Source organism: Clavelina lepadiformis, chromosome 9, assembly GCF_947623445.1.
Source record: "Clavelina lepadiformis chromosome 9, kaClaLepa1.1, whole genome shotgun sequence".
Classification (NCBI taxonomy): domain Eukaryota; kingdom Metazoa; phylum Chordata; class Ascidiacea; order Aplousobranchia; family Clavelinidae; genus Clavelina; species Clavelina lepadiformis.
The window spans coordinates 10,251,464-10,375,495 of NC_135248.1; the positions used below are offsets into that span (position 1 = coordinate 10,251,464).

Below are 124,032 nucleotides of genomic sequence, written 5' to 3' on the forward strand. Positions count from 1 at the left end.
CGGGTTGAATCGTCCGCGGGTTGAATCGTCTGTGGGTTGAATCGTCCGCGGGTTGAATCGTCCGCGGGTTGAATCGTCCTGGGTTGAACCGTCCGTGGGTTGATTCGTCCGTGGGTTGAATCGTCCGTGGGTTGAATCGTCCTGGGTTCAATCGTCCGTGGGTTCAATCGTCCGCGGTTGAAACGTCCGTGGGTTGAATCGACCTAGAACCCGGAAATATATCAGTGGCCAGATCCATAAACGACTTTTGGCGTTGAACAAAAGTGGTGAAATTTACACTACTGCGATTGTTGAAAGTCAACCCATTCGCAAGCAATCGCACCGACACAAAAATATCTGCTCTTTTGCATCGCCGTTTGCGATTCAAGGTAGCCTTGTGGATGATTTATGAACCTGACATCCCGGCGGCACCGCATGTTAGTCACGCTTGGACGGTAATTATGAAATCAACGAACAAATGAATTGTGACGAATGAAGTGATTTAACTTAAATTATTGTTATATAGCCTTTTATTGAGTACCGAAATAGCCAATCAAACTGATCTTAGTTTAGGTCACATATGATGAAGTAAAAAGCGCACCATAGCCTGGCGTTAGCGAGGAGCCTGACTGACAAATTTGAAAGTTGGCTAACTTCTTGTAAGTCTGGACAATTCGAGTGTACCAGCCATTTACTAGGCCTACTACTTACGGTAAAATTACGATTTTGCAAACATCTTAAAATTGGGCACAGTGGCACGCAGGCAGTATTTTTGACGCGTAAGCCTTAAGTTTGCAAACCTTGCAATATTACTGCATGCAATCATTCGCCGCTTGCAATCTCTAAAGGAAAGACTAGTTGCTGTCGCATCAAAATCCGACTCCATTCGTTACTTACATCGCAATAGCATAATAATGAACCATGAAAAATCTGCAACCACATTAAAATCTGTGTTGAAAAATTGTGCTGTTTGGGAATTTGCGAAGCTAAATGCGACAAAAGAAAATATGTTATAAGTTTTGAAAATGATATTCATTTCAATGAACACATTAGCAGTTAGGGCACCATCCAAATTTTCTAAAGGCCAACGAATAAATACATACACTAACTAAAGGTTTCTGTGGTTATAGGGTGTGCCACTGTACATTACTAACTCGTCACCACCTAGCAGCCGCCAGGTTCGGCACAATTAGCCGCGAAAACCGCCGTTCGCCGTCAATGATTCACCATATTTTGCCACTTGGAATATGTATTGCCGCGGCAATTGCTGTTCGCGGTTAACTCGCTATGTGTTGGGGCGAAAATAACCGTTCGCCGCCAAATCGCCATACTTGGCCGCGAAAATCGGTGCTTGCCGCCATTCCGGCACATTTCCCCCCTTTCCAATTAGTCACCACTCATTACTTGTAATTATTGTTGTTTCTAAGTTTGGATTATATAATGTGGGCATTAGCATTTAATAATATTGAAGATTTCGCCAGCACTTTTTGTTAAGCTTTTTATGACTGAGTTTATTTCGGTGTTGGATTGAAGGTAAGAAATCGCAATGCCAATAGCCATTAAGATTTCATTAAGTCCGAGATTTTACCGACTGTTGGCGCTCAAACCTTGCCGTCGATGGCCATAGCTCACAGGATGCACGGTAATGAGCTTATAAGCTTCCATTTCGCCACCGCTGATAAGCTTATTTGGCAAGAAATCTGCAACAAGCTTTGTCTGTGAAACCCATAGTCAAACACAAACACGCATTTTACTGCTAACTTCATGTTCCATTATTTTCTTCCGGCATTTGCTTTTACACGCGCTGGATGCGTTATAAAGTTAATAAAATCAATAAAAAAGTCGTGTCGATATAGTTACAAAGTTTTTGGATTATTTTAAACATTTGGGTTTGTTTGGACCTTCCGGTATTGATCTTGAATATAATTAAAAAATTTGCCAATAAGTTATAGAATGAAGTTTAGATTATTTCGACGATGGGATCAAATTATTGTACATCAAGCTACATATATATATATACATATGTACTCACTGCTGACTACTGTATAAAGACACATTTTTCCACCGACATTCAGCAATCGCCATGCTCTTGCAGCTGGAGATTGCCGCCAGTTTGCCACCATTAGCCACAATTGCCGATTTTACCCACCATCACAGCTTTTAGATAATGAGCACTTCGCCGCTGATTCACACAGAATTATTGTAAACTTATCCGGCTTGAATCAGAAGCCCAGTCTGTAAAATTTTTGGTTTTGACGTCTTCGACGTTTGACAAAAATCAACATTTTACTGTAAAACCACCTCTGCAGATAGCTTTTGCACTGCAAGCTCTAACCCCTATGCTTTAATATTGAACAAAATTTAGTAATTGTAGTTTGGTGGCAATGGCGTTTACTGAGAAATTGTTTTGATGTTATTTATCAAAGAAACAGTTTTCACTCAAAATAGATCGTGCTACGTACGCGTCTTTGAGGTGGTTATAGTGTAACTAAGATTTTCTTTAACCCTAGAAAAGGCGCTCCATTTTTAAAGTTTTGTTTGTTAAGTGATGAGTTTATTGTGTTGATCAATAGTGCTACGTGCATTTTACTCAAGTAATCTGCTTTGCATAATTTGAATATTATGAAATTTTCCATCAGGTTTTGTTTGTTGGTACATTTCTCGCAATCAAATATGTAATTTTGGACAGCAGATTTGTTATATATTTTGTCCAGGCGCGTGTGCTCCATTACTCTTGTGTGAAAACCGCGTGTGGTATTACCTACGTAAGAACAGTCCATACCAATTGCACACGCGAATTGATACACTACATGTGACAATAGAATTTGGGCATACGTGGCTTGTTGACGAAATAATTACCTACTTTGAAGGATATGTATATGCAACGTAACTCAAGGTTAATTTTTTTCTTCATGAAATGAGTGATTTTGGTCGTAAATGTTTCCGATGCTTTTCTTATTAATAGAACTTTTAGGATGCAGTATTGGAAAGTGCTCTCGGTGATGGTTTCGTTAGGAGAAGATTTAAAGGTTTTGCTTTTTTGGTTAAGAAAAGCAATTTAGGTTCTTTGGAAAAACTGTTACGGTTAATTACACGGTATTACCAACAACATGGTTTAAGTTTTTTTTATATCTTTGTGAAAAACTGCATTGGTTGAGTAGATTTTGAAATCACGGTGCTGTAGACAAGTGATAAGAACTTTTGTCCATTTTTGCGGTGCTACTGCGTCGTAATTTAAAAGAAGACACCAGTGTGGGACTTTTTTCTAAATGCCCATGATTCGAATGTGTAACCCTTGATGCAGATTTCAGTGTTTAAGAAAGACAGCAATTTAGTACAATTTTCCATGTTGAATTTTATATTGGGATGTTTGTTATTAAGGTTTTCAAAAAAAGGTCTGTGCCTTGGAAAACTGCAACTTGTGCTTGTCTTTTGCTGGATTTAAATGGTGTCTGGCTGTGACCAATCAAATTTGGCTTCATGAAGATGATCGTTTTGCTTTACAGCGTGTAGCGTGCTGACGTGGCAGTAGCGTGACGCCACTACACAGTATGTAATTAGTTATTCGCAGTTATGTCTTAAAAATATATATACTGTTAGTAGCGATTTTCAAAAGGGGTATAAACGCGATTTTATTAAACGGTGGAGTAACAACTGCTTTCTCACTACACAAATATAATCTGTGACGATATCGATAGTTTATCAGCGGAACATTGGTGAACAAGGATGTAACATCACAGCTAACCATGGTGTCGTTGGGGTTAAAGTTGCCTGTTAAATCTTCTCCTAGGATTCTTGGGTGGAGATAATCTTATATCTTCTTTGCTGATTTTAGAAATGACGTAGCTTGTCATCTGTTGCACGCTTCCTACTCTTTTGCTTTTAGTGCTGGCCTTTTGACAAGACCTGCGCGCCCACGATGTTAGAATCGGTTGAAGTAATGTACCAAAAATATTTTTATATCAATACGAAAACTAAATCCTATTCTGTCTTTAAAATATGGACACAATACTGTCTTTTTAATCAAAAACAACACAACAATTATCTGGTTTAAAAAGTATATATACGTCGATTTTCAGGTTGTGATGACTTAATAATGCTATACTAAACAGGCTGTTACATTTAGACTACAAGATGTAAAGCATGCAGTAAAACGAAATGAATTAGCTAGGATACTTTATAGGCTATACTCATAGGTTACATGCGGGTTTAAACAAACGTTGGACACGTGCCGTTAACAAAGTGTTCCGTTGCCCCAAATAGTTCGACACTATCCATGGATAAATTTACTCGATAGTCCAAAGGACAATGACAACGATAGTATATTGCTTTGATGTCAGCTTCTGATAAAATGTTCGGCCAAAGTAAGAAATCAGTAATGGTGCCTCTGCGATATATACAGAACAATATTATAAACATTTGAATGAAATGAATAGCAACTGCAAATGTCCAAAGACGGTGACTAACGGTGCTTCATAACCTACCTGAATGCTTGCTCAGGATTTAATTTGTTTGCATCAATTGTGTCTTGCTCTTGACCAAGAATCAAGTCTCCTCCACCCAGCACGGAGTGTCCTCTGTATCTTTTGCGGCCCACAATTTCTCCTTGAACGTAAAAGACGACTTCTTCAAGAGTAGTTGAAAAGGAGGCACAAAGGTGTTCCTACATGCAGTTGAGTTGCAATTATCATAGTCATTCACATAAGTTTAAGAGAAGTGTTTTCTTGCGGTCAATTGAAAAATCGTAATAAAACTGATCGAAAAAATTGTTGGTAATACATCTTTAAAGTTTTTGTATTTTGAAAGCGTGGTCTTACGTGTCCGGTGGTATATTTGTCATCGACCGGAAAATCAAGTCGAACTCCAGCCAAATCCAGGCGAAACATCTTAGGCCTTTGGCTATTAAACCTCAAAGTCAGCTCATTATCGTTGGTTCTTGTCGCATAACTGACAAATACAGATCCTCTGGTCATGTACTCAGTATCAATCCAAAGACAAAAAGTAGCCTCACTAAGTCTAGTGAAGAAACCGGTCCCTCGATATCGAGCATAATCTGTGGTTTGAAAACCACGCGGGAATCGCAGTGAGACGCCTGGGCAAGCTGTCAATAAAATAATATTTGCATTGGTTGAAATATTGTTCATGAAAATAATAGCAGTGATCATACTTGTCTCAAACATAGTTAAGAATGTATCATTTTCTTCCTCATGAGAAGTTTCTGTCTGCTGAAGTGCGAAAGGTTTGTCAACTTGCGTAACCACCGTAGCAATTGTAGCAGCACAAGTGACCAATGTAACTACTGCCATTAATTTCCAAAACGTATCCCGGGAAAGCTTATCACCCAATCTCGCAAAGACGCCTGATGCGTCTGAAAAGTGAAAGGTGTTGTTATGTTTTGGATAGTTTTAAGTTTTAACTGGAATTACAACTTTATCACAATGCTTGATTAACCTTTTGATTTTAGTGCACCAGTGTTCAATCGCTCGCAAGAAGTTAAACCCATTTCTGTTTTGCCAATTCCATTTAGTCCATTTGTTTGATGTTCTACATCTGCGTCAGTTGCATCTTCAGAGGTCGATTGTGCAGTTGTCAATGTCATTTCCTCTTCCGTCACATCTTTTTCAAAACCACTATTGGTGTTTTGCTTTGCGTTGGAACCAGGATTGCCTCTACTCCGATTGATCCGAGCATGATTTCCTTTCTTTGAATTCTTTGTTTCCGATTCCTTGAAATAGTAGATGTTTGTTTGGAAGGGCCTCACGTGAGAAAGATCGGATTGTGTTCGTTTCAGTAATTGGTTCTGATTTCGATTTGAGGAAAATGTTTCAGGTTTTTTATTGTGCTTGTTCAACACAACTTTCAACGGGGAAGTTATGGAAGAAACTGCAACATATTATAAACATTTTTCAAACTTATTGCAAAAATCACAAATGTGCAAGCAACCTGTGAAGAAGGTTTAGATTGCCCAGCTTTTGCAGCACATCTGTAACTGAACTGCGACATATTGGAATAATATTACTATACATAAACATAATATACATTTTACCTGCTTGATTGTTCGATGCGACAGGAATACTAACACCAAGTTTATTTGCCAAACTTTGCATTGTGCTCATCTTGTTCTGATGTTCTGTTTTATTGGAGTCGCCTTCCATGCTATCAGCAAGTGGAGGAAGGTTTTTGAGCAAACCTACACAAACAAGTGCAACGCATTGTAAGAAGTATACTTGTACAGCATGAGCACATGAAATAGTTTTTTTTGTGACATCAGCAAACTTTCCTTCTAAATCAGAAATTTAGTGGAAACTATAAAGTCGATTAAAATCAGTATCGCTAATATTATGGTTGTAATTAGGTTAAAACCTGAAAATTTGCTCTCCTCTGCTCGTGGCATAACCGACCCTGTTGAATTAAGCTTATTTCGAAAATGATTTGTAACATTTCGCAATAAACCGTTTGAGCTTTCCGTTACTTTATCCCGATTGACCGTATCATTTTTTGTTAAGGTTTGTAGAGACTGCAGTGCTCCTGAAAGCGAGAAAGTAATTTTGCATCTACAATAACTACGAGTTGTAAATTTCCTTTAACTTAATACCAAAATAAATGTCTTTATTATAATTGTTATTACATCTTAGCTGTTATAGTAAATAAAGTATTTTTTAGGATGGCATCAGGTTCTACAACACGCAAGAAAAGTTTACCTTTGTGATTTTTTGATGCGACAGGGATATTAACATCCAGTCTATTGGCCAAACCTTGCACTTTGCTCATCATATTTTGATGTTTTGTTTCCGTATTTGCGGAGTCAACACCCACACTTTTAGAAAGCCGAGAAACGTTGAGCAAACCTAAAAAGAACATTTATAACACATGGCATCAACTAATATTGTCGTACATCACAAGCAAATAAAATGATTTCGTGTGACAACTTTTAAATTAGGTAAGAAACTTGGTGAACTTCATTAAATTAGTTGCAATCTGTATCAGATATTATCTTGAAATTAAATTAAGCTAGCACCTGAAAACTCCCCTTCTTCTTCAAGTGACATAAACGACCCGGTTGAATTAACCTTGTTTCGAAATAGGTTTGTAACATTCCGCACTGCACTAGACGAGCTTTCCATCTTTTCCCGATTACCAGCAACTTTTTCTGCAACAGTTTTTAAAGATTGCAGTGCCCGTGTAAGTGATGAAGAAGTTAAATTTTTATACCTACGACTGCGAGTGAGAAATTATATGTAAAGTAATACTAAAGTTGGTGGCTTTACTAGTAATTTTTTTCAATTAAACTCAAGTTCCGAAATTTGAGTTTTATCCTTCTCTCATCATCAGATGACCTTAGACTGATTAGAGTATATATCGAAACTCAATTTGTTTTGTAAATCTTGTAATGTGCTGGAAGTATTTTTATATTTCGGTTCTAAAGGTTAACAAAGAACTCTAAAATCAGAAGACTTTTTAAAGCAATATTAAATATTTTCCTCAGGCGACTTAATAAGGAAAACAAAGGAAATGCTGATTTTCATTGACTAAAAGAAAGTGGTATAGTGACATCTCCGTTTCTACTGACTTTTTCGTATACATAGGTTACAATAGGCCTACTCGGATTCGCTTGTAGGACAAAGAGCAGACTACTTCATTTATAATGAAGAATTGAAATTTTCTAACAAATTTGATGTTTTATTATTTTGAAAGGTGAAGTTAAAGTTCGGGGAATGTGTAGCAACTTATTTATTTCCACAACTTCGTAATCATAGGATTACTAATATACGTAGTTAGCTTCAGGTGTTTCAAACATTATGTTATGTTCGGGTTTAAGCAAAATAAGTTAGGTCCAATTTTTTACCGCTTCCACTTTGCAACGGAATCAAAACATTTCAACAACAGTTATTGTTGATAAAAACTAGCAGCCATTTTTATAAAATATCTGCTTTGTAATTCTATTGATGTGTTGACTAAATGAAATACATTTTGAATATCTTTAGGCGTTTTAAATATAGAAGCGTGGGCCTATATTTAAATGATTGCATGAGTGAAAGCCTAAGCAAAACCTGGGCATTGAATACATCACGTCTTTATGGTTTCTGTGTAAGAAATTGATTTTGGATGAAATTACGATACCTGATAACATGATGTTCGAGTTCAACGAGTTTCCAACATTGGATAAGTTTTGTTGTATCGCGTCTGTCGCATCTTCCAATGTGGAGCTGGGCATTTCTTTCAATTCGTCTGCTTGAAATGAACTATCCACAGATCCGTGATTTTCTTGGAAAGATTGCAGCGACTCCAACAAACCTGTTAGGATCGGATTGTTATCAACGGACTCTTCCAAATACAAACTACTAATATTTACCACCATAGTGTAGAATAGTTGTAAGTATAGTATATATATAGTTGTTAGGTATAAAGACATGTTTCTGTTGTAGTGAATAAACTCAATGCAACAAATGCAGTTATAACAAACACTCCTTGCATCGGATTTATTATAGTCATTTTATGCGAGTCTTGAGTTAGTTTCGTTACATTGAATACATTTCCGTCATTATGGATAAATAACGTTAGCAACAATTACTATAAGCGCATTTGATACATTAGCTATCCTGAGTTGTTTAAAAGGTCTTTTATTAACTTTTATTAACAAGTGTCTTTGATAATTCTAATCAACGCGTGCTTAGTTTAATTATGTAAAAATTCTATTTTTTGTGCAATTGCAAAAACTTTTATAGAACAAAGAAACAAAAAGCAAGAAAATTAAATACAGTTGTAATTTAGTGATAAATTTAACTATTAACTTAATATTTTATAAATACTTAAGCTAAAGATATAGAACGTTTATCAGATATGGAGTAAAAAAATAAAAAGCCTTTTATGGGATGTTTAGAATCGGCTATAAATTCTTTTCCTGGAAATTTTGTTTTAATTTTACTTAATGTAATTTTTGTTTCATTAACTTTTTAGAGTTTATTTTGTTTGAAATTTTGCTCACCATAAGTATGTTTCTCCTTATGTTCAGTATTTTCCTGGCTCATCTTTATAATAAAAACTTTCTCTTATCTGCGCAACTCAATTCTATAGCAAGAACCGTAGACTACTGAGATTTAAGCACAAGCGAAGACCAGGTAAATTTATGCCAACTTAATGTTATGAGTACATGACAGATTGCAGCATCACCTTATTTGACCCTAAACATTAAAAACGAATTTCACGCTGCGGGAATAATAATTGTTGTTTATTTAACAACAATGCAGGTTAGTAAGCATTTCCTGTTGTAGTTCGTGGCATGAAAGTGTATAAAATTTCTCTATATACATATTTCACGACAAGCATAATTCATGTGAAAAATACGTGATTAAAGATAAATTAACAATTTTTAAAGGAAACGTATAACTTTTCATATACCCGTCCTTAATCCCAATAAATAATCTATAAGCTTTGTAATCATCAGCTCAAAATCCTGAATAAACGTTTTTGAAAAATGTATGTATTGTATTCAGCACTATATATCAACCTAATGCCCAAAACAAACCCAAACTCTCGATTTTATGCGAACTTGGAATTATCGACATGTTTTTATTTTTAGCTATTTTTTGCATATTAGCATTTTTTCGGGTTTGTGCAATAGGATATAGAACCAATTCGTACCCCATTAGTTGAAAAGAAAAAATTTGAAAAAATGCACTGCTCAATATATTTTTGCCGGGTATAGAGATAGTTGTTTGCAAAATAATGTTTACTTGAATACACAGGAAAAAATTGAATACAGTAGTTTAGTTTATTTTGGTAAAGAACTTTTAATTTCGATTGTTAAATAAAATAACAAAAACGTTTTTCATGTTTCAGTAATTATAAATGTATAAGATCATATAAATGTACGGGAATATTTTTATGGATTTATCAAATTATCAGTTTTCATTGAATAAAAAATTATGTTCTAGAAACCGTTACGTGTTTTAATAAAAGTAAACTAAAAATAAATTAATTAAACAAACAATTTGTAATATAATTGTCTACTATATATCTTTATGCATAATATCGTCGCACTATTTTCCGAGGTTCTTGTTGACAAACGCCACAGTTAGGTCCAAGAGATCTTGATCTTTACAGTCCCGGATTTTCATGGTGACGTGCCCAGCTTCTGCAGGAGCACCTTTCCTTTTATTTCATCACCTTTTTTTGAATTGTATTTAGTTACGTTTAGTTTTATTGGGTAGAATTGTTTGAAAGCTGGACCTAAAGATAAACACGCGATAAACGCAAGATAATAAAAGGTAATAAAACGGGTCCAATAATAATGATAAACCTCTCTGCTTTCCTCACCGAAAAATGCACGGAGCGCAAAAAGTATGCTTCTTGTGCCCGAAAATCTTCTTTACAACGCCTCGAAATGACCTGTATTCTCATATTTATGTGTACAGTAGATGGTTATTTGGGCAGAGCTTTCACATAGTACTGTTCCCGACTTAATACTATAATGTTTGTAGCTGATAAGGAGTCGTAAACAAGGAAATGCAATAAACGAAAAGCAATAAGATCTTAAAGGTGCCTGTGGCGAAATAATATTTCGCACCATTGTTTGATTGTTTTTCGTGTGTTTTTTCACGCTTTATTTTTGTTAGTTATCAGTTAGCTTTTATAGTGTTTGTTATGGTTTCTCTTGTCCACTGCTTTGTTTCCTGTTGTTTTCTTCTTTGCCGCCTCAAGTGTTCGGATGTGGTCGAACGCGGAATCATTACGTGTCCTTCTTTGGTTGGCGTCACGCATGTGCTTCAGGTGGGAGTGTGTGCTTCCTAAAAAAACGTGGCCTTCGAAGTCAGTCGTGGGATGGGCGTGTAGGAAGAGGACCTGTTGTTTATGTTGGTCACTCAGAACTGCCCTGGTTGCTTTATTATATTTTACCATTTTATTGTAAAACGTGTGCACCGTAAGTCAAGCCCCAAAAGCGGAGTGGAGTGCTTTTAATCTGATATCGAAATACAATCTCACTACTTTAAAAGAGGCTTGTTGGCTTTGAGTGGGCCGTGAAAGCGGTGGAGAAGGACCTGGCAATAGAAAATCTGTAACATGCCTTTTAGCTCTGAAATATCGGGTTTGTGGGAAGAGGTAAAAGAACCTTGTTAACTCTAAATACTCTAGTTTGAACAAGTCCTTTTTCGGTCATCGACGTGTGCAGCCGGTTTTCGATTGCTTTCAGTTTAGACAAGTAATATTTTCCAGTACATTTTAAAACTATTCAAACCAAATAAACACGCCATGCTAATTAAATACTTGAAAAATTAAAGGTTAAATTAAGGAAAAACTTTAATTTTGATGAAAAATTTCGCATTGTACATCACTCTATTTTTAATCATTTGCGGCACAAAGCGGCTGGCCGGAAAAAAAGTGGAGAGTCCCTGGGGCCCTATGATCTTACGATCCCAAAATGACGAAAATCGTAATTTTAGATGTCATACGATTTGTGTTATATACCGTATTGTATTTTCGTAAATTGTGTTTGTTCCCTCGGGCACTTGTGTTTTCTAATAACGTGTACACGCCTGTGCCAAGTTATAGTGTTACAAAATATCATGTGTGGTAATTCTTTGCGTATAGTAACTATGCCGACAGGCGTAGCTATATGCCGTAGCTTGGCACTGGACTTTGACATGTTTTTAGACGTATATTTAGATGTATTCCACGATGTGTTTTGTACATTGTTACTATTCAAATTTAGTTTTGCAATTAAAGTACTATAGACCCCGAACTATAGGCATGTATTAAAGTATAAGCAGCACAATCCGCTTTTAAGAGATGAGATTTCCAATACTCCACAGGTTATCTATAACTTATTAGGTTTTAGCCAGGTGAGCTTTGCGACCAGGACCGTCAAGGACCGTAATTCTATTTTTATCAAAGACGTTTATTTTTCGTTTTCAAGCAACAAAGCTGTAAACTCTAACTCTGTAAGCAACTAAATAATTCGCCTAGCGCCCCAGCCATCGCTACCAGCAGGCGAATTTTACAACCCCAATTAGTTATATCTACTGTATAATTTTCCCTGCCGGATGCCGGCCTGGTGTCAGAGGTTCAGAAGCGATGAATCTGTTTAAACCTAAATATCAAAGCGAAAAATCCTGAGCCCTTGAACACATTTGAACACAACACATTACATCATTCCTGTATATTTAGCAATTTGTCTCAACTCACGAAAAACTCAATGCCATTTAGGTCCATTTATAGAAAGAGAAGTAAATGCAATACCACAATGCAGTTTCCGGACCGTCCCCTAACCATATATCAGCTAACTGATTGATTTTCAAATCATCGAAATATCATTATTTCAAAAAAGATGCTCGGGTCCAGATGAACCGACTCCACGCTGGTGTCGGCCGCTTAGCAGCAAATATGGTAAGAACGGGTTTGGAAGATATAACCAATGTGTGTGTAGCTTAGACAAGACAGCGAAGCACATCTTGACTGAATGTCCATCTCTAGGACCACCTTTCAGCATCTCCGACTTTAACAATGAATGCATATTGCAATATCTTTCTCACATTGGCTTTTGATAAATTAATTTATCACTATTTAACCTATATTTTGTTTACAAACTAATCTTAATTAAATGCATTAGTTACGCGTACGTGCTGAGCTGCACAGTGCACCGCCACCTCCCTAAATTTTGGTCTACGACTTTACGGTATGCCGCACAGCAATTACGGATAGATTACATCTTTCTGGCGTGTTGGCCGCGAGCGTCTATGTGGCGAGCTGGCCGCGAGCGTCTAGGTGGCGTGTTGGCCGCACGCGTCTATGCGACGTGTTGGCCGCGAGCGTCTATGTGGCGAGCTGGCCGCGAGCGACTATATTGTGTGTTGGCCGCGAGCAACTATCTTGTGTGTTGACCGCGAGCGACCATCCTGTGTGTTGACCGCGAGTGTCCATTTTCGGCGGCCAAAAGTGGCAAATGCTGATCATCTGTGTCAAAATCAGTCTTACAGACCGCGGCGAAGAGTCCCTATATACAAATATACCTTAATCTGCTGGAATATTTCAAACTCCGTAGTTATAACATACTACTGTATATAGAATATCACGTATCTGAAAATACGTTACGTTGGCAACTGGCCATCGTCGGTAGATGCGGTTAGTTGGTCGCAGTGGTTATTGATCTTCAGCAGTAAGAGTTCTGCGGCGAGTGGCCCCGACAAACTGGCGGCGAGCGTGTTTCTTCTGTGGCAAAGGGCGGCAAATGACGACCATCTATATCAAAATGTGAATCGTTATCGATTGGAGACGGGTAAAATTCTATAAATAGTAAAATAGTATGATACAGATATAAACAAATACGAATTTTGGACAATAAAATCAGCTTGCCAGTGTGTGGTTAGACAGGTCTGGAAAGTGCGTGGTGACATTCCACTGACTTTGGCTTCTGTTTTTAAATATTTATCGAATGGAGATCGTCTTAATTGTATAGGAGATTTCATGATGATGTATAGAAAGCGATCAAAGCACTTTGCTTTGATATTTAAGTTCAGAAATTTGTCAGAAAGGATAAATTGTGTCTGAAATTTGGGGCCTTTTGCCACCCAGAAAAGATACAGTAGATAAAGCTTAGTGGTACATCTTTTAGACATGCAGTGATTATTTATACTTGTCACAACAGGATTTATTTATACTTCACACACTGTAATTGTTGAGATCGCAGCGGCAGATGCCCACACTACAGTTTCTTGGTGTGACAAGCGGCTTACAGCTTTCTGGGCGCTGTGTTTGCTGTTGAAAGTGATATCAATACGATTTACAGGACGAATAACGACACCTTCTACGGCGGCGATTGTAATAATGATAAGCAGAATATTGTAAGTAAATAAAATTTGACGTTTTTCGATGTCTTTGACAAATTATTATCGTTGAATTTTATTTAGAATAACTGCAAGAAATTACCTCATACAAGTGAGTTTTTTTTTTGAATAACATTAAGGCTCCGGAAATAATGAGCAAATATTACTTCTGAGATGAACAAGTTAAACAATATAATTTCTTTTGTTCAAAGGTCGATTCCCCTAACACCGTTATGGGTGGACCACAAATTTATAAAATTGGAAACTTTAAGTACGGAAACCCGAAGTATGTTCAACTTAAGATGTAACAATGCATTTTAACATTAATTAATGACGCACACGAGCATTGCTTTCGTTATCCCGTAAGTTCCTTTTGTCTCATAATCAAATACAGTCTTAATTAACCCAAATCATCAACGGATAACTAAAATTAGAATCGGAAAACTAATTTAGAAACGATAATTACATCACAGGTGGCATTCGAATTGACTTACAACAACACTTTGTTCGAAGCCGCTGACTTGGGTGTGAGTGTCGTGCAAGAAGAAACACAAAAGAGAAGAAATGCCCATTATTAAATCATATATAAAGTATCCGATAATAATTTATTGTTGAATTTTTGGTTAGCTCCATCTATCGAGTATTTCTTTGCCAATTATGCATGGTTAAAAAGTGACAAATCTTGTTTCACACAAACAATTATTCAAGCATAATGTTTTTCTAGCTTTTTAGAGTTTGTATACCGATCTGTTTATCGTTTCGAATGCTTGCAAGTTTTGAGGTCTTGTTGCGTAGTATAGAGACCGACCAACACATGAATGATTTTATATAAAATATTTTTTTGTTCAGATTACTGAAAACTTTAATTGAGTAAAACATTTGGTCAAGCTTGAGAAATAAATCTAGGAATAACGCGTTCTTCAACAACTGACTGTGTGATCCAGCAACGGTGGAAGATTCATTTTCCTATGTAAGAGATGCAGCCAATTTCCCGCGATGTTAAACTGCATTTAAAACTATGAAGTAAAGTTTGTCATCGTCTTACTGAGGATTTAGTGAAATTGCTTATCGTTTCAACCATCTTGTGGTCAGGCAGTTACTACAGTTTGTCAGCGTGGCCATTTTGTCTTACAAGGTAAGCTGTTGCATGTTAGCGAAAAACATCTCATGCGAAGTTTCAGCAACATGATCAAAACGCATTAAATCAATCTGCTACCTGGAGTAAACGAGAGCAGTTGGTTGCCAAAAGCTTGAAAGGATCCATAAACCACTCTTTTACGAGAAGCTTGTGTCAAAGGAATTACATAATAGATTAGGGATAGCGCGAACGCAGTCCCCACTAACAGAAATTATACGACCGAGTTACCCACATTTGGGGTAATCGCAGAGGTCAGCTCAGTCGAAGTGCAATGACAAAGCCTCGCCCTGGGCCCACCGCCTGCCGGATCGCGGTGAAGACCCTCGTCAGGTAAGTATGAGTTGGAATATCAGAGCAAAGGATTTTAAACAATGAAAACAACTTTTTATTTGCTGAAACTCTAGAAGCACTTGTTTCAAATGAGTAAATTAAAAATTGCTATTATTCAGTAGAATCAGAATCTTCTTCTGTAGAAACATTTTTAAAACTGCTTATACATAAAATACTTGTATGATATAGTTTTAGAAATATCAAATTTGAGTTAAAGCAAAAAAACTTGGTGAACCAAGTTTTTCGTATCATAATATGTAAATTAGTATGACGTCATTCCGCGTCAAACTGGGGAACCGGAGACTCGCGGTACTACCAGTAGCGTATTTAGAATCGTATTGAGGGGACCAAAAGTTTTCAAAAGCTGGGTGTGTAATTCTCGTGTTTCTTCACCCTATCCAAAATGAACGAAGTGCAAAACTTTTGTGTTTTTATATCTTAAGCCTGAAATACTTCTTTAAAACACCTAAAAATGAAAAATATTCTCATATTTATACGTACAATAGTTGATGAACTAAACTGTACATTTTTGAAACGACATGAACAACTTCTACATTCGAATACGATCTTTAAATGCCGTATTCTCGCCTATTTCATGTTGTTCCGTTTCAGTCACTCTCCGACTTAAACGTTGAATTGTTTGTAAGTTGTGTAATAAACAGGGCTGTAACCAAGTCGTTTTGAGTTATGATTCAAGTCAATTTAAGTTGTGACTTAGAGTCGAGGCGGTTTAAATTGTAACTCCAATCAAGTCAATGTCTTTAATGTAAAAACTTTTTGAGGTCACATAAAAAATAAATTTTCTTGTTAGGATGAACTTGACCGAAACTGTCACAGACTGAAGTTTGGTTGTTTATATCTGCAAGCTCTTGAATTGGACGAGATTTGAAGATTGTTATACTGTCGAGTTGTTTGCAAACCATGTTGAAATCCCTAGCAACGCCAGGTCTATCATGGTTGACAGTGGTATCATACTGATGAATATGCGTAGGCCAGTTGACCTTTGTTCTTTTCATTATACGCTTTTAAGCACATAAGGGTCTGATTAGAAATTATTTTAAGTTGTTAGGGAATATAATTGTATATTTCAGTTCAATTTGTGCATGCAATGGATTTATGATGACGAAACCTGTCCCGCATTTAAAATGATGATTAATTATTTTCTCTAATGGAAAGAGCATTTCATAAAAAGAATTATCTGTTATCATCTGGCCTCAGTTGAAAGGTCGGGAGATTTATTTTAAGAATTTCTTGTAAACAAAGCATCTTGATTCTATACTTGGCTCCCGCTATTTCACCGGAAAAAATATTACATTCGAAAGTATTTTTCGCAGGTTTCTTGTTAATCTAAATTACATATTTTAACAAAGTCACCTAAACTTGATAATCTAAATCTAACTTCAATTAAACCCTAAATACCTAAAATTTTGTATGCCCATTCTCCTAATCTACTTACCGCAAAATTGTCACTTTCTTTATATTTTGAAATATCAGATAATGAAGCCATCTTTCCACTGCAGTTTGCAGAGGCTATAAACTGAAGGAACGTGACAAAAACTTTATCCCTATCACGAAGAACACTAAGTGTCACGCCTCGCGACAGTATTATCAAGAATCGTGATTTGTATGAAAAATGTCGACGTGGAAATCGAAACCATTTGTTAATTTCAATTGACTTCCTAAAAACCTTCGATTCAATTCACTCAACCACGCATGACTTTTTAAGGTTATTGAACACATGCATTTTCTCACTATATTCTTACATGCCGTTAAAAACTTGTCTTTGGATGCGAAATTTGGAATAATCAACAACGGGTTTTTATCTACAGTTCTACACCATTTGATTTAAACAAAAGGGTCAAACAAGGGGAAACGCTAAGCTTATATCTTTGCATAATGGCAGTGGAACTACTAATAGGTGCAATTAACAACAGTAGTATAGTGAAATGGGGGTACCAGGACAGTTCTAAATTTTAAGGTTTTGAACTATAGGATATTTAAAATTTTTGGGGTCATTATGGTATTTAAAAATTGTTAGGAATATCTTAAAGTATATATAAAAATTATAATTTTTAAACTTGAACAACTAGGATTAAGGTCAGCAAATTTTTAGTTAATTAAAAAGTTATAGTTCTTTTTCTAAACTTTCAGAACTAGAATCATCAGCACTATTAAAATCAAGTTCTTCACCACCATCATCAAGCTCATCATATTCATCATAATAAATTCGAATTGGAATAATAACATTTAAAGCCTGCATCGAACCACTAATAATATTGTAATATCTTCTATAACTTTTTACAAAATTGTTACACTGGTTTTTGCCCTGTATCTGTTACGTTTTTCCCTTGCGGCTGATTGCGCGTTTCCGTGGCTAATCAAGCACATGTGTCTTTTTATCGACGTGTGTCCGCAGTGGTGGCACTGTCAGTTTTGTATTGGAGCTCCTGAGATGAGCTGTGTGAAGACAAACTTAACTGCTTTTAAATAAAACATGTGCCTATGTATAATTCTAAGAGTGAGAACAGCTGAAACGTAACACTGGCGAGCACGGCACGACCTCTTAGAAGCACAGAAGATTTTATCAAGTTTTACTGAAGTATGAATTTTTTTTACTCTCCGCCTCGTTACCAGCGTGGCAATAGTTTTTCGTCTTTTCTCAAAGAATTCGAATCCTTCTGCGACAGCGTTAAAGCATCGGATGCGGCGAAGAAACATGCATTTCTACAAAGCTTGCCGGAAGACATCAGATTCTCCATGACCGATGGTCGTAAAAAACTCTACGAGCTTAGTTATGACGAACTCATTCAAAAAGCAAAAGACACGGTTTCAGGACTATCTTCACAAAAGCATGCCATGCAACAACTCTTTCAGCGAACTCAAGGTTTTGACGAATCCGTAAGAAACTTTCTTGAATCTATAGCTCAATTGGGAAAAATGGCTTATCCAAACGACGAACAGCATGAAATGCGCAGCAGTGTGCTGTACAACCTACTCGTTCGCGGACTGAGAGATCGTCAACAAGCCTCTCAAATCTTACGCGATAACTCTAAAATTGCACAACCGGATTTTTACGCCACAGCAAAGAACATTATTGAAAACGCAGAACGGACGCATCATGAACCACGTATAATGGCGTCAGAAGTAGCAGCGGTTACAGGAGATCACCAGGATGTATCCCAATTAAAAAAAACTGTCGAAAAACTTCAGAACGAAATTTCCCAGCTGCGAAACGAAATGAAGACAACAAGAGAACCTCGGGAAGAGAGAAGGAGACTTCAGTGTTTAGCTGTGGGGAATATGGTCACATTGCTCGACGTTGTCACAGGCAACGTGCAAGAAACTTTCGACGTGCTTCTGACATACACGGAACTCACAGCAATCCACCACGGGAAATCTACCAGGTTCAAACTATGGATCAGGACTTGCATAGGTATGCAAACATAAACATTAATGAGAGTTCAGTGTTTGCTTTGATTGACACTGAGGCTACCGTTACAGTTATAAGTAAAAATTTGTATGATACGCTACAAACAACATTAACAAAATGCCCAACCGGAATTGGTTTTGTGGGTGCTGGAGGTAAGCCTATAAATATGTTGGGCAGAAGTAAGGTTAAAATCTCAGTCGCTGGTTGTATAGAAACTTGCGATGTTTATGTCTGCGACTCTATCGCTGATCATTGCATCTTGGGAATTGACTATTTGCAACATAACCGGTGTATCGTGGATTATGAAAAAATGTTTTTAAAAGCGGGAGGTGGTACCATTCCCCTGTAGAAATTCCCAGGCCTAGCAAACAGTCATGTCGTTAAGTTGTTAGATTTTGCACGTATTCCTCCCTTTACCGAAATGCTACTCCCTGGAACATTTGACGGCCAACCAAACATGCCAGATGTTGAAGTTTTGATCGAACGCCTTAACAACGTTCAAGAGAAGTGGAATGTTGCAGTCGCGGAGTATGTTACCTCTACTCAAGCCAATTTAGTCCAGTTACGCTTGGCAAATCCATCAAACGTCGAAGTTGTAATTCCAAGCGGGTCTTCCGTTGCAAGAGTTGTTCCAATTGCAGGTGAAGGCAAAATTCAATATACAAACGCTTACTCAATTCTTCCTATTACAGAGAACAAGTTTTCCAACATTAAGTTGTCTGCACTGCACGATGAGTTATGTTTGGACAAATTGGAACTGTCAGAAGTTGAACGCCAAAAGCTGTTTTCCGTCATCTCTTCCTATCGTGATGTATTTTCGCTGCACCCGTACGATATTGGACAAACAGAACTGGTCGAACACTCAATCGAAACTGGAGACTCGCTCCCTATACGCCAGCACCCAAGACGCTTGTCTGAACCCCAAAAGCAAAAGGTAAACGAACTAGTTGAGGATATGTGTGACAAAGAAATTATTCAACCTTCTCAATCACCCTGGGCTAGTCCAATTGTATTAGTTCGCAAAAAAGACGGTGATGTGCGGTTTTGCATCGATTACCGTAAGCTGAATGACTGTACAAAAAAATCTAGTTATCCATTATCTCGAATTGATGAGAGCTTAGACCAATTGTCTGGTTTCCGTTACTTTTCAACTTTAGACCTTCGTTCGGGCTACTGGCAAATTAAAATGAAACCCTCCGATAAACCAAAAACTGCTTTTACGTGTTATAAAGGACTCTATGAATTTAATGTTATGCCATTTGGACTCTGTAATGCACCGTCAACCTTCCAGCACTTGATGGGAGTGGTGCTTAACGACGTTGAGTGGAATGGTGCGATTGCTTATTTAGACGATATTATCGTGTACGGTCGCACATTTAACGAACATATGGAACGTTTGGAAGCAAGCTGGCCTAAAACTCGGACCTTCCAAATGTAATTTGCTTAAGGAAAAAGTAAAATTTCTTGGCCACATTGTATCACACGAAGGAATCTCGTGTGACCCACAAAAAGTAGAAGACGTTTCTAATTGGCCAACACCGAAAACATTGAAAGAAGTTCGCCAATTTTTGGGCTTGTCATCCTATTATCGGAAGTTTATTCCCAGTTATTCTCAGATTGCATCAACACTGAACAATTTAGCGCACTCAACTAAAAAGGGCTTTTTGTGGACAGAAGAATGTAAAAAGGTTTTCGGGCTGCTTAAAGAATTGTTGACAAAATCTCCAGTTCTCCGATACCTCGACCTATCCAAGCCTTTTATTGTTGACACAGACGCATGTAACACAGCTGTTGGTTGCGTTCTTTCGCAACTAGTGGATGGCGAAGAACACCCCGTCTCGTACAGTAGTAGATCGCTCACCAAAACCGAGCGAAATTACTCAACAACCAGGAAAGAGCTGCCAGCGGTCATTCACGCGTTAAAGGTTTTTCGATGCTATTTAACCGAAGAGTTCCTGCTTAGAACAGATCACGCATCTCTTCGTTGGCTGTGGGAATCACGAGACACATATGGACAATGCGCTCGCTGGTTCGATTTCTTGTGCAATTTTAACTTTAAATTAATTCACCGCGCAGGAAGCAAACACACGAATGCCGACTCGCTTAGCCGTCGACCTTGTTCAGATGATACTATAAAGGAAGAGCAATTAGACCCCTTGTTTCCGTTTCAAACTGACAGCAGCTATGAAAGTTCAACTTATGCCAAAAAATACCAAGTGTGTTTGATGGATTTTTCAGAAGCATCTGGATGGTCAAGCGAAAACACTATTAAGGCGCAGCAAAAAGATTCTGTGTTGCAAAGACTGTTTCAGTGGATGAGGCAGGAACGCCGACCATCATTCAAAAAAGTGAAAAACGACAGCAAAGCCGTGCGTCACTATTGGAATATATTTGGTGAAATTTTTCTACATAATGGTATGCTATATCGTAGAATCGAGAACTCTCTGGAAGAAGTTTATGCTCAGTTGCTGGTGCCCTCAACAATGAAGAATGATGTGTTGAAGTCTGTTCACGATTTAATTCACGGAGGTGGACATATGGACGTCAAAAGGACGTTTGCCCGGTTAAAGGAGCGTTTTTTCTGGCCATTTTGCCACAAAGATGTCGAAACATACTGCAAAGAGTGTTGCTTGTGCGATTTAAGAAAAGGACCAAGGCGAATTGTTCGTGCCCCATTAGTCCCATCAGAGGAGAATACACCTATGCAGAAAGTTGAAACACGAAACGGCAACCGTTATATTCTTGTCGTTTGTGACACCTACACAAAATACATGCAGTACGTGTTGGCCAATGAAATTTCAAAATGCCAAAGATACTGCTTATTTGCTTTACCACCGTTGGGTGACAATAGGACATGGCGTCCCAGAAACAATTCACTCCGACCAGGGCCGGAATTTTTGTAAGTATTCTTTTTCAAGAGCTCTCACGCTTAATGGCTGCAAAAAGACAAGAACCAGCCGGCCGTATCACGCAATGGGAAACGGTGGTGTGGAAAGAAACAATCAGACCATAATTGCGATTTTAAAAAATTACGTTCAGGTTGACCCAACTTCTTGGGATGATGCGCTCTCATCGGTTAGCGCTACTTACAACGCAAGTGTTCACGAGGAAACTGGAGTTTCTCCTCATTACTTGCTCACTGGAAGGAATCTGAGGTTGCCTGCAGATCTTATTAGTAAAGCACCAGTTTTTACCCCAAAGTGTGAAGACATCCTTCATCTGCAAGACCGAATGAAATTGGTTCACCAAACAGTTCAATCAAGGTTGGGACAACGTAGGTTGCAAATGAAGAAGCGTTACGACAAAAAGGCGTCTGACGATCAATATAAAGAAGGTGATGCAGTTCTGTTGCGTGACGAAGCTCTTCAAAAAGATGAAACGAGAAAGTTTCACTTGCCTTATAAAGGCCCCTACGTTGTTACAAAAGTTATTCCTCCTGTAAACTATTTGATAAAAAATCGCGATGGTAAAACCTGTACTGTACATTTTAATCGACTAAAAAGAAGTTTTGGAAATTTTGACAGATTGATAAACAATCCTATTTCAGAAGGTGTGAGCGAGAATGAAGGGCAAACTTCTCGCTCAACATATCCGACAAACAACCGCCATCATTTATGCAGTCCGGAACCGGAAATAACGTCCACTTATCAGCTGCAACCTGGGGTGTACATAATGCCGAAAAATATTCAGAACGCAGTTCAGAATAACAGTTTAATAAGCGAGGATGTTTTACATTCTCCAGACCGTCCGCAACGCATTAAACGTAGACCTTGTTTTTACCCAGATGTTGAAAGGTAGAATACGATAATAGACGCATCTTTTCACTTCACTCACCCACGTATATGTAAAGTTATTAATAGCAAATTTTTGTGTTTTGTGTTCGTGATTCTATACGTGTTTTTAAATTGAGATTATATATTTTTATATTGTTATATTCTTTTGTTTGTACTAAGATTTTACAGTTTAAGTGTGTCACTACTTGTGGTTTGAGTGTCTATTTAAGTGATCGTTTGTTGCACGTCATTTTTGCATTATTCACTTGCTAGTTTTTACTTCGTTGGTTTCTGTAAGACATGCGTTATATTCTCGGGTAAAACATTTATTAATTGTCTACAGTTTTGTGGGAAGGAGGAGAGTGTTACACTGGTTTTTGCCCTGTATCTGTTGCGTTTTTCCCTTGCGGCTGATTGCGCGTTTCCGTGGCTAATCAAGCACATGTGTCTTTTTATCGACGTGTGTCCGCAGTAGTGGCACTGTCAGTTTTGTATTGGAGCTCCTGAGATGAGCTGTGTGAAGACAAACTTAACTGCTTTTAAATAAAACATGTGCCTATATATAATTCTAAGAGTGAGAACAGCTGAAACGTAACAAAATATTAAATTTATGTCTTGGCAATTCTATATTAAATGTAGTTATTGTTTCACGGTTATTATTATTATATAGTCTACAAGTAGCTGGAAATAATATTTGAAGTTAAATAAAATTAATATTTCTTCTAAATCACTTCTATGTTTATAAATTATATCAACATCAAAAATTTAAATTTCATCCTCATCATTTTGATAACCTGGATATATTGGAGTTAGTTCTAATAAATTACCATCTGAAATTTTTTTATCAAATCTAATATCATAAAATTTTCACAACATAAACCATATAGAAAATTCTCTTATTCTTCATAAACGTTCCTAAAAGAAATCTTTATATTACCATTCATAAAATCATGATTACATCTATCAATATCTGCTGGAAAATTTTTTTGATTTTCTCCAAAACTAATATTTACCCATCTTAAATATATGTATTGCAAATAACAGAAATTTGTGGTTGATGTGACATTTCTCCTTTTATATTATAAGATGTTTTCTGTAAAAATAAAATTTAACTTCAGGAATAATGTCAAACGTATCTTATACAAGTATTTCCCGAAATACTTATAGCAACTTAAATTGATTCTATTTCTAAATTCATTAAAACATCATATGGGACACGAAACCGTAGCGAGGGCGCTCCGCATAAATGCGGGTCGGCCGTCCAAACGAATCCGAAGCACTTTGCTCAAGGGGTCCTGATCCAATTTAAAGAGACAAGCTTTTCAATGCAGAGGAAATTGGTCTAAGGAGTTACTATCGTAAAACCACATCATGAAGCTCCTTGATTTGTGGCTTGCAACGAGATCTAGGCTAGGATTGCCTAAATAAACGATTTTCCAACCACATTAAATAATGTCGCTGTCTAAGCTAAACGAAAGAAGAAAGTCAAGCAAGCTCTCGAGTGGAGCGAAACTTTTCTATTGTCTCGTTTCAGTTGCACAATTCTCGAGCTTAAACACAAAGCCTTCATTTCGAGGACTTCCTTGCTTTCCAATGAGCAATTACAACGATTTGAAACCTTAAGTAGGAAACATACTTGCTAGGAAATTTTCATATGAACGGTTAAATGAAAATGTAGCTAATGCATAGCTATTCAATGCAGAGTACATTGATCCAAGAAGCTACTATCGTAAATCCACAAAATGAAGCTCCTTGAATTTTGGCTTGCAACGAGATCTAGGCTAGAGTTGCCTACAGTCTTAGTTTGGACGGAATCCTTGTACTGAAATTTCTAAAACAACCACATAAACTTGTCCAATTGTACATGTCACCGACTTGGCGAAACGAGAAAAGAGAGTACCGCAAGAGCAAACGGTACCGCAATAAACCAAGCCAAACAAAACGTATTGCTCTTCATACTGCCCAGCACAGGCCCCTACAATCAAGGATACAACTTCTCGAACATGTTTGACAATAACTCTATCACGTTCTAAACACAACAGAAAATAGCTTGAGGTAAATCAGCAACACAGTACTTGCAATTAAACGGTAAACACAAAATTCAGAAAGTTCAAACAAGTGAGATCACTAATTACGACAAAACTGTAACAACTTATTCAAATTATAGGTGAAACCAATTAAATATAACACAAAACAACGTGACATTAAAAATGGGTATAAACACAAAATAATGTCATTGCAGTGCAACACCAGACACACAAGTTATAATATTAGTAAAACAATAAATGCTAACACAACAATACAGACGTTTCGCAGAGCACGTGTATGGTTTATACAACTACATTTTACACCATTCATTCAAACATAAGTATTAAAACGTGCTACTGCGCAAACGTATTGTACAAATGTGTGTATTAAAATAGCGGTCCAGTTTCTAACACGGCAGCACGTTCACTTTTGATCTAATTAATACGAAGCGTTAGGATAGTAAGCTGGACGTCTGATGTCATTTCGCGGTCTAAATGTTGATTGATCATAACACGAACTGAACTCTACTGCTGACCTTTGATTCTTTGTAAAGGTGACGTAAGTGTCTGCGGTAAACTCCGGGATGTTAGGTTGCATCACCGCAAAACTATTTGGTGGGGTTTATTAGTTCTCCACGGCTACGCGTTCCAACGATCTCCCGCAACTTCCGAATGGTATGGTCTGGAAAAATCACCAGCACTATGTTATAATTTATAATCGATTGAAATGCACTATTGGACGATTCGTTTTCGATCTGATAATAATTAACAGGCGGAATAATCCTCGTTACAGCAAATGAGCCTTCGTATGGCACGTGCAATTTTCCTGTCTCGTCTCAATCTAATACTGTGTCACGCAGCAGCACTTGGTCTCCAACTTTGTATGAGGCCTTTGTATGCCTCTTCAGACCAGCAGCTTTCAACCATCAAGCGTACGCCCGAAGCTATCAGGCAATATCTATTTGTAGGCTTCGTTTCTTTGAACTTTAGGCCTACAAATCGTGACATCACATCCGTTTTGACGACTTCAGGCGAAATACTACGCCTGAAAAGCAGCCATGGAAACGCAGTAATATTCAAACATACATTGATGTGTCTGGAGTAAATCTATACCAAGAATACCGTCATCGAAAATATCTGCTGCAACAGAAACTAAAAACTCGGTGTTGACGCTGGTTACGGTGAATTACACGTGACATGACACGTAACTCTCATTGGAATAGCCCACAAATTGCATATTAAAAGGCGGAGCTAACAGACTCTTTCCTGATAAGGACAGAAATAAATTTTCGGAGATAACTGTAACTGACGCATCAGCATCCACCAATGGAGAAACAAACTTATCTTCAATGTTGATATTAGAATATTTAAATAAAGCACTCTGTACCGTATACAGTACACGTGTTTCATTACATTGGCTTCAGCGGTCCCAACTACAGGCAACCTTCTTTCGGATATCTGACTGAGTGCAGGCAACTTTAGGTGTGAGTACTGCGGTCCGCCCCTTGGCCATTTCTCTGACGGTACTGAAAAGGATACGGGCAGTGTCGGGAAACATGACCCTTTTGGCCACATGAGAAACCGCGCACGATTCTGTCTTCTTTGTTCTTCATAGAATCGAACTCTGCACCAAGTTCCCTTATCTCTGAACCAAGTCCAAAACAACTTGATCTTATATGAAAGAACACTATTAACTGAACATTGTTTTAAATATTTTTGAAAAATAATTCGTGGTTAGGTAGTTACCGGCAAAAGAAAAAAATTGCCAACGTGGGTCCGAGTAGGTTGCCTCTAGCTACTCTAACGATTAGTTTGTAAAGAAATTTTTTATGAAAGAATATGCTTCTTGTGGTAATGTTGAGTAAATTTATAAAAATGTTTTTACCACATAGTAGTGTTATTGTGGCCTGTTCGCTATATCGGCGATGATATTTATCATTTCTTTGAGGGGCACAGGGTAAAAAGGGATGAAAGGTAAAAAGTGACCGAAATTCAAAGCTCAACATGACATCGCTGTTGCTTTACATCTTGTTGAAGTCGATCGAAGAATTCTTTGGAAAAATATATCATATAAGAACCGCGGATGCTGGGTTTTATGTTTAAGGATTGTCGGGTTTGTATACTTTAACTACATCATATATTAAGCTGTCTTTTTTTCGTAATTTACGGTAGATTTGTCCTTTACGGGTCATAACTGGATGGATCTTCGAATCATTGCTTATAACAATAAATGTCGATTTATCATTAGTTATTTTGTCAAGTTCATTTAAATAATCGGTAGAACTGTATTTACAATGGCGATATCATTGCCGTTGTCAAATATGCATATTTTTATGGAGTGGTCTTTGCTTAGTCGTTTTAAAGTACGATGGTATCAGTGATATACCAATGTGGAGCATGTTCGTTCGCTTGCATTTAAGAAATGTTTTCTTTTTCAACAAGCATTTGAAAACAGATCGTCTTTCCTTTTAAAAATTTTTGCATAAGTTATGGTTATAATATTTATTTGCCTAGCGCCTTTTCGTTATATACTATGTCGCCCTCCCCATGTAGTTATGATTTTGCTAAATTCCTATATAGATTTAATTGTTATTTTTTTATTCACTCCTTTTCTGTAGTATAAAATGGTCGTGTTGTTATCTTGATGTCTGCGTTGGTTTTACACTTTATCATTGCCTCTAACTTGAACCATTTATTGCAGGGCAATATTGTCATAAAATAACGTCAAAATAATTTTTTTCTTTTTTATCGTCTGTATAGTAAATTATAATTCCTGGATCTTTTCGCTTCACTCTGAAAATGAACTTCTTGAAAAGTCTGAAACAATTAGGGCTTTTTTGACAAATAAAATAGTATTATGAATACCCCTGCTGTTAGTTGCATTAATTAAAACAGTTTGGTATGATAAGCAAGGTATCAATTTCATTTGCATAGCGATGACGTAGCATGCAGTGATAAAACTGTGAGTTGCATCATAAGCTAAATTTACATACAATAGATCATATTAGACACCTCTTCCTGTGTTAACTTTTTACATTTAAAATACATCGCGTGCAACCAGTTGTGGTAAAAGTGTGAAAAAGGTCACGATTTCTGTTACATAACTGACGACTTTTAGAAAAAAAATACCGTAAAATAATGCGTTATTGTTGTATTAAAATATTTAGAGCACAATTTAGATTGTTTGTTTTTTTAATTTAATCTTTATATTTCTTGTTCTTTAAACGCACGGTAGTTTGCAAAACACAACTCTGCATATTAAAAGAAAACCAATTCATTTTGATGAATCTGTAAAAATTTCATCATTTATTCGCTTATAACTATTAAACAGAAAAAATTGAGAAATATTTTTATTAGTACAACAGACCAAATTAAAACTTCTTTATTGCAATTTGTGCTAAACTGGCAGTATCGATTTTTTACGTGTATTCAAACAAATATTATACTTTTCAAACGATTTTGCTGCACCGGTAAACAGAAGGGTCAAACGGTCAAACATGAAGGGAGTCAAATTGTACGGCATTAATGGAAATAGATACACGTTTTACTTTAAAAGCTTCCATAAAATATCTTATAACACGTATTTCGGACATGATCTAAGCTCTTCGTGAAATATGCACACAGTCACAAATGTGACAGATTCACGCAACCACCTAAAACTGGAAATGCTTCGTATTAATTACATAAACACGTGATGTTATAAACAACAACATTCTGCACTTTACAACGTATAACAATGCAGTGTTATAGAATTTGCTATAAATAACGCGGCATAAACTGATTTGCGCTTGAAGTTCTTGATTGTACTTAAATTTATTGCAGGCACCGACTATTACTTTAGTTGCGCAGACAATTGATATAAACATTTTTAATATGAGCTTAAACAAAGAAAATAGTAAAGTTCAGAAAAATCATGATTATTGTGAAGAAAGTTGGGAAGAACATGAAGGGAAAGAAGTTAGCGGAACACAGATTACGTCAAACGAAATCAAAACAGATTTTTCAGCAAAAGAATTTGTAACTAGTTCTGCACTTCCCATAAAAGGTATTTATTTATACAACATATATCTGATAAATATAATCTAATGTCTTCTATAAGTTGATTATTTGTATAACTAATTTAATCGTTTTTTCCCTTCTTTATCAAAATATTTTTCTTTAGCGTCTTTGTTTCTTGGTACTATTTACTTAATACAATCCTATAATGTATAATAAATAAGTATGCTGTTTAAATTCTTTTTATTTTTTAAATTAGTTTACAATTGTAACTAATGAAACTTACAACTCGTCGTTTATAACGGTCCATTCTACAAATGGATAAATGTAGCAAAGTTGCTTAAACTGACATTTGTATCTAGTTAATGTTAAAACCCAGCTAATGTACAAGAACGCGGTGATCAATGTAACGCGAGAAGATATCTAACGTAACTATAACCAGATCTGTACACGCGAGGAATGTTTATTAGCTATTTGCTTAACTGCAATTATCACATAAGCTTATTTACTACCAATGTTGCATTTTTTGCTTTTCTGGTCTTTATGGTAGTTAGATTTTGGTATTTCGAAGAGTTTGTCGATAACAATCCGATTCTGTTAGGTTTTTTGCAATCGCTGGAATCTTTCCAAGAAAATGCTGAATTTATGGATAGTTCAGTTCAATTAGAAGACAAAGTGAATGGAGTTTCCAATTCGATATTGGAAGATACGACAGACTTGATACAACAAAACTTACCCCAATTAAGAAATCCAGTGGATTCAAACAACGATTTATCAGGTAGTATAACGCTAACCATAACAGTATAAGCTTTTGCGACAAAACCATAAAAGCATATGGCTTAAATCATATATTTTAGTAAACGAATAATAGAATACCAAACATCTCAGCCTACCCATAATTGATAGGCAGGCGATATGGGTAAACGAATAAATAATATAAATAAATAATATTACCGAGAGTGACTGTAGCTTTCTTTCATTTTCTGCCTTGGTAATTGTAATGACCTTATCGATGCATAATGCTGGGCACCAGGAATAATATATGTATTGACTTTTATCAACTGCTGTAAATTCTGCTCATTATTTGCATGTATATAGTCATGGGTAAATGGTTTAGCAGCTTACGGTGAAGCACTTCCTTCTTTAGGAAATACTTCACTTAATAAAGCTTAGGAAGACATTATATATCAGGTCTTTCGAAAAGTTGAGCGATTATGTTATGTTGTATGCATTCAAACCTGATTAATCCGAACCCCGAACAACCGGAATCAACTCTATCTGACACAAAACTTTCATACCATGTTTTTACCCCTTTAATCCGGAAACCCCGCTGTCCAACTCCGACACAGAAGTTTCGGAGAAAATGTGCTAAATTTATAGAAAAAAGTCGATAAACTGGATTGCGGAGGGAAAAAGATTGGTTATGAATGCAATTTTTTGTGCGTTTGTCGTAGGTGACGAAAGCTATAGCCAATCGTGAAGTAGATATAGGAAAGTTAAAACAAATTTCCCAGGATAAAAATCTATGTCCGATTCTGCACTTCCCAAAAGAGATTTTCCTTTTTAAACTTCATATCGGATAAATATAATTTTGTGACGCTAATTTCTTTTTATCGGTCTGGTCTGGTCCTTCCGCTTATCGGTCAGTCAAATATAGACAAAATTTTTTCTTTAAACTTGTAATAATATCAACTCGCTTACGGATTAAAAAAATAACAGTATCATCATAGTTTAAAACATCGGTCTTTTTTTAAAAACCAAAACTCAGAATAAAATCTCGTGCCTACAAATCCCCATCGCTACTACGCAATCAATCAAGGGGCGAGACCAAAAATCGCGGACGGCGCTATATGCCTCGGGGAGAAGCCGCACAAAAGTTGTGCATGTGCATGTCTCATTAAAACCGACAAAAAGAACAGTCGCATACGGGTATTATTAATGAGATACACATTGTGGACATTAAAACAAACTATAAAAGCTTATATCGTGCGCAAGAGGGTTTGTCATAATATATGAATATAGAATACATCTACTGTAAAAACATATCACTGTGCAACGGTAAAAAATGCCTTACGTACGTTCGCCTGGTATAATTACAAAATAAGATTAGGCGAACCAATTGCAAAACACACATGTGAAGTAACGTGAAAATGTGTGACAATCCAATGTCACCAAACTAAAGTATTTATAGTGAAATTTATGATTTCATCAATTCATCACAAATAAAACATTTTTCTTGAGAGTTTTTTATTTAAAGTTTTTACAAGTGTGAATAAAAGTTTGTTTTTTATTTTTTACGTTATTATACTTTTATTAATAAAACATTGAAACTTGCAGTTAGCAGATTATTATAAATAGGTATATTGGTTTGGAACATTTTGATATTTGGAAGAGTTTGTTGATAATAATCCTATTCTGACAGGTTTCTTGCAATCGCTGGAATCTTTCCGAGAAAATAGTGGGTCTTTGGGTTGTTCGGTTCAAGAAGACCAATTAAAAGAAATGTCTAACTCGATATTAGAAGATGCGACAGACTTGATACAACAAAACTTATTGAAAGTTGAAAACCTATTAGGCTCAAACAACAAGCTAACAAGTGGTAACTCTATAACCAATTTCGTGCATCAAAACTATAAAAACGTGATGTGTTTCATACCCAAATTTTTCTTTACCTTTGTACTCATTCAATCTTTGTGGGCCCACGACCCTATATTAACAAGGTCCGACGATATTAAGGTGCGCTATAATATTTTGTCTAGCTAAAACAGCAATAAAACTATAAAATAAACAATCCATTTATAAACAAATTGCTATAGCTTTGGCCAAAAGCGTTACTCCAATCGCTGAACATATTAACGAAGACAGGCCAGACAAGCCAGCACCTGACAACATGGCACACCCAATTCAGGCTTTAAAAATGATGAGTTGTAATATGTCCAATTCATCAAACACCCAAGTGGCAGGTGCGCATTTGTGTATAGGTGGTATTTTGCATGACAAATAATATTGTAGTTTGAAAGTTGGATTGTATATGATATATTGTATATTGTTTATTCGTATAGGAGTTAAGTTAATAGTTTCCCAGATAAAAACGTATAGTTAAGTCAATTTATACATCGTCTTGTAGTTTGCTGCGTTGTAATTATAACAGGACGATATGGCTACAATATAATTTAAAATAGCTTACAACTGCGAGAAATTAAATGGTACACTGTTGCAAGATGTGAAAGTTGAGAAAGTGGGCCAGCAGTACCTACAATCGTACATATGCATTCCACTTTATTTACACGGAAATAAAACAAAACATTTAAGTGCAATCCTAAAGCGCTTGTTGCTGTGAAAATAGGCTATATACTAATTAACCTAAATTCTCCGATTAACTTAAGTTTTCAAAGTCATCCAAATCATCGACCGTAACCTGTATGAAACTTACAATTTTAACGATGCCTTAGTTTTGGGACCATTCTATATATCAAAATGTATGGCTAATGTAACAAATGTAACGAATGTCACGAATGTCACAAGTTTAACGAATGTAGCTACTTAAGTCCAAAATTTAACTAATGTAAGTTAACTTTGCAAAATGCGCAAGAAATACGAGTTTTGTCTGAATTATGTTCGAAAACAGGGCTACACTTGTTATGCTACGGAGGAAATAGCTGAATACTAAAAAGATGAAATTCACAGCCTCACTAACTGCGAACAGTGACGCGTTCAGTAGAATAGTTTCATCCAAATAACTCCACGACTCACAACTATTTCAATTCTTCACATCAGAAAGAGCAGTTTTGAGGATAGCAAAGAAGTAAAAGACACACCAATTAAAACTAATCAGTGAAGTAACACAAATACAAGATTTAACCTATAGTGTATCTTTAACTATATTAGCTACATTTTGGTAAATAGAATGATCCTTAGTTTTGTGTGGTGGCATTGTGTTGTTATCTGCGTCGTAGATGCGGTCCAGAAATGGATCTAATAGTTTTATTTGCTAACTTGCAACAGTGCGACCCCATTGCTTGTTTATAGATTTAATCAAGAAATTTGTTCCCCTTGCTGAAAGCATGGAAGATAACTCTGCAAATACAGCACATCAAAATATGATGAGCACAGTGCAAGGTTTGGCAAATAAACTGGGTGTTAGTATCCCTGACGTATCGCACAATCAGCAAGCAGGTGCCAATTAACGTTTCTTGTGTGCTTTAGTACTTGGTGTCATATTAAAACTTATTAACTTTAATTTAATAGGTATAATATATAACAACAATAAAAGCAATAATATCAGAATAACTTTACATAATTTACAACTAGCAGTTGTAGATGCGATTTCACATTCTCGCTCTCAGGTGTACTGCAGTCTCTGCAAACTTTAGCTGCAAATGTTGTTGGTAGTCGGGAAAATAAGACGGAAAACTCAAACGGATTATTGCAAAATATTACAAACCAACTTCAAAACAAGCTTAATTCAACTGGGTCGAATATGCCGTGTGGGGAGGAAGGGGAATTTTCAGGTATGATCTACTTATCGATGCTATATACTATATAGTATATATTGTCACTCCAAATTCTCAAAATATCAATAAAATACAAAGCCATACATTTTGTGTTCATCAAAACACATTTTAACAATTACCTCGTGCGTAATAGTGATCATAACGATGTGAATATAATACATCTAAACACAAATTCGTGTGCATGTCGGTATAATAATTACAAAAAGACTTCCTTATTTAGCTGAAAAGTTTTATTGTAATTTCATTGTAAAATCATTTTTTTGCTTGCTTTGTACAAAACGATTTCTTATGCGATGCGTTACCTTTGTTTACATAGGCTTGCTCAAGAACTTTTCTTCGTTAGCCGAAGATATGGAAAGTGACTCTGACAAAACACGACTTCAAAGCGTTGCGAGCACAGTGCAAAACATGGCAAATAAATTGGGTGTTAACATCCCTATAGCATCTGATAATCAGCAAGCAGGTGTTATGTGTTTCTTGCAACATGTGACACTTAATGCCATTCTAAAATAGTTGTATTTACTATGTCTTAACAACTAAAACATAAATTAAAAACAATGACAACTTTACGTACATATTTTCAACTTGCAGTGTTTAATGCAATTTAATTTTTCACTTACAGGGCTACTGCAATATCTTCAAACGTCAGCAATAAATGTTGCTGATAATCGGGACAATATGACGGAAAACTTAAACGGTTTATTGCAAAATGTTAACAACCGTTTTAGAAAAAAGTTTAATTCAACTGGGTCGGTTATGACACGAGCGGAGAAAAGTAAATTTTCAGGTGATAGTCTTATTTGATTTCACGAATTGGTCTGTTGTATGATTTTAATGGATTTAATCAAGTTCACTAAATTCTAAGAATGTGTAAATAAAATAAAAAATACTCGGCGTCGTGAGAACCGGGGGTTTTCATTTTAACATTTGTGAGCATTCCATGCCCAGCTGAGCTCGAACGTGTACAGCGTTATATTGAAACTTATACCAAGAAGTTTAAAGTTTAGCCTCTGGTTGTTGCCGTCATGATGCAGGATACTTCCAGAGTATATATGATATTCTCGGTATAGGCTTAATATACGATTGTACATTTAAGTGGATGAATGAGTTGTAACAATTCGACAGACACAAATCGTGAAATCGATCTTTTACAGGAACATAAACTGGTATGCCGTTGGTCGTTAGTTTTCCTAAAAATGAACAGAAAGGTTGTTTGTAATACTCCTGATATTCTATACTTTATAGGATCTCAGGGGCGACTTTTATAACAGGCTCTGCGTCACGGGAAACAACAACTGCCGTTAGCACATAATGGAAAATAAAGTTTGCACAAAATTACGTATGGCCTATATGCTGCATCTGCTGCAAGTATGGCCAATATACTAGCTTTGATAGCCATCGCACTGTTTGTACCAAATACAGTGCAAACTTCACATAAACCATACTTTTCTTTTTCTCCTAATAACGGCGTTATCTACTGCGCTGCTACTACTACTGCCTACGCTACTAATGCTCTTTGCTACACTAACACTGCCCCTTTGCCCTTTTGGTGGTTGGTTCGACTTGTCGCTTCTTTTTATTTCGCAAAGGATAAGCTAACCAACCTAATCGACGTCAAATATCAAAAAGATTGGTTGTGATAAACCTGGTTGTGATTAACAACAACTTTCACAAGGTATTAATCACAAATCTTGACGTTACTTTTGAAAACATTCTCTTGCAATACCAAGATTTCTTGTTTATTTCAGCAAAAGTTACCGGTCCAGTAAACGGTCGGGTTTGTGAAAATATTTAATTTAATTGTGACCTTTGTCCCGAGCCTTCGGACTTGGGTTCATGTTCGGTGCACCCATACTAGCAAACTTCATGTTTAATCGAACCGTTAACTGACTTTATATATGAACATTTTGTTTGCTTGTGTTGCACAAGAGTAATGTTATAATTATTGCATTGCCTTTGCTTGTTTAGGTTTACTCAAGAGCTTTCCTCTATTTGCTGAAGATATGGAAGGTGGCTCCGCGAATACAGAACATCAAAACATGATGAGCACAGCGAAAGGTTTGGCAGATAAACTTGGCATTAATATCCCTATCACATCGGACAACCAAACAGGTACAATATATAAACTGTTCATGTTATAATTTTTATTGGTAGCAATAACTGTTACAACATGTCAAACTTCGCTCTAGAAGCTAGTTGTATAACAAAGGAAGGGCAACTTAAATCTTTTTCATACTTTAAATTTAACTAATTGCACATTTAGGGTTTCTGAAATAAATATATTTAAATTATGTAATACCTTACAGTTTCTTACGTAATATCCGCGTTGGGAACCGTGTTGAACAAGAAAAACAGAAAAAATGAAAAACTTCCTTCAAATCGAAATCAGTACCAATTACTAAAACGAACACAATCCGATCTGTCTCACGTAAGGCCGTTCCCAACAAACATCTACTATTTCAAGGAATCGGAAACAAAGAATTCAAAGAGAGCGACTCCTGGTTGTAGCAGCAATCGTAGCAGAGGGTACGATTTTGGTTCCAAAGCGACAGAAAATACCAAAAATGTTGCCGACAATGATATGGTGGAACAAGAAGAAAAAATAGATGAAACACAAGAGAATAAAAAGTCCGAAATGACAGAAAAACTGACGGTTGCAGATGCGGTTGATAAAGTTGGGGATAATCAAACAAATGAAGCAATTGGAAACGACAAAAAGCAATTTGGTTCAGCTTCCTTCGACGAAACGCACAATGATACACTAAAATTTAAAGGTTAATTATATATTTTGTGGTGAAATTTCGAGACCAATTAAAACATAAAACTATATGTCCTAAAAACGAAAAACTATCAATTTTCAGGAGCACAAAGCTTCTTTAGGAGATTGGGGAGCAAGTTTTCCCAGATTACTTTTTGGAAATTAATGGCAGTAGTTACATTGGCCACTTGTGCTGCTACAATTGGTACGGTGGTTACGAAAGTTGACAAACCTTTCACATTTCTGCAGACAGAAACTTCTTATGAGGAAGCAAATGATACATTCTTAACTATGTTTGAAACAAGTATGATCACTGCTGTTACTTTAATGAACAATATTTCAACCAATTCAAACACTCAAATGATCTACGATTAACAGCTTGCCCAGGCGTCTCGTTGCGATTCCCGCGTGGTTATCAAACCACAGACTATGCCCGATATCGCGGGACCGGTTTCTTCACTAGACTTAGCGAGGCTACATTTTGTCTTTGGATTGATACTGAGTACATGACGAGAGGTACCATACTTATCAGTTATGCGACAAGAGTTCACGAACATGAACTGACTTTGAGATTTGATAGCCGTGGAAATTTTCGCCTGGACTTGGCTGGAGTTCGGCTTAATTTTCCAGTTCATGAAAACCACACCACTGGACACGTAAGATATTTGCATGATTATGCGTTTATTGGAAAACGTAATCATATTTTAATGAAATGAATGGTGTTGATTTAAATATAAAATATGCACAACAAGAGAAGGCAATCAATGTTCTTTAAAAAAAGACCAAAAAATGAGACACTATTTGCATGTTTTTAGTTTTGGTATCTCTTTGGTACAAAATTGTATACTAAAGGGGTCAAAATGCCCTAAGTAGGGACCTCTGCTCTAAAAATAGGACATAAATAAGCACGCAAGTGGAAATAAGCACATTAGTATTTTTTAAGATATTGTACTTGAAAACAAGCAATGGTAACTCTGCTTATAGCTATATTCTGAAGTCAACAATTCGTGTCCTCAAACTACAATATTTGCTAAAATCTCTTTATATATAGGAACATATTTGTGCTTCCTTTTCAACGTCTCTCAAAGAAGTCGTTCTTTACATTCAAGGAGAAATTGTGGGCCGCAAAAGATACAGAGGACTTCCCATACAGGGCGGAGGAGATTTGATTCTTGGACAAGAACAAGATTCGTTTGACGCACACGATTTAGATCCTGCGCAAGCATTCAGGTTGGTTATCAATTGACAATTATAAGCGCTTTTATGTGTATATATATCCTGAAAATAATACCAACTTGATGTTGTCTGAACCGTGTTAACCACATTTTATAGTAAAACAAAATTTTCAAATGTACTGCGAAAAAAACATTTTTACACCTGAAGAAGCAAACTTATGCTTGCGAAAGCTCGTGTAGAAAAAGTATAAATAAAGTTAACCTTCAGAGTGCCAAACTATATCCTGTTTTTTATTTTACTAAAAAAAATACAGTTATATTTAATTCTAATTATCATAATGTTTTCTGTATATACGCAGAGGAACCATTATCGATTTCTTCCTTTGGCCACGTATTTTATCAACAGATGAAATCAAAGCAATATACTATCGTTGTCATTGTCCTTTGGACTATCGAGTGAATTTATCCATGGATAATGTCGAGCTATTTGGGGCAACGGAACACTTTGTTAACGGCACGTGTCCAACGTTTGTTTAAACTCTCATGTATACTCTATTATTCTTGCAAATTTGTTGTGTTTTACCACGTATTTTTACGTTCTGCAAACTAAATATAATAAATTTTTCTATATAGCTTTAGTAGGTAGCGAACTGCTGTGCCCGTCAGGGTGTACAGTTTACATACGCACCTTGCTTACCTGATTTAAAGAAAAATGTACTGATATCAAAAAAAATATTGTTTTCGTTGTACAACTACTTTTGATCAAAAGAAAACTTTGTTCCCTTCAATTGCGACCCAGAAGCTAATACTGTTCGGCAAAACAGTTGAGCTTTTTACGGTTAATCACAGGTTATGATAACATATCTCAATCGTTACAAAAATATTTTTGATTTATTGCTTTCACTTTTCAATTGGACCGAGCGTGAGAACGACAAGGTAGTGAAGAGTTGGTGATGTATTCAGTGGCCCATCACATCAAAGTACAACTATTTGCTTACCTTAGCTATGTTTCTGCATTGGTCTTAAGGAAATTAGGCTGCGCTATTATTGCATAACGTCATACTTGCCGTAAGTTGATTCTCAGTCCACAGCATAATTGTTAACCAATCGAAAAATAGTTGATTGACAATCTATTCCGTAAACATGTTATCTACTTTGCACTTTGAACTCATTGTACTAAGATTACCTCATAAATTAATTATCATTCTATTTTGTAAACATGTTTTCCACATTGCCTTATGAACTCTTCGAATTCGAAATAACCCCTGTGTGATTGACAGCTTAATCGCTAAAGCACGTTTTCTGCATGATTAATTAAACGCATTGTCATTCTAAAATAGACAGCGTTTATTAAAACTTAGTTTCTTTCATTAATAATTATTGTATCATTTAATTATAATTTATCGTTAAAATTGACACCTAAACTAAAAATCTTCGATTCCAAAAGTCCAAACCATTTTCGTATGATAAAGCGCACTGCGCCTCGAGTTGAAACTCTATTTCTTTATTGTTCTCACTCAGTGAAAATATGTAACTTTGAACGCTATGATTTACACACTCAGACATACACATAGAGTTGGAAAATGAGAGTGAGAACGAAATAGACCGATCTCCTTAAGTGCTGCGTAATGTAAAGAGATGCGCTTGTTGGCAATTGGGTTCTTAAAATTCTTTCTTTTGGACAGTGAAGTAGGTGTAATAACTCGGGTTTGTTTGAAGTATTAATGAAGAGCATAAAAAGTGAAATTAATCAGATTCTCAATGTTTAATTTTTAATATAATCTCAACTGAAGTTTAGGAATTTCTAGACAGAATTTGCTACCTTTTAATTGTTTTTAAGAGTCAGATTGCAATCTAATAAAATAATTGTGGTATACTCTAACCAGCGAATGGCCTACTGTCGCCCAAACAACTATTTTGTTCGTTAAACTGAAATTATAAAATTTTAAGCGGCGTACGATTGCATGGAACAATAACAACTTTTGAAATTGTAAACTATACACTACCGCATTGTGTGGTGTGTATTACTAAACGACTTTCTTACTTTTGACGTATGATTTAAGCTTTGCTATTAACTTGGTGTAATTCAAATTTTACTTGTTATTGAGGCTAACAGTTCCAACAATTCCAGTCAAACATTCTGTTTTGAAGATTATTTCTTTGATTTTCACGAATTGGCTTTTTCTTATTTAGACTAAGTGACTGTAAAAACTGTTGTAGGTCTGAAGATTAATAGCTTGTCGTTTGAGTTTTCGATAACGCTAAACTTGTGCCCCTTCCTAAATTTCGTGTGACCTTCTTAAATTCAATGCTAGCTACGAGCCTGACTCAGAGGATAAAGATACCATACTATTGTTCATTTGTATCATTTGGTTACGTTATTCTAACGCTGCTTAAGCCCTCTTGGACTTTTCTGCTTCTTCCCGTTCGTTGTTTGCTCGTAGAGTTATTGTCGTTTTACCATAACCGTTTTACCATTTACCATAACCAAACCACACCAATATATGGGACACACTTGTTGATTGAACAAAAGAATAACTGAATGCTCGGACTCCAAGTGACTTCTCGTGAAGGCAGAATTTCTTTCCCAACAAGTGTAACCAAGATTTTCCTTAGCCAGGAATCTTCCCGCTCTAACGGCTAGTCTCTTAGCCGGTTTTGCCTTGTTAACTTTTAATAGCTTTTTCTCTCATAAAAACATCCATCTTACTCTAAAACCAAAACGTAACCAACTCCACCACTCTATACCCGAGCGCAACACCACACCAAAACAAATTCCACGCAATCATAGAATCAACGTGGAATGTAAAACACGATACTAATTAAGCCTTTGAGGTAACTACGTGAGACGTCACAAGAAATTTGATAAAAACATGTGTACAAGAACAAGTAAAAGAACATAAACAAGTAAAACACGGCAGACCGTGAACATGCATAAAAACAACACAATGCGAAGAAAAGACGGTGTATAACGTGGTGTCTACAAAACAGGTGCATAAAAATAATCCCGTGACACAAGCATATAAATACGAGAAAGCAAAAAAAACTTTTACATGAAGTTCGGTGTCTAGACCACTAGACCACTTTCTAGCTAGTGCTGAGTAAAACTGAACTAAAAAGGTCGTGAGGACCCTTGAAAACGCAAGGTAAATTAAATGATAATTGGTAACACAATGTCTATGCCTATGTAAAATCTTATGAGTCAGCAAAAACCTCGAAAAACACAACAGGTTACTACAATAGCAGTTTTAACTGAGCACATGTTAGAATTTTTTTGTGACGTCTCCAATTGCAGCTTGCTGTCTTTGATTAACGCCCTGCAATAAGGGACGTCACGTGGTTGCTGGTCGATATAGAACCCTGCTATTGGTGACGTCAGGTAGTTGTTGAAGAGAGGCAGGGTGGTAATCAATGTTCCCTCTAAGCTGCGCGCGTGCGCAAATGCGCACTGCTGTCACGGTCTTCGCGCACAGAAAAACTGTGCTGCGCACAAGAAAAAAATCCAACCTGAATTGAAAATAAACGCATAATAATGGCCACAGTGCGCACTGCGCACGTCTGATGTTGCTCACAGTGGACCAAGGGACTGCTCAGGGAGTTAGTGTGCTTGCTCACACTTGTGAAAAATTAGAGGGAACATTGTTTGGCACCCTCGTCAAATATAAACGTTGTGCGCTTTTTAAGGGTTTTTTGGTCGGTGTCTGGCTATGACCAATTAAATTTGGATTTTCAAAAATCATCGGTACATTTTATTAGCTTTACAACGTTATACAGTATATAGTTACTCACAGTTAAGGGTGTTGCAGTTCACCGTAAAAAATGAATTAAACCTGGCTTCATACACGACAAAATTCTAGTTACATGTGTGACGATAATTATGATAACAATAGTTACTAGATGTGTAACCAAGATTTTCTTTAGCTAGGAAATTTCCCGCTTTTACGGCTAGTCCATTAGCCCGCCTATGCTCTTCTAACTTTTATTAGCGTTCTATTTCTTAACTACTTCGTGTGTACAATAAAAACAAAGGTATTTGCATCCCATCAATAAAAACAACCATCTTTCTTATATTAAACCAAAACGTCGAATGTACAGTCAACTCTTAATCACCAAACCATCGTACCATCCACCATCATTAATCAACGAGAAAAAAGATTCGCGGGCAGCGTGATATTTTTCGGGTAAAAGTTGTAGGGAACAAAGTAAAACGTGCAGGTGTATCTACATCTACAATTTGCTAAAATCGATAAAAAGGATCACAAGTACCACAAGTGCCACAAGGGTAAAATATTACTACACAATAACAAACTACACCGCAATCTTGTCCCTCAAAAATTGGGATATATAACATTAAAATGCAATGCTTCTAAAACAGGTGCGTGAAATTATTTACGTTGCAGATGTAATAAGTTGTTTTTAAGGAACGCAAGGTATCTGTAAGAGGCGATGCTACAGATTTTTGACATGCAAACCGCTAGTTTGCGTAACGACTACACAGTTGTAAAAGCTGATTTCAGACAAGAAATGGTGAATCCAGTACGGCTAGGCCGCTACCAATACCTCCTTCATTATGTTCGTGGGACTTTGAACGCAGAAGATGACCAGCAAAATAATTTTCAATAACATCCTTTCCTCGTCTGTAAAACAAGAACTTGAGTTAGACAAATTCTGTTCACAAAAAAGCAATGCTTCAAAACTTTCAATTATTCCTTTCCTACCAAATGCTTTATTGGTGTCACCCGAGTTACAGTAATACCTTGAGCAATACAAAAGCATAATAACAAAACTTACGCCAGTATTACACCAAATGTTCCTAACTCGCTTATAGCTTGCACTTCTTGGTGACCACTCGCAGTAACAAATATATTATCCAATGGTTTTGGGCAGATTTTTTCCATCAAAATATAAGCACAGCGTCTTTCATCGTTGCCAATCTCACTGAGTAAAGTCACTATATCTTCACCATAAATGTTGTTCCCTGAAGAGAGAAAAAATAAAAGATTTCTATGTAGTCAGGTGGTTGACACTTGTATGGTCGGGTGTAAAATATTTTGAAACTTTTCTAATAGAATAAGACAAATCTGTTATAATGATTTCACCTCCTCCTTCCCGCTGTGGTTTTAAAACATAAAGGTCAGGATTTGTGATTGCCATCTGCACAGCATTGTCGCCATCAGAATTCTGTTAAGTGTAACATCTACAGTATGTGGTTCTGTCTACGTCATAAAATCTGAACATCAACATCAGCAACAGCAAGAAGTACAAACAAGCAATAAAACAAAAGTTTCGGCCAAAATGAAAAAAGGGAAATCAAAAGCAATGACAAATAGGAAATTAAGCCTTCTATTTAAATGTTTAAAGAAAGATACTAAGTTCGGTGATCAAAAATGAAGCATAAATTTTGAATGTAGATTTTTATACAAAACAAATTTACAAAAACGTTGTTTTTAATTTCACTTAAAATAGATTTTGCTGAATGTAATTGCATTATTTTCAAATTGCACTAAATAATAAAGATTATTTATGACTTTGCTTGGCATTCGTGAAACAATATTCAAAAAAACTTACCATTTCTAACTCATAGAACCCAGCAAAAGTGCTCCTTAACTTTTGGACAACATCGATGTCATCAATAAATCTTTCAAGAACATCAGGTTTTGCCAGGACTTCTTGCATCTTTTTGCATCCGGCAAGTTGGTAGCCAATACTGGGACAAAGTATGGCACGACTCATTTCGACTTTGAGGCGAACATCCCAAAACTGCAATCGTGTTTAAACATATTAAGATTATGCTACAGCTTGCAGAAATATTAGATTTTTAACAGCAATGGATAAAATAGATTACCTTATGTGAAAGTTTCTTTGTATACAATAATGTTTTTAGACAAGTACCTTTTCATCGGTGTAATCGTCTGCAGTGTAAAGACCTCGAAAGTAAACAATGGCAACTTCTTCGTCGTCACTATGGTGAAGTATCAAAAATTTAAAAGACATCGTGCGTGTTCTTTATGAATATTTAACATATTTGTGGATATACTGTAATTCGATAAAAGCACTCACACAAAGAGCTTGCCATCTGGTGATAGTGCGATGCTTGCAATAAGCTCCCAACATGTCTTTCTTCTCACTGTGATGTGTTCATCGAGGTCATAAATTGCATATTCCACAGCCCGTTGATCAAAAATATTTGGTTCATTATCTTGGCATAGGAAGAGGATAATAGCGTTTGGGTTGCCGTAATCTTTCCAAGCGGTAAAAAATCCATGGGCAACTCTACTTAAGCTTTCATTTTTAGGCAGATGAGCAGTAAGTTCTTTCATTTTTGCATATTGTAAAACATCAGAATGGACAGAACTCAGTCCACTGCCAAGTTTAACACTAGCTGAAGCAATGGTATTTACTTCAATTTGCTTGGGATTGAAAAATTTATTTCCGCTCTTGTCGACAACGTGTTCAAACATGTAATCAGATCGCAAAATCCCGAAATCTAACCTCTACATAGGCAAAAATACAATATAGCAAATTAGTGTTGTTCAAGTTCTTTAATATTATATTGTACTTTCTAACTTTTACACGGTGGCACAGAATATTTACCCGTAACAAGCCACACGTTACATACAGTAGATATTTTAAGATAGTCGTTATGAAGCTGGTGAAAACTTTAAACAAAAGTATATGGTAAACCTGAAAAACTTTCTGCCAAAGATGAAAGTACAATGGTTACTTACTTGTTTACCAGATGCCTTTGAAGCTTTGTAAATATCATACAGCCTCTTGGTGAAATCATCAACTTTGATAACGCTATGAAAGGGATTAACAGCTTTAAATGTCGTGGAGTTTATAAGAAATGAGCCATAAACGATAACGAAAAGTTACTTAACGTCTCCTCTCACTTCTTAAAAGCAGCTGACATAAATTCATCGTCCTGGCTAACATCATGTATCAACTTATTGATGTGAGGTTGTAAAAATGTCAAGAGTTGAAATCCATCTTTGGGGATAGGTGAAGGCAGCAAAGAACATGGAACACATGTGTATGTCTACATGCAACAGGAAACCAACAAGGTAACAAGTTAGGTATTTCTGCCCAGCCCAAGATTTACCTCTTAGTTTTATTTAATGCATAATACCGTAACTGAATTGGTTGCACACCCTTCAAATCCACAGTCATTAAAAAATTCATATTTTAATGCAATAGTAGTTGAGATACTTGTAACTGCATGATGAAGCAATTTTTTGTTAACCGAACAAAGATCTTACAGTAGAAGTTTGTATGACGATATTATTACGAGAATACTCTTCAAGACGGTTCAAGTCGGCCTACAGACGTATTCTGCTATTCTGTGTTGGCTGGTACAAAAAATGTAAATGACAGCCAGCATATCATACTGTGATGAAACTTATAATTCTAAAACTACGAGTGATTTTGTCGATAACGATTCAAAAATCACGTGTCCTGTTATGGTTGTTTTTGAGCCTTTCTTTCTTGTATTTGTGGTTAGTCCATAAAGTGACTCAATCACGCTGTTTGGATGCAGACACGCGGAGCTAAAGTATGGGTATATTACAGCAGCATGCATTATTTTTAGTAGTAAACCTCGTTCCAAGGCACTAAGTTATCAGTCTTGTCAAAGATGTCAACAAATGCAGCCTATATGTCAACATATGCAATATAGGCCAGTATTCGCAACTGGTTTCAATGAGTTTCGTTTTTCCAATAAAATTTTGTCTAAGTTAATTTGAAATTCCGGATGATGGGGATGGTGGTGAATATAAACTTGAAAACGCTGTACCGTTAATATCAACTCTCCATATATGTGCATCATGAAACAAACTATTGTTAAAATACAAACCTTTGTTGGTGACTGGCCATCTTTTTTCTGCATAAGAATTCCTTTGGAAACGCAAAGGTCACGTGTACTTTCCACCAAGCTGTTGACATTTTCTTTATCCAGTTTGGAACACAATGAAAACATGTTGCTTTAAATGCTAGGACTTGCACAATACTGTTAAGTCTCGGTCATGTATTTAAAAGAAAATATTTTATTGCTTGAAAATCTCTTGTGTAATGTAAGTCGTAAGCGGTTTGTAGCCCCCACGGCTCATAGCGCAAAATAAACGATAATAATTTTAAAGCGATAGAACTTATTTGTTGGGGCGATGCCTTCATCTAGTGTTGGTATTAGTATTATTAACACATGTAATGCGACTAATATACGCTCTCGTACGTTTCTTAAACCATGCAGTACTAGCAAATCAAACTTAACTATCACTTTAAACATCTACAAGGAATAGGAAAACTTAATTTTACTTTTAATAATTTATCTGTCCATGTTTTTACTCCACATGTTGTCTCATCCAGTGGTCATCATGCCTGGCAAAACATCATAAATTTACTCTGACACGTTCATTTCTCGTAAGTGCTTTTCAAAAAGTTGTTGTACCGTTCGTTTTTCGCATGTTACATTTATATTAAACTGACTACAAACAAGCTAAGCCTATCGGACTCTTAACACTGTAGTTGCAGGAAATCGTATCGTTTCAATAAGAAGCAGCCGGAAATGATGTCAAAATTTTCATTTATACCGGAAAATTATTTTCCTGCTAGATAAGGCGTAACAGTTAAAATAATATCGGTAGTGTTTCATACTAAACACGACCATCTATGAACATTCAGATCATCTAAAAAGGAACAAAATCACCGACAATATTTTTATGTTCAAACGTCAAATATAGTCAGGCCTTATGACCAAACTAAACAAAAACTTCACAGTTATAAATCGGTTTTAACTATCGCCAAATATTAGATTTCGGACCTATTTAGTACGGTATCAAAAAGTAGAACGTGTAAGGCTGTAAGCTGTGGCTCAGGCCGCGTTATTCAAAGGCGAAATATTCACTCGCTCAAACTGAAAGGTCGCACTTTCAAGCATCGCACTACCACCAGATTGGCTATTTTGATCACATGGTTTGGCAGTTCCCTCTAAGCTGCGCGCGTGCGCAAATGCGCACTGCTGTCACGGTCTTCGCGCACAGAAAAACTGTGCTGCGCACAAGAAAAAAATCCAACCTGAATTGAAAATAAACGCATAATAATGGCCACAGTGCGCACTGCGCACGTCTGATGTTGCTCACAGTGGACCAAGGGACTGCTCAATGAGTTAGTGTGCTTGCTCACACTTGTGAAAAATTAGAGGGAACATTGGTGGTAATGTATTGTATTGTTTATTTTTCGTCCTTGTCTGTAGGGTAACGACTAATAAAATGCTGAACATTGTAGCGTGATAAAATAACAATTAAAAATTCCAACAGCAAACAATGAGCGGGAAAAAGCAGCGAAGCCCAAAAGTCTTAAAACGTGCAAAGATGCTGTAACCAAACAATTAAGATGAATAACAATGGCCACTTAACCCAATATACAATAAATAACAACTAAATGTGTTCAACTGTTGACTGAATTCTTTAATAAAACCAATGTTTCGCAAACCCATACGAGTGAGCTTTATCAGGGCAGATTACAATAATAAAGAATGGTAAATACAATAAAATAAGTTAATAAATACAATAAAGATCTGCTGAAAATTGTTTATATAGGCTACTGTTCAGGCGTAAATAAAACTTACGCTATCTACGCCCACAAAACCAATCTTTAAGTATGTTCTTTTCTAAAAACCAATGAACACTTTTCTTGAAAAAAAATCGACATCAGCCTCTCATTTAGCTGAAAAACTGAACTGCTATTGATTATGTCACCAACAGCAGCCTGTCAGTCACTGAGCTGTGTGCAGTAGCAAGGCGCTATTGAAAATAGCAGGCTGCAGCACACGCTCTTTCGGTTACGATCCCGCCTCGATGACGAAGCACACTGCGTTGTTTGGGAAGCTGATGTTAACTTGTGCAATCTTTATTATTGTTTTGGGAAGTACAGCCAACGTCATAGCCTATATAGGAGAGAGCAAATGTCACAAGTTTAGTTTACAGCTTACGTGTCCCTTAAATACATTTATTTCGGATTTTCCATGAGCAAAGATAGAATTGTTGACTGAATAGTCTTCGCGCTAGGAGCCACCTAGCCTGCCTTAAATATAAGCTAGTTATAGGCTACCGGGGTCTAGTATACAAGTGCACAACCACAAGATGCCTTTGTATACTAGACCCCAGCTACTCAAATTGTGACGTCATCTGGTTGTGCACTTCAAAACTACAATAGACCCCATTTTTGTCAGACTGCAGAGTTTGGTATAGGCCGAATTCTTGGTACTTGTATACAGCTCTGTCATGTAGGCCTAGGCTAAAAACTGATTTTAATGCAGAAGTCCACAACCTTGTGTTGCATTCAAACACCAGACCTCTGCTACCCAATTTGTGACACCATTTGGTTGTGCTTTTCTGCACTAGCCTAAGCCTAAAAAAGTGGAAATCAGTCAGCGTACCTGAAATTACCATTCATGTAAGAGATAGGTTGATATTACTAAAAGTAATTTACATGATGTCTTTAACGCAGGTTGTTCAAAATATAGATATATTTTTAAAAAGTTTGATATAAGATTTAAGGATTATAGGTAATCTAAAATATACCTTGCAAAAACAGTAAGATAAATAATAATGTGGCCTAGTCGAAGACGTGGTTTTCAAAGGCGATCACATATGGGCCTGATGCTTCTGTTTATACAATTGTGTCAGGCAGGGTTTGATCGAATTCCACCAGTTACACTTGGCACAATCGCATTAAATGTCGCCGTATATTTGGGGATGATCCATCAGTTTTTCAAACAACAGATTCCTCATCCATTGGAAATCTGTGCTGGAGTGGTACAAGTTTGGCATCACAGAGATTATTGGTAAGAGTTTATCGTGGAATTAATACATATGACAAAAGTCTGAGAACTAAAAAGTTTGCCAAACTATAAGTGGTAGACTGACACTGTTGTCTAAACTTGAAGGTTAGCAAATTGAACAGCTAAATATTTATCATATCTTTGCAAGAAAATGTATGGTTGTGACTAGTGTGATTTTTGTCCAAACTGTGCCTTTATTGCTGTAAATTTTAGGATTAAACATCACGTTTTGTCGTCATAGTTGTGCTTACCATCATTGTTGCTGGAACGTTTGCAGTCGACTGTGTTGGCATAATATTTTATTATTTGTAATAATAACAAAAATTGAAATGACTTTATGAATGAAAATGAGCAGAGCTCTGATATATCAGTCAAGCAATGCAAACTTTTCAGTGATGATACCGGTCTACTTCACTGATTGCACAATTATCAATATTATACAGCTTAAAACAATACAACTTCTACTAGAAGTGAAGAATGGCATAAGGCAGGGGTGGGCAAACTACGAACCACATAGTTTCTTTAAAGCTTGAATTTTGCTCAAAATGTGTGTATTTTTGGTGACTGTCAACAACGAAACTTATCTATTCAAAATATATTGCAAATGATATGAAATCAGTTTTCAAACTGATTGACAAAAAATTGTTTTACCCTAATGCTATTCTGTAGCTACCAATAAAGTTTTTTCAAATCAGGGGAATGCCAATATTGTTCAATGAACCGCACAAACTACCGGTAATTATGACATCATAAGTACATGACTTGGCCCACTTAGAATATTTCAACACCTAGTGTGGTTCTCGGGTTCAAAAAAGTTTCTCACCCTTGGCGAAATGAAGAAAGTCATTGTATGAACTCACTTGGTATTTAACCTACTTAATAAAATTTTATCCCTTTTTTGCAAGTATATCATGTCAAGATTTGATTTGATATATGAACTTCAAAAACACTATTCCATGAAAGTTGAACCTTATTTCAAATATGTATGTTTTCATTAAACAGGAGAATTATTGAAGCAACTTTTCACCATGCCAATGATTGGCATCTTTATTACAACATGGTTTCTTTTCTTTGGAAAGGAATGTGGCTGGAACGCAAAATTGGATCCGTAAGATTCTTATACATGATCGGTGTTTTTACCGTTTTGGTGAACACAGTCATGCTCTACCTCAATTATTTTGTCGCACTGATACTCAACGATCCAAGCTACATCAATCAATGCGCCCTTGGTTTTTCTGGTAAGTAAAGCTTTAATTTCTGCATATAAAATGAAGAATTAAATCACAGATTGTTGGTATTGATTAGCTGAATATTCTATGGCAGGGGTGGTATTTGCAGTGAAGGTAGTCACAACACATATGATGCCAAGAAGTACTTCTATGATAATGGGTTTCATCCCAGTAAATTCTCGATTTGCATGTTGGCTTGAATTGCTGTTGATTCAGGTAGAAAATACATTCTTCATCATCATATACATCAAATTTAAAAATGACTATTGTGTATGTTATTTATCAAACTAGACTAGAAAAAACTACAATCAAACATGTTAAACCCAGAGAAAGCTTAACACATATGTATTATGGTGTAGGTTCTTATCCCAAATGCTTCATTTACGGGCCATCTTGCTGGAATTCTTGTTGGCCTTGCATATGTGCAAGAAACACTAAGGAGAATAGTAGAATGGCCATTGGCTGGTAATGTTTGCCTCACAACATGTTTTATTTACTTTAAGTATTCTGATTATGTGATGTCGGCATGCTGTAAGTAAGAAATGAACACGGGTTGATAGAAGTAGAGTATTTAATTTGTGTTTTATGGTTACAGCTTTCACAAGACCTGCGTATGCTGGTCCATCTTACACATATTACAGTGGGACAACATCATCCACTGCTAGCAGGTATCCACTTAAACTTCGAAACAAACCTAAACATTATCCTCATGATTCTAATGCAGGATATCTTTTAACTGCATACAGTGCTTGGGCTGCAGATGATGCTAACGTGTACACTGGAGGCCTTGATGAGAATGAACAAATAAGAAGAGCCACAGAGGAGAGCTTGCGAGAACAGAATTATCCAGGTAGAATTCTTACCCCTCTTCTCAGTAGAATTGCATGTAAAGATTATTGCTGGGAATTGAGCCGATTTGTTTTAGCTGCCATAGTGGCTAAATGGGAAGTGATATTTTTAATCGCATGCAAAACTACTGTTTATTTTTACGAAGTGGGGGTGGTAACGATTTTATTAGCAACCTATGCCATGCTAGACTCAAGTTTTATCAAGGAAACAAACAATTCAATCCTTAAAATGATTAACAGAGCAGCACATTTCCACTAATCAATGGATTACCAAACATTTTGTTACAAATTCTTTCCTACATACATTTTTGGCTAATGGTTAACAATATGTTTAGTTGCTAAGAACTTTAAGTCGCTAGCAGGTATTAGCCGGATAAATTTTCAAAGCCCTAGTCCAAGAATTTCTTTACAGTTGTAAGACTGTAAACTGTGCATTTTCATTCTTACGAAGCTCGTGAACGTCTTTATCCTGACCTTTCATCAGAAATGAACGGAAGAGCCAGAGAGGTTCCATCTGCTCCTCCAGGAGAACAAGATCATGAGCAACCTCATCCTTATGGTAGTTCTATTACAATTTATCAACTGTAGATGCCATCTGCAGCTACAAATGATTAAAAAAATTTTGGATTAATTTTGTAAAGCTGATTTTTTCTTTATAGGCTGGAATATTCCAAATTCAACAAGTTTAGATCAGGATGACATACGAAGGCGCAGACTGGAGCATTTTTCCAATATATCGAGACGATAGCGTAGATTATTTGCACAAATGCTGGTTCAATATTTTGCTTTACAGCAACTCAAAGAGTGCAATTTGTTTTTTAGCTTTGTAATGCATTTATGTTTTCTTTTTACTTATTTAAATGAAAGGTAACAGATAGGTAGTTATCAAATGACAAGCACAGCCACAATTTAAGCTCAAGCCCTTGATATAAAACACTGTATGAATTTCACTACTATTGTACACAAATCATTATCCGTTGGTTTTTATAAAGTGCTGCTGTTACCGCTTTGATAAATGCTTATTTTGTAATGAGTATAATATAAGGGTGATCATTGACAAGTGAAAAGTACTTAACGGAGCGGGTTAAATAAAATTTTTATTCCAAAAACAATCAGTTGTAATTTAGCAGTTCAACATGGACAGTGTAAGCTTACAAATTTGGATTAAACTAATTTTGCAAATACAGTTCTGTGGCAGCTTTTATTTCACTGTAGCATAATCTAGAATTAGGTATATGCAGACATACCGTAACCAAAGGAGTAATTAATATTAATTAATTATTAATTATCCATTGGGAATAAAGATCATTCAATTTGCAGCAAGGCTTACTACACTTACAGTATGCATGCCTGGATACGCTTACATTAAAATCTAATACAGCAATCCTAACACATATCTGACTTGAATTCTAGTTTACGCCACATCATGCATGGTAAAGCGATAAAAAAGATTTAAAACCATCTGTGGTACAGCATACCATCAATGCACAAGTACAACAGTTTAATTTCTCATGATGTATAGTAATGTTTCTGTGGGAAACTGAGGCCATTGTCAGCCTAGTTAAAAACTTATAAAATGAACAACTTCTAACCATAGTTTCAACATACTGACAACAATGCCTGCACAAACAAAAGACTGAGTGGGGTTCAATCACGTATATACAAAGTAATATGCCGTATAACATGATAAACAAAGTACCACAAAAAGCTCATCACAGTATCCTGCTATTTACAGATTAAAAAGACTACAAACATATTCAGCATCACTGTTGCCGGGCCCGTGACTAGCTAATATGCTAGTGTCTTTTCTCAGGCATCAACAGCCTCCTGCAATTCAGCTCTTGGATGAAAGCTTACAATGACATCTTCATCCGGAGGATGCAGTCATTAAACCCGCAGGGTCATACTGAAGTCACCTCGCAGGCAAGTTCAATGGGTTGACTGGGAAACTTTTGTAGCGAACACTACAAACTCGCGCTAACCGGGTACTCTCCTTCCCAGGGATTTTTTCTTTAAATTATACTGGCACCTTGCTGGCCTACAAAATCACCTATTATTTCGAAAACCCTTTCCGTTGTTTGGACCTTTTGGTTGACGTTTGATGTCTACAGAACCATTTTGACCTCTTGACTGTTTTGAATATCGCTTCAAGTTTTCAGGTCTGATAAAAAATGTTGACAATAATAGCTAGAAAAACAGGGCTAGCGCAAATACAAGTTTAGCGTATATCAAAGAACCCATAACCTAACTAAATAAATAAATTGGTTAAAGAATTTGGAAATTTTCTAGTGAATAGGTCTTTAATTGGTATCAGTTTCTAATGCCTACATTTCAAAGATAGTGACACACGTTTTATATTAGTATGTAGTTGATAAATCTGATTTTTAAGTTGTAAGGTTACCTGTTATCAACTGCTGACTGTTTTACAGTAACATCATTTGTGTGATTGGCTTCGACTCCCATGATACGCTGCCTTGCTTCGGCGTAAGCAGCCTCCCGTTGAGCTAGTGTCCGAACTGGCTGTTTGGCCTGTTGTCGACAGCGCTCCTCTTCCGCCAAACGTTGCTCTTCTGTGCTTTTTTCAGGGCGCTTCAAGATCTTTAACTGTGGTGTGTACGCTGTTCTATTAAAGAAAGATAGACAGGGTTTATAAACGTTGTTTTGTTTTGTTGGCAAAAAGATCTGTTAAATTACTTCACTGAAACAACTTGTTTGAAAGCTAATTTATAACAAATGGTAAACATACATACATAGGAATGGGAGAAATACTTCAGAAAAAAGACATTTGACTTATTAATACATTTTGTCTCACCTATTTTGGTCTTCTTCATGAACAACGATTGGACGAGGAAGAATTTTAATGCCAGATTGTGGACTAGGATTATTGCGCTCAACTACTTGAAAACAAAACAAAATTTTTATGTTAAAGTTTTAGTAAAACGAATTTATCAAATTAATTGAGAATTCCAGTGAAAAATTTCTGTTACAAGTAGTACTTTCAAGATTACTCTGCATTCATGGCTGAAACGTCTATTCTACATATGCAAATTGCGATTTAATATATTTTTGCTTGAATGTTTTGAAATGTCTCCTGCTGGTAACCGGCTGTATGCTACTTGTGGTAAAGACATCATAAATCGAATGAAAATAATTGAAAAAACAGAAGTTATATAGCTACAACATGTTTTGCGTGACAGCTGTGCTGGTTCTACAGTATGATATTTCTTGGAACAAAAACAACGATTTATACTAACTTTTTTGTCATTTTAATGCAGTTTATAAAAAAAATACAATAAATACAAGCCTTATATTTACCCTTAATTTGAACTCTTTCAATTTTAGTGATTTCAATTGGTAATAAAGCTTACCACTGCGCCATTAATAAACACGTATTTCTTTAACACAAATTTTGGTTTTCACATATATTTCTCTTTCTTGCTTTCTGGTTAGTTCACACGAAATTTGCTGGTTGCGGTATTAAAAATAATTAGCCACACACAGTGCTTTTAACAGAAAAGTTTTCGACAAAGACCAATTACCATGAAATAAACATGTATCATATTTTTTAGAATCTAATACAGTCGAAATCGGTTAATCGCATAGTCAATTTGCCAAGCTTTTTTATGCGATTAACCGATGTATGCGATTAACCGTTGTATGCATTTCCTACATTTTCTCCGCTATTCTCTTTTTTAAACACCGGCGCACGCATTCTTGCTCCTCCGCCGATTTTTGGAATGACACAATGCATTATGATATGACGCAACAAGTGAGCTTCCTTCTTTTCGATTTCGACACGTGGTTTGCGCTTTGCGACCTAACAATCCTTAAATAAAAATTAGTCTTGTTGTTCTATTGTGATGTAACGATCCGTAACAATCCTTAAATGAAACGTAGTTTTGTGGTTCATAATCACTGTAGAGAAGGCCTTTTTTCGATTTTTGTTTATTGGTGAGGATAATCTTCAGCAACTTAACACTTCATCAAAGGAAATATGCGGTTAAGTGATACAAGTCTACAAATCAATCAAGAATTCCTATTCGATTAACCGATTTATACGATTAACCCTTATGCGATTAACCGTTGAATTTTCTTCACAAGTGAATGGGAATGGTTTGGGATTATGCAATGCTATGCGATTAACCGATGTATGCGATTAACCGATATGCGATTAACCGATTTCGACTGTAGTGGGACGTTGGGACGTCAAAAGGAAAAAAGCAAGTAAGATTAACCGGAGCACATTTTAAAGAGGACATTTCAAAGTTCTTTACAGTTTTATCTACATGGAATGGGTGATTGTTCTAAGTATCTCAGATCAAAGTCAATTTTCTGACCTGTGATACGACTTTCTGTAGTGTAACCTAATTTCTGGCATTTGAAAGTTTAAATTAAACTAGATGTTTGCGACATCACAAAACAGTAAAGTAAATTACCCTTCATTGCAGGTTTGCCATTGGGATCATACAAAGTTTTCAATTTCTTCGATTTGTCTTGATCATGTAGCTGTGTGCCATTTGTGAAGTTCAATTCTTGTTCAACATGTCTGTCGATATCCTGGCCAGAGATATAACAATGGTTGCAACCAGTGTGACTATATCTTTGAAATGTCTTGTCACAGAAGCTTACCCCAGAGTCAGCAAAATCTTCCCAGCTATCCCAGACACCGTCGTCTGCCATATCTTAATTGTATCAAATAACAGTTCTGAAAGTTTTCAACTAGAACAAAGCAATTGTGAACTTTCCCTAAACTTGAACATAAATAACCTAAATGATAAAAGCACTAAAGATGTTCACAATCTTAAAAATCTGTGTGTTCAAAGTTTTGCAATTATTAACGAAAGTACAGTACCTACACATGTTCATATATTGTAACAGATTGTTCCTTTAGATGTTTATCAAAAAGTTTTAACATGAGCTAAGTTACTGTATATTAGACTAAATATGTGCTGGTTTACTATCGCCACTATGCACACAACATGCACCAGGTGCATATTTAGACTATGTATATGCATCATGGAGAGTAAACTACAGTATGCGCAGTAGCATGAAATTTTACTTGCAGTACACAGTCAGGAATCTATAATCAGTTTGGGTTGCTTAGGTGGTAAGGAACCAATGTTGCTGATTCAAAAACTTAGCATCTAAGGCCACGGCTCCCGAACTTTTTTGTTTCACGGCGCCCTTTTTAGTAAAAAAGATTGTGGTACCCTAAATAGCTTACTACTTTTTTTACATTGTTTGCTGGTTACTGGTATTGAGAAAAAGGTCTACGGGGCTTTAAAAAAAAAAAAATCATTAAAACAAATAGCTAAAAACAAAAAGGTTTGTCCTACAAATCCCTTGTGTTGTCTGAAATCTCATAGTACCCTTTTGTGACCCGGCACCCCATTTGGAGAACGCTGGTTGTTTTTTTATTTTCGGTTTGTGTTCGGTTTTACCGGTTATTAACATATAAAACGAGTAAGGAATAGTTTACTGACTTTTCCAGCTTACCTTCAGACACTTGTCCCTGCAAGTTTGTTTTTTGAAAGCATCATGCAATCTAGTAGGTATATGCTGCATATATTCAATTTTTTTAGATAGTATCACACTTTTCAGAAACCCTTTTGTGACACAATATTATATATATACGAAACCATACTTACAATTTACCTAACGACTTTGCAGTTTCAACATTAACGCAACAACCACAAGTCTGATGTTTACTATAAAGGCAAAGCAAAAATTATTAAACCACAGAATTACGTTGTTGTCAAATAATTACCTTAGATGGCATGAAATATTTTTGGGTAAATTGGACAGCCTGCTGGATTGAAAGAAAAACTATTAACTGTACACTAAAAGTTTAAGTAATGAATGAGGCTAAAATCATGCAAAATATGAAGCATTACAATCTACTACGCTTCAAAATATGTTCACTAATTACCCCAAATTTGTAGCTTTCCAACAATCACCCCTCTGACTACACACAAAGTTTGCCTTAATTCGCATTCTAAATGGTTTAAATTTGCAATCTAAAACATTCCTAACACTGTGCAGGCGATTGGACATTAATCGGCTATTGTAAAACAATGGATTTGTACCAAGATTATGTTATCTAAACCAGATTAAACTAGAGTTAAGAACAGACTCCAAGAAACTGTAAAAAACACTACTGATTTTAACGAAGTGAATGCACATCTCTATACACTCGTCTTCTATCGCTTTAGATCTTACATGTTACATTATTGTTACACATACTTATCTAGACATGTCATTTTTTGCAATAATGTTGTCGAAAACATGGCACAATCTTAGAGCTATTTCAAAATCTCGTTAAACTAAAATTCCGCGTTGTTCTTCAGTAAAAGCAAAGAAATACTAGGGCATGAGGAGACGGAAAAAAATTGTACCAAAACCACTATTAAAAAAGCATATCGGTACCGATATGATACTGGTAACCCTAAGTTATAACAACACTTCACATTTTTGCATCCCACTGCGAAAAAATAACTGGCAGAATGGTATGATCGTATGATATGAACTAAAGCCTGCCACAAACTGGACTGCAGAATATGGCGATTTTCAGCAAGATCTTGGGTGTACCAAACAAACAAAAATGGTCAAAATTGTGTAATGAAATTTCGTCAATCCGTTTTAGCAGGCTCTTGCTGTGTAACAGCTGGTCGCTACAACCAGATAAAAACTCGACCAGTTGCTGTCAATGACTAGTACTAGACAGTACTCATACAATTATAAAAATGGTATTATAAAACAAAGGTTTACCAACAGCCTGGTACAGGAGGTGACTGTCCCTCATCATTCCATCTCTACCCACACAAAAATACAATAGTCATCGTTAATTGTAGTAATCAGCGCAAGTCAGGTGCATGGACGGAATAATTGCTCGCTTTAGGGGATACTAATTTCATCAAGCAAAAGACGCACACAATTAAAACATAATTTAAATCTCAAACATTGTGATTGTGATTAATGTGACTATTTTCTTATAAAATGAGAGAAAGACAATAAAGCGATTGTGAAGTCGACTTACGTAAATGTAAAAGTATAAACCTAACTTATATATCGGCTACATATGAGGTGAGGTGGTGACACACATTAAAAGCACAAGCCAAAGCTACAATAATAAAACTAATACCAACATACTAAAACATTTGTAACAATTGTATGGAAAATTTGTATTAATTGTCAGAGATCTACGACGTGGCAAAGGTGAGAACATTGTTACTCGACAGGTGCAAATATCAGCTTTGGCCTTTCTGGCATCACAAAATCATGTCACTAGAAACGCACATACTAAGATTGCAAGTGCAGGAAGATTCCCTCTAGTTTCGTCTGGTGACAGTTATAACTTGACCGTGGCAAGGATAAGCAAAGCGAAAAGCTTTAACAGCTCCATTTATTCAAATTAGAATTAGTTGCGGTCAGGGGCAGATACAGCCAGGGTGTTGAGATGTTGAAACACCACCCTTGGCAGTTTAGATAACTCTTGCGCTAGGGATGGGCCAAGCCCAATTACTCGGTCGAGTATTGGCATGTCTTTAATACTTGAACTCAATCGAGTATTGCTCATTATTCGATGATGTCACTCATGTTCGTTTTCGCATGTACATAGACTTCAAAAAGTTTTTAAACAACCAAGCCGATTTAATACGAGATCACTATTTCATCATTTAAGCGTCTTCAAAAACTATCAAATTTACTGTGTTTGTTTCAGTACGCTACTTTCATTCAAAGAAGTATCGTTCACACACGAGTTTGCGGCGTGTTTTTTGGCGCAATTCGACGGTTTATCGATGTTCACTTTTGTGAAAACATATAAAAGGTATCGTCATTGGTTTTGCAGGGTAGGATCAGCAACACATATTGACTTAGTTGATAGTCGAGACTACCAAATCAGTAAGCGGCACACATCACCAAGCTATCAAATGCTGGACTTACACGAAGTATTCCTGCAAACGAGTGTTTCTTCAAAACGAATTTTAGTTAATTACGCATCTAAACCGACTTACTTTTTTCTCTGTAAAATGCATATGGTTTAGCGATAAACATCATTGTTATGATGTTTATTTATTACATAATATATCACCTAAGTTGAGACATGCACCGCAATGTTTTTTAAGGTTTTTCTTCCGGTTATTAAAGGTGGCGGTTAGGAGAAAGGCTATGCAGGAAGTTGATTTTAGTTACATTTAAGGTTTTATTTTGAGTCAGAAATTAGGTTAATTTAAGTTAGATTTAAAAGAAACTGTAAGGAATAGCTTCGATCACATGACTTTTTACGGTGCAATTGTGGCAGAGAAAAACATTGGCTGTTCTTTCTTAATAAGTTAAACTTAATTTCATGCAGCTAGAACTAATTAGTAAATTTAGTATTTAGTAAATTTAAAAAGTATTATACTGTATCTTCCTTAAGAAAATATTAACTTAAATATGTTTTGACAATATACCACATTCATAAAGAGTCAAAGCAGTAATAGTGCTTTGTGCCAATACAGTGAATAAAAGACATGTTTAGCTTGTATAGCAGCAAATTACTCTCACGTTCATGGTTTGTTGATGCCTCAGTAGAAGAATAAATATTTGACAGAATGCCAGCGTGCTGAAAAATGTTGTTTTGGTCACGATTGCCACAAATGATTAACAGACGACTAAACTACTAAGAACCTTCTACAATTGCAGATGCTGATGTTCAACAATTTAATATAACGCCCCAGAATTTAGCACCGCTGGCTGAAGAACAGACTTAAATGCTTAATGAGAGACATTTTGGCTAATGATTGTCTAAACCTTGTCTGAAAACATCCACAAGCAAAGCTTTCAAACAACGATACCTATTTTAGTCAAATATTAAAACAAAATACGAAATGTTTTAATAGATTCCATTTCCCTTATATATTGTGACTATATTCATACCTAATTTTAGTTACAAAACTATCGATTCCCAAATATTTCAATAACTATGTAGCTAGTTGAATGGATGACGCAATCAGTTGAATAAGTTCCAACCAATCCGAGGTATGCTAATTTAATCTTGAATCAAGACAAATAGAGCTTTTCCCAGAAAGGTTCTTTTCCTTCAAGGCACCTTGAAAGATGGACAGCTGGATCGTTTCTTTTGCAAAGCAACGAGGAAAATGTATTAAAGAAAGTAGCCTATCCGGATTTGGGTAGAAATGGTACGTTTTACAAATATATTATTCGAGTTTAGACTTTTGTTAACTTTTTCAGGTTAATATGCTTAGGGTCACATTTATCCATTAAAAATGTTTTACAGATTTCAACGCAAATGCAACTGATGTATAAGTTTGTTACATATCCATATAACTAGCTATCCATGTTGTAATTTTGTAAAAACTGAGCCAACCGTACTTTCCATATGTGATTCATGTCTTTTGCAGATACCTATAGTGTGTTGCGCTTGCTTTTGTTCGTTAATTGTTAAAATACAGGGATTATGGTATTTATTGACTGGCTTTTTTTTGCAAATAACAATAAGTCAAAATTGGTCAAAATTTGAAAATCTATATATACAGTATCTAACTTTAATAATTAAGATTTAATTGGTAATCTTAATTTTAACAGTATCATTTCAAGAGACATGTCACGAGAGACATGTTCAAGACAAATTCCTTGAACTCTTAACAACCAAAAGGTAAGAAAATAGCCTGCTGGAGCCTTTTCTTCTATTATTTGAAAAAAGCATTGAACCATCCAAATTAACAGAAAAAACGATACCAACATAATGGCAGGAAAGTGACTCCTTAGAATCCACAGGATAAGGTTGTAAATAGAAACTTTATTCTGCGTCTAAATGTAAGGATATCTATAACCAAAATGCCTGGAAAGGATTTAGAATTTAGATGTATGAGTCTAGTATTTATCCAGAGACGGAACACAATTAGGTGGTTCCCAGTGGCTAACTATGGGGATATTTATATCCAAAATTTCTGGAACATTGTCAGCCACTTTTTTTCCTGTGATACAAGAGTATAGCGGGCAACCGAAGTCTGGAAAACAAAAAAAAATTTATTTAAATTTAAAAAGGGCAAATGTTTTTAACAAACCGAAAAATATAATATAAATTGATCCTTTGATTTTTATGTTTTGCTCTTTTTGGTTTATTAAAAAAATTTCACCAAATTTTAAAACGTTTCTGTTCACCCACTTTACTTTTGTTAAGCTAGGCTAGCAAACAATGTTTTCCAGACGATGGTCGCTAGCTTGATTCAGGTTATTCTTTTTGGTACATGTTACACACACAAGACAAGGATAACTATGTTTTTATCTGTATGCATTCACTGTGTAAACACAATTAACATGCGTGCAGTATCTGCATTCAGCTTCTGGTCCACATTGCCGTTTTGTACCTAGGCCTAAGTGCACACTTCCATTGCATGCACTTGAGCATTTTTGCGCACAACACTTGTCATTTTTGGTTGTTTGGCACACCCAAGATCCTGCTGAAAACGGCCATAAACTCTGCGGTACAGCAAAGACTTAAAACCCTCAGTCCAAGGATAAATATTACCGGTTACATACCATAACAAATGTCCAGAAATAGGTTAGTTACCGTAAACCAGAAATAATGGAGAGTGTGGCAGCTATATACACCCACGAGATTCACTAACGTGCACGCCGAATCGTAATAACCTCCACGTCGATTTATAAAAAGAAACACAGACTGACAGATAAGCTGGTTGTTTGAATGCCAATTTAATCTAAAAATTGAGGCTTCGGTGAACGCTAGGCTGAAACGCCAAAATTTGCGTCTTTGCACGCACGATTTCTCCTCGAAAAGGTTCGAACTTTCCAGTCGGAAAAATCTTCAGTCCTCACTTTACCCAACCAGAAAATAAAAAATAACTGTTGCTCTTAGAATTCAGGAATTAGATGCGTGTTCACCAAACTGTCACAAACTTCCTGAACCCCAAAATTGATCACACGCTAATCATATATCATACAGTACCACTGTCTGACTGAATACCTGTTTGTATCAGTGTAGCCTACCAATAGTACCACCACCTATAAACCTAGCCTAGCCCATAATTCTGTATTTCGCCTAGCTCATGTAGGCAAAAATCCGCACGCACCACAACCTTTAAACCAAGTTACTTTCGGCGGACATTTAATCCACAAGGATGCAATAGACTGAATATATTTGGTTTATCTTCACAAATGTTTAACATCGGGACTAAAGTTTAAGAGATAACATATATAACATATTACAATTAAGTAGTAATAATTAAATTAAAATCCATTTATAAAACTGACTAACTACAAAAGTATTTTACCACCGTTTCGAAAACGACACTTGCAGTTCAGGACAAATTCTTTGTCAAGATTTTTTCACTATGTTTCATAGAAATCATTTGAATCGGTTCCCCAATGTCTTCATTTAATGCAAAGTATAAATGTAAAATAATAAGATAAAAATAAAAATATTAAATAAAATAGTAGTACTAGTAGCAGTTGTAGTAAAAGTAATAAATAAAATATAAATAAATAGTTAGTTATAAAAAAATATAAATAATAATAATATTTACAAAAGCATCGGTTCTTCTGTGTAAACACCAAAACAACAAGGTTGCCAACGATACCAATCTAAAAATCAAACCCCTTCGCTTTAGGGATGCAACCAAACCTGTCCATAACATGAAAGAAATGGTAAAGAACTCATTTTATGTTCTTCATGTCACTGAAGAACGGTATTGCCGTATTGGAATATTCTTCTTTGGACTAAGGGAATTCTTTGCTCCAGTTCAAAACATTAAACATTACACAAGCTCGCAGTCCTGAGGCCAACGCTGCGAGTGATACAAACTTTACGTGGTCACGCTAGTGATACAAGTGATACAAGTAGTTGCCTTACTTAGGCCATGTGTTTCGAAAATAGCTGGATAGTTTGTAGAAATGCAGATAAATGAGAAGATTTTGGATAAAATCTAAACAACAAGTAGGCTAAATTTTTAATGAATTTTTTCCAAGTAAACTTTCTTGCTGACTCGATTTCTATTAAACGGAATCCACACATAGATTTCAAATGAGCGAATTTTACGTTTGTTTAGCTTTAACTAGCTTAAGTTGCCACTGAGCACTGCATAAAGTGAGAACTTTGAAAAACTGACAACCTACATGCTATGGTTGCCACCAGGCATAATAATCATCAAATAGAAGGCACAACTGGTAAAACAGAGAACATTACTTTCTGTCGATGTTTTATTATTCCAAACACGTTAAAAGCGGAATTTAAACGCATTTTTGTTGTGGATTTCATATTGTGTTTACCGCTTATAGTTAGGCTACATTAAGTTATTCCACAAAGCTTCTTTCCTTACTTGATGTTCACAGACGTATCATCACAACAATCTGCCACGCTTTTCAGGCGACAAATAAGTTTGTTTGTCCAAATGCCACTAGAGGCGACATACGTCAATGCAATCCACTCAGACTGCTATCAATGCTTCCATATACACATGCTTGGACAATGAGAGTGTAACCAATTAGGTCCATCTGACCAGTCACGCTTCAACTACTGTAGAAAAAAACGACGCACTCTGGGCACAATTTTTCAAAAGTTGTTTGCTTCCGACAAGAAAACAGTTGATTCTTATGCATTTTTGGACGCTGAATCCAAAAATGTCGGTTAAAATAGCTGATTAGCTCTAGTTTAAAAGATAAAAACTTTTTTCATTTTTGTATGTGGAACTACATTTGGCAAGCCTTGGTGCACTTCATTGAACACAACAGTAACAATCTGCAAACAGTGTAATAATTGCATGCGTTTATATTTCAGCATAGCATATGCAACAAATAACTTAATTGTCACCTTTCAAATATAAATTTCTAATCTATTTTATCTGTTCTTCTCCTTTTGGCCTGTCGCCTACGGTTAATGGAGCATCCCTAGATATCATCCAGCAAAAGTCAGCAAGCATTGATTGATTCTGTTTTCCCTGGTACCTCTTTTCTATTGTAGATATGCATTGGTGAAATCGCTCACCATGCTTATCACTAACGTCTCCACAATTTGGTGGAAAAAAATCCAGGTGCGAGTCCAAAAAATGTATCTTCAGTGACATATTGCACCCCATGCATCTGTATGCTTTATTGAGATTGGACACCAATTCCGTGTAGTTGTCAGCTCTTTTGTTCTCCAAGAATTTTTGTGGCCAGAAACTTAAACGCTTCCCATGCAATTTTCTCATGGCCAAATAAAACTTGATCAAATTCACCGTCTTCGAGAAGGTGCCTTATCTTTAGCGTTTGTGCCACTAGCCAGTAGTAGAAAGTTATTCAACCGAAAACGTTTTAATCCATAGTTTCTACGAATTTGAAGATAGTCGCTCCAAGCTGTTGTTCACCTCTCGTATTTAGCAGCCACGTCATCATAGACATCATCAAGTGCATTTATTTCTACCACAGCATCACCCGGTTTTGTGTGGATGGCAATGTAACTGAATCTCTTCTGATTTCCTGTAGTAAAAATTAATTACAAACACCGATTTGTTCCAATTTATGCACAAAATTCTGTGAAATTGCATATGTCTTTATAGTCTATAGACCTTGGATAACCTCCTTTCTTTGCTGGTATATATAAGTTAGGTTAATATAAAAGCCTACAAAGGCTGAGTTTCAATTCTTAACACACAAATATACGTAGGCCTATCACAAATCGGTTTACGCTCTTTGTCCATATATAGCCTGTACCTACAAACTTTATCGTTATTAGGTGTATGATCCAGAATCACGTAATCATGTTTGTAGTAGACATACTGTATACTAATTTTCACCCTATTTGACTTAATTTTAACTAACTTAAATTTTTAGGATTTTGTCAAGTGGAAGCTTTTAGATAAGGTAGACATTTTTATTCAGGATATCGTTATAAATACGCATTGCTTAAAAAAAGGATAGAGTTATAATCCTTAAGACACATTGAGTGTTTAGAGTTCATACCTTGGTCGTCGATCCTTTCAAACTGCAAGCTGTACGGTTCGCGTTCGAATATATCGTGCCCCATGTCGTTATACTGATACCCGTTTATCACTCTGACTTTTGATGCACCGATACCGTACATGATTTATGGTGTATTTTGTTCGGTATTGTTTCAATTCAAAGACTTTGTAGGTCTATTTCGTACCGAAGTAAAGCTATAAGTTACCGTTTGTTTTTGCTTACTTTTTCAGTTAATATTTTGCATATGATGATTCGACTTATATCGAGCAATCAATCGCATTAACATATGTACTTCTAATACAAAAAGTGCTAAAGTTTAGAAACTTGAATTGCCTGTCAAACCAGTATGTTACTTCTCAGCTCTTTACCCAACTTTGCCAAAATTGCTTGCACTTACTTGTAAATATATCCATATTGCTCTTTCGATCGTGTTCGTTCAGTTCTTTTACTGACCACAAAGTCGTATCTAACTGATGACACTTCGTTTACTTTATCAACAGGTCCTGGTAAAGCAGTTTGTGTCGAATCTCTAATTTCTTGTATCATGAAGATGTCATAACGTTGTACCATCTGAAAGAGAAACCATTTTTTAAAGGCGATTTACAGATGTGTTTTTTATTTTATGCTATTGCAATACCGGTTCCTTATGCCTGAAAAAGAGCATTAAACTTAAATCGGGTGGAAATCTTGGGAATCATTCGAGATAAGTTTAATACCAGTTGGCATTACATGACCAATTTTGATTTTAATTGTGAACTATGAATGAAACGAAACTATGATTTATTCAAACTTGAGTTTACTCGGAAGAAAGTGGAACTTCAAATTGAGTTTTTCAATTTAGGAACTTACCTCTATGAGAACAGCTACAGCATGAGCCTTATTCATTTTAGCCTGACCAAAGATATTACCATTAAAGGCAGAGATGAGCAGTGGTTCGGTTAAGGCTGTTGAACAAGTTGCCGGCGTTAAAAATTGCGACAGATTTGTCATAACTTTCTTGAAACTAATGCCTGTTAAAAATAACCAGAGCCTTAATGACTCGGGTCAGTGACTTGAGTCGAGTCAAATGCAAAGATCTTGACGCAAGTCCCTTCGTAAGAAATTTCATTGGGTTTCGGCATTACGATAAACAAAGTGACTATTTCACCGTATAGAGGTCACGCAGCCTGTTGTTAAAGACTAGGTTAGGTTAGAAGAATGCGTATGCAAAAAGTTGATTTTAGCTATTTAAGGTTTTACTGGAGTTAAACTTAGATTAGAAGGTACTGTAGACTTAGGTTAGGTTTAGGTTACTATGTTACAACATGTTAGTTAGGCCAACAAGGAACTGTGAAAAATAGGTTCAAACGCACGATTTGTTTCTGGTGAAATAGTGGAAGCCTAAGATAAAACGATTTTTTTGATCCAAACTCATTAAACAAAAAACGAAGTTGGCTTGTCTACGAACACTTACGAGGCAGAAAAACGAAGCAAATTCTCAAAATGCCTAAACGTTTGTATAAAGTTATAAACTATAGAAATATATAGCCTAAAGGTGTTTTTTCCTTCTTTCAAAAGGCCTTAATTTTCTAGCACTGTTCCACTGTTTACTCTGCCATTTATAGCTATAGTGCAGGCTAAAATTTCCTGATAGAAGAGGCGTTCCAAATTCATCACTGACTACAATATCTTTCGTATACCATTGTTTTATTTTAACAAATTTATATAAACATTATAGGTTACTACAGCCCCTTCTTCTGTATATTTCCCAGGAACTATTGGGAACCTTGCGACTTTTTTCCAAAAAAAAACTATGAAACTCGCTATTTGTAGATGATGCTCAGCAAACCATTATCATTAAACCAGCGGGTTTAGTTACACCGATTTGTTGTTTACTACAGTATATTGCGAGCAAACGTTCTCATTTGGAACGTGTACTAACAGACTTGTTATGACTTGTTTGGCCAAGTTCCTAAAAATCGGATATGCTCAAATTTCAACTTGGAACATGCTGACGCAGCAGTTTGCTCTAAGGTGTTGCTGTCTTGTATTTTGCACTTTGCAGTATCATTTTATTTCACGCAACTGCGCAACAACCACTAATTATTATAATCTAATTATTAAGTACAATCAGTTTTAATGTAATTTGACTTAGCTGTTTGTATGTTTACATCTAACTTTAAGTATGCTAACATTTTGAACAAAGTTCAAGTTTATACCGATATTAAGTCCTAGGTGCTGAAAACAATGAAAACAGAGATAGTAATGGAGATCAATTTTATTCAGACCACTCTTTGATGGTGCGGCATCAGTACTGCGGCATCAGTACAGGTAAAACTCCACGGGATAATGATCGCTTACGGCTTTCGTCTGAAAGGACAAACAAAAATAAGTTTCCATGGCAACGCAACGGCAAAATGATCCACGCACCATAAAGAATTCTTACCTCGTAGGAATTGAGCCCATATGCAAGATCGAATCTAAAAACGCTACCAAGGCTGGAATAGTACGTCATGGAGAACCCGGCTACGACGAGCCTGTATGAATACAACAAAAACAATTTAAATATCATCAAAAAGCTAAACTAATTTCGTCCCACAGGAAGCAAAAGTAATCTTCGCCTGCACCTGTCATACGCACAGTCAGTAGAACTAACTGTGGTGTCGACATCGCTTCCAATCAGCCAAGTAAATCTGGGGTCAGTCCACATATCAATTTGCTGCCAGCATGTTTTACAAACGTAATTACAATCGGCGTTGAAGTCGCCTCCAATCAACGCATCCTGTAAATTTGTAAAACAAAAAATTCGGAATTGAACAAAAATAGCAATAGCATGTACACCGAACAATGAATCTCCTCCCGGCGCAATTTATAACAATGAGGTTAAGTTCTAGTTTACCTCCCCATACTTAGCAGCCACGTCATCATAGACATCATCAAGTGCATCGATTTCGGCCACGGCATCATCGGGCTTTGTATGGATGGCAATGTAATTAAATTTTGTTTGATACCCTGTGGTAATATTTATTCCCTAATAAATGATTGTGATTGAAATGAAATTCATGCTGATTATTGCAGTTCTTTATAGAATATAGTACATAGGCTTAAAACGATAACTTTTTTTCGAACCTTGGCCGTCGATCCGTTCAAACTGTACACTGTATGGTTCACGCTCAAATACATCATTGTCAGTGTCAGGATACTGATATTCGTTTATTACTCTGATTCTGGATGATCTGCAAAGTGAAATGATTCGTGTTTTACGGTCAGCTTGACAAGGAGTAAAGGATCCGAATGAATGGGCATCATAGACCTGCTGCGTTATGGGCAATATCTGAAGAAAGCTAACTAATACATGTGATGCTAGGCTACTGCAAGTTTTCGGACAAGATTTTCGATTGCCAACAATTTACCATTGCTTAACTCATTTGCACATACCTGTAAATATATCCATATTGCTCTTTTGAACTTGTTCGTCCACTTCTTTTACTGACCACAAAGTTGTATCGAATCCACGAAAGCTGGTTTACTTTGTCAACAAGTTCTGGTAAAGCGGTTTGTGTCGAATCTCTGATTTCTTGGATCATTAAGATGTCATAACGAAGCACCATCTGCGCAAGATTAAGTTGACTGTAGTTAACTCTGGGCTTACGGTACTGTATCAATTTAATTTCGATTAACTCAATCAGTTTTAAGTTAACGTTTGTTAACTTAAATAAATAATTCCATTCATTGTTGGCTATGAGGGTCGAATTTATGGCTGTTACATAAATTATATGGTTTACTGTCGGTCTTGTGTTACATGCCTATACCTTAATGAGAATATTTACAACATCAGGCTTGTTCATCTTGGACTGGCCAAATATTTGCACATTAAAAGCACCGATAAGCAGCGGATAAGCGTGAGCTTCTGAGAAAGTTGCCAGTAACGTAACAAATACCCAACGATTCATGCTTTTTCCAATAGCTAAACTCAGTGACAAGCATAAATTCTGTCTTTGTTCGAAATCGTTTCGGTTACTGTCAATTTCCAACGGTAATTAAAGCAAATCCGACGGTTTGGCACCGCATCCTGTGAGTTCAACATCCTGTGAGTTCAGTATCCTGTGAGTTCCTGCGTCGTGTTCAGAGTTTCTTCATTTTACTGGTATTTCTTATTGTGACGCGTTTCCTATATACGATTAATAACAGTGTGCATGCGTTTACTCAATCTGTATCTGCTAGCGCTTTCATCAATCGTTCACTCGGTTCCCTTAGTCTTAGTACTTCGAAGGTTTTGATATTCAAGCTCCTCTTAATATATGCCGTGCGGTGAAAACAACGCTTGAACCAAAGAACCTTTATTCGTAACATAAACTGTCGTAATCTTGTAAATTCAATTTCAAATTAACTACGTTCATTGCCTTTGCTCTATACCAGTTTAGACTGCTTCCATAATAATACCTAGACTATTAATAGAACTAAAAATTAACGGTATAATAAGCAATCTCATTATTCAAATGTCAATTTCAATAGCGTATTTCCTGCTATTCTCTCTCTCCCCCTATCTTCCGATATAACATGGCTGATCCAGCCCTCGATGTAGGCCTTCCCGCATAAGTTGTTCCTCATCGTTTCATTACGAGCGGAGTCACAAATGTTGCTGGAATTTTTGTGCATGTTTTTTAAGATTGTTTGTGAAAGTGAGACGTTGGGCGCCCCGCGTACGTTTTCCGTGAATTCTGCCACTTAATGCAAAACGTTCAATTTCTTCTTTGCGCACAACATGGCCTAGAAATTTCAAATGCTTTTGTTCTATAAAATGAAGGAGTTGCTGATCTTGACCAATTCATTGAATGATCATCTCATTAGTTTGTAGTGATGTACAAGGAATATCAAGAATCCTACGATAGAGCCATATTTCTGCTACTTCAATTTTTTCCTGGTTTTCGTTGTTAGTGTCCAGGCCTCACTATTAGCTGTATATGAGGATTGACTACATAAAATATTTCAAAAGCCTTGGTTTCGGAAGAATAAAAAGCTTACAATGGTCTCAACAATTTTTCTCATGTTGTTAAGGTTTAATTTTGCAAGATTAATGCGTCGTCTTATTTCTTTTTCACATCTGGCATCTGACTTAACGAAGAGCTTAAGTAATTCAAATGTTGTACTTGTTCAATGTTCATGTTATTGGTGGTTAGTGAGATAAATGGTTCTGGTGACTTCGTGATGCTACCATAACTCTCGTCTTACCGAAATTGTTATTCAAATTACTGCCCAACTTTTCACTTGATAGTCGGACAGTTTTCAACAGTATACTTGCAAGCCAGTTTCTGAAGATCCAAGTAACACTGTACCGTCGGCATACGGAATGTTATTTCTCAATTTGCTATTTATCGTAAGTCCTTTCCTATTATTTCTTCCAGATCTCTCAAAAAGAACTTGCAATTCAGATTGAAAAAACCAGGGCTCGTAATACCCTGCCTCATACCCCGCTTGATATCAATCCACCCACAGCAGAGACCATGCAGTCATAAGCTTGATAGCTGCCTTCTGCTCATAATATTGAATTTTTTATTATATGCCCAAATCTTTATCGTCTATACCGATTTGTTTTAAGTATTTTAATTAACTGGGAGTGGCAAACTTTGTCAAATGCTTTTTTGTGAGCAGTACATTTTTTTGAAAAAACATTGTTTTGGTGTTCTACAGGTCTTTAGCAGAGTATACGTATGGGAAAAGTTGCAATTCTTGTGCGTAGTCAGGCATGAATGGTATAAGCTGGGATTTGGGGTAAAACATTTCTTCTTATATATCGAAGTATAATTTTGAGCACATTAAGCTGATGGTTTTATTTCTTTCGCGTTTTATGCTTGGGATGACGTTGCATATCACGCAAACTGTGCTTTAACCATAAAGTAATATCTCAAACTTTTCCCTTGAAAATTTTAACTGTTTAAAATCATATTTTTAAAATAATGATTCTTTCAATCGAGGAAATTAATTTAGGTAATGGGGTAATACCACGCTCCAACAGCATTTATAATGAAACATTTATCACATCAATTTTCTGATAATATCCGATGCCAGCTGCACTATATACCTTTATTATACACCAGCAACGTTTAGCCAAAACCTATTAATTACAAAATGTGTTAATGATTGTAAATTTGCAAAAATGATACTTTCTGTTTACCCCACGTAGCCTATAAAAACATTTCTGACGATCTACTTAATAAATACTACATATTTTACCAAACATTTAATGCATCACTCAATGTCTTATTGTCTTAATTGGGAAACAGGGATACAACCGTATATTTAGTTTGCTTTGGCTGTTTGCGCGGTAGATAACCGAGGCGATTTATGGCTAAAATCAAGCTATACTTAATTAAGTTTCAGAGATAAAAATTGTAAGTACACACAGTGTTTCAGAGAACAATTTTATTTAAACAGCCATTTGATTGCTGTGCGGAGCATCAAGCTGTAACGTTTGCTGTTGTAACCGCTAGGTGACGGCAAGACACCATGCAGGTTCACTTGCCAGGGAAAGTTAGTCCAAAAAAATTACACCACATATATGCTGTTATTGTTAAGTTACTCCTGGTTTACAACTGAAGTGACAATATGTGACAAAGTACAGGCATAACTTGATGTGAAGAGACATCATTGAAAAGCGTCTATGAGCCTCATGGTCCGAAAGACAACTGGTACGAAATGCAAACTGCGAAAAGTAAATAACACAGTGACTGGCACCGGCAAATGAACGTTGTGTCCTGCCGCTACCTGCAGCGGTTAAAATGGCGAACGCTACATAACACAGCAACCACGGCTTGTAGTCATTTAGTAAAGATTGAACTCCACGGGATAATGATCGCTCACTGCTTTGGTCTGAAAAAACAAAATAGCAACAGATGTTCTGCGTGCTGTTGGACCCAGGGTCTGAATAAACTTAGCAATACGCAGACAAATTGTTTACCTCCTCGTAGCTAAGACCATAAGCTAAATCAAATCTGAAGACGCTACCAGAACCCGAATTACGGGTCATGGAATCACCTGCCACAACAAGCCTGCATAGACATAGTTAAAAATAAGTTTGGGAAAATTATAGCTATAATTTCAAACGACATAAAACACTTTGAAAGTTCATGATTTACCTGTCATACGCACAGTCAGTAGAACTAACTGTGGTGTCGACATCGCTTCCAATCAGCCAAGTAAATCTGGGGTCATTCCACATATCAATTTGCTGCCAGCATGTTTTACAAACGTAATTACAATCGGCGTTGAAGTCGCCTCCAATCAACGCATCCTGTAAAAATCCGCCGTCGTGTAAAAGTAGCAAGATAGACATTGTAAAGCTTGAAAAAGAAGTTTTAATCCGAGTATTTTTTATATAACTTATAGAGTATAAAACGTTATTCAACCGAAAAAGTTTTAATCTGAAGTTTTATGCGTTTGTAAATAACCGTGCAAAGATGCAGTTCACCTCTCCGTACTTAGCAGCCACGTCATCATAGACATCATCAAGTGCATCGATTTCGGCCACGGCATCATCCGGTTTTGCGTGAATAGAAATGTAACTAAATAGTTTCTGGTTCCCTGAAGTAAAATTTAATAACAAATACAAAGTTGTTGAAATTGAACTAAGTTTTAGTGAAATTGTGTATCAAGGTCCACCTATATATAAACTTATAGAAGAGACCTTCAGTGAAATAAATCCATGTTCAGACTTTTTCAAGGTTTGGTTTTGGCGACAGCTAAGAAATTTTAAGAAATGGCGACTTTTAAAGACTAACTGGTATAATAATCGTCTGCTGTATTTGCAGAAGTATAAATTAAAAGAGACCGTTTTGATCCCGAAAAAGCACCTGAAAAATCACTGCCAAAGATGGTAAGAACTTTACTCGACTTGAAGTTACAAGCTCACACGCAGGTAATATTTCAGCTTTTAACAGAAAACATTCTTAGCTAAAAGAAATCGTACCTTGTCCGTCGATCCTTTCAAACTGTACGCTGAATGGTTCGCGTTCAAATATATCATTCTGATCGTCCTTATACTGATATTCGCTTAAAACTTTGACTTTGTTTGTCCTGCATATGAACAATATTTAAATTCTTATATGTAGAACTGATAATGCACTCAATTCTCCCGCAGGGTGAAACTCTCATTTTCGATTTTGTACAAAACCATGGGAAAAATTGCGAGAAAAAAAGCAACTTTTTGAAGTTCAGTGTAATAACCAGCTTTCGTACCTATTTGGTTCCTGTTCAGTTGCAAAATGATAAAAATTAAGTTGACTGCAAGATCTTCACAAAACCAATCAAATTTGTTCAAGTTGCGTTTGAACCAAGACATTAAAAAAGGAAATGCCCAAGTTACTAACGAAAAGAAATTATTAAACCTTATAGTAGTTGACCCGAATCTTTCTTTAAGATAGTTCTTCACAAGCTTCTAAGGATTTGTACAAAGATTTCGCATAAGATAGAAAATTTAAGTAGGGTTTAATGTACTGTATAAAAGGTTTGCCATTTGTCTTTAGTTTAAAATTGTCGTTGTAAAGCACTCATTGCAATAAGTATAACTATTTATTCCGATGAAATATACAGAAAAAACTTAAGTCGCGAACAGGTTCGATGCTGCCCGTTTGTATTCACTCAAACTTTAGCAATGGCAAATATCTTCTGTTGGCATAATATCGTCTCCAAACTCTGCAGTGACGCATCATGCCGAAAGGTGACTTAACGTCCTGTATTGTTGATATAGGTTAAGAGAGAAACTTGTTCCGCATAGTAATGAGATTTATATTGGAATATTATATTTGTAGTTGGGTTTTTCGTTTTCTGTGGGCGTTGAGACATTGCCGTAACACAACCTCACATTAACATTTTATTATTGTAAAAACGTTGCCCTATTTAAACAAGCTTACGTATAGAAAGACCAATTTGACTAGGTACTTATCCGTATACCACAATCTTAGCAGGACAGATGATATATAGATAGATGACGTCTTTAGTAAGCCTTATCATTCGTGGTTGAGCGTTTGAAACAAACATCTTTTATCGGCATAATAATGCTTTTCATCCTTGTAGTATGCAGGTTTCGTCGCTGAGTTCATGTTACCTCATGGTTATTGCAGGCTTGTCCATGGGACATTTTTTTCTGTCCCATCCCATCCCATCCCATAGCAAATTCATGCCTGTCCCATCCCATCCCATCCCATGCCATCCCATCAAAATACAATTCAATAAATGTTATTAAATTTATGGAAATTTAAGTCTAATGTCTATTAGAATTGACTACATGTACAAAGAGAGATACAAAACGACAAAATTTATTGACTTTGTTAACTTTAAAGTTCAGAAAAGTTGTCTATCTATGACAATTTATTATCATTGGTACTCATATTCCGAGTCACTGTGCTCATTTAGCAAATTTTCAATGCCATGGGAATTGCAATTCGTGCTGTCCCATCCCATCCCATCCCATGGGACATTTCCCATGGGATTCCCGTGGGAATCCCATTCCCATGGACAAGCCTGTAAGTTATTGTATCCTTATAACACAAATTGTGTTATGCAACCAACTTTGAGGCTCCAAACTCTCCAACTTTGGGCTGGACAATGCATGTCACAGTAAATAATAATTATGTAACCTATGTTATACTGTGTTTTATTGCTTGTTGTTTTATTGCGTATGGTTACAGATGTGGTTGCGGCAATGATTGCATAAACACATTTGTAGTGAAACTGTTGATAAATAAAATATATTGCAAACATTTCTTGCAATTTATTAAACTTGTTTGAATGGTAAGCTATATATTGCACTGCAAACATTCCTGTTATACTCAAATTATACCAACTTACTATAAACTTACTTATAAATATATCCATATTGCTCTTTTGAACTTGTTCGTCCAGTTCTTTCACTGACCACAAAGTCGTATCTAACCGATGACACCTCGTTTACTTTATCAACAAGTTCTGGTAAAGCAGTTTGTGCCGAATCTCTGATTTCTTGGATCATGAAGATGTCATAACGTTGTACCATCTGAACAAAAAACATGTTTGTCAACGTAATGCTTTATGCCGCTTGTTAATGTGTCCCACGGTTTTTAGCCCAGACTTTGCAATTTAGCCTCGGGTTGATATGGAAAATTTTCTTTTTCTGTAATCCTGGCTGAAATGGTTTAAACGATAAAGATAGAATGGACAAAAGAGGAACTAAAAGGGAATTAATTTACCGACTAAAACTTTACCTCAACGAGAATGTCAACAGCATCAGGCTTGTCCATTTTGGCCTGGCCAAATATGTACCCGTTAAAGGCACAAATAAGTAAAGGTGCAGCATGAGCTACCGACAAAGTAGCCAGCATTATAAAAACCAATAGATTCATGACAAATGTTTCTGTAAACTATTGAATATACGGTAAATAGGCTGTAAAGTACTTTTTAAACGCGTTGTATTTTGTCACTGTCACTGTTATGCTTGGTTTAGCTTCATCGCGCCAAGCACATGAACGTTTGGTTCATATGAGAAGATCTCTTTCAACAACCATCTTTCCATGAGAGTCACTTGTCACATTACAACTTGCAAGATGGAATTGAGTATAGCTTAAGTTTTATTATAACCGTATACCTATATAGGGCTGCTAGTCTGACGAAGTCTTGCTGATAATCGCGAACTGCTCTCCGCATATCAGCTGCTTGAATCTGCCGGATTCAGAACGACAGGTTCTATTTGTTGAACTGAGCAATATAGACCAGGTTCTATTGCAGTGACTGCGTTGCTGTCATGACTACTGTGCATGACAACAAAGCAAACGTGTAAGGCTAAGCACTAGAATCGGCATAATGAAATCCTACACATTTTCGTTAGATATATTAAACAGCATTGGTTTTATAGAATAAGACTATAATGAATGTGACTAACAGTTTACAGACTCCCATTGTCATCATTAGGGTGGCATTTGCTTGCTCTGGAGCACCTGTTTATTTTCTCACACATGAAAAACAAGTAACATAAGTGTTTGCAATTGCTATACTTACGTCTTATAAAATATTTGCGTTTCCGTCACTGTAACGTAATTAAAAAACTGCATTACGTTGGTAAAATGTAACACCTGCCCGAGCCATGTATAGCGGGACCCCACCCCTTTGCAGAAGAACACTTTCTTGCGCTACCGAATTTTGGAAAACATTAACCCGACAATATCGTTTGAACCAAATCCTGGCTATATTAAATGATGAAAATATTCCTGTAACGACTTAACACAAATTTGCAAAATGCCGAGCAACCAAATGTCGAGCAAATATTTAGTCAAAGTTTGATACTAAACCCAACATGGGCTAATCTTGCAATCGTATCTTAATAATAACAATATAATCAATGAAGTTGTTGTTGCTTGTTTATAAACTTTATTAGATAGAACAATCCAACAGTGAAAAGTGGGGACAAGTAAAAGAAAAAATGACTTAGTCAACAACGAAAAAACTTGCATTTTCTTGCCAAAGACATGCGCTTAGTGTAAAAGCGTTACACCAAGCAAAGTTGTGCAAATTAATGTCGAAGAATTTGATATTAGTTCTCAAGCTTTAGCAGGGTAACCTACCAATATGCTCTTCGTGGTATACTTGCCCGTCATATAACGTAGTTGCAGCTGTATAGTTGCTCGATGCTCATATACTGTACACATCAGTTGTCGAAAAGAAAACTTTAACAATATATTGTCAAAGGCAGACAAGATAAATGACAACATTTGTACATTGAAGTAACACTATACGAAATGGAGCAGTACATTGATTTTAAAGAAATTGTCTGTCACAACGATGAGTTTTGTTTTAGACAAACCATTTTTTATTGCCAACAAACCAAATTTTTAACCCATTTTGCTTCCGACGCCGAAGTTCTGGCACACGTAACCTACATCAAAAACGGGTCTCCGTATTTTCAACTATCTCCTATGACCTATATACATACACCTTCATTTTCGGTCACCCAATTTTCAACCATCGATCGCATGAAAATGTTAAGTATTCGGGTCTGGTCTAAACTTTGCAATGGTAGAGGTTCAGAAGTAGGAACATGTGTGATGATTTTTAAATTGAAGATCTCTTAAAATGTGTTACAATGCTCACCAATTATTATCTGACATTTCATTGCGAATTATTTCGAAGAACGGGCCCTTACTGTACACCTTGTTTCAAAGAATCATGATTGCACTGGATATTGCGGTGACCTATAATGCGTTAGACCGCTTTAAGTTCACCCTTTCCTTGATTGTGCACTAAACCGATAACTTAGACAAGCACTGGTTAGCACTAAGATGCAAGCAGCATGCGTTCACGCCCCAACCCCCGTACCCATTGTTAGCGATGGTACACATTCTTTTTTCAGATTTGAAAGCTGTAGCTTGAATTCGTTGTCACGATAACCACTTGGTCGCGGGAAAATGTCCAACCGTTGAAATAGTGAGCCTAACATAGACTACACTTCACTTTTCCTTTTCTTGTTAGCTGCGTCCCGCTGATAAATGTACATAAAGTTTGACACGATGACAGGTACCGGCAATGCCAAACATAAAATGCCGGTTAACGCGCAAGCACTTCCAACCAGCTTGCCTACTCCCGTTATAGGGTGCATGTCTCCGTAGCCAACGGTAGTCATGGTAACTATCGCCCACCAGAAAGCATCCGGGATGCTTTGGAAGTGCGTTTTTGATCCATTTGGTGTGCTGTCGATTTCTGAAAGGAAATGACGGTTGAAAATTATGAGCTATAAACATTTTTAAACAGAAAATTATTAAGTTTAGTATGATTTAACTGCAGTCCTTTAGAAGCGTCCGCCAATTTGGCAAAGAACATAAGTATAACGATTATTCTCTAACAAAAGCTACTTTATTCTGTTGTCCGCTGGAAACACAAGACAATAAAATTAGTCTGTATATAGGCTACCATTGAATCGTCTTCGTTATGTTACAAGTTCTGAAAAAATAGCCTAAAATAAAGATTGTGAAACCTTTTACCTGCAAAATAAACTGCGCTTGAAAAAATGACCACCCCGATCAGGACAAAGAAAAGAAGAAGACCAAGCTCTCTGAAGCTCGCTTTCAAAGTTTGTCCCAAGATCTGAAGGCCAGTCGAATGGCGGGACAGTTTAAAAATACGGAAGACGCGTACCAGGCGAACTACTCGAATAAAGGCGAGAGATATTTCCTTCTTCGCCGACTGCTGCACTTGGTTATCTGCAAAGTTGGCTGAATGTCAAATTAAAAACGTTCAAGTTAGCTTGCATTCTGCATAAAGTATGCTGAATGGAACAAGTCTAAACTTGACAACATCTCCTGTCCAGAGTCTAGACTAGTATACCGTTCAACTTTAAAAGTGAATATTTTATTTGCAAATTATATTATGGCAAAATGTCAGGGTTCTGGGAAAATGAAAAAAGAAATTGGTCTCGTGCGAACCCGAGCTTTTGAAGCTAAGGCTCGTGCCAGCCCAAACTGAGACCAAACGTGTGACATCAAACTAAAACAAACAGAGAAAGTGATTTGTGAAAACACAAAGGTCTTTTATGGTCTCTATCGATATACTTTTAGCTACATTCAAAGATTACATGAATATATGTCCTCGATATACATACTTCTTAATTAGTGTAGTAATAAAAACTAGTTCACGAATATAGGGTTTTCAAGGTCAAAAACTATATATAACTTATTTGCGTTTATTTTTTAATGAAAAAGGACAAAAATATTCCAGTTACACTGCCAATATATGCATGACGTAATATGCATTAATTTCTTGAACTTAATTGACGACGGGCACAACAAGATTAGAAGCTATTCCCGGCAGCAAATATTGGAATAATTAATATTTTTTATGTTTTGGTCGAAAAAGCAAACGTTCGGTAAAACTAAACACAAAGCCCAAGTTCGTGAGAACACTTAAAAATAATGACGTATGTACCGGACGTTCACGCTCGGGTTCGGAACATTCCTACAAAATATAAAGAATAATGCGAAGAGAAAAGATATGCCAAGCAGCAAAATCTTGTTCGGAACGATTGCAGTAGCCTATGTCAAAATTAGATTTAAATTTAAGTTAGGCGACATAGATTCGGTTACTTTTATATTAACGTACGATAACTCCCAAGATGAGAACATATATAACTTCGATAAGTTCATCTTAATTCGAAACTTTGCCGATAACATACTTGAAGCTATTTACTCAAGCTCATTAACTTACTCTTCAGTAAAATGCACTTTACTGACCTGTTTCTGATGCAAGTGTCGCCGTCGTTACAAAATAGGGAACTATTGCAACAAAATCGATGATATTCAAAACATCAAAGCAAAATTTTCTTTTCTGCGGGGAGCTTAAAAAGCGCGAAACTAGCTGTAAAAAGCAAAAAGGTCAGAAAATGAGAAAACCAATGAAACTGGTATATGAAGTGTTGCTTTATAGATTAATTTCAGTTTCATTAACTGACCTCAATAGTGAACCAGCAAATACAGAACGTTTCGATTACCCAAAACGGATTATCGGTAAAATGTGGCTTTCGGTAGGATATAGTGCCATTGGTATTGTTGCTGTATACAAAATGCAATAAACGTTTGGGTCGATGTCAAGGTAACCCATATCTAAATTTTACAAAAACAACTATTGTTTACAGCGGTTACCTGGAAAGGTTTTCAATAACTTGGTAGGTTTGGTTTTTCCAAGTTTGTAACGAAGGGACAGTCTCCAGGCAAAAACAGATGATAGAAAGAAAAATGACAGAAATGGACACTACCGCCACCACGCGTGCGGCGTTAGAGCTTTCAGGTTTCTCAAAGAGAACCCAAACAGCTCGTTGAAACTTGTTCCTAGGAAGCTTTTCCCTTTTTCTTTGCAGCATGTGTGGCAAGAATCCGTTGCCACAAGCGTTATACGCCTCCTCTGAAATTTATAAGCGCGTTAAAAATTTTTTATTTATGTTTCCATATGTTATCTGTTCACACAGCAACAGGTGGTACATAATTTAATCGGCGGTTAGTTTTTGTTTAAACATTATTTTTAATAGCTAATCAGTACTAAGTATACGACGGTTATGTGCTTCAAAATAAAGAAAATAATTTTCCAAATGGTCATGCAGGTTGCGCGTACACGTAACGAATCAGTAAAAAAGTTCCATCTCCGCTGATTGGCAAAAGAACTAGAGTGCCGTGTGGCTATTTTGGGAACAAAATGCAACAAAAAAGTCAAACTGCACGCAACATTGTGACCAATTTGAAAAGCTCTTCTAAAAATCGAACTTTTATCAACAGAAATCTTAAGAGATTAGAAAATGACATTAAATTTGGAAAGCAGTGTTGACTGATTGATTATTATAAGTTTTATGTGATTGACGGTGAATTTTGTTATTATGATTTGCCTTGTCAAATAGTTCCTTTCCGAGAACGTTGTGAAGAAATCGATCAAACCACAGTAGAACAGCATACGCGTTCTAATGTACTGACTTAACAACATCTTCACTGCTTGTACAATAACAAATGCATAGGTATTCCAAGTCATGTTGTGTAATGAAATAGTCCTTGGTTACAGATGACAATCTATAATTCGCCTATTGTATCTAAATCCCAAAAAGTAGACTCTTGACACAAGGTCTATTTTAACACAGCCTACTCCGAAAATGGATTAACGTTCTTGGAAATTTTTTCTAACTATTTGAAAAAGCTTTTAAAGCGTCAGACCAAACAAAGTTAATTGATTAAATAAAATAAAAGGCTCGGAAAAAACGTAAATCCAATTATTTACTTCATAATGTCATTATCAGGAGAACACAAATGGACCGGATATTGGCTTAATTCGCATATGTGATTTACTTCAATAAAAACCGGCAAAAAAATCTTGAATTATTTAAAAACTCTATAGTAAAAAACCAAAACAAACTTATACTTATACCTATCTGATCACGAATAGTAATTTTAATTTACATTACAACACAGGAGAATTTCACCAAAGCGCCGATTTCGATTAGGTTACTGATATACAAATAACGCGATAGTCCATATTTATGCTTCACCGTCTTTCGCATACCATGGAAAAAGAAAAAATGTTAACAAAAACCCCAAAAAATTAGATAAGATTGTTCTTTTTCGAAATGTCGCAAAATTTGAAATTAAAATCTGTAGGAATGTATGATCTATGTATGTATGTATGATTGCATAAGTGACTATACCTTAGAAAAAATAAAGTGGTATAAATGAAAGAATAAATGAACAAGATGGAGCATTCGTGACACAAAAATTGTTTGTTTGTATATATTCATACCATCGAAAATGTATCCCTCCATTTCTTGATACTTCGCCATTGCCTCACCACCTAACTGGAAAAATTTTATTTCGTCCGCAAAAACGTCAACAGGGACATCTAGCGGCCGGCGTAGTCTACCACCAGTCTGAAAAAAAAAACGATAACGAATCGGATTAGTGGCTCGATCAAAATTAAATTACCTCTAGATGCAATATCATACTTTTGAGTAGATAACTGTGTCGCCTTTTCCCATTGTACAAAGTTAAAGGCGTTTAATCAATGGCATTGGAAAAATATACAAGCTAATTCCCATCATAAGCAATTGAATAGCCATTGATTCAGCAAACCTCAGAAGCCTGTTGTAACGTTGCAATAACCTTACTTAATGGAAAAATCAGCTGGCTGCCCGAGCAAAAAAATTAGCCTACTCGGTCGTAGTCTTTGTTATTTACTACTTTGTAAATGGTTTCCGCTTACAACTGATTTTTGATAGTCGGGGGATTTATTTTTAAGCAACAAAACTTATCTTAAAATTGCTCAAATAATTATAACAATCAATTGTTACAAATTAGCCGACGTTGTATTGACGTGGTCACACATTAGTCAGTGTTGTATTGTACAGTATATACAATAAACGAAATCATATAAATTCCATATTATATAGTTACGTAGCTTATTTTGAAATATGTAGACTACAGACAATCCAAAAGTACTGCAGCAAACATATAATTCGATTTGTTAAATAAAGATCATAGAATAAAGTGAACGCCATGAAGAAACTGAAAACTTCAAGATACTTTCAAACGAGGACCCACCAAAATATTGATAAATGCATTTTTTATTTTTTCCTGAAGGAAAATGTCAAAAGAAACGTTTGGTATTAAGCATTCTTAACAGAATCGTATCGTGCTTGGGAAATGTTATTTTATCCTTGCAACGCCAATATAGATCCTAGTAACTAATTGTTACCGACGCAGGATTTTCTTATTACTAACAACCGATATTACTATCATTTTGTACTTCAAAGAAAACAACAACAGTTTATAAAAAAATGAGTAAAAAAATTGCCAAGAATAAACGTCAAATCTATATATACCTTCTATTCTGAAAACGTAAAAACGAAACTTTTGTTGCCTTTGGTATAAGAACACTGGAACCCTTAATAAGCAAACAGCGGCGTCGCTGTTACTTATAGGAAGTGGAGTTAATAATTTAATTTAATAAAACTGGGAGTAGGTACGTATATTATGCCCGCCGATGATTCATTGGTTTTGCAAGCTATATAAATAAAGAAATCACTTGACTTAATGTTTCCTGCTGGGCCTTTGGTTGTCACATTTTATCTTGTATTCGTTTGCGAAATTACGTATAAGTAAATGGCTTCGAACTTCAAAATCATAATTGGACGTTTGAGTGATATTATGTTTAAAACTGCAACTAAACGATTCATCATTATACGAGCCTGTTCCTGGTTTTGTGGCTTAGGCCAATCTTAAATTAGTTTCTAAAAACAGCCACTTTAACCAAGATAGCGGTAACAGACTTTACGCTGAATTAGACTGCCAAGGTTCGATTACCGTTTACGGGCTAGTACATGCTGGTTAGCACTCCGTGATTGGAAAAGCAATCAAGAGAAAACAATTCTTTCTCTAATTCAGAGCAGTCAGGCAGTGTGATACCGTATGACTCCGTTTACGGCTTTATCCGCAACCCACAGCGAAGTAAATAATCCACTTGCTAAGTAGGTAGCTGATATATTCACAATTTACAATGCAAACCTTGCTAAATAGCTTTTATGACCTTACCTGATAAAACTCCAATATGGCGTTGAACGAGGATCTGCTTCGATCGAAAAAATATTGGTTCCTTACTGGGTCGTAATAACGTCGTCTTTTGTCAGAGTGACCCAGTAGCGTGTCCGGAAATTGCTGTAGGTTCTTCATTTGGGTTTCGTATATCTGTCCCGATACATTGATGACAACACGAGTACAGCCAAGATAAGTTTCGCGATTGTGATAGGCAGCCGTTCCATCTGATATAAGATTGTTTTCATTGGACGCTGAGGTGTTACAAGGTAATGCTAAGGAAATGGGATAAAAGTTTCCTAAATATCAATAGCACAATAATAATGGGATCCGTAAATTCATACCGTGCTACAACGCAGAAAACAAGCGCTAAAACAAAGAGTTTTCTATGATTTAAGGTTAGGCTAAAGCGCATTCAATTTAAAAAACTGAAACTTTGTGGTAGAAATCAATTGCGATGAAGGTCTGAACGTTAGGCAAAAAAGCAGAAATCAAAGTCTTATATATTCTTGCCTTTCTCATCAATGCCGTTCAGCAAATGAGTGCAGCAGTGGTCTTCGCAGCATCGTGGATTCAGCTCGTAGACTGATTTTATGAGCGGAGTGGACTGATAATGAACAGGGAAGCCACCAGCTTCCGTGATATCTTTCTTGGTACCTTCGTCCAAAATTGTGAAATACTGTGGGCACGTCTGCACTGCGCTATTTTTCACTGCAAAAGTTCACAGAAACAAGACGCTGTGTTTAGCGCCGAATCTCAATAGTACATACAACTTTATTGTGAAGTTGCTAAACTAATTTCTATTCCGAGGTGTATTAACTATAATTGAAAATTTACTGCCTAAAATTACAAAAACACACTGCAAAATTGCCTTAAACAATAATTATTGAAAGGTCTCTAGGTTGCTATAGGAGACAATGTATGCCGAAGCTGCTTCTAGGCTTAATTATTTCCGTATCGATATCATAACAGTTGCTAAACAAAAAATGGAGCTTAAACTGTAAATAATTATAATTCAATCGATAATCGACCTTTGTCGGATCGATTATTCTGGAATCTCGCCGGCGATTTGCTGCGCGATGAACCTTGTGCGACGTCATAATCGTCATGATGGCATCTATCCGAGGTAGCTGGGTTGTAAACGAAGGCCGAGTTGCTGGATATACGACTTCCGTTCTCACGTCCTGAGATATTCGAATTCTGCCGAAAAAAATATCGTCATGGTAAAATCTTCAAGCGCGTGGTGGAGCTGTGTTAGGAAAACAAAATGAAAGGTTCGGATTAGAATCAATACATTGCCCGCGCTAGAGGCTTTCATGTGCTATCAAGTCTAACACAACACACAGTACAGAGATAATGCTTGTTGGTAAACCTGAGTTTCGCTAGCTGAAGTTAAAGCATGGTGACGTATAAAAAGCATCGGTTGACTAGCACGTTCGATGCAACAATCGCACCAAGCAAAAAATGAAGTATAGTTTTGGCAAAGTCCGCAAAAATTCAAACTCCAGGCCATACAATACAGTGTTAATAATACACAGCGTGGCGTAAGTTAGCGTGAAAAAAAAGTAGACCAAAAAGCTCCAGAAATTACCACTTTGGATAGAAATTTAGGTTCAGGTTGCTCGTCAACAACAAACATTCTTTGTTGCTGCCTTGTATGCTTTGATTTGATACTGCAACAACTCTCCTGGAAAATCGTACTGTATGTTGCTCTACGCAGTTTACGTAACCAAAGATTTCCTATTTTGCAATTTCCGATAGGCCTAACTTTGTCTACTTCACATTATGGTTTGTACATGTGCATGCAATTGTGTAAGTTGGAGACTTCTACTATTAGCGATTTCTACAATGCTCTTTGGTCAAAACAAACCAATTTTCGCACCTTGACATCCATTAAGTACAATGGTTGATTAAATGCCTGAGTTTTCGTGGCATAGTTTTATCCATTAAAAGAAGTGACATTTTTGCATTGGAGACATTCCATTGAATTTATGTACACCTCAGCAAGTCAAGTTTTCCGTTATGACACGCTTTTTCTGAACATAGATGTTTTTTAAACGAAGCAACCAGTTTTGAATTCAAAAATTGCCAAGACTCTAAACTAAGGCAACAGCGACAAAACAATTATAACTTTGGCTAATTTCTTCCAGACTTCTCTGAAGTTGGTGTATGCTTTCATTATACCTTTATTCTTATAAAAAATATTCTTTACTAGTGTACCCAAACTTCTTTGACCTTATCCCAGTATGTATCTAGCTGTCACCATTCCACCAAAAAAATCTACGTTTGAAGTCGTTTTTCAGATTGTTGTGCGTAGAAGATAATAACGTAAATGGTATGATACAGTAACCTAAACTCACCCTAAATCTAGTTTATGACCTAAATGTAACTTTAAGTAAATCCAAGATACTTGGTATCAACTTTTGCAAACATAGTCCCTTATCCTACGGCTGCGTGACCTGCTTGCTGTAAATTAATCACCTGATATATTTTTTCACGTCCTAACTTTCAGCTTTTGCAGTTTTTGTCAACTAGTCCTATCATACCAAAACACTACGATGCACAGATGCATTAAGTATACAATGCTTACAAGTAAATTAGGATTAATGTTCATTATCACGCGAAAACGTCTTGACCCCTTGACTTTTCAGGCAGCATAACAATAAACTATAAAATAGTGGAGAATGGCGCCGCTATACTAACATGAAAATCACTTGAGGATTATTATCAGTGTGCTGGCTACCGAAACCTACCAAACTGTTAGCAGTGTGCTAATTCCTGGCATTCGGAGGCTTGGAACGCTATAGGAGGCACTTCCACATTCATAATGTGATTAGAGTGACGGGCTAAACCTGTTTCCTTTCTTCTACCACGTGTTAAACATAATTGTTTACATCTAGCCGTATGGACTTTTTCTGACAAGTCTTTTCCATTTGACAAGGATGTTTTTCTACACTGCCATGTACTTTGTCGGGCATCTTATACTACGTCCCGCTTCCTTGGGACATCTAATCTAGTTGATTATCTTTCATTAGACTCGCCCTAACCCAAAAAAATGTCAGTGACCTTTTGACACACAACGGAAGCTGTCTCACTCTCAAGACGCATGAGCTAGGTATCTAACAAGCCTGCGAAAAAAGGTTCTCGGGCCAGGCAAAAATACGTCACAAACTGCGCGTTTCAAATCTGCGTTAAAGATACAGTATACATTTGTGATCCGATCCTGCTGGTTTAGCGTGCGTAAATACTTTGCGGCAACGTTGTACGCATTCTGAAGAGAATTGTATTGGCACCTTTGCTTAACGACGTCAGGCCTCAAGGGATTCGCCGAGTAGAAGCTCGTTGCAAACAGTAATCGCTTGGCAACGATCGTTCCGAAAGACAACCATAACCCAACCCATAGGTCGTCCTATTGGACGCATTAGCCAGCGTGCGTGGCCTAATCTTCAACACAATATTCGTGCTTGATGCCGACCGCAGAGCGCTGCGTGAGTCGCCAGGGCAGGTAAAAATAGAAAAGTGACGCCGACGCTTGGGGAATATTGAGCTTGTTAAGCTAATAAAAACCCAGCTGCGCCTGTCGAATTTCTCACGTGTGCATGCAAGTCTTTTATGAGCAATTAGTAGATTGATGTTGCTCCAAAAAATTATAACCCAACTTTTTGAAGCTTAAATTAAATGCCAATATTGTATAAATGTAGACAACCTTACAGTAAATCCAGTAATTTATATTCCATTGCAAAAAAGCGGTGCATTGGACGACAAAGAAATATGTCGTTGACTGAAAAAATAAGTTGGCTTTAAGACGCATTACGCAGGGGCAAAAATCAACCAATCGCAAAGTGATTAACAGCAAAATGCGACGTGGAGACAAGTAATGTGTCAAATTTCTGACGTCTTTTTTGATATTGGTTATTAAGCGATATTCGTCAACGACTGCATTATGAAAACGAGATTGATGTAAAATAATAAAATTGAAATGGCTGATAAAAATGCAACTATTTCAATTTTTTTTCAAGACTAGAAACTTTATAGCTTATGCAACAATTACGTCAGCAAATTTATCCTGTACGCAGACGCAATTTATGGGGTAAATTTCTCCTTCATCAGTAAATAGCATTTGTTCTAGAATCTGGTAGAAAATAACAAAAGAATTCGGGCAATAAAAATGAAAATTACGCAAGGGTGTTCCTACGAAAACTGCAATCTCAATTGTACTGGAATTGTACTACTGTTTTATCAGCATACAATAAATTACATTACGGTGGTAAGAAACATTGCAGACTGCTTAAACATTTATTAACATAAGAAGGGAAATAATTATAACTTATAATTAATATTTGCTGTTGTTGTAGTCCCTTAATTTACAGTATGTAATTTAAACATGGTGGTGCAATACAAACTGAAACCTATATCATTGCCAAGATTTACACCCGCCATGTTCTATTGCAAATACCACCAATCTGTCTTCTCACAGTGTTTGCGTGCTTTAAATACCTTTTGCTGTGTGTTCGAGTATATAAATAAGACTAAAAGTTTGTCTAAACCTGGATTTGAAAACTTCACAGCGTTGGCTAGTAAATAACAAGAGATACCTATTTGCCTATACACGCAATAACCCATGAATGAAAAATGTAATAGGCCTACTAAAAACGTAAATGTGTATTTTTTTTTGGTGAGGGTAAGCGGTAATTATACGGAAGTTTATTGCAAGTTGCGCAAAGCCAAAACTGGTCTTTTTCAGTTCATTTAGATCTTAAGTCATCTATATCTTACAAATAAATAAATTTTCAACTCTCACCTGTTCTCGGTGATATTGTCGTGGAGAATTTTCCGAGCGACCGTGAGTGCCAGCAGCGGAGTTGCCTGCTGCTGCTGTCATAGAAATCATAATCTTGAAGAATGTGCGCTAGTGAATGTAGCAAAACATCGCTGATTTCGCCACTACACACAATCCTACACAAAGTCAGAAAACCGCGTATCTTCCGCCTAATATGCTTTGCAAGTTTTGCCTACTTTAATGAACCTGAAAAGATTTTCAACAAGGTTAAGTAATTAGAACACGTTGAAAACATTGTGACGTTGTTTCGTTGGGTCGAAAATGGAAAACAATTCTATCAAAACATCAAATCTGGACAATTCTAACATTTGCGTTCATCATTATTACGTAATTCAAAATTCGATACAAGTCGTTTGTCTGCGGTTTACATCATGGTAAACTGGTGTCCATCCACCGTTTCCCAGACGCCTTATACACAAAAACGACAGTTATGTCCTCTTTAAGGACACCAACATGGCAGTGCCGATAATCCCAGGCTTTGGAAGACGCAAATCTCAAACCTTACACCTGACTAGAAGTACGGTTGATGATTGATTTGTCTTTTCTCGGTCCCACAAGCTTCGATTTTTGAGGTAAATGTAGCTGGCGATACGATGTACTTTATATCGATTACTTTCCCCTTTGCTGTGACAATCGTCAAAGTATTCGAATAACCCACAGGCACGTGCGGCCGGACACAGGGCATGAGCCTTTACAACAGCGCTCCACTTGGCGCGACAACTATGAGTGGTGCCTCAAACGAGAAGTCACTTTCAAATGTCACTAAGAAAACCAACGGTTAAGTTGCTAATTTCAGTAGTGCTGTACTTTCTGGACCAATGTAAAGCCAGAAAAGTTAGCCTCTTGCGTCTTTTTACCAATTTTCGCAAAAACTGTACGTACTATTCTCGTTACTTATTCAAGTTTGTTGCGATTCTTGTGACTTTGGTGGTTTAAGTACTGTAGAAAAATTTGTTAATTTAACGAAAACAGAATACCATCTACAGACTACCAGCGAAACATACAAAACGACTCATTTTCAGTATGTGACAGCGTATAAAGTTAAACAGTTTTCATCAAGACAACGCCGATAGATGACGAAGCATTGCAATGAAAGCAGAAGTTCTTTTAACGTACAAACTCGTTTGTTGTTGTTGACTGCACAAGTAGCACACGCATTTCCACAGTAACGATTCCAGTATGAAATGTTTTATAACCTGTCAATGTTCCGAAATCACTGATTCCGATTTGATCTTAACGCTTAAGTTTTGCCTGGTTCGACACATGAGCCATATAATACAATTTACCGCAATCCTCAACTTAAGTCCGTATTTGGCAGCAAAACCACTTACTTATAGTTCTGTTGGTAGACCGCGCTTTCTCTCTCTGTTATATTTTCACCTTTATTAAGGATCACGGAAATCTGAAATGCGTCCACAAAGTGTAAATTACGACAGACTTTGCAAAACTTCAACAAAACTTTGCAAGTCACCTGATTTATCGAAATTTGACGAGAATCAATGAAGCGTCTCGCTTGCCGCTGCCACTTGAAGATGGCGCCACAAACGCAAAGTCTACCCAGGTTATTAAGTGTATACTCGACCATAGGTAATGACTACCGAAGTGTGAGTCGGCCGCATCTCTTTGAATATTATCTAAAGACGGGTGAGCCCAATAGCTATATCAACATCAAAGTCTAGTTTGTGCTCGCGTATTGGCTAATGGCTCCTATTTTATTTTTACTCTGACATTCATGATTTAATATTTTCAGCTGACTGATGACGTTTCAGCAAACTTGTCCAGTTTTGATTTTACTTTAAAGAGTTCTATCAGACAAATCACACAAGCAGCTGTATGACGTATGACCACTGTATGCTCTTCGCTCGAATCCAACCTCAACTTGTTAGGCATTGCGCAAAACAGGAGCGAAACGCCAAGATTTCAGCAAACTGATTTGTTTGGTTCTCAAACTTCTATACATCAGCACGTGGCAGGTACTAGAATATCTTTTCAAATTTCATAACATTTGCTTGTCGTTTTGCGCTAAATATTTATCGCACAGCGAAATACATCAAATTAGAAATAGATTTGCAACTTCCGACTCGCCTGCAAACTTTACTTCGTCGCTGCAATTGCGTGCAAACTTACGTAGACTAGGCTAAGCTTATTAAAGCTTCGACGATAAGCCTGTTAGCTGATAAAGGTCGTTGTAAATTGTATACTGCGTTGTGTTTGGAAATTATGATAAGTTAAGGTTCGAACTTGCTTTATGTAACTGAACCTGAACATAAATAATTAATTAATCCTTGTCTTCTTTAGGAACGTTTTCGAGATCTTACTCACTATGTTTGACCGCCTACTGGCGTGCAAGTCCATTCAACGGCGAATTACGAACGTACTTATTTTGAATTAATCAATTATTTATGAAGCAACGAAAATAATGGATGATTGCTGCTGACGTTGATTTTACCAACAGCAAAAAGCAACTAGGCAAGGTGATTATAAAGGCAGCTTAAAATGAATGAAAATATCTATTTTAAGAATTCCATTTTTTGTCAAAGTTACTGGCGCATACTGCGATGCATCTTACTGCAGTGACTGATTCGATTTGCAAGAATTATTTTTCCTGTGACTGGCGACTATTAAGAAAAATTTCTTGTGATATCTTTTTCGTCAGCAATAAAACTGACGACAGCCTGTTTAGTATATACTGTATATGAGATTGTAATATGGATCATCCTGGTCATTCCAAGGTCAAAAACGATATCCTTATTATAAGGACATGAACACCATCACCATCACATTCTACATTACCAATGATATGCCATACTGAACTTGGTGTGAAATTTTCTAAAATATTACACCTTTCCTACAGAAATAATTTATAGCTACCTCATTCAATTAATGAAGGATAAAAGTAACTTATAGGGATATCCAGTTATAGAGTGCAGTAAAGTGCACTGACAGATAACAGGTACTGTATTTTAAATGCAAGCATTATAAAAGAACACAATTTGTTTAACAATTGGTTTAGTACAAACCACAGCAACAATACGAAGCGTGTTCATCACCTTGGTTTGTTTCATTGGACGATACACAATATTTAAAATTTCTCCATGACCACAAGTGCATCCGTACATTTTTATCTGTTGGTAAAAATTGATTTGCAAGGATTTTGCGTTTGGATTTAATTATAAGAAATTTCCTAGTTGGAGAATGTTAATGACTTTTGCCTCACAGAAACACTCCATTACATACCGGCAAGAAGGTATAGTTACCGGTTCCCTGGTTATTTATTCATCTACAGTGAACAATTCTACCTATAAATATACGTAAAGAAATAAATAACTATGTATATACCTACAACCAACGTTATATGCGAATAAGTAGATGATAAAAAAAACTATTTGATTAGCTTTTTGTACAAGGAATAAGTACATTCAATAAGTAACAAGCAGAGCAACAGGCAACCGGTAATCAACTTCGTGCCGATTCATCACATTAGCTGGTCAAAAAGGGAAATAAATTATTAGGCCTACCCGTAGGAGAGCAGAAAGTATTTTCAAAAATTTGGAACTTATAACTGAAACTATCAATACAATATTGGGCTGGTCAACTAATTCCTTTGCTGGCATTTGCACCTGTATCAGACCTGTCACAACCAATCAAAATACGATCTTAAGAAGTTTCGTAAAAATCAATCAAACTTTCCCTGCCTCTGTATACGTGGTTTATGTTTATCCCCAATTTCGCTTCCTAGAGCATTGTCTTGATCTCAATTTAATCTGCAAAACCCCACTAATTCAACAGAATCCTAGCATCAGTAAAACTAAATTAGAGCAAATGAATGGATACGACCTGAAATCTCTCTTAGTTTTCAATCAGTCTCTGGTGGATAAATTATTGAAGGCCTCGAATAGATGACCAACCTATGCATGTTACGATCAAGACTATTGTAGATTTCAGAGAACAGGGTTCTCATTTTACCCACGACCTTTTTCATTCTGTAAGTGGAAGTACCGATGTAACGCGTTGAAAACAATAGAATGTTTTCATTCCTACTCGGGTCAAATCACTTCCTAAACTTAAGTCAAAACACTATTCCGACCAGTCCTGAGTACACAAAGTAACTTGCCCAGTCGATAAAGGACGCTGAACTGGACAGCGTACCTTCGTCACGCTCAGAAGTAAATACATGTAGCTTCTGCGGACTTCGTATATTCTGAACATGTCTGTCAGCGTAGAAAAATATGAACCGGAGTTATGCTCTTAAGTAACTAAATATAACAATAGCTGTAGTTATATTGTTTTGAGCATTTTCCCTTCACGAGGTAAAGCTTTAACTATGAACATATACACAATAAGCTTGAAATAAAAATGAATGGTTCAAGTCTTGACCAAAGCGCCTCAGAAATTAGAACGAGCAATGGAAATGTTATGCGTACGGCTGACGGTGCAAAACGACATTGAAGCATGCCACTGCAAACAAGAAATTCCAGATAAATATAAATATCATTGCTGCGGTAATGGCTGTAATTACGCAGCGAACGTCTTTGCGTGCCTGAAATGCTTTTGGTCCTTGACCTGATGAAATAAAGTAACCGTATTAATGGATAGACGTGACGGCGTCGCCAAACGTACAAACATAGATAACGCTTCACCTTACATCGATTGTACATAGGCTACCTCACATTTGCGGTTTTACGTCTGCTTAATTTTTCCAGGATATTGACTTATTTCCAGACGCCCCTCTATTACAGTAGACCGTCAGCTGTCTATTGCATGATTATAGTCTATAGGCGTCATCACATACCTGACGAATTATTATTATTCATTATAATAGGTCGGGTAAACTAACGACTTTTCAAATGTCAAAGCGGTAGCCTAACTTAAAGTGACAGTGTTATAAGTTACAACGGACCCGAATGTTGTTCTGTTGGCGGCACGTATATTCTACAACGATTTGAAGCAGTAGGCTGCACAAGAAATACTAACTCCCATTTCTCATCAACATTGACGACTAAATAAATGAAAATTAATTGGCCGTCACTATATTACTTGTATCGTATTTCGTTCTTTCAGTTTTGGCGATTAAAGGTCGACTATACAAGATGTGAGCAACTTTTCTTGAATCACTCTCTCTGTGGGCATCTGTCTACCAATGACTTTATAGTTGTGTCATACTTTTTTCGGCTTTCTTTTTTCTAAACTTTCTGGGCACTTGAATTTACAATTAAATTGGAAAAGAATTTGCCAGGAAATGTAGTGAAGTTAAATTTAATCATTGCGTTGATAAGTGCGCGGGGTTCGATTTTGCTCGGCAAAATATACAAAGACCCAACGGTCACCGCAAATGGTGAGTGAGTTTTATTTTTAGACATTTTTACAATTTGTCAAATAATCGATGCGTCCATTTCTTGTGCGAGTTTTGTTACAACTTACGTCTTACTTCAAACTACGTCATATACTTTGCACAGCAATGGTCGATAGACTTATGGGTCCTTTCAACGAAAAATTGATTTGGCCGCGTACAATGCACGCCACCGTGTGCATGTGTATAATTTATAATGCGTGCACGCAATATTACGTCATTCGCACACTTGCGTGCAAATTTGCGTCAATATGTTTAATTCATAAAAGTTAGTATATTTTATAACAGGTTAATATCGAATTACGTCTTGCAAAAAAACAACAGTGCCTATAGTGGGGATAACCTCTTACATGTGATTTGTCGCCGTTACGTAATTTGACGACGGTGGAAAATACGAGTGCGTTGGCTGCAATTAGCAGAGAAAATTTTAAAACGTTTAACCTTAAATGTAGCTTTTGAGGTATGACATTTTCGTTAAAATAAGTCGACTTAATAAAAGCTGCAAGATATAGTATTTTATTAGTCAAAGCATTTCAAATGATGTTCCTTACTTAATTAAATGTTATCTTTTCAGTAGACAACACATTAGCCTTCTCATCATATACCTACCCTCAGATATGCTATATACATGTATTTGGAAATATGTTAGATACTTGGCTGACGTTTTTGGTAACGAATAAATTTTGATTTGCATTCAGCAGCATGCCAAGGAAGAGAGTTTTGCCGAAAAAATTTCTTTCTTGCTAGCATAAATAATAACAAAGCAAAAGAGTAGATTGCAACATGTACTGTAACAGAAATGTCAGTTACAGACAGAGAACCGAGTTATAATACATCTTAAGTAGCTGCATGCCAAATCTCGTTAAACGTTGATGAAAAAGTTAAAGGTTTGCTTTGATTATGATGATGGCTGCTGTTCACACGATTTAAATACCTTATAATTATCTACAAAGTTGATGTTGACTTTACCGTGTTAAACTGAGTTTATAATAAAATAAAAAAATTACCATGATTATTTAATGTCATGAGACTTGTTAAAATTTTGTTGTTGGATGAATCCTGCCAATCTGCAAAGGTCTACCTTGGAATGATTTTAAGTGTGATCGATCTTTGGTTCTGAATCGATGGACCTATATAAAGACTTCCACAAAACAACAAGGCTATAGTTCAAAATTGCTTAAAATGTAAAATAAAATGCCATGAATAATTCAAATCTCCCGGCGGCTAAAATTCATGATGAGAACAAAAAAAACGAGCGATTTATATAAATCAACTATAAAACTGCCGGCAATTTCTCAACATAAAACGAAAATTTGTTGCGAAAATTTCAGCAACTACGTAAGGCTCATCCATATCAAGGTATAGCTACATGGCAAGATAGCTTTTAAATTTGTTTGTCGGTAGGAGGTAAGTTTTTCACAGTTGCTAAAAATGTTACTTGTTTGGCTGTATAGTTAACCTACTGCTACATGTGACAGTTTTTGAATAAGATTGAAACGCGACTGGTTCCATTTTTGTATCTAAACGAAAGGATTTTTTTCTCATACTTGAAGGGTTGCTGTCGAAAACAAGTTTCTCCAACATACAAAAGTATAGAGTATATTTACCGCAAAAGTGACACTTTTAGAATCGCGCAAACATAAATGTTTCAAAATCAAATAATAATAACGGATGGAATAACGAAGATGCTTTGCGAAGCAAAAACAAGTCCAGCAAAAAGGTGGTTGTGATGAAAAGTTCTTTGTCAAAGATAAGAGTGTCCTTTGCGTAACTCGTTATAGCACAAAACTATCAGTGTACATTTTTCATAAACTTTGGGTTTTGGGAAAAAGGAAAATACATCAAACGGTTGTTGACCGTTTCTGCGGTAAGATGTAAAACTAAGATCTCTATTTAAAAAAACAGAGAGTAAATCGGTTTCAATGACAACAATACCAAGATCAAAATAACAGGTTCCCACAACAAAATCATCGCCAAATACTGCTTTTACTCAGATCTCAGCCATAAAGTTTCGTTTTGAAGTTTTTCGTTTTGAGTTTCGGCTCTTTGTCTCTTTATAAACGTTTGTCGAATCAAGTACAAAGAACAGGGACCAGAGCTCACAGAACAATCAGATAATAAATGAATCTAATTTATCTCTCCATATGATTTTCAATAACGAATAGACTCTTTAACACTACGTTGGTGATTTGTTGAATCTCATCTAAATAACATGAAGGTTGGGTGTGCTTCCAAATTTTACCTGGAAATATTTTAATAATGTAATTCTTACATATCATGTAGTGAAAAATAAACTTACTTTCAAATACCTAGGCATATCGTCACAAATGCATATGGTTACGACAATTGCAAATAAACCAAGTTTTATTTTCATCGCATAGCCTAGTTTTCGAGACTATAATACCTTCATTTTAGCGGCAGAATATGAGACCTAATTGAAAATGCTTGGCATATTTTTCAAATTTATTCAATACAATATACTAGAATGTCTAAATTAACCAAAACTCTAAAATTATCCAAAAATGTCCCAACTATTGCCTAATATTAATTTTTGCGCTGCTAATTCTTCTTGCGTGCTACAAAACTGTATATGCCAGTGTGACAGTCATTCCCATTTTGGATAATTATCAAATTAGTCTTCGTCAGGGTTTGGGTCAAAATTGATGAGAACATAATTTAGAAGTTACCAATTAATTATTAAGAACAAATCGATCGCAATTTCCTGTTGTGCTTGAGTTGTTACTTTTTGTCTGCGGTATATTTTTTCTCGACGAATTAAATTATATAGCTCTGAAACCGAGCAGTTTTTCACAATTTATTTTGCAATTTTTCCTTATTTACTCTGATACATATATCCGATCATGAAAAATGGTTTGATCATTAAACGAAACCATTGGAGGTGATGTAAATCAGACATGTTTAAATTGTCGTGTTGCCGCCGATGTTGAAATTTAATTCGTACATGCCAATGCTTAATCTGGGATGTCATATTGCATCATCATGCATATTATGAAGTAAACGCATATTTTGTTTATGCAGTACATTAAGTATCAAGAAATACCTTTGTATATAGCATATCCGTAAAGTGTTGTAAACTAACCTGTTTTGTCGGCTGTTTGACGTCAGCATTTGCAGAATAACGAACAGATTTTGACCGTTGCAAATTTTGATTGCTCTGAAAAATGTTCCTGAGTTCAGCCTCGATTATGTAATGTTAAACGTCAAATATTTCCGAAAAATATATTACAATCAAATCCTAAACATTAAAATTTTAACCAAAACCTCGTTCAAAAAATACACAAATTTACCCTGTCAGATGAAATTTTCCTTTCAAATGGAACTAACGCTCTACTGCCATGAACCGATAATTCCTGTGTGCGTAAAATCGAGCTAGGTGGCGCCTTCAATCCAATATGTTTGTCCGGGTAAGGGTTGCTAGATTTTGAAGTCTGCCTTGAGGGAAGTCTAAAGGAGGTGGCGTGGGAGTTAGTGCTAGAAGGATTCCGAGAGAGAGTTTGAGAAGGTCTGGAAGACGCTCTTCCACCGTGTAGGGAGTCATCGAAGAAGAAGGTGCAGGAGCTGCCCATGTCTGCGGTGGGAACGCTGTCTCTGCTTGGGAGCCTGGGCGGAAGCCTTGGTGGTAGACTTAAACAAAAGAAAGATATGGTGTTTTAATGCTAATTACAAAACTTAATCTTTAGAGCGCGCACATAGACAAACTCTAGGTGGTAGGTCAGTAATCACAAAATTTCAGAATATATGTTCAAGTAGGTCAAAATAGCAGGCTTCACATGCACATGCGTATAACGTTTGACGTTAATGTTGATTTTAAATTCCATTTGTTGTTTGTATAAACAATGGCACGGCGAATGTTTGACCTGAGGCAAAGTTATGAGTGCTGTATAAAGAGTGCTGTGGTTAACAATAGCTAAGTAAATTGTAATAAACGTAGGCCTAAGTGTGTGCGAAGGGTAAAGGAAACAAATAGTGAAGCAGAAAATACACCACATATATTGCCTACTTGGAAGTGGATGAGATGTTGTTGTTTCTTGTACTAGGTCTATCCAACCACGAACTTTCTGATAGATGAGTATTATGCGAAGTTCTTCTTCTTAAGTCTCCTGTGTGGTAACCGCCGTAGTTGTTAGCGGACTGACGAATGCCATCACTTGACCTCGACCTCAAAGATGGTCGCCTTCCTTGCGATTTATTACGTTCATATGGTTGAATGAAAGAACTTGTCCAGGATGTAGATCGACCCAAGCGACTGGTTTGGCGGGGCGACGGTAGGGTGAATTCTGGCGCCATGGGCTTTCCTGAGTCAAAGTTGCTGTTCGCTCTTGAAGATTTTCCACCGCTTAAAGGTTCAGTCAAATTGGGGAGGCTGCGACTCCTCTTCGATCCAAAGTGTTCATCTTCGGCAAGATAGACGGAGTAATCATTTTCAACATTGACAGGAAACCAGGTTGGCGTAGCACTTGTGGTGCTAGGACGCCGTAAGTCGGACATCACCGAAAACTGACTCGAACCAGGGTTGTATGATGGCGGTTTTGACCTTGTTGTTTCTCTCGAATTATAAACTGGGGGAGGGCAATTGGACGGCGGCGGCGGACAATAACCATAGTAGGAATAATAGCTTCCATAGTCTCCGTAAAAATAGTCACCGTAACAGGTACTGCATCGATCGTCATAGTAAATATTTTGTGCGGATGGCAACGTAGAATACTGGGACTGATAAGAGCGGTGTCGGTCGGACAAAAACTTCGACCCTGATCCTCGCGTAGAAGGCCTTTGAGCATCCGAAAGCGGCTTGTGTCGAGCAAGAAATGGACGAAGATTGGTAGGGTCATCCCTTGGTGGGAGTTTGGGATACTCCAGAGGACGCAATGGTGGGTACAACGGCTCGGCTCGAGGAGCGCGAGACGGAAGATCGGGAAAAGGGGTGGTGTCGCTGTAAATCGATGCTGTGTTAATCTTGTAGGGATTCCGATCTAAAAGAAATAATTAATCATTTGAAAAACGTCTTTGCCTTTCAAAAAAAGTTTTAAAAATCAGCAAATGTTCGTTGTCCAACTAGATGTGATAGAAGTTGACATGGTCTAGTAAATTTACAAACGATCATAATAGGCTAACATATCCTGGCTAGAATATGTTTACACAAATCCAAAACTAGTAGCCTAATTAGTAATGTAAGTTACAGCTGTGAACGTTTCTCAGCGATTGTTATTTTTCAATAAGTTATAATTTAAATCAAACAAGTCGATTTATTAATTTTTGATTTTCGGTAATGTTCATAAAATAAAAAGTCATACGAAGCCACGCAGACCCTTTTCTAACTTTCAATGTTAGATCCTCGAAGTAATCTCACCCATGGGAAATTGCTTTCTCAACGGAGGTAGGGCATTTCCTCCAAGATTTTCAAACTCGTATTGGTCTCTCATGGAAGTGATATTACTCGTTTTCGAACGTACGTCTTTGTAGGATTTTAAATATCTTTCGCAGTTTTCCGGATGTTGGTTGCACAAATCTCCTCCGAAGAGACGAAACATTTCTTCTAACGGATTGCTGGATGACTGTTCGTCGCCAAGATGCTTAAAGAACTTGGTCACGCTGTCTGGATCAACTTCAGGCTTGGAATCATCCTCTTTTTTCTTTGCAGAAGATGAAGGAGGTTTTTCAGTTTTTAAGCTGTTTGATTTTGAAGTAAAAGAATTGGAACGATGAGTGGATGTTCTGCTGTACGTTTCAGAACTTGGCACAGGAGTAAAATTGAAAGACTTTGGCAAACCTGTTGGCATAAAACTTGGCATATTACCCTACTATTTAAAACCACAGATGGTTTCATACTGATCTTGAAATCACAGCAACCACAATCTTTCTCAAAAACTTAGGCGTTATCCAATTCGTTGTTCTAATTTACCCGCTCCAGAAGATAGTGTAGAAATATCTCTGTCTCTGTCTCTGTCACTATGAAAAGAGTTCGTCAGTTCGAGGGCAGCGTCTGCTCTTTGTCTTAAAGCTTCGACCTAAAATTTGTCAAGTTTTAAGAACATTTTAAACTGAACTTGAGCTGAACGATTGTATTTTCAAAGTATAGTCGTTACTTGAAATATAAAATCTAACGCGAGACTTACATTATAAAAATTTGAAAAAACAGCTTTGTTAAAAGTATAAGTATATATAGCATGCCTTGTTCTTCTTGTCGCCTACTGGAAGTCGAGGCTGAGTTTCATCAATTCTCTGATCATATACAGGTGTTTCTAAAGAAAAAAACTACCTGTCAGTTGAAAAAGATTTATCCCGGGACACGTCTAAGCTGGATCAAGAATACTGAGAGTGGTGATCAGTAACGAAGTAGTTTTACTTAAGTAGATTTCTTCTACTTTGTCTACTTACTTAACAAGTTCTGTTTATGGGTACTTTTACTTCTACTTAAGTAGTTTTTAGGCCAAAGTATCGTACTTGAGTAGGTTTACCAAATGCTGAAGTAGAACGTAGTTAGTGTTTTACAGTTTTAGTTTGAAGATAATTTGCAGTAATTTTCATTTGCGATCACATCTGCAGAAAGCGTTTATATACAGTCTACAACTTGATTTTTACGTAACAATGGTCTGGCGAAGGAAAAAAGTATGTGTAAAACTATTTAGCTTCATAAATTTATGCATTTTCCTGCACTTGTGTTGCTTTTAGCAAGCTTTTGGTAATTTGTGCTTTCACAACCTCATACTTTAGATCGATAACTACTTCTTACTTGAGAAATATGAAATGTGCTACTTTCTACTTCATACTTGATTGGTTTGCAGCAATACTTCTACTTGTAGTGAAGTAAGTTGTTTCGGGTGTAACAATACTTCTATACTTATGTAGTTACTTTGACCACCATTGAATAGTGATAAACTCATTCCATGTGCTCAATAAACAAACAAGTGACAGCACAAAACAACCTAGAAATCTTCTCACCGTCGTAAACGTTAGTTGGCGGCAGGTCGTAAACAGCAGAAGAAGACAGCGATTCTGCATCGTTGTTATGTATTTCGTCGACTGGAGAACGGCCTAAGGCAGAATCTTGAGAATGGGTGTCGTCAAAAGTTGGCCAGTTTACATAGGTACCGCCACCTGCAGTAAATGTAATGCCACCGTCGAGGGAAGGTTGGGAATTCGTCCGGCTACCCATGGACCTACTGTGAATATGATGCTTATTAAGCACGCTGTCTGAAATGTTTGCTTTTAGGTAAAGCGATGAAAACTTCTTGATAAATGTTTTAATTTGTCCACATTACATCGTAAGCCTCATTGACAAAGAAAAGATGTAATGAGCTGAATTCCATTTTTACCTCGGAACCTGCGGTCTGTTTTCATTTGGAGTCCTCAGCGTTTTTCTGAGCGTGCTGTTAGAAGATCGTCTACCTGTATTTGACGACATCATTGTCACTTGATTTACATATCACAATTTTCTCATAAAAATTAGAATCATTATCTTTAAAACCTCACTTGATTGAAGCACTGACTGCATGCTCGGAGGAGCACTCAATCCATCATTGTAAGACCCAGTTTTACCGTCACCTTTCTTAGGGTCCACCCCAACTTTTGGAGCGCTCTCGTACTTAAGAAGCCGAAGGTATGACACAAGAACTATGACTAGATATACCTACGAAAAGACATGACATGTTGTCGCTAAAAATAATTTTGAAATGCATGACAGCAGCAGGGACAGTTTCGCACCGCAAAATTTATTTCCATGGGTAAACAAAAACTTACAAAAAATATTAAGTAGATTCCGGTTAGGGCCCAAGCTTTTGGTAGATTCCCAGCTATTTCTTTGTTGTAAAAATATCGCACACTGTTGATGTTGTCGGTGCTTTGATCCCGAAATTCGTCAAATTCCAGGTAAGGCAAAATTGTGATGTAAACTGCTTCGATAATGTTGAACACAAGCCCAATAGCGGTCAAAACCGACCAAACAATCACAGCTCGTCGCATTTTTTTATAATGCTCCTAAATTGAAGATATGAATAATTGCCATCGGATCAATCAATTACATTCTGCCGATCAATCAAACCAGGTCAATAACGTATAATTTTAAAAGTGGTCAAAGTGGTACGACAATTAAACTTAGTGGATTGATTTAATAGGAATTGAACAAATGTCGAAGTTAAATACGTTTTACAATCTAAATACTGTTTGTTTATTTCACAGTATATAATAATATTTTGCTACGTCTGCATAGCTATGCTACTTAAACCAATGGCGTTTAATAGTTAATGTGCTTCAAAAAATTTATAACTAATTTGCTAACAAAAGTTTTAGATTTGCTCAAAACGACTTAAATTTGACGCAAAAGTAAAGTTATGTTGCGTATTCTGTGAAAGCACAGTGGTAGGCTATATTGGTAAAAGCAGAAAGGGGTCTTCCTGCAACATATTTAATGAGCCTGAAAACCCAACCTAATAGAACCATCACGCTGATCCGCTCTTGTATACTACATCAGCCGGATCATGCACAAATTGTTATGCATTCGTAGAATATTTACCTTTTGACCAAACACACACGAAGCTAGAAGAAGCACGATTGCTCCCAGCATTGAAAGAGAGGCAAATGCCATTCCTCCAATTAGGATAATGTTCCAGAGATTTTTATAAATAATTGCATCCGAATTCCAGATGAATTCAGGTCTTTCTTTTGTACTTCTCTTAAACTCTTCGACTCGATATACTAAAAATCCAACACAAAATCCCTGAAAAAAAAACATTAAGAATTTCACATCTGTGCTATAAGATTAATTACTTAATAGTAAATAAATTCAACAAACGAACTTAAAGCCAACCATAATATACACACTATGTACAAGATCCCCGTAGACAAACTTCCAGCACCGAGACTGCAAAATCCACAGCAAGAATAGACGATGGGTTTATGACTTGGATTTTCCTTAAACCATGGTCTATCAAAACTTTCTTCATCTACATCAATAATGGAAGACCCTCCAAAGCTAACGGAACCCAGGCTTTCATCGCGTGGAGGTAAAGTGGAATGGGATTCTTTGGCGGTCTTTCGTCTATCACGAGATCTTCCTCTTTCGCTAGATCCTACACTTCCTCTTGAGACTCCTGCTTCCGATAAGTCTCTTGTTGAACTTGTTTCCGATAGACCGCTTGCATTTGACGTGCTCCTTCCTGATATCCGACTCTCTATGGAAGCGGTTCTACTGGTATTGGTTTTTTCACTCCCTTTTGAGTTTCTTTTCCCGCTCTTCAGACCCTTAGAAGATTTTCCGCGCTTTTTCCTTTTTCCTCTTGTCTTTGATGTACTTTTCGACGAAGCATCGCGCTTTCGTTTTACTTTCTTCTTTACTTTCGGATCAAACTCTTTAACTACTTCTTTCTTTTTCTTCTTTTTCATTGTTAATTTCATACTTCCGGTTGTTAATGGTGTTACCTATTCATAACCTTAACTTAAACGAATGCTAACCTCCTATAAAAGGATATACCATACAGTTTTCATAATGAATGGTTAAATGAAAAGCACTACTAGCCTGTGACAACTGTAAGTTGTGATCCAAAATCCACCTTCCAGTCGTATTTAAGAAAATCCGTCTAATCCAAACTCAAAGAACGTATCTGGTTTGGTCCTGAACTATACTGTATAACCTACAAGCTTAGTTTTTTTCAATATGCTATCTTTGTAACAAAGTGGTAAAGATTAATTATTATAGGAATTCTCAACCACGTAACATAGTGTGTTACCAACATATAATTGCATAGCAATTACGTGACGAAAGCAAATTATAATCACACAAGCTCATCAACTGACGTGGCTCCTTAAACAAACTTGAATATCAAAAATAAGATTAAAAAATCGCTTATGCCCAAAAATCTGACAATCCTGAAAAATATCGTAACAAAGCCGCAGTCACAAGCCATGCTGACTAGCCATCATCAAAGTCTATTACTTTTTCTTCCAACATTTGAAAACCCAAAGGTTTTCTTTGAATAATTGAAACTGACAAGCCTGTGTCACATAGTCTAAGTAAGGGTAAACTTGCTTTTTATTTGCTGATGCAGATATTCAGCAATCAGTGTATAATTTCCGTCACCTTCAAAGTTTATGCTTTTGTCTTGGACTAAACTCGACATGCATACTTTTATAAAGTGTTTTGACGACTTAATAAGCTACTCTGAGAATTAAGAAACTATATTCCGTTCACATATGGCAATTATAACCCATAAAAAGCTATCTGTCCTGTACCTACATTTTACTTAAAGCTTTCGTCACACATAGAAATGTTTGTTATTACCTACAGTTTTGCGGTGATAAATTTCAAGTTATTATGCTTTGATACCGTTACCGTCTGACAAAACCAGACTTTCAACTTCGAAGTAATCAAAGGTAACATGAACAACGAGACACGTGTTTTCTCTTTACTGTATTTTGCCTCGGGCGACTAGGAAGGTTTACAACAAAAATGGCACTTGATAATGACTCTTATTTTTATGCCTTTGAAAACAATAAGACTTGTCCGTCAGTCTATCAAATCGTTTGTTCTTTTCGTTAAACCGTTCTTGACTAAATAAAAATTCTGCCTACTTTTCACGGCATAAGTATGTCATGGGACCACTGATTTCTACTACATTGTAAGTTAATTATTTTTTGCAAGCAAATGTCATGTCAATCGGTTATGTTCGTTGACGTAGCAGTAAAACCAATGCTGGGGTCACAATATGGGCCCTGTTTGGTACCCAGCGATGCTGCTGTTGTAATATCCTTGACCAAGGTATGAACGACGCCTTCTCCTATTCATTGGTCCTGGTAAACATTTCAAAATTCAAGCAACAAGAATAAAAAAAATAAAATAAAGATCGAAACTTGCACAAAACCTAGCTTCGTAAACGAATCTCGAAAAATTATGAATCATCGCTGAGTTGAGTCGTTCAAAATTTTTACTCAGTCCGAGGATAAATTTTCTGATAACATGTCTTGCAGTATTGTATTAAAAGGCTTTGTTCACACTTAAGCCTACAGTTAATTCTCAATCTTTTTCAAAATGCGTTTTAGCAAATATTTCATCACAAACTGTTTCTACCAAATCTGTGTATTGCAAAAATTCTACCCAAATAAGATCAAAAATTGAAGAAACACTGATATTAAAAAGTTGGTTGTCAAAATCTAAACGCCAAAATCATTTGCGCTAGTCAGAAGACCAGAGATGAGAGATTTGTAATTACTGCAGCACAAAAACGTACGTAACATTGCTTCTCTGGCAAAATTACCGAAGTTTTAACAATATTGTGTTAAAATTTTGTGTCATGGATCATCAGCGTTTGACTGAACTTTTTGTTTCTTTTTGGCTCGAATCTCGTTCAGCGTTTCCTCGATGGAACGCTGATCCCGCTTATTACGACTGGGCACTGTAAAAATCACAATAAGCAATAAAAAAATTACACTCAGCGACTGGTACAAACCAACAAAACAGGTGAGGTTTCGCAGATATACCCATTCCGAAAGATTTGTTAGCTTCTGTCTTCCTAGCGGCATCTTTCGCGGCCGAAGTGCCTATTAAGTGGTTGTACTTGTCTTTGTAATTGGAGGTGGGTTCACTTTTCTCCAACGGTGTTGGGTTTTCATCAGCTTTTAACCGTTCTTCCTGCGCTACCTAGCGGTGATAGAATTGCGATGACAGCTTAGGTTTCACTGATGTGTTTTTCAAACATTATGTTGTCATTGATATCAAAATTACAGCTAAGGAAACTAAGGTTGATAATTTTATCTTTTCTAAAGATTATGTTTCCAAGTTTCCCATTAAATACACTACGGGATGAAGCTACAATTGATCTTTTGCGAATACCTTTTGCTGTTTCAACGCTTCTGCTTTCTCGTTGCTCCAAATTTCTCCTCTTTTGTAAGCGTCGATTTCTTCTTCACTCGGAGGATGATCTTTTTTAAACAACATCACATGCCTAACAAACATAGATATCCACTACACATACTGATAACAAGAGTTACGCAACAATGTCAACATAGACCTAACCAATGGCAAAGAAAGAACAACCAGGCATTGTTATAAAATATGAGTGCAACCAATAAAAAATACAAGAAATAAGCACTGTTTCACTGTAGATGAAGACAATATTGCAAAATCACAAACTGGCTCGAATGATATTAATTGATGAAACTACATTATGAAAAAATTAAAATGTGAAACTAGAAATTTCACTGTAGAACCTGCATTAGGGAGTGGACACCACTCTCCCAATAAACAACTAACTGCGACTAACATCCTTATGCATAGACAAGAGAACTCTACAATGATAAAACAAGTTAGGTGTATGCTTCAAAGGGAACCATCTGATGTTTTGTACAACTTCTTCTATAAAGCTGGCTTGTTAAGTAACACGATGCAGGTCGTGCATTTATTCAAAATATTTACAAATAGTATATTCCATTAAAGGAATTAAAAACAGTGGTCGTGGTGCTATTTTTATGCTGATTGAAAAGCACAAAATTTTAATTAAAATGTGCACCTGTCAATCATTATGATAACACTAACCCACCTGTCGTGCTCCTCTACACCAAATGCTTGTGATGTTAACCCTGCTTCCTCTGCCATTTCATGTCTGCAATAAAATCGTTAAATTTGTTTCTCTTCAACATTAAAGACAATAAAACCATAATAACCAGTCAATTAATACATCATCAAATAGTACAACTGGGTTCACAAGCGTACTTTGTATTTCATTTTATACACACTTGGAAAAATGTAAATTAATTATTATCTATTATATGCCAAATGTGCAAGTTTAACTAAAGTAGCCTTTCAAAATCATACGTCACAACTAATGAAAAAATTTACACTAGGCTTCTTTCTAGCTTGTTCATTGGTTTCAAACTTTTTCTTGTTTCAGAGGAGTTTTTGGCAAAATCTGAAATCGCTGTTTGTATTTCTTTCTGAAATTTTTCTTTTTGCAACCTATTTTGCTTTTTTAGTTTTTCCAGTTTGGCTTCCTCCTCTGCAGAAATGAATAAACACAGTTTAAACATTGTTATTAAACAAAATACAATAAGTTCCATTAGAAGTACTTACAATATGCTCAACAAAGAATTATTCTTGCAAATGCTTTCCAAAACATGAACCGGATGGTAAATGCGCTGTTCTTATGGCAGATACAGGAAGGTAACCATAACTAAGTTGAAAAGGAAATCACCTTTTGCTTTTTTTCTTACACTTTCCGGCACGCTTGGAGGTTTTTCCATAGAACCAAGGATGGATCCTAGAAGGTCAGCCATTTTGCATTGAGTTGATAACAAATCTTAAAACTGTTTCCGAAAATCAAGTAAACACAACTTAAACCTGTATTAAAAAGATATTAAGGCCTCTATGAGCACAACAAAGTCTACGTAAAAATTTTTTTAGATATTGCCGAAAGCTATGAATTAATATGCCCAAAATATCTCAAATAAGCAAATTAAGTAAAATGCAGGCCCTATGGTAAGCTGTGTTTAAAAAATAACAATGTTCTGTATACATTTAACAACATTTTTCTATATAATCAAAACATAATATTTCATTAATGCAATAAACAGAATGTGACAAAAACGTTTTGATAAAAAGAAATACAAATACTTATATTTTAAAAAATTGTGCACCAAAACGTTTCATAAAAAACTTATTTTATTATACTAAATAGAGGATGTAGTCTGATATATCTTACCAACTGCATTGCTTTCATGATATGTATGTGCTGCATACAATACTCTTTTCGAAAGCATATTTCAGTAACCAAATACTTTTCAAAAAACACTCCTTTCCACTCCAGAAGTTAAAAAAAATTAGTTGATTTATAATGTTGATTCTTTGCATAATGACAAGTATTTTTTATTCTGTTTAGACCTACAAACCAATGGCAAAAAAAACATAAGTTCTATACAATTCTTTAAGTCACGTAACATTTCATAAATAAGTAAATCAAACTTTAAAAAATCAAAAATAGCGCAGAAAAAAACAATGATACTCCATACAAAATCAATCATTTGCATAATATATCACACAAAATAAAATGACACTTCTACCCACTTTGTTTGGTGATTTACATTAACAGCCTCTGAAAACAATTAATTTATACGTCAAACGCTAACTTAAGCCAAGCAAAATCAGCCTTGTAGATAATAAATAAATTTGACATTTAACAGCTCCAACAAACAAAAAATAACTAATTTTATCTTATCACAGTGTAGAAAAATTCAACATCTAATTGAAAATTTTTAAGATTCGCTGAGATCTAGAAAACACCTATATCTATCTACACAATTATTTCTTGACATATTTCAGGTGCTATCAATGATCAATTTTCTTTTCAAAATAAAATCTTGCATAACTAACGCCAAAGATATAAAGTTAATTGTTGAATGTTTGTCAAAAACTCTGCGTTATTGACTTGCAACTTACAAATATTTCAATTCTCTAGCAGCTTGAAGATTTCCAAATTTGAATTCAACTACTTATATCTTTACAAATACATATAAGCGTTAAAATTTTGTCATCAAACTACTGTATTTTACTATGATCATCTACTTTTGCTTTTACTGCTATCAAGTGCAATGTAAGTTGCGTAAGATGCATTATGGGATGTTATGCATATCTTAGAGCTTCTGGTATTTAAAGAAGCAAAATTTAAAAATAAATTATTGCAAAAGTTTACAAAAAATTATTTTTACAGAAATTGTAAACTTTTTAACGAGTCCAAGTGTTTAGGCTAATGCCTTGACGCCAAGCGTAAATATGCTGATAGGCATTGTGCTGCAAGCAACACAGAGAAAATGAATGAACTTGTTACAAAATGTACTTATCTACCTGCCTATTAAACTATCATCTAAGTCATAATAGTTCCTCTTAGAATTGGTATTTTTTCCAAATATGGATGACTCGACACTAATGGTTGCAGAAGTCTCTTTTGCATTGGAAGTGGCGGATTTTGTTCCTGCATTAATGCCCAAGCCACCAACAACTAATCTCCATGCCATGCTCAGTTTTGATGGAGATGCAGCTACGGTTTTACTGATACTTTTATTCTGAGAAACTTTTTTTGCACTGCTGCTATCACCATATGGTTTCTGAGGTCTTGAATAACTTTGCATTTCATCAAGGTAACCATTATACTCTATATCTAAACTTTTAATCTTCACTAGTATTGCTTTTAGTGCTTCTTGAAGATCTTCAATTTCAGATTCTTGTAGTGTGGAATCGGGCGATTTTGCTGACGCTACCATCAGTGCAATATCCTTTGCTTCTTCTTTGAGCTTGAGCTGTGATCTGTCGAAAGGAAAAATATCAGTGATTAACATGTTAAGTGCTGTTGGTTTTTGAAAAGTGCTTGGTTTCAGACACCGATCTTAGGTGTTAACAGTTTATGAAAATATGAAGGAAAAATGACAGTGTTTACCCCGTTGACTGCTGCGTTGTTTTTTTTAAGTTTGGTTTCAAATACCAATTTTAGGCGATCACATTTAATGAAATTTATGATTTAACATTTCTGCTGAGGTCGTACTTTCAATTGTGTTAGAAAGAAAATTTTTTCTGAATTTATTAATACTTGGTGAGTCTTAAAGAAAGCTTAATGGCCAAAGACAAATTATTTTATCATATATTAACTGGTTACTGGTCAGGCACTGACTTCATTCAGAACTTTTACATCATGCAAACTGTAGATTTTCAAACAAGTAATTTTCTGATGAGTTATGATGAAACAGTCAACTTCATGAACTGTATTCAAACACACAATTACCTGGAAGCAATGCCTATGAATAAAAAAAGGAATAACCAACCGGTCCATGCAGAACATGTCCAAAAATCCAGCTTTTGCAAAAAAAAACATAGCACGTTTGTGCCATTTTCTCAGAAAAGTCACCTCTTTGTGCGTTTTCATATTAGCGAAAATTTAGTAGCACATTTCTCATTTAAGGCAACATTGTATGTGTTTGGTGAATTTTATATAAAAAAAGAATTCAAACAAAATTAATAGCTTGAAGTAACAACACAAATCCTAATTATTCTCCCAAAGGTCAAGTATACTTAGTACACCGTATACTTAAAAAAGTAAATTAACACGTAGTAACAGATTATATGAACTGATAAAATTTTTAACAACAAAACACGTGGTTGGCAGTGAAATTCAAACCTCAAACAACTTCAAACCAGAAGACTCTTAGTTTGCGGTCAACATGTTAATAATACAAGTTTTCATGCTAGCGAGTCTATGTTTATTGTTTAGTTTTGAAAGAGCCTAACCACACACACATACACTACCTCAGATTTATTGTACACTTCCTCAGCAGTTGTGCGTGTATTAATGGATTAAAATCATTGGAAAGCTCTGGGCAATTACACTTCATTCTAATATTCAGTGCCTCAGGCAGATTTTCCTCCAAGACAACAGCTCGTCGCTCGTGGCTCGGATGTGAAGATATAAACTCTACGTCTTCGTTTGCGATTGTTTCATCTATCAAATCCACCACTCCCTGATGAATAACATTGATAGATAGTGCTTTAGATGCATAATCATGTACAGTGCACAACTGCACACAGTATTTTAAAACCAGCTTCAATGCTACATCCTACATGCTTAAGTTTATTGCTGAAACTATAGTTATTCGCAGAAAACAACTACAGAAAAATATCTCTTAATCGACTAGATAAAACTTAATAATACCGAAGAATTTTACTCAAGTCGCCATCTCCAAGGAGTAGAAAAAGTGTGGACTTGGGCAAACAGGTAACTTAGGCGAACTACACATGAATATGCACAGGCCTACACAAACTTGATAACCCTTTTTTTTGTGAAAGCTGAACACTTACAAAATGAGAAACGCAAAACAGGCTGTTCTAGGGTGCTGTACAGCAATAATCCACTCTAAAGAAGGACTATTGTCCAAAACTAAAATGATTTTTCTTTTGCCTCGAATAAATAAAATAGTGTATTCATAAACGCACATGCACAATGAGGTTATATTACTATCATGACCTTGTAATAACCATTTTAGCGGCCATGGCAGAATACCATTCCGATAATTCACTTGATTCTTCACAAAGAAACGCCGAAGAAGTTTTTAGGAAAAAGCAATTACTGCTGCAGACTTTCGCAAAATGGTCTCTTTTTTCGCAATTGTGTAGAAGTGACAATAAAAGCAGGACTTTTTAGTCTTCAATTTACGCACTTTTGGAGCGAAAGCTAGCGATCCTCCAGTTTGTAGTGTACTTTCTCTAGGTTTCACAGCGAGCAATGCTGATTGGGCCGAAGCCACCAGGTGTAGGCTGCTACTACCAGCGCCCAGCTCGATTGCAATTGAAATCGCTCTAAGTTGTCGATTAAATCAGCCGCTCGTTTTAGGTCAACATTATCTATCTCCAACAGGTGTTGACGTATAAGCGAAGAACTCACCCCATTAATAAAAGAGTCCCGTATAAGTTCGTCACGGTACTTACTTGTTGTGACTGCTTGGAAAGTACAATCCTTAGCGAGTACCTTAAGGGCACGAAGGTACTATATAAAACTTATATAGATAAACTCTTAGCGTTAAGCAGTCGACCAGCCGACACTGTGCTTACTACCAAATAACACCGTACAGATGGAAACCAACACAAAACAAAAAGTAATTAAGGCGGCATGATTATGCGCAAGGCAGAAAATTAAAACAAACGGCAAAAGGAATGTCACCACAGTTAAATCACAAAAGATCGGAGATAATAGATAGCTAGGCAAAACAACTGCTTGCAATGTAATAACACTGGCATAATTTTTAGAAGTATGACTAACTTAGGTGAATTATTTCGCTTATAATTAGAAAAAAAATGACATCAAGTTAGTCGAATAGACAAGTTAAACAAAAACACCTTAGACGAACTGGATAAAACAAAAACGGTCTCAGTTGAGACCAAATGATATGCAGTAACTTAAGCAAACTGACAACTTAGACGAGATATACGGTTCCAGTGATGTTGCTGATGCATTTTGTGTGGTTTACTTCCAAACACTGCACAATATTTTGGTCCTTGTTTAGTGAGCTGTTTCAAGCCGATTAACACAACCCTCAACGCACATAGCGTTTCTCTCTAAAAATAAGTCTAGTGTGGCGGTGATGTTGGAAAAGTATTTATCGTCGACTGAAACGAATCAAAGATCTATTCGTATCAGCACCAAACGATAAAAGTTTATCAAACAGTTGCCAATTTTTGCTTGTAACGTAGGCAAATTGCTAAAAACTAATGATTAAATAGCGATTTGAAAATCAAAATCTTCATTAAGAAATGTTGGCTCTAATTTAACTTATCCAGGGAACTAGATCATTATTTTTTACCAAAATCGAAAGGTTTTAAGGTTAAACGTATTTGGGTTCGCCGTTGTTAATATTTGTGTTTGCCCAAATCTTCCACACAGGTTATATTCGGCGAATTTATTTGGGTTTGGGATCATATCGGACTAACACATTTAACATATTAACAAATGCATGCAAAAAACATATTGATGAAGGTCCATTTAGTTCAAATTTACTCTACAGTATACCAACAGTGATTTCTTTTTCAGTAATTCAAGTGATTCAAGCTAGTAATGTTTTAAATACAGAGTCATTCCATGTATAATCAACTAATTTTTTTAAAATTTGTAACCACTACTCTTGGATTTTGATAATTTTAATATATGTTATAGACCTTGGAAAAAGCCGAAGATTAAAAAAAAATTTTGAAAATATCTCCAGGCGTTTTCGAGTTATTCAAATTTGAAATTTTCGCCACACGATGGCCTTTGGCTAGTGAGCACTGGTCACGCTTTATGATTTTCTTTAATATCTTTATTTCTGAAGGTAGAATAATGAAACAAATGTTGAATTTACCATTTTTGGGGTCAAGGAATTCATTTAAGCACATAAAAAACCTATATCACACCTCCTTCATGGAGTAAATTAAGTTTTTTCATTAATGTCAAAGTTTAAGTTTACGATGCAATTACAAAAATAGCAATCGCATTGGAAACATAATTTTTGCACTTTTGTGTAGCATGGTTCATGTATTTTCATGTATCCAAAAATTGGATACTTGTTTTTTGTTCTTTAGGAATAAAGTTGGTTTTAACAGAAAGCACGATTTTTAAGATTCTTATAAGATATAAAATGCAGATTTGAGCAATATCGTATAACTGGTCATGCATATATGCAAGGTTGCAATTCCAAGGCACCAACTGCTAGTGTTTAAAGATTATTCACCAAAAACATTAATTACTGCCTGCTAAAGGTGCACTCTGAGAGAGGTTACAGTAAATTTGACTTCCTTTTTGAACTTTAATTTTGCCTACTCCTATTTTGATTCTTATTATTTTATTATTATTATTGTTATTATTATTTTGATTTCATCTATGTATGAAAATGATGAATTTACCCGTTTAATCCCTGGAATTAAAGATTATGTAAGTGTTTTCAAAAATGTTTATAAGCAAAAGAGGCTCATTTTGTGTAATTTGAAGGAATTATATGCCACATTTTGTGAAAAATATCCCGAGCTGAAGATTGGATTCTGAAAGTCTTGTTCACTCCGTCCCAAATGGTGTGTCCCCGTATCGTCCAAAGGCAGTCATTCTGTCTGTGTGTGCATCCAACATCAAAATTCAATCCTTCTGGATGAATCTACCAACAACAATAAAACATACAAAACATTGATTGACAAAATAGTGTGCAGCACGGAGAACAAAATGTGCGTGTTGCATCGTTGTGAACAGTGTCCTGGGTTTCAAGCACTAGAAGGCTTTTTGCTTGCACAGTATGATGAGGAACTTGATGATGAAGTCCAATGCCAGCAATGGAAGTCTACAGACACGATGGATCTTATCACGGTGTTAATGATGAGATATGAATGGATTCAAGAAATTGTAAGAGTTTTGGATGATCTTACGAAGCATTCATTCATAACTAAATGCCAATCTAGATACTTAAACTCCAGAAAGAGTTCTTTAACAGATGATAATTGTGTGATTTTGCTGGATTTCGCTGAGAATTATACTTTAACAATTCAAGATGAAGTACAAAGTGGAACCAGCAGCAATGTACAATCCACCCCGCTGTTGTGCAGCAGTCATTTTGCTTTGTTTCAGATGACTTAACACATGACACAGCTTTTGTGCATGGGCTTTTGTACAAACTCACTGCATTGATTCCAAGCTTGTCCAGCACCATTACTAAAGTTGAATATTTCTCGGACGGTTGCGCTGGACAGTATAAAAATATGCTGAATTTGTGCCATCACAAGTGTGATTTCAACTTGGAAGCGTGTTGGTCCTTTTTACCGAGCAGTCACGGGAAATCTCCATGTGATGGTGTTGGAAGTACTGTTAAATGACTGGTTAAGACAGCTAGCTTACAAAGACCTACATCTGACCAGATGTGATCATGCATGTAATACACAACAGCGGGGTGGATTGTACATTGCTGCTGGTTCCACTTTGTACTTCATCTTGAATTGTTAAAGTATAATTCTCAGCGAAATCCAGCAAAATCACACAATTATCATCTGTTAAAGAACTCTTTCTGGAGTTTAAGTATCTAGATTGGCATTTAGTTATGAATGAATGCTTCGTAAGATCATCCAAAACTCTTACAATTTCTTGAATCCATTCATATCTCATCATTAACACCGTGATAAGATCCATCGTGTCTGTAGACTTCCATTGCTGGCATTGGACTTCATCATCAAGTTCCTCATCATACTGTGCAAGCAAAAAGCCTTCTAGTGCTTGAAACCCAGGACACTGTTCACAACGATGCAACACGCACATTTTGTTCTCCGTGCTGCACACTATTTTGTCAATCAATGTTTTGTATGTTTCATTGTTGTTGGTAGATTCATCCAGAAGGATTGAATTTTGATGTTGGATGCACACACAGACAGAATGACTGCCTTTGGACGATACGGGGACACACCATTTGGGACGGAGTGAACAAAACTTTCAGAATCCAATCTTCAGCTCGGGATATTTTTCACAAAATGTGGCATATAATTCCTTCAAATTACACAAAATGAGCCTCTTTTGCTTATAAACATTTTTGAAAACACTTACATAATCTTTAATTCCAGGGATTAAACGGGTAAATTCATCATTTTCATACATAGATGAAATCAAAATAATAATAACAATAATAATAATAAAATAATAAGAATCAAAATAGGAGTAGGCAAAATTAAAGTTCAAAAAGGAAGTCAAATTTACTGTAACCTCTCTCAGAGTGCACCTTTAGCAGGCAGTAATTAATGTTTTTGGTGAATAATCTTTAAACACTAGCAGTTGGTGCCTTGGAATTGCAACCTTGCATATATGCATGACCAGTTATACGATATTGCTCAAATCTGCATTTTATATCTTATAAGAATCTTAAAAATCGTGCTTGCTGTTAAAACCAACTTTATCCCTAAAGAACAAAAAACAAGTTTCCAATTTTTGGATACATGAAAATACATGAACCATGCTACACAAAAGTGCAAAAATTATGTTTCCAATGCGATTGCTATTTTTGTAATTGCATCGTAAACTTAAACTTTGACATTAATGAAAAAACTTAATTTACTCCATGAAGGAGGTGTGATATAGGTTTTTTATGTGCTTAAATGAATTCCTTGACCCCAAAAATGGTAAATTCAACATTTGTTTCATTATTCTACCTTCAGAAATAAAGATATTAAAGAAAATCATAAAGCGTGACCAGTGCTCACTAGCCAAAGGCCATCGTGTGGCGAAAATTTCAAATTTGAATAACTCGAAAACGCCTGGAGATATTTTCAAAATTTTTTTTTTAATCTTCGGCTTTTTCCAAGGTCTATAACATATATTGAAATTATCAAAATCCAAGAGTAGTGGTTACAGGGCCTGGTTGATTATACATGGAATGACTCTACAATGAAATAACAGTTTTCTCTCTATTTGCAAAATGAAGACTGACATGGCGCCATGCAGGCACAAAGATCTTCGGTTCCTTATGGTTACACATTAAAAAATACAAACTTGATATGAAACAGGTTTTTACAATACATGTATTTTAACGAAGTACCATCCAACTGGGAATACTTTGATAGGATTTTTGACCTTTATCAGCAAATAATCTGTCCCATATAGCACTCAAAGGAAACATGTAAGCTTTATTGTAGTGTTATGGGTCTGTAAACCTGTCTGAGTTACTTTGCTGTTTTCTAAATATTTTTGTTTGTTTGTTTTTTAAAAACTTCAACTGATCAAAGTAGCACCTTTTCATAAATCATTGAATTTTTTAAAATATCACAGCAACCTCCTCAAAGAGGCTCCAGTAACTTTGTATCTGCCACTTTCCAAACGTTGACCTCATACAGTGACTGTTATACCACCGGTTTTCATTAAAGTTTAGATCAAGTCTAATAACAAGAAATATATGTGTACACAGTCAAGCTACATAGCCATTGTTGAGTATTTCTGAGTGAAATACAACATCACAACCATAAAATTGTTTTATGCTGCATACCACTCAGACCACACAACATCAAAAATTAAGCCAGCTCTTTTGTGCAAACATGGTTCGGCCAATTTTCCCACAATGTCATTAAATACTACAAACCTGATGAAGCAAGCTTATGTTTGCGAAAGCTCCTGTACAAGAATTTAAAAAAAATAGGTAGACTGGGTCAATTTTAATGATTAAAATATTTCTAACATGACTAGACCATGTTTTCTCCAACTGTGAACTTACAGCAATAAGCGAACATTTCCAAGCCTAACTACAGCCAACAAACCAAACAAGGTCACTAGCATTGTCAAACAACTAAGCATTCAAACAAAACAAAGCCATAGTGATATCATAAACATGAATCTGACTTAACATACGCTGGGATTCCACTGTTGGTAGCTTATTAGAGGGCTAAGGTAATGCCAATTATACTTTAGGTGGAGACAAATTTTACTTTAAGTAACAACTTTGCAACTACTTGGTACTTAATTGCATTTGTCGAATCATCTTGGCTGCTGCTCTAAAAATGCAGTTACATTAAAGAATCCTTCCAACATTACTGTTTATCAAAACTGCATCATTCTCGTTGCCCTAAGCTACAGAAGAATTCTTCCATTACATAAGCTGACTTAGGACAGCAATATAACCTAGCTTTGGGCTATACATAAGTTTGAAAGTGAAAGTATACCGAATGGAGCATTACCTTTTTATATGGTACATGACGTAGCAGGTAAAGGACTTAGTGGTGCGAAACACGTTATTAAAATAACATCCTTAAATGAATGAAAGGAGGAATGTGCAATACTGTTAAGTGTTGTGCATGAATAAAACAAAACATTTTCAAACAGATACTTTATATTTGGCAAGACGAAAAAAACCTTTGCGTTTGAAAACCTCTGACAGGAAAAAAATAATTTTAAGAAATTGGAGTGTCAGCATATTTAACACTTAACGATGTGGTTGGTTTGTGGTTTTTAACAATGACAATGCAATACTGGTTATAAAAACATGAAAGCAATATTACTTTAAGCAATGTAACGTAACAAAGCTATTTTACACCACAACAGGTAAAGATACAACATACTATATATGTGGAGTAGTTGTAAACGACTGAACCAATAAAAGTAAATAAAATTACATAGATTTAATAAGGCAATTTACAACAAGAAGACAATTAATTTAATATAGCAAGTTAAAAAGAAATTTTATCGTAATGGAATTGAACAATTCTTTACAACCATAGTTTACTTACTTTAAATGCCATTTTATCCCATAGCAAAACACTCCATCTTGGGTCAAAACATGCTTTTGAAGCAAGAGTTGTACCAACGATATCAGCTTCCATCTCAAGCTCTCTGCTGTATGGTAAGTTAAATCCCAATTCAAATATTAATGGGTATAAATAATGCTGGATTGAATGTGCAATGAAAGCAATAAAATCTTCAAAAAAGAACCAAATAAATGCGAGTACTGGAATCATCAGGAGCTCACCAAAAACGACAAAACTTTGCTGTTCCTGAAATGGTAATTAATCATAGAAGCTTTACTCAATAACATATTTTTGGTCAAGTTCAATAGCACAACACAACAGCAATACAGTACACAAATAGTCTATTAAGTATAATGTAATATAGAATCTATCATACTTAACAGCCCATAAATGTAATAGCCTATTAAAATTTTAAACCTAATCAGAGAATAAAAACAGTATGTTCAAAATAAAACAAATTATGTATAAAATAGTTGTAAAATTGTTGTAAAAGTAGGCTATGTAATTTTGTAATTTAATCAGTTAACCTATAGTCTGGGAGACCAGACAGGTCATCATGCAATTTTGATACCATATATGTGTGACTGGTATATTATAATTGTTAGACAAGTCTAACCTGAACATGCCCAAGTATGGCATGTGCCATTTCATGCCCAACGACCATTGCCAATTCCTCCCATGCAGTCATAAGCTTTATCATTCCAGTAAAAATATATATTTCCCCACTTGGTAGAACAAAGGCATTGTGCATATCGGGATCATCCACTACATTCAATTTCCAGTCCAATGTCTTAACAATGTCAATATCTTGATTGTTGTTAATTAATGCTTCGACAATGTTGCGACAGGCCAAGTATACAGGATGCTCATGGTCTAAGAATTTAGTACGATATTGCTGCAATAGCTGCTTGTTGTCCATATCAGACAGAATTATAACTTGATCTTTGGTAAACGAAATCCAACGCTTTCGTCCAGTGATAGGACAGGTGTCATAATGCTCATAGGAATAGTAAGCTACTATCATTGACACAATTAGAAAAAAGCTAAGTAGAAGTTTGTGTTTTGATATTTGTCTTTGAACGTTTTCAGGCAATCTTCCATGTAGCTTACGAAATGATCTCCCAAATATTATAGAAAATCCTTTTAAGATTTTAGCGCCTTTCAGCTTGAAGAAGAACAGAACAATCGGATTTACGTTTCTTCTCTGTGAAAGTTGGAATGATCTGCATAAAACTCTGTGGAACTTTAAAATGTACTGATTTCTTCTTGGCAACACAAAGCATTTGTACTGATTTGAATAACAACGACGAGGTATTAAATTGACATACTTATCTGCAACTTGCTTCGGAGCAACATAACGCTGTACAAAGTGAAAACATCTTGTATTCAACCTTGTGAAGGACCGGTGTACAGCAGCAAGGTTGACAACATATTTTGCTAGTGAAAGTGTATGCATTACCAGAAGTTCAGCTTAGTCTGTAATATAGCATACAATAACAAACTAATGACATGTTGAACACAGGTAACCTGCCAAATTATGTAAGGAATCATTGGGCCTTAGGCCTAGTTTCTTACTGTACTAATTATACAACAACATCAGATTATGAACGCACAATCAGCATTTTTGATCCTTTCAAATTGCTGCTGGGAGGTAGTATAAGCTGGCTATACTGAAATTGGCATCCAACAAAAATTTATGCCAGCTGTTAAAATGGTTTAATGCTATTATTAACCTGTCAATGCTAATCTATATTGAAACAATATGTATATTTCAAAAATCCGCCAACTTCAAAAATCATAACATGGTCATATTGGAAAGTTTGTTAAGTATGCAGTGCATGCGGGGAATTATAATAATTTAATTAATTGCAAATATAATAGCTATTGTTTATTTTGCTGCACGGGGGATTTCTCACCCACCAACAGCAAACTTTCCAATCCTATAAAGCATCGAAGTTTACATCCACCAACATTCCCCGACATGAATATTGCATTTAGGCTAATTTTTTGTTGGAAATCTTCCGTGAAAAGACTTTAGATTCCAGTCTGTAAAGCTGGTAAGTTACCAGCTTACTGGCAACTATATAATTGATTAACTAAATAAATAACCTTTAGAAGCCTTATTACAGCACTGAGAATAAGATATAGTGTGTTCTTCTTAACCTATTGTCTGAATGTTAAAGCACCTATTTTTTTGCTATTTAATAACATTTCTTTGTTCTTTTGAAAATAGGTCTAACCTATACCCAGCATGAAGGTCATTTCTTATAGGTAATGTATAAAAATGGTTTGTAAATAATATTATTTGAAGCCCTGGTCTGTCGCAGCTGTGTGTAGTGTTATGTGTCTATGGTGTTGTGTGTATGATTTCTATAGGTACGAGCTTCACATCTGTATATAAACGATACACGTGTTTGGAGGACAGAAAGTCCTTGACCAGTAATAAAGTTGTTGTGTGCAATCTTTGTCTGCGACGCGAAAAAAGCTACATGGTGTCAGAATCAACCAATCAATTTATCATTTTATTTTTCGTCAAAAGCGAGGTGGGGATGAAAAATCAAGCCAGATGTTAATAACACGCGCCAATGAACAGGAAAAAGTGACAAAGTCAAAAGGTTTAAAACGTGCTCAAGCGAAAATTAAGCAGGCGAGAAGGTGGAGTGTTCAAACAACTGATGAATGAAAATTGCTAGAATGCTGTATGGTGATTGTAATAGTGAATTGTAATAATTTATATAATTGGCGTTTTAATAAGCAATTGTGTGTTCTCTGGCTAGAGAAAAATATGACTTTAAAAAATGCACGTGTTGGGTTCGGGGCTATACAAATCTGTCCCGTTTAACTATGACACGTATCCGTGTAGTAGAGTAAACTGCTTTTCAAGTGCTTGTAGTACGTAGAGTGCTACAAATTTAGAAGTGTTCTAGTTCTCTGACGTTGATAGTGTTTTCAAGTAATTGCTACTGGTCAGAAAGAAGCTATTTTATGACATGATCGATATCTACAACTTGTGGCCTCAGCTGATTGGCTATATCAAAAAGGATAAAGAGAACTGATGTGGGTTTAATCGCTCTCTCCTGATAAAAATCTCCATTTTTATAATCTGGTTTTATAAAAGGTTTCTAAAGTGTGTTTGTAGAAATGACATGATAGTTTCTTTTGATGTAATTGCGACTACATTTTGGAATATAAGAATTTGGACTTTTTAAACGTTGTGCTGACTTAAAGAAACAAAAAGAGATAGCTATAAGCAACAGAGTCAAAAAGTAAATAGACAAAAGGAGTTGTAAATGAACCATTAAAGTTTTTGGCTTTATGTCATCCCAAAACATCATTCCTCAGCCCTCTTCCCAACAATCTGGTGACAATATTGCTCGTTGCAAGATGGAAACTTCTCTGATACATCGATAATGATGTAGGCCTACGGAAAAAGATGCTAATGCTGTCCAATAGATGGTAGTGCTTAAAGGTATACCCTGTTGGTCCGAAGCTGAATACTTGAGTGACGTTGGTGGTGACGTTTTAATCTAGTAACTGTTTTCAGTCTTTTATCTTGAAAACATTTAGGCTAAAAGCGATCTGCAGTAATGGCAGTAAATATCGGAAATAGTTATGTAATGAGTGTTAAAAATATACAATTTAAAAATTAAACAGACAGAAGTAGGACTCAAACGCTCAGAAACAAATGTCTGTTCAAATCTTTCCGCCTGAATGCTTTGATTTCAGTGCACCAGACGACAGACGAGTGGAACAAGTGAATTCGTCGATTCGGAAGGTAATTACCACGAGTCACAAGAGAAACAGGTAAATATTTTACCATATCTTTTGGGAATCAAGGGTGACGATATTTTATCTTTGTTTCATCTATTTATATAGCCTAAGGTCGTAAAAGAGTGCTTCGATCAATATTTTAATCTGTGTTGTAACTTTATTTATGAACGTGCCGTCTTTAATAAACGAGTGCGGTTGTTCCATGAACCAGTAGAGGAATTCATTACTTTTTTGCACATTTTTTCAAAAAGTTGTAATTATGGAGCCCATCGTGACGAAATGATTAGGGATAGGATTGTAGTAGGTATTTTAGACTTAAGTTTATCTGAACGCTTGCGAATGCACTCAGATCTGACGTCAGAAAATGTAATTAAGATTGTTCGCAACGCCGAGTCTATCCGGAATCAGCAAAAATCTCTGTGTACGCCGGATAGACGTTTAGAGGTCCATAATATTCGCGAAACTACTGCAGAAGACCAACAACTTTCACAAGAAATTGACTTGCATGTTGATACTGTGAGGAAGTCCTTACCATGATCAACCTAACTGCTGGAGGAAATTCGGAAGGTACTTTCATCCGATGGTATAGCTCAGCAGGCAATCAGGTTTTGCAAAACCTAATGGCCGTCGAACGTTTACTATACTTGGTTCCGTTTAAACGTATTTCGAGTGAGCTGTCTATTGAACAAGGACTGCTATTACGAGGCAATCGCCTTTACATTCCGCCAGTTTTACGCAACGAGATACTTTCCAAAATTCACGAAGGTCACCAAGGCATTTTTAAATGTTGGGCTCTTGCAAGATCCAGTGCATGGTGACCTGGACTAAATGAAAAAGTAGAAGCTTTCGTAACAAACTGCCCTGTTTGCGCAAAACACCGTCGTACCCATACAAAACCGATAATCAGCGCGGACCTTTCTAAATATCCTTGGCAAAAAGTTGCAAGTGATATATTTCAATTCGATAACCGTAAGCACCTGCTAGTAATAGACTAATTTTCCAGGTATATCGATTTAGTTTTACTGAGACCCAACACCACCCCCGAAAACGTAATCATTCATCTGAAATCTATCTTCACCCGTCACGAGATACCAGAAGAGCTGTTCTCCGATAACGGGCCACAGTATTCGTCATTCAAAATTCTTGAGTTTGCGAAAACGTATGAGTGTTGTCATTCTACCAATAGTCCTCACTATCCCCAGAGCAATGGAGAGGCTGAACGAGGCGTTCAAACAATCAAAAGCCTTCCAATGAAATCGAAAGATCTGTGATGATATTTTCCAGGTCGTATACGATATAGAATTCTCGTCTTCGAGTATCGAATCAGCGAAGCATAGCATGACGTATCAATGATTTTGTAATGGAATGGGTTGTATATGGTTGTTGAACTTGATAGTTTGACCCACTTCACTACAATGTTTGCTTGTTGAATTGTTTATTGCGGGTGATGATATATGAGTCTCATAAGGTCGTTGTCTGCTTTTCTCAATCTCGGACTTAATTGTTCACCTTATCGAATTATTGTTTTGTGAAGATGACTACAAAGTTGTCTATCTTGACACTGAACTTCTTCAAATTGAATTCACAATTGTTACACAGGAATGACAAACTGTATAAACTGATTATATTGAACCTTCTTTGAACGATTACATTTAGATAGAACATTGGCACATCAATAGCATAAAAACCTCCATGTTACAGCGTTGATTTTAATAGCAAGATAAATGAACAGCTATGTATAACTCACGTAATATAGGCATGATATTTAATGCCACGACTTTAAACGATAAGCAGGAAATCATTGATACGTCATGTTATGCTTCGCTGATTCGATACTCGAAGACGAGAATTCTATATCTTATACAATCTGTATATTAAAAATATCATCACAATTTCCTGCTTATCGTTTTAAATCGTGGCATTAAATATATAGAAAATATAAAGCAAAGTAACAAACTTTAGTTAACAAGAAGAATGTAAACAAATTGTTAAAACAAAGAAAAATAGAAAATTGTTCATATATTGACTGCGACATGATGCCAACCACATCTGTGCTAAATATAAGAGCAAATCTAGCAAATTAGGCAGCGTCAGCTTTGGTAAAGCGACGTCGATGAAATAGTCACTTTCAAAAAATTATAGCCTATTAGGCTGAGTTAATTTTTCAAGACATAAACTTCCATTAAATTAAAGTTTACTGAGCATAGGCGAAATCAGGTGTTTTCATTAACAGCTGAATTGGAGTTTACTGCTAAGTTTTTACTGTGGTCATAAAGACTCAATATAACCTACTCTTAACCAAGAACTTGTGAGGTTTCTGATTGGTTTGCCTAGGTAACAGATTTGCATGGGCTTCGTAGTAACTAGTATAGGCCTACGTATGACGACCGAATTATTAATAAATAATTTATAAGAATGCGAAGGCGTGTTCTTTCTAGTGAACACTGGGGCTCCTCGAACACTTAACCACTCAATATAGTCAAGCAATAAAAAAGGCAGCGTCTATTTCACTGGCTGCCAGTTACCGAATTTGGAAAAAGCGACTTTGGTAAACTGCTAGCCGGTTACGCAAATGGTGTTTTCTTACTCCTGTTACATTGCATACCAGTGCGGATGCATGGTCAGAAATCTTTAATTGACAACTTACAAAAAATTTGTAATAACTTTAAAGAAATGGTAATAGGAAGCAAGAAGAACAGTACGTTGTTGTCAATTGAGAGTTTGTTTAGCTTAAACATGAGTACTTTGATCCATATATTTAGGCAACAAAATTTACCCTCTTGTTATAACGACTTTTATAATGAAAAAACATACTTCAATACTAAAAATAGCTCTAAATCTTGCACTTTACCTTTTTTCAGTTTAACAGTCTTCAAAATATTGTAGACCAAAGCAATGGAATAATTTACCAATCTCTGTAAGGGAACTATGCTTTTTACAAAAAACTAAATAATAAAACTAACTATAATTGATTTTTTATAAGGGTACCCAGACTACCTCGTTTGCAGTTTCTATCAGAATTTGCATTATTGCTTTCTCTCTTGCATCATATGCCACTTTACATCTATTTTTTTTTATATTTGTTGATTAGTCTTCAAATAACCGCTGTTGTAAAATCAAAGTCCAGTATTCCTCTCTCCTGCGTTGAAAATATTGTTTTCCAGAACACAAGCGGAAGCCCATGGATTGAAAAAATTGTTTTATTCACACCCTGGCAAATAAAAACCCAACCGAGAAAAATAGATTTTTAAGATCACTTGCTCCAAGATCCAACCGGGCATCAGATGAGTTCATCTTTTCCTGGTAGGCTACTTAGCTACATCACTGTCGATGTATGCGTCTTGAAACAGACTGATTAAACCAGTGGTTCTCAATCTTCTGATCTTGGCGGACCCCTTTTGCTGCTGTCAAAGCAGTGGCGGACACCTGAAGTTTAAGCAAACTAAGGGTTCTGAGACTGCACTTAAATGTTTCTTTGCTTAGTTTTACTTAATAGTCTTGGTGCACAACTGCGCTATTCATTCAAAATAACATCAAACTATGCGGATATTTTTACTTAAAATCACTGTATCCAGCTGTCTTCTCGTATAATCCGCAATCTAGTGCATCACAATAGGCCTTCCCTGCGGGTGATAAATCTCAATAAGCTTTTGTATTGTCCCATCACAATAGGGCATAGGCAATTAAGCAAATGTTCAAGCCTATTTCAAAAAGCAATGATAAACCGCAACAAATTTTAAAAAACTCGTACTTTATGTTGCAAATTTCGAAGTTCTCACGGACCAACTGAAAACGTTTCGCGGACCCCCAGGGGTCCGCGGACCACCGGTTGAGAACCACTGGATTAAACCATCAGGCTGGACATGCGTGATGTAGTTGACCATCTTCTACTCCCTCTGATAATAACCGACCCGTGTAAAAGATTCTTACCGTGTACTCTCCACAGGCCACCTGAACGGGACTCCGGTCCCTTGGATGGAGCTCAATTTAGTGAGGTTTTTCTTCTTCCATTCAGACACATAGGTCGGTTCCATCTTGACGGTGACACAACGCTTATGTCCTGCCGAACTATCAGCTTAAGTTTTGTTTGATATTACTGTAATATAAAACAAAAGTTACATTACTGGTAATTAATGTGTTTAAATCATGTTTTTTGTAATTTGTGTGGTGGCCGTGCTCTCGCTAGTAACTTTTTTACATTCTCATGCTATTCTGTAATGCACGTTTTTGCACACAAGGCCTTGCCATATTTGCCCGTCTAATTTGTGGAAATCATTATCATAACTGCTAACATGTTTGCGACAACCTGCGTCAGCACAAGTTTTCGTTCCCCACATTGAAGGTCAAAAGTAAAATGAATGAATGAATTAATTAATTAACTAATCAGTTCGGTTGCAGAGTGGTTATACGGCTTGGCTTACAATGA

At 36.1% G+C, this 124,032-nt stretch overlaps 11 protein-coding genes, 1 long non-coding RNA gene and 1 other non-coding gene across 19 annotated transcripts; 3 read left to right on the plus strand and 10 right to left on the minus strand.

The window, feature by feature from the left end:
- Positions 1 to 3,989: 3,989 nt before the first annotated feature.
- On the minus strand, positions 3,990 to 9,100 carry LOC143470714 (uncharacterized). The gene is made up of 11 exons (XM_076968982.1): positions 8,966 to 9,100; positions 8,101 to 8,274; positions 6,998 to 7,129; positions 6,681 to 6,827; positions 6,343 to 6,507; positions 6,026 to 6,169; positions 5,431 to 5,862; positions 5,147 to 5,347; positions 4,797 to 5,080; positions 4,464 to 4,642; positions 3,990 to 4,366 (listed from the first exon to the last, which is right to left on the minus strand). The coding sequence occupies exons 1-11, from the start codon at positions 9,006 to 9,008 to the stop codon at positions 4,189 to 4,191; spliced, it is 2,079 nt and encodes a 692-aa protein (XP_076825097.1). The 5' UTR covers positions 9,009 to 9,100; the 3' UTR covers positions 3,990 to 4,188.
- Positions 9,101 to 15,111: 6,011 nt separating this feature from the next.
- Positions 15,112 to 15,275, minus strand: LOC143471461 (U1 spliceosomal RNA). Its single transcript, XR_013119551.1, has one exon. It is a non-coding gene; the product is annotated as a U1 spliceosomal RNA (small nuclear RNA).
- Positions 15,276 to 28,328: 13,053 nt separating this feature from the next.
- Positions 28,329 to 37,477, plus strand: LOC143471379 (uncharacterized). Its single transcript, XM_076969842.1, has 14 exons — positions 28,329 to 28,542; positions 29,095 to 29,271; positions 30,916 to 31,092; positions 31,310 to 31,456; positions 32,523 to 32,669; positions 32,840 to 33,004; positions 33,324 to 33,470; positions 33,630 to 33,794; positions 34,976 to 35,119; positions 35,314 to 35,781; positions 35,869 to 36,069; positions 36,144 to 36,421; positions 36,817 to 36,995; positions 37,300 to 37,477. The coding sequence occupies exons 1-14, from the start codon at positions 28,371 to 28,373 to the stop codon at positions 37,475 to 37,477; spliced, it is 2,745 nt and encodes a 914-aa protein (XP_076825957.1). The 5' UTR covers positions 28,329 to 28,370.
- A 3,510-nt stretch (positions 37,478 to 40,987) lies between these two features.
- On the minus strand, positions 40,988 to 45,912 carry LOC143471038 (glutathione synthetase-like). The gene is made up of 9 exons (XM_076969364.1): positions 44,793 to 45,912; positions 43,834 to 43,979; positions 43,669 to 43,741; positions 43,001 to 43,434; positions 42,833 to 42,902; positions 42,509 to 42,700; positions 42,040 to 42,121; positions 41,732 to 41,918; positions 40,988 to 41,577 (listed from the first exon to the last, which is right to left on the minus strand). Exons 1-9 carry the CDS (start codon positions 44,913 to 44,915, stop codon positions 41,454 to 41,456), a joined length of 1,431 nt encoding a protein of 476 aa, XP_076825479.1. The 5' UTR covers positions 44,916 to 45,912; the 3' UTR covers positions 40,988 to 41,453.
- A 1,053-nt stretch (positions 45,913 to 46,965) lies between these two features.
- Positions 46,966 to 50,966, plus strand: LOC143470240 (rhomboid-related protein 4-like). Of its 5 annotated transcripts, none has more exons than XM_076968242.1 (9): positions 46,966 to 47,389; positions 47,623 to 47,780; positions 48,780 to 49,015; positions 49,101 to 49,222; positions 49,366 to 49,471; positions 49,602 to 49,674; positions 49,753 to 49,856; positions 50,306 to 50,413; positions 50,514 to 50,966. In XM_076968242.1, exons 2-9 carry the CDS (start codon positions 47,692 to 47,694, stop codon positions 50,600 to 50,602), a joined length of 927 nt encoding a protein of 308 aa, XP_076824357.1. In that variant the 5' UTR covers positions 46,966 to 47,389; positions 47,623 to 47,691; the 3' UTR covers positions 50,603 to 50,966. The 5 variants fall into 5 exon arrangements, with proteins under 5 accessions (XP_076824357.1, XP_076824358.1, XP_076824356.1 ...); XM_076968243.1 differs by having other exon boundaries at positions 46,967 to 47,389; positions 47,627 to 47,780; XM_076968241.1 differs by lacking the exon at positions 46,966 to 47,389 and having other exon boundaries at positions 47,425 to 47,780; positions 50,339 to 50,413.
- On the minus strand, positions 50,926 to 56,859 carry LOC143470241 (SUZ RNA-binding domain-containing-like). Of its 2 annotated transcripts, none has more exons than XM_076968247.1 (5): positions 54,484 to 56,859; positions 54,291 to 54,411; positions 52,667 to 52,748; positions 52,256 to 52,477; positions 50,926 to 52,015 (listed from the first exon to the last, which is right to left on the minus strand). In XM_076968247.1, exons 1-5 carry the CDS (start codon positions 54,532 to 54,534, stop codon positions 51,901 to 51,903), a joined length of 591 nt encoding a protein of 196 aa, XP_076824362.1. In that variant the 5' UTR covers positions 54,535 to 56,859; the 3' UTR covers positions 50,926 to 51,900. The 2 variants fall into 2 exon arrangements, with proteins under 2 accessions (XP_076824362.1, XP_076824361.1); XM_076968246.1 differs by having other exon boundaries at positions 52,667 to 52,751; positions 54,484 to 55,562.
- A 5,883-nt stretch (positions 56,860 to 62,742) lies between these two features.
- Positions 62,743 to 65,741, minus strand: LOC143470242 (deoxyribonuclease-1-like). The gene is made up of 3 exons (XM_076968248.1): positions 64,666 to 65,741; positions 64,214 to 64,386; positions 62,743 to 63,333 (listed from the first exon to the last, which is right to left on the minus strand). Exons 1-3 carry the CDS (start codon positions 64,804 to 64,806, stop codon positions 63,285 to 63,287), a joined length of 363 nt encoding a protein of 120 aa, XP_076824363.1. The 5' UTR covers positions 64,807 to 65,741; the 3' UTR covers positions 62,743 to 63,284.
- A 213-nt stretch (positions 65,742 to 65,954) lies between these two features.
- On the minus strand, positions 65,955 to 74,215 carry LOC143471382 (uncharacterized). Its single transcript, XM_076969843.1, has 14 exons — positions 74,034 to 74,215; positions 73,653 to 73,825; positions 71,762 to 71,868; positions 71,264 to 71,376; positions 70,932 to 71,086; positions 70,754 to 70,844; positions 70,621 to 70,665; positions 67,608 to 67,835; positions 67,234 to 67,406; positions 66,925 to 67,031; positions 66,695 to 66,807; positions 66,423 to 66,577; positions 66,242 to 66,332; positions 65,955 to 66,165 (listed from the first exon to the last, which is right to left on the minus strand). The coding sequence occupies exons 1-14, from the start codon at positions 74,169 to 74,171 to the stop codon at positions 66,118 to 66,120; spliced, it is 1,737 nt and encodes a 578-aa protein (XP_076825958.1). The 5' UTR covers positions 74,172 to 74,215; the 3' UTR covers positions 65,955 to 66,117.
- An 876-nt stretch (positions 74,216 to 75,091) lies between these two features.
- On the minus strand, positions 75,092 to 86,892 carry LOC143471383 (potassium voltage-gated channel subfamily A member 1-like). Its single transcript, XM_076969844.1, has 10 exons — positions 86,674 to 86,892; positions 82,904 to 83,072; positions 82,386 to 82,583; positions 81,873 to 82,171; positions 80,086 to 80,212; positions 78,453 to 78,711; positions 78,263 to 78,362; positions 78,045 to 78,168; positions 76,800 to 77,018; positions 75,092 to 76,518 (listed from the first exon to the last, which is right to left on the minus strand). The coding sequence occupies exons 1-10, from the start codon at positions 86,761 to 86,763 to the stop codon at positions 76,262 to 76,264; spliced, it is 1,842 nt and encodes a 613-aa protein (XP_076825959.1). The 5' UTR covers positions 86,764 to 86,892; the 3' UTR covers positions 75,092 to 76,261.
- Positions 86,893 to 93,645: 6,753 nt separating this feature from the next.
- Positions 93,646 to 102,999, minus strand: LOC143471342 (uncharacterized). 2 transcript variants are annotated; one of them, XM_076969799.1, is made up of 14 exons: positions 101,595 to 102,999; positions 100,901 to 101,497; positions 100,593 to 100,796; positions 99,821 to 100,057; positions 99,554 to 99,710; positions 99,397 to 99,469; positions 99,023 to 99,243; positions 98,252 to 98,322; positions 97,983 to 98,088; positions 97,431 to 97,850; positions 96,084 to 97,053; positions 95,371 to 95,707; positions 95,163 to 95,237; positions 93,646 to 94,304 (listed from the first exon to the last, which is right to left on the minus strand). In XM_076969799.1, exons 2-14 carry the CDS (start codon positions 101,471 to 101,473, stop codon positions 94,266 to 94,268), a joined length of 3,483 nt encoding a protein of 1,160 aa, XP_076825914.1. In that variant the 5' UTR covers positions 101,474 to 101,497; positions 101,595 to 102,999; the 3' UTR covers positions 93,646 to 94,265. The 2 variants fall into 2 exon arrangements, with proteins under 2 accessions (XP_076825914.1, XP_076825913.1); XM_076969798.1 differs by lacking the exon at positions 101,595 to 102,999 and having other exon boundaries at positions 100,901 to 101,560.
- A 136-nt stretch (positions 103,000 to 103,135) lies between these two features.
- On the minus strand, positions 103,136 to 105,406 carry LOC143471344 (sperm-associated antigen 7 homolog). Its single transcript, XM_076969801.1, has 6 exons — positions 105,262 to 105,406; positions 104,910 to 105,066; positions 104,611 to 104,673; positions 103,905 to 104,016; positions 103,553 to 103,712; positions 103,136 to 103,467 (listed from the first exon to the last, which is right to left on the minus strand). Exons 1-6 carry the CDS (start codon positions 105,341 to 105,343, stop codon positions 103,364 to 103,366), a joined length of 678 nt encoding a protein of 225 aa, XP_076825916.1. The 5' UTR covers positions 105,344 to 105,406; the 3' UTR covers positions 103,136 to 103,363.
- A 1-nt stretch (position 105,407) lies between these two features.
- On the minus strand, positions 105,408 to 117,372 carry LOC143471343 (metalloendopeptidase OMA1, mitochondrial-like). The gene is made up of 4 exons (XM_076969800.1): positions 116,452 to 117,372; positions 115,818 to 116,081; positions 108,360 to 108,571; positions 105,408 to 107,366 (listed from the first exon to the last, which is right to left on the minus strand). The coding sequence occupies exons 1-4, from the start codon at positions 117,289 to 117,291 to the stop codon at positions 106,904 to 106,906; spliced, it is 1,779 nt and encodes a 592-aa protein (XP_076825915.1). The 5' UTR covers positions 117,292 to 117,372; the 3' UTR covers positions 105,408 to 106,903.
- Positions 117,370 to 119,634, plus strand: LOC143471345 (uncharacterized). Its single transcript, XR_013119540.1, has 4 exons — positions 117,370 to 117,892; positions 118,069 to 118,106; positions 118,375 to 119,304; positions 119,490 to 119,634. It is a non-coding gene; the product is annotated as an uncharacterized LOC143471345 (long non-coding RNA).
- Positions 119,635 to 124,032: the final 4,398 nt, after the last annotated feature.

Coding starts and splice junctions, on each gene's coding strand:
- LOC143471379 (XM_076969842.1), top strand. CDS start 28,371: ATGAGCTTAAACAAAGAAAATAGTAAAGTTCAGAAAAATCATGATTAT. Junction 35,120..35,313: donor CACATCGGACAACCAAACAG/GTACAATATATA, acceptor AATACCTTACAG/TTTCTTACGTAATATCCGCG. Junction 35,782..35,868: donor TGATACACTAAAATTTAAAG/GTTAATTATATA, acceptor ATCAATTTTCAG/GAGCACAAAGCTTCTTTAGG.
- LOC143471344 (XM_076969801.1), bottom strand. CDS start 105,343: ATGGCTGACCTTCTAGGATCCATCCTTGGTTCTATGGAAAAACCTCCA. Junction 104,674..104,909: donor AAGCTAGAAAGAAGCCTAGT/GTAAATTTTTTC, acceptor ATTTTATTGCAG/ACATGAAATGGCAGAGGAAG. Junction 103,468..103,552: donor TAACAAATCTTTCGGAATGG/GTATATCTGCGA, acceptor TGATTTTTACAG/TGCCCAGTCGTAATAAGCGG.
- LOC143471342 (XM_076969799.1), bottom strand. CDS start 101,473: ATGAAATTAACAATGAAAAAGAAGAAAAAGAAAGAAGTAGTTAAAGAG. Junction 100,797..100,900: donor CTACGGGGATCTTGTACATA/GTGTGTATATTA, acceptor TTTTTTTTTCAG/GGATTTTGTGTTGGATTTTT. Junction 97,054..97,430: donor GAGAAAGCAATTTCCCATGG/GTGAGATTACTT, acceptor TATTTCTTTTAG/ATCGGAATCCCTACAAGATT.
- LOC143471038 (XM_076969364.1), bottom strand. CDS start 44,915: ATGTTTTCATTGTGTTCCAAACTGGATAAAGAAAATGTCAACAGCTTG. Junction 43,980..44,792: donor ATGGCCAGTCACCAACAAAG/GTTTGTATTTTA, acceptor TGTTGCATGTAG/ACATACACATGTGTTCCATG. Junction 41,919..42,039: donor ACCACAGCGGGAAGGAGGAG/GTGAAATCATTA, acceptor TTCTCTCTTCAG/GGAACAACATTTATGGTGAA.
- LOC143470241 (XM_076968246.1), bottom strand. CDS start 54,534: ATGGCAGACGACGGTGTCTGGGATAGCTGGGAAGATTTTGCTGACTCT. Junction 54,412..54,483: donor AAGATTTTGCTGACTCTGGG/GTAAGCTTCTGT, acceptor ATCTCTGGCCAG/GATATCGACAGACATGTTGA. Junction 52,752..54,290: donor TGGCAAACCTGCAATGAAGG/GTAATTTACTTT, acceptor TTTGTTTTCAAG/TAGTTGAGCGCAATAATCCT.
- LOC143471382 (XM_076969843.1), bottom strand. CDS start 74,171: ATGAATCTATTGGTTTTTATAATGCTGGCTACTTTGTCGGTAGCTCAT. Junction 67,836..70,620: donor CCGTGGAGTTCAATCTTTAC/TAAATGACTACA, acceptor GATTTGCTTTAA/TTACCGTTGGAAATTGACAG. Junction 66,578..66,694: donor TGGCTGCTAAGTATGGGGAG/GTAAACTAGAAC, acceptor ACAAATTTACAG/GATGCGTTGATTGGAGGCGA.
- LOC143470242 (XM_076968248.1), bottom strand. CDS start 64,806: ATGACAAATCTGTCGCAATTTTTAACGCCGGCAACTTGTTCAACAGCC. Junction 64,387..64,665: donor CTGTAGCTGTTCTCATAGAG/GTAAGTTCCTAA, acceptor TTTCTCTTTCAG/ATGGTACAACGTTATGACAT. Junction 63,334..64,213: donor CAATATGGATATATTTACAA/GTAAGTGCAAGC, acceptor TTTTTACTACAG/GAAATCAGAAGAGATTCAGT.
- LOC143470714 (XM_076968982.1), bottom strand. CDS start 9,008: ATGAGCCAGGAAAATACTGAACATAAGGAGAAACATACTTATG. Junction 5,863..6,025: donor CGCATCGAACAATCAAGCAG/GTAAAATGTATA, acceptor AATATGTTGCAG/TTTCTTCCATAACTTCCCCG. Junction 4,643..4,796: donor ACAAATATACCACCGGACAC/GTAAGACCACGC, acceptor AACTGCATGTAG/GAACACCTTTGTGCCTCCTT.
- LOC143471383 (XM_076969844.1), bottom strand. CDS start 86,763: ATGATTTCTATGACAGCAGCAGCAGGCAACTCCGCTGCTGGCACTCAC. Junction 78,712..80,085: donor GGAGGGATACATTTTCGATG/GTATGAATATAT, acceptor TATAAATTTCAG/AGGAGGCGTATAACGCTTGT. Junction 77,019..78,044: donor GACACTTGCATCAGAAACAG/GTCAGTAAAGTG, acceptor CCAACTTTGCAG/ATAACCAAGTGCAGCAGTCG.
- LOC143470240 (XM_076968240.1), top strand. CDS start 47,545: ATGTGGCCTAGTCGAAGACGTGGTTTTCAAAGGCGATCACATATGGGC. Junction 49,223..49,365: donor TTGAATTGCTGTTGATTCAG/GTAGAAAATACA, acceptor ATTATGGTGTAG/GTTCTTATCCCAAATGCTTC. Junction 50,414..50,513: donor TGAGCAACCTCATCCTTATG/GTAGTTCTATTA, acceptor TTTTCTTTATAG/GCTGGAATATTCCAAATTCA.
- LOC143471343 (XM_076969800.1), bottom strand. CDS start 117,291: ATGCATACACTTTCACTAGCAAAATATGTTGTCAACCTTGCTGCTGTA. Junction 116,082..116,451: donor CCATACTTGGGCATGTTCAG/GTTAGACTTGTC, acceptor TTACCATTTCAG/GAACAGCAAAGTTTTGTCGT. Junction 108,572..115,817: donor GGGATAAAATGGCATTTAAA/GTAAGTAAACTA, acceptor GTTATTCATCAG/GGAGTGGTGGATTTGATAGA.